We start from the raw sequence: 140,376 nt of genomic DNA on the forward strand, positions 1-140,376 counted from the left end.
CATGATGAGCCGTATTTGAAATTAAAAATGTTAAATGTAAAATTAATGTCTTTTTCATAAAAGTGTTCTTCTTTTCAAATTAATGTTGGAAATTTAATTAATTTGTTATGTTGAATAAACTGCTACTGATTTCATAGTGTTATGATGAAATTTATGAAAAGGAAAGTAGCATACCATAATATATAAGAGAAAACAAATTAGCAATCTTTTAATTAATACTATTATCGTGATTTGAAATCACAATTGATTACATTTAAATATATTTTTTACAAAAATTATTTGAAATAAATTATTTATAAAAAAAAAATGAATTCTTATATAATCATGTATATTTTTTATTTTTTATTAAAAAAAATCAATTTAATTAAATTTTTATAAAATTTTAGTTTAATGTTATAAATTTATATTTATGTAAATTCTAATCATTAGGAGATTTAGATTTCTAATCTAAAAATTATGAGATTTAGTAAATTCTAATCATTAGGAGATTTAGATTTCTAATCTAAAAACTATGAGATTTTGAATTTAAATATTAATTTAAGTTAATTATATAAAAAAGAAAAATATTATACAAATAAGGATGAGCTTGATAATCAAGAGGAAGAAATTTTGATATACAATACAACTTTTTTTTTTTATTAATATTAATTTGATTTCAAACTCATCAACTAGAGTTCCTACAGCCATTCATGATCTCAAGAGAAATATGCTAAGTTCTTGCCCAGAACTCCCAACCGGATTAATCATGTGAAAAGACTCCGAGTCAGCAGAACCAATGACTCGTTCGAAACTGGCGCGTAGATACATGAGGTCTCCATCCTCAGACTTGGGCGCCACCGGTAAAACGCCCGCACCTACGGAGACCGATTGCATCATCTTCAGTACTCCTACATCGTTCACTGTCATCTGCCTCCTGATGGCAAATCCAACCTTCCTTCCATTGCAGTACATGGACCAAACCGGCACGTTGAAGAGGGAACATGAACTGGACCTCTCCTTTTGTCGGTCGCACTCTAGAGCTATACGGAGCAGCCCGTACTGCATCTCCCTGGCTAGGTAAGCCGTAGGAACTGCAAATTCAAGCAGTAAAAGAGGAGAGCTGCGGGTATCCTCCTGGAGGCAAAAACTAACGCGACCCTTTCTGTAACCAAAGAAGGTGCCGGTTACAGTGGAGCCGTGAGTAGAGTCGGTGTCGCTGGAAAGGGAATCGGATGGTTGAAATCCACAGCAGGGGACCATGCATTCCACGAGTGACCTAAAGGATCTGCGGAAGCGAACCTCCCTGCCACAGTCTACGGAGGTTGGAGGGTCCATTATAGGCAGTGGACCTCGTTGGTTTCCCAAGTCTATCATCATCCTCATGGTTTCTGTAACTTCAAGAGGTGGTGGTGAGCGTAGAAACAAATACAGGAGAGATGGTAGCAGAACAAGAGCTACAAGAGGAGTAGGTCAAGGAAGAAGTAAAGAAGAGAATAAGGAGTGGAGTGAGTGGTAAAGCCAATAAATAAGCGAAAGTAAGAAGAAAGGAAAGGAAAGGAATCGGAGGCAATAATTCTGCCCACGAGGGAATGTGGGGTCTAATCTTGGAAGCATTTGTGTGGCAGTGGTGCGGGTGATGGGAACCCTGGGATTGTGAAAGAATACCAAATATATCACAGAGCTTGGGGCATTCGTGTAAAAAATCTTATTAATTAACTTCTCTATGTTTTTTTTCTTTCTTTTCAAATTAATTGTGAGCAGGGAAAGAAAGGAATGAAAACTGAAAAGCCAATTCTAACTCTGCGGTGTGATAGCTAAAGTGGGTTACAGTGAGTGTTAGAGATATTGGCTTGCATGAGCATGCACAAGCCCATGATTACCCTGAAAAATTATTGGGTGCGTCCCAATTATTAAAATTTACTATTTTTTATACTCATATAAATATAAATTTCTTCATAAATTGTGAAAAGTGAATCGCATATTTAATTATGTAAATTAAGAAACCCACGCTTGGTATTGTATAATCAATCTTCCTCCGTTCTAAGGCTTTACCTGTAACTAATGATTTTCTTCACTTCCTCACCCCACTGTGATGTGAATGAGTAAATAACAGATGCTAGAAATTAACTCAATTAATATATATAACGGATATGCAGTTCCACATAGCTTCAACTAATTACAATGCAATTATGTGTATTATGCATGCAATTATCCTTAATTAATACTTCATTTGTGTCTTTAGCTTTTCTAAAAGAAAAAAAAAGTTGGTCAATAATATCTTCCTCCACCTTTTTCAGTTGTAACTTTCTTCGTCCAAAGGAATTTATAACAGGCATCATGGAACAAGTAAACAGGTTCTCAAGTACCTTTTTCATTTCTGCAAACTTTGTCTGAACGTTTCATAGCATTGATTTCTGATGATGGCGACTTTTCCAAGAAGCTAGTACTATTATTTCAACTTACCACTGATCCAGTCTTAATTCGCAGTATCACCAAATGTCCCGTGAATTATATAAGCAGCCACTAAAACATATACTTGCAGATTGCTCAAACCCATGTGATATGATGAGCTACGGTTCCCCCCTATATAGATTACATAACTAGGGCTAGCCAATCATGAAACCAATTAGATCCTCTTATTGGTTTTTGCTTGTTATGATCATTTAGACTATAAGAATAGATTAAGTAATTTTCTGATAAGAACTTGACGTATGGCAGCAAAGATGCCCCCAGGCTTTGGTCCAAAAAAAATTAAAAGTGGAAAGGAAGATGTATAAAAAAGACAAGACAGGCATCCACTTTGAAATGATGTCGAAAGCTTTTTGGCCCACACTAGTGATTAATAGAACTAGGTTGTTGCACGCTTCAAATGCCTTTATCCCTCTAAATTATTCAATGATTTCATGCCTCGCCTACCTTCATTTTCCACCTCCACTTGTTAAAGTGTTTTATATAATAACAGAGAAGGAGGACATGAATTCTACATCCGACCATGCTTTAATTACGTGTGACCTGTGGGAAAGATCATCAACACCTTAGAGTGTCGACTCAATCCAGGAAGAAAACAAAAAATTATGATCCTCTTTTCTTTATATAAAGCAGAGCTCTGCCCTTTGGTCTTTTAATAATGGGTCGCAATCATTTCATGCCTCAATCCAAGCCTTTGCTTACTACCAGCGCGTGACTATATTCACATTGATGGCAGAATTTGGTGGGGAGTTCATCATCATTGTTAATATTCGCTTCATAAATCAACATTCTTCATTCTACATATATACTATCAGTTAGTGCTTTGGAGGCATTTTGCAGCATATATAGTGTTATTAATTATGAACGAGCCACTTACTTATCGAGAAGGTTATATTATATGCTCTTTCCCATACCATCATGGATGATCTTGGATTTTTCTCAATTTTTGCATGATTAGGATTTGGGAGCAATTGATCTTGCTTATATTATACGCCATATATAATCACTGAGCCATATTTTAATAGTATGCTTCTTTTTCATTGCAATATTTTTTTAATATGAAAAAAATTATTAGGTGCATTAATCACTATCTCAATGAATTAGATATCACTAATCGAGCATTAATGTCCTCGATTTTTTTTTTCTTTATCAAAAGTTAGAGAAATAAATCATATTTGAGCTAAAGCTCAGATAAAAGAGCTAATACAGACCAATAGGCTTAAAAACTATATTGAAATCCTCGATTTAAATCACCCTTTTATTAGTAATATGCTTTAAAGTATATCATTTATCTGTATCCTGTAAATATTTATTATTCAATAAATGCAAATATTCTTTTCTATTAACATAAATCTTTTATGTTTAATTGAAAAAAGTCCTTTAATATCTTGTTAGATATTCATTCTTAAGTTATTAAAAATATGAGTAATAGAACATTCTAGCACAAGTATTATAAATTTTGGTTCACAATCTAGAATACATCATAGAACATAACTTATCTAGAAGGATTGTCATTCGTGTTTGTTTCCATAAATTAGTATGAGATACTAATGAGTTGGAATGGTAAGTCTCATGCCATATAATAAATATGGTGGGTACTCATATGATGAGTGGGTCGAACCAGTGACACTTATGACATACACATGGAGTTCACTTTTGTCAATGCAATGCCATAAAGATCATACTAGTGCATATAATCCTTTGACTTAAGATAACACAGTTATCTTATATATAAGTGATTTAAGTTTGATATTGCTTTCATATTTATACTAAGTATGAGTATATGAGCATTTGTTAGCTCTGACTAGTTACATATGGAGACAGGTGCTAGTCAAGATGGGATCCGTTACCCTAAGTAAATAGGGATAAAGTCCTATATTTATTTAATTGTTCTTGATTATTTAAGTTCCTGGTCAGGACAGATAGATTTAATCAAAGAAGAGTTTATAACAAGAAAGTCTAAGGGATTTTTACAAAAAAAATGTAATAAAAAAAATTATATCAAAAAATATGAGTTTGAGAATAATTATCAAAAAGGGGTAAATTATGTCGAGTTGGATGAGGTAAGTGCGAGACGCTAACTATAATAGCGTTTTTAAGGTCCGGACGCTATTTATAATAGCATCCGCATCAAAAATTTTAAAGGAAAGCTAGATGCTATTCAAAATAGAGTCCAGCTTTCTTTTAAATAATAAATAATTAATTAAAAAAAATTTAAAGATTAGACGCTATTTATATTAGTATTTAACTTTTTTTAAAATTTTTAATTATTTTATTTTATATTTTAAATAAAATATAAATATTATTTTAATAAATAAAATCATAATATTTAATATTATATATTATAATGTTTTTATTATAAATATTATTTTTTAATTTAAAATTAAATTAAAATTTAATAAAATAAAATTTTAAAATTAAAAAAACAAATAATTAAAAAGGTTTAAGAAAAGTTTGACGCTAGTTATAGTAGCAGTAGCGTCCAACTTTTCTTAAACCTTTTTAATTATTTTATTTTATATTTTAAATAAATTAAAAATATTATTTTAATAAATAAAATTATAATATTTAATATTATATATTATAATATTTTTATTAAATATATTATTTTTAATTTAAAATTAATTTCAAATTTAATGAAATAAAAAATTAAAATTAAAAAAATAAATAATTAAAAAGGTTTAAGAAAAGTTGGGTGTTTAATTTTTTTTAATTATTTTATTTTATATTTTAAATAAATTAAAAATATTATTTTAATAAATAAAGTTATAATAATTAATATTACATATTATAATAAATAATTAATTTTTTTATTTTATTATTAATATTATAGTATATAATATTAATTATTACAACTTTATTTATTAAAATAATATTTATAATTTAATTAAAATATAAAATAAAATTATTAAAAATTTAAAGAGAAGTTGGACGTTACTTAGCATCCAACTTTTCTTAAATTTTTTTAATTATTTTTTTTAATTTAATTTTTTTTATTAAATTTTAATTTAATTTTAAATTAAAAAATAATATTTATAATAAAAATATTATAATATATAATATTAAATATTATGATTTTATTTATTAAAATAATATTTATATTTTATTTAAAATATAAAATAAAATAATTTAAAATTAAAAAAAAATTGAACGCTACTGTAAGTAGCGTTTAACATTTAAATTTTTTTTAATTAATTATTTATTATTTAAAGGAAAACTGAACGCTATTCAAAATACCGTCAAGCTTTTCTTTAAAATTTTTGATGCGGATGCTATTATAAATAGCGTCTGGACCTTAAAAACGATATTATAGTTAGCGTTCCGCACTCACCTCATCAAACTCAGCATAATTCACCTCTTTTTTATAATTACTCTCAAACTCACCTTTTTTTGATATAATTTGTTTTTTATTAGACATTTTTTATAAAAATCCCAAAGTCTAACTAGTCAATAATTAGAATTAAAAAGAGAACATAAGATTTGATGCAATTAGAGTTTGACATAAATCATAACTCCGGCTATAATTGAAACTTTATAACGGAGAGATTCTAGTGTATGGTACGTATGATTAAAGTTCATAAATTGGAGAAATAATTCATAACTAATTGGGTAGTCATAGCACATTATACTAGATGTCTAAGAACTTGAATGAAATCGGAATTTCATTTTGGGTTTGGAATGATTTTAATAATATTAAGGAGTTAATATTATTTTTATTGCTAATTAGTAATAAACCTAGTAAGTTATATACATAAAAGCAATTGATTAAAGCATAATTAATTTAATTAATTGATTAAAAAGTTTAATTAATTGAATTAATAAATTTTAATTTGTAATTAGATTGTAAAGTCTCTAACATGACTTGAAACTAAATTCAGTATCAGAAGTATTTAAGTTAATATTTAAAATATTTAAATATGAGCTTGGAAATTAAATTTACGAAGGAATGAAATTTGACTTGTCAAAGTAAGAATTTTGACCATATTGACTTAGTCAAATGCTTACTTGGACTAAGTTTGACTTGGTCAATCTTGGGAGAAATTTAATTAATTAATGATTGATTAATTAATTAATTAAATGGCATGATTAATGATCATTAATTAAATCTTAAATTCTTGAATAATAATAAGTGTTGACAAATGGACCAATGAGATTGGAAAAAGCTTTTGATTAATCAATTAAAAGTCACAATTTGTTATCTTGCATTAAATAAGAAATTGAGATATTTATCTAAGGGATAAGAAGAAAATTATGATTGTCTTCTTCTTCCTAAGTGAGCTAGCCATTCTCCCATTCCCTTTTTTTTTTTAAGTTTCATCTTCATTCTTGAAACAAAATTCAAGAGCACGAAGTGCTACTACTCTTTAATCAAGCCTTGAGAAATTATTTCTTTTTGTTTTCAATTAGAAATATCTTGAAACACAACATACTCTTTCTCCCTTTTTCTTAACCGCCCCATTTGAAGAACAAGGAAGAGTTTCTTGGTTGATCAAGGAGCTTTGATCAAGTGCTTGTGTAGATAAGCTAGACAATTAGTATTTGATAGTATTCATTACCTGGATTTAGTGAGAATTGTTGATTCTACTCATCAAGGGTGAGTCCACCTCTAAAACCTTAGCTTCGTATAATTTGGGAAAGTTATTTTCTAATAGCAATTAGGCTTGATTAGCACTTGAAGCATGATTTAGTATGACTAAATGATATGTTTTTCAATAGTTTAATGAGATTACATGATGCATGAAACTCTAAGTTAAGAAAAATTTTAAATTGCTAATTCCTGCACTTATTGATGAATTGTTCTTGCAATTTATGTATAACACTTTCACCTTTCATTGATAGTTAAACATATCGTTAGAAGATGTGAACCTTCTTGTAGAATCAGAACAAGTATCCGTACTCAATCTTAATCACAGGGATCATCAACATTGAAAAATTGACATTCTCGATTTCAATTATTTATAAGATACATACTAAGTATTGAACATTGTTAAGAGATGTGAACCATACCACAACGATTATTCGTCTAATTTATTGACCATGTTCAAGTACTAGGTCAATATTTAAACGTTGCGTGTTACATATAAATTGTAGACTAAGATAATGAGACCTGAATTAAACTGGTGAATTAGTATGTTTTTATCGTCCGATCACCTAGCTCGGTGGTTTAATTGAAATACTTGGAAGAAAGCTTCTTAACAACTCATAATTATTCTAGTGGTAGAAATTAAGTTTCAGGAATGGATGACAGATGATAAAGCAAATTAAAATGTGAAATGCCAGGCTGTAAGGAAGATGGAGTTAAAATGTAAGAGAAACACAAGCAATGAGTCACGACAAGAGAGTGACAAATTTCAAGAGGGGTTTTTACGGGGGACAAGCATAGTTTTTGCTGTTAAAAGTCGAGCTCTCTTTCACAACATACCACGTATTAACTAACATTTAGTGGCAAACCTGTGGGGGCGAATTGGCTCTTCCTGTTTCAGCTAGCTTAGAATCGATTGATTGAGATCTACGTTAACTATACACATCTCATGACTCCACACTAATTATTTTTATGATGTGATTTAAATTTTAGATATGTTTTTTATGTATATAAATTAAATTATGATTCAACTTGAAAAGTTTATGCTGCAATTTGAATGTAATATTTTTACAAGGTCTGTGTTGGTGGTCAAGGATATGAGTCTATAAGTCTAACTTCTTGAGTTTCAAATTCCTTATAATATGAATTAGTATAAATATTATTAATTTTACATATATTATGGGAGTTTGAGTCAGCTTACTAAGATTAAGATTTAAAGAGTTCTTAATAGTTATAGCTTATTCTTTATCATCTTAGTAGAATTTTTCTCTCATGTCTTACTCGTGATTGTAGATTTTATAGTCGAACCATATAAATTTCGTGTCCTCACTTTTTTCCTTTATATTGTGTTTGCGCAATGTGTATAGCTTAATTTTTGTATTATAGCTATAACAATTATGTTAACTCTAAAATCCCATTGAAACATATATAGTAACTACACTATTTTCTTTTTCCATCTCATTATCAACTTTTTCTTTATTTTCAGTGACGTAAAGCATTATTGATTATTCATTCATAAAGCTTGCCTACAAACAAATCTTTAGAATCAGGATTAAATTGCTTTTTTACGGCAGCCAAGGATAGAAATTTTGGAATACAACTTCTACAGGGGGAACACTTGATGGCCTATTGCAGATGACGAATGTTTTGTGTTAATTTAACAAAACACTGTTTTCTTCATCAACTTAAGAAGCCTAAGTTTTATTGTGCGATAGTTCATTGATCTTCGCCCGCACAGTTGCAGCTCCTGCTTGATTCAGTATGATGTTTGCGGTATGTTTTCCTTCTTCATTATCTGATTTTAATTAAGCTTTATTATTTATTATTTTTCTTCATGAAATTTCCATACTAAATTTTAAATTCTAAAAACGTGATAGAAAGAACTCTGATTTGTCACAAACATCGTATCCTGCCTCTGTTTATCTAATCGCATCACTATTGAATATGCCTTATTTAGAATTTGGTTCCTCACATAGTCATCTAACCCCATGAGAAACTTGTGACAGCTTAATTTCACATTTTGCATCAGAAACCACAAGTAAATGTTATGATACTAATTGGACAAAGTATGGAACTTGATTTTCCATATTAAAAATATGAGATTTTATAGGTTCATATTAAAATTATGGTATTGTAAGCTATGAGACTTGAAATCCTACATTGAAAATATGAAATTTTAATTAGCTCTTTTGGAATAAGACTCTCACAAGTGTTAATCAAGATTTCTCATTCCTAAGTTTCTTTGAACAAGAAGACATCAACCAAACTCTTTGAAATTGAGTTCAAGATCCAAGCAATTACCATTAAATATACTTTTATAATCTGAAGAATTAATTTCAGGCATTTTACAAGTTCCATCAAGGAAACCTAGTTTCTCCATAGCACAAAAAGCTATATATCTTTACATGTAAGGTAGTTGGTTCCAGTTAAGGGTGCAGTTAATGGCTAGTAGGAGACCGTGATGATCTCCACTCAGCAAGAGAAAAGGTTCTTCAGTTCCGTAAGATCTTGTATGGCGATCTACCCCAATTCTCTGTAATTTGATGTCTAGCTCTGGCTTCCACATTCTCTTCCATTGCAGCAAATAAATCTTCAAAACAAGTACTTCAAATACATTAAAATTTGGAGAAGAAGAGAATGAAATCTCTGATCTATATTCAGTAACTGACCTGAGCTCAACAAATATATATAGGTGAGGAGACAAAAATAACTCCCTAGCTCAGCTTAACCAATCAGCTTACGCACAGTACTCTAAACCAAAAAATTAACTGATCTCCTAATACTAAGCTATTATCACTAACTGAACTGAATAAATTATAGTACATTCGCATTATCAACTTAATTTTATGTTTACAAAAACTTTATAGGTTAGATTTAAAATTTTAATCACTTCCTTAAAATAGCTAAAAGGGAGATGCTTGGCTACTTGTGGGGTAAGAGAATGGGTCATTGAGTGATATGTTGTTTCTCATCAAGACCAGAACTACTTCTTCTATGTATACGATCTGTAGCAGTTGCATGTATGGGAACCATGTAATGGAGTTCATCACTACTGAATCTTCAATTCTTGAACATTGAGTGTCATATTGTGTCAATCTAGACTTCTGGGGTCATAAAGAGTTGTCTTCCAAGACTGTAACGTCTCGATTTCGAGTCATAATCAAATATTGTTGTAGGAGGTTGCTTAGTTATATAGAATTCATTAGTAATGTCTGTTGAGGTAGAGATTTCAGAAATGTTTTTGTCTTTGTGAAATTCATTTCAAAAGCTTTTACACTGCTGTATGTGATTATTGGAAATACAGCATTAAAAATATCCTTCTTTAGCATAACTAAAATGGATTTCCAATCTTAGGACACAGGGCAGGGATCCACCACTGTGAAGTGCAGATGCTTCGAACTGATTTACATATCAGTACAAGAATTCATTTATCTTCTGGTTTAATTTACAGAAGTACCTTGTTATAGGTAAATAACTTCATGTTGTTCTCATTGGAGACCTCTTTCAGTTCCCAAAACTAGAGAACCAGTGAACTACTCCTAGCTTCTTTAATTTTCCCATAATCATAACTAGTATAAGTTAGTTACTGAAAGAGACGATGATTAATTATTTGTTGGAGATTTTAGGTAAGGTTCACATATAGGTGATGATCTAAAACAGGTTCAGAAAGTAAATGGCCCAACATTTTCTATTCAGTATTGTGGGAGACGTCATTTCGAATTTGGGTTCACAAACTTTCCTATGGAATGGGCTGTAGTTGGGATGTGAATAAGAATCTTTATTGCAAGAACATTTTGAATGATCCGGCTCTGTATCTTGATGCAGATAACCAGATATTGGTCTAATTTGAATCGAAATCGAATAAAAAAATTTAAGGATCCAAATTAGAATAAGGCGGTTTTCTTTTTTTTTTTTTTAAAGGACATAAAATAATTTAATTTGGTTCGATTTAAATTGATAATTAAAAAAAATTGACCCTATAATTCAATACAAATCCTCAATTTTAGAGATCAAAACCAATAATTTTGACTTAAAATCACATCAAGCCCATCCACTAACCAGGTCTATGCAGATATCTCAAGATGAAATGTGATACACAAGTGTATAGGGTTTCTTTTATTATTATTGTTGACTTTTTTTTTTACTAATTAATCTGAAAATAAAATGGACAAATATAAATTATTAATAAATAAAATAACAAAAATGAAAATTTTGAGGTAGGTCAAAAAATGATTTAGCTAAGCAAGGCATCTTTTTTTTGTTTTTTTCTTGTGTTTGGTTTTGCTATATATGAAGTGACATATACACAAGAAAAAGATGATCATATCTAATGATTTTGAAAGGATTGACTTTACAACCCTAATCTCTCCATCTGTAATTTCTCTCATAATTTCTTATCAAGATTGGATCCATCACCGATTGAATTACAAAATATTTATTCACAATCTAATTGTAAACATTGGGTTAAGGATTAACTATTTTTATCATTAATAAATTTTTTTAATAAAAAGGGAAATAAGAAATTGAAATATAAATTAAAAAAAGTAAATTAATTTTAAGATAGAAATTAATTTTAAGATAGCAAAGTTGTTATGGAGTTTGAAAAATGAGAAAGGTGGACTTTGATTAATGTTCAGCAAAATGCAGCGTTGTAGTCTTGTTGATTATGCAGGTTAACTGAAAGACACTTGTAATTCTTATCTTTTGATCATGAGGGGCATTGACTTTAACAATGGTGAGGATAAATGATGATAATTGTCCACTTATTTTCTTCTTTTTATTTATTATTTTCAAATATCCAAATAGATAATCATCATCTATGAATATGCTGCCACTCAAACCTTGTTTAAGGACTGATTTCAAAACTTAATCAACAATTTTTATTATTATCGAAATTAAATCAGTAGGTTTTAATATAATTTCAATTTAATTTAATTTTAAAATTGATTAATTTTCGATTTAATCTTATTTTTAATTTAAATCAATTGATTTTAATTCCATTTTCAACTAATGCTATCCCATGGATGAAGGCCAAAGAGAAAGGACCAGAAATAAATGCAATGGTGGACAAGAATGACCGATGTTGTACCTGAATTGATGATAAGTACTTATCACCATGCTTCAAATCGTCATTAATGCTACCTAATTTGAACCAAAATATTATTAAAATATGCAAAATTTTTGGCGTGGGATAGTGGAATAAGAAAAGGGGAGTCCATCCCAAATCATTAAAAGAAAGAAAGAAAGAAAATATTTAAAAATGGAGGACGGCGTCATCATGATAAGCCAAGCGTAGGTGCAGCGAATGAAAAAGTCGCAGCTTTGACTTTGAAACGAGGAACAATTTTATATAACTCCTTAGGCTTGAAATGAAAAAGTTAATGTCAAACACATCGTTGTAGGGGTGCCGGCCGGTGATTGATGTGGGTGAGATGATCAATATGGGCTACTTACATTTCACATCCTTCTCTTGCTTCCTAATGCCTTCCTTCAACATTCACATTAAAGCCCAAATTCTGACGATGATGGCAATTTCTAATGCAGCTTCCCATTCCAAATACGTCCATTTTTATTAATGCACCTAATGGTATATACATGATTTCAGTTGTCTGCAGCATGGCCATGGGACCATTCAATCTTTCATACTCCTCCCAAGCTTATTTTCTCCGTTGTTTCATTACCAAATTCTCACTTTCGAATGCCTTTCTATGGAATCATTTTCCATGTTTTCTTTTCCACAGGATTTTTCAATGCACTTGATGCATATATTTTTTTACTCGCATATAAAAGAAGTCCACTCTCCTTATTTCATAAAGAAGCTACTTTTATGTAAACGATGAAACACTAAATTTATGTGTTTTCAGTGCAGTATAAAATTTTTTCAGAAATTAATAATATATGCCATTAAATTAAAAAAAAAAAGCTCATATTAACTCATTGGAACTGAAGAAATGATAATAAAAAAACTAAATCAGATGCTCAGAAACATATATATATTGATTGTTTTTACAGGAAACTATATATATATATATATATATATATATATATATATATATATATATATAAAAACTGTTATCAACATATGGAAATTGATTTATCAGGCTTCTTTTCTCCCTTTTGATGTCCTCCTAGAAAAAAACAGAAATTAAAAAAAAAAAAGAAAAAGAAATTCAGAGCACTGTCCCTTCGTAAATGGTGCTTAATCCGAGCTTAAAGGACCGAACAGCCAGTTTCGCTCGTCTGGAAGTATACTTTTGTAATCTTTTAACAGACCCGGATCTTGATAACCCGACAGGAGATTGCTGCTGTGCCCGTGGCTTCTCAAACGACTTAATAACATCGGCATCATCAGAGGGGGACAGATTCCCTAACGAAACAGGAGAAATCCTGCCCTTCTTACGCCGATGACCGCCTTTCTTGGAGGCATTTTGGATGGCTACGCTAGCTTTGACGGCCAAAGCTGCCATGTCAGAAGCGCTTAACCTGTTTTGAAGTTTAGATCTTGGAAGAACAAAATATAATTGATTAGCGTAGAGCTGGGCGTTGGAATCCAAAGCCGGAATGTAATCATCATATGATAAAAAGTCAGAATTGCAGACGAAGAAAGAAGAAGGCGATGAGAACGATGATGAAGACGAGGATGCAACTTCAGCCTCGAGGACTTGAGAAACAGATATAGGAACATTGTATTCCTGAAGACTACCATTAACAGGTACAACCTTGGCAGTCGGGGGAAGAATCTGAGATTCACAAGTGAAGACTGAACAAGAGAAACAAATGCCCATTTCTTTGAAAGTGGCAAACCTGAAATCCAAGTGATAGTAGCAGAGAAGAAACAGAGGAAAGGGACGGAAGGATATCGGAAGCTTGAGAGTCCAGATTTGCGAGGGAAGAAAACCAAAAAAAGAATATTGAGGGTCTCAAATTGGTGTTGCTAATAAAGGACGAACGTACGGTCATAGAAAGTACAGAGCGAATGACGCGAGCAAGCGTGTCATAAGCGAATTCCCGTTGGAGAAGTCTTCAAATAGACAACAGACAAGGGCTGACTCTCAGACAAAACAGGATTATAACTCAGCAATGAGGTGGCACGCGGCCTGTCATTGTCATGATGTGCTTTCGCCCACAGAAAAGAAAACTTGCTGCCTTGGGTTATAAACAATGAGTTCATATCACACCCAATAACCATTTAGATTATTGAAAATGAAAAATCTGGCAGTCTTAAAAAATTTGTGGAAACTGAAAAGGCCTTGGCTGTGGCATAGGCAATCACGTAAACTAATCGATAATGTATTTTCATTATTAATTATAATAGGTTTAGTCGATAAATTTTAACTCAGTAATATTGAAATTACATATTCAAAACTGTGAGTTTTAATTCTGAATGTGTAAATTACAAATGAAATTAACTAATTAATTAATAATATACTAAGGAATTATGTAATATGTATTATGTGCTCAAACCAACCGCATGTAAGGTGTGTACAGTTCGACTTTCTCCATTCCCTTGTGCAGCCCATGCCAATGGGATTTGAGTTTTGACTTGCTGAAATTTTTTAAGTAAATATATTTTTAAATACTTGAATTATTAAGTTTTTTTCTAATAATAATCTTTTTTTACCTATTTCATACCTTAATTCAATAAAAATATAAACACAAAATTGCACAATCAGTAAAAAGGTGCAAATGAAGACTCTTTTTTGTTTTTTTTTTTTTTTGACTTGACATTTGTAACAACCACTTGAGACAAATAAATAAAAACAACACTCTGTTCTTCAGTTCTCCATCGTTTTCTTGCACACAGTGCCATTGTATTCATCTTTATTATCTTTTCTTAACTTTTTTTTTTTTTTTAGTTTATTTCTCTTCTTTTCAGTGTAACTATATATCTACTACCATTAAGCATTTAGTCAGTTTGAAAATTTGAAGCCTAGTTATCTGATATTAGAGATTTCATGAAACCTAGCAAAATTTTCATCTATCTTGTGTATCATTGTGAAGAAAATATCAACATTAAAAGTTTTTTGGGACTCACATGAATCCTAGGATAAGGTTTTCTAAGTTACAAACACTATGGGTAAGTGATAGTAATCAGTCATTATTCTTGTATACAATATTTTTATAATTAATTTGAAGTAATTGTGACAAAAGAGTGAAATAATAATAATAATTTTAATAATTTTAGTACAGCCAATTATAAAAAAAAAAATCTAATAATTTTAAAACATATAATTACAAGGACGAAAAAGAGAGTTTGCAAGAGCCAAGAAAGAAGAATGATGATTTCCGTTATGACAGAAAGAGAGGAAAATTGCAAATGAAATTAATTAAATTATTAATATACTGAGAGTTGTGTAATATTAAGTTGGTATGTACTCAAACCAACCGCACGTTGGAACCATGCATGTTTTCGGAGTAAGTCTACGATGGGTACGTACGGTTTCACTTTCTCCGTACCCATGCAGCCCGCAGGATTTGAGTTTTGACTTGCGGCTATATGTTGTGTAAGGAAGGAAGGGGAAATATTTTGTTTAGACCAGTTAAATTATGCCGCCAATCTAATACTAAATAATTGTAACACATGGCAATTATTTATTAATTAAATATAAATTACTGGACAGTTAATTATCAACTTAGCTCTATTTAACCGATTAGATAATCTAATTAATTTTATTACATTTTAAAGGTATAAAAGTAAATAGGTTACTTTTATTTTTAAGATTAATCATTGTTATAACGAGTGAGAGAGAAAAAATTATCTCATACTATGTAGTCTATTAATTATAATAGATTTATTGTATTTTTATTAAATAAAAAATATATATATTTAACTCTGCTCCATAATTTTTTATTTTTCAAAACTGGAAATTATTTATCGTTTTGATTTTGAAAATTATTATTATTGTTATGTAATTCGAAGATTGAAGGAGCATCATAATTCATTTCCTCAGCCAGCCCATGCGCACAAGAGGGATTTCAGAGAAAAAATGGTCCAATACGATGGGCTAAGCCCACTGGCATTACCTGTGGGATTCTCAATACCTGTGCTAGATATTTTTTAAGCTTTGATCCAGATCTGAATTAACGAGTTCTGGCGGTATGTTGTTGCAATGAACTGGTCTTATGCCTGCAATCATCTAAATTAATGATATCTTCTCTGTCGCCGGCAAATTAAGTTGCTAATTCTCCAAAAATTTACATTATGTCATAAATTTAGTTTAGTTGGTGTGGTATCTTTGATCTTACTTCTTCTTCATTATCATTTCATGTTTTGGCTTAACATTGTTTCCTTTTACTAATATTTTCCTTGTAAGTTTGAATTGTTTAATTTAAATTAAATCTATTATGAACAACATAAATATGCAAAATTCTTATAAATTTTATCATAAATCATATGTTTTTTTTATTATAATAAATTGAATTTAATTAATAATAAAATTATAATGACTATCACTTAGTAAGGGTTGGTTTAGTTAATAAGAATGAGAACTTCACATTTTTATCAATTAAGATTTGACTCCGCAAGAGAGCATGTTACAATTATTTATCTTGAATGCGTCAAATTGATGTTGAGAGTGCACTCTTAAAGTTAGGAAAATTGATTTGAGAATAAAAAATGTAAATTAAAATTTCAACTCTATTTTATAATTCTAAAATCCTAATCCTTTAATCAAAAGTACATGTATAAATTTTTTCATATTTATAACAATACCTAAAATTATAAAATTTATTGCTTATATGTTTATATTTGCAAATTAAATTCAAATTTAATCATATTTTTAAGTAATTCTACTTATACACAAAATGAATTTTTTTTAATATATAATCCTAATCCTGCAAGCAGAAAGTACATATTTGATTTTTTACATTTATAAAAATACTTAAAATTAAAAAATTTATTACTATTTTCTTATTCCCCTTTCATTCCTCATTCATATTTTCTATTTATATTACATTCTTATATTATATTTTAATAATCATATTTATTCTAATTTAATTTTAATTCGTATGATAAAAAATGGCTTCAATCAATCCTATTTTAATTGTGATTAAATTATTAATTATAATTCTATTTAAATATCTCTATAAGTTACATAATATTAAATATCTCTATAAGTTTCAATTATTTTATGATATAATATTAAATATCTCTATAAGTTACATAATAGTTATTTTAATGTTTTATTTATTTAAAATTATATAAGTTATCGTTAATTTTTGGAGAGATTAATTAGTTGTCAATCATGATCAAGTTGCTAAGGTTAAAACTAAAATTTTAAATTTAATTAATTAATATTATTATATAATAGTTAACAACATAACATGTTAGTATTTAATTTATAAAATTAATTAAAATATCAAAAAATATTATTTGTGAAGCTTATAATTTAAAATAAAAGTAATTTAAATTTGTGATTGAAGAAAAATATATAAATCACGAGTATAATATTAAATTTAGATACTCGTTCATTTTAATTTTAATAAACTTTATGTTATTGTATAATTATCCAAACATTTATAGTTATTTATTACTATATTAAAGAGTGAAATTAATATTTAATATAAATTTATTACAATATATTTATAAATTATATAAACGATTATGTTATATGTAGAAAGCACATGTTACAGAAACTAGTTAACTTAAAAAAAAAAAAAAAAAAACCATATTAAAAAAAATATATATATATCCAATGTACCTAAATTGTACATGAATGGAAAGTAGATACTATTATAAGTGGCCCCGATTGGATTCGCCACTACCCCATAACAGTGCAACGCATACAATACTAGATTCTCCACTCATCATCCTCCTTCATTTTTCTACACATGCTTATATACAAATAGCATCTCTTCAGAATTCTTAATTTCCCATGCAATGACGCCATGGTTATCTAAAATTGATCAGATTTTGCCCTTTCCACTAGGGCTGGGAAAACCAAATCAGAAAATCGTATTAACCAATAAGAATTATATTGAATCGAATTTATTTTGATATTTTAATTATATTTTAATTTTTTATTAAGAACCAATTTGAAACTGTACTAAAATCGAAATTGAATCATACTAAACTGAGAATTAAATTTATATATATATATATTTTATTTTTTTTAGATATATTTTATTATTTCAATATAATTATATATATTTGTATCTGTATATATAATTATGAACTAAATATAACCTAATATTATATTTTATTTTTTTAATAATTTTAGTTATAAACACGTTAAATTATCTCATAATTATTAATTATAAATATATTGTTATCTTTTATATATATATATATATATATATATAATAATTATTAATTATATTTATATCTTATAATTAAATATTATATAATTAATAAATAATTAAAATATATATTATATAATATACTTATATTATTATATTATATAATATATTTAATCTAAATTATATATACGCTTTAGTTTTAGGTATAGCTAAAAGATATATTATATAATATTTTATATATTAATAATTTAATTTAAAATTTAAATATTAATTTAAGAATAACTTTTTAAAGAAATAATGATATAAAATTATTTTAAGAATCGAAATCATATCAAACTAAACTGAAATTGAAAAATCGAGAATCATACTGAACTAAAATTGAAATAATGTAGAACCTAATTGAAATTTCGATTTAATTTTAGTTCTTAGTCAAAACTCGAATCAAACTGAAACCGAATACTCTTACTTTTTGCGCTACTTATAGAGTCAAATCGCACATAGAATTTGTTCTTTTTTATTAATTAAAATATTATTTTACATAAAAAATACTAAGGACAAGATAAGCAGTAATATCTAAGGACTAGAAATAGAAATGTAAAAAATTTTAAGTAAAATTAATAGATACAAGAATCTGTTTCGTAGAAAAGGAGAAATGACGACATGTCTGATGCCAAAGATAAGCCTTATCCTCCCCATATGCAATGGGTTACACTTAATTAAGCTTTGCCTATTAATTAAGCAATTTAAGTAATGTAATAAGTTATGGAAAGGGAAGATTAATTTTATTAATGGGTTGGTGTTAAATTTGACGATAAGGATGAAAAGAGATGGAGAAGTGAATCCGCCCACCATACTCGCTAGATGCCAATTTCAGAAACATCATCCACTCTCCTTGTCTGGACCTATATGATACAACCACCACAAGTAGCGGTGTTTACATCTCTTCTCGGACAACAAAGATAATTAAATTTAAATAAAAATTTGGAAAGAAGACATGTGTCCACCCACACACTTCCGATGAATACAACGTGGCATTTTCTGAGACATTGAGTGAGCTCTGCAAGCACTTCACTAACAGACAAAGCTGCCTCTCTTTCCTCGCTGATTTTATTTGTCTTTGACAATGTAACCCACCCACGCCTCTCTCTCTCCGGTCCGGTCTAACCAATTTCAAACCGGAACCAATAATTTAAATTTGATAATATATATATAAATATATATATCCGATCCCAATATAAAATTTAAGACTGATTCAAACTCATAAAATATTGATTAGAATCAGTCGCAAATTTGAATAGAATGAAATTCAGACCGAATCAGGGCTTGAATCGATCCTTGATCAGGTTTAGCAGCAACCGTATTTCTGCTCCAATAATTCAATTCTTTTTCTTTTTCTTGAAAAAAGATAAGAAGGGAAGGTAGGGGAGTGGAGGTCGCATACGCAGCCATTCAGATTCCACACGGCTCTCATCATCATCATCATCCACTTGTTTATAATTTTTTTTTTTTATGGAAATTATACATAAAAAAATAAATCGATTGGGAGTATCTGGAGAGGGACGTCATTGTCCAAGTGGGGTTTTCGTGTCAGCAAAGCTTTTCTGTGTGATTTGAGCTTAAGCTCACATATCTTCTACTACTTCCAAATCCCTAATCTCTCACTATCATTAAGTCTTGAAAATAAAATCAACCCATTTAGAAATATCTGGGAATTATGTATCTGATCGTTCACAAACAATAATTGAAGGACTAACCCTCACATTAAAAAAAAAAAAAAAAAGCCCTCACATCGACTCTACGTGAACGCAAACCCATAACCCTACATTGCATCATTGGTGGGTTTGTGTAAATCAGAGTTCGACCTTGGCCCCCAAGTTTACCATACCTTCAATTTTGATTTTAATCTTGATTTCAATTTGAATTCAATTCAACTTACTCAGTTGGAGTGAGTCTATTTGGAGTTAAAGTTTTATTCTCATCAATTTAACCTTCTGAGCTGGTCCCCTTTCCCATTTCTAATTACGTAAATTCAACCACATTGCAAATTTGCAAAATTCATCCCTAAAATAAGTAAACTGCCAAACTCATGTTATGCAGTCAATCAAAAGCATAAATTCATCAAGAGAATATATAGGTGAGCACAAAGTATTTTACTTGAAAACATCATTATCTATATCATATGGACAAAACACATTCTTCTCTTCTGTACATAACCCATCAAAATGCCATTCCATTATTACCATCTTTCCGACCACCTAATACCCATATGTCATCATAATACATGCCCATTTTTTCAATATAACCTAAGTTTTCTAAACCAGAAAATAAGTCCCCACCACTAATTAATATATTATATGAAGGGACTATTTCCCTTGATGTCTTTTCTACTATTTACACAAGAAACTCAACACTATAGCAATCCTTTTTTTTCTTCCTTTTTCTTATATGTCATCTTTTACTACATACTAGACATTATTGCCAACTTCCCATATATTTTTTTCAATATATTTTTATTTTTTTTTTCAATTTTTTGAGAAAACTCAAAATGGAGCACGATGAGGGATACCCTTTCTTCTCCTTGCATTGCGGTGATTATAAATGGGAGGAGTAGATGGAGAAAGGTTGGCAGTCGCCTCATCACCTGAGCTAAAATCATTGCTATGCCCGTCTGATGAATATATTGAAAGTCCATCCATCAAACGGTTGAAAGCATGCGTCTTTCTAATCTTCTTTGGGGTAGAAGACTCATCGGATTCAGACCCACCAAGGAATGGATCCCTATTGTGCTTCATCCTCAGTGTAAATGTGAGGTCTGGGTCACCACGCTTCAAGCCTCCCAGCTGAAAAAAGAAAAATGTAATTGCGCATTTAGTAATCTAGCCCTCAATAGACTGTCAAAACAGAGCAGGTGAGAACAAGGCATAGAGCAAAGAAGAACAAAACAGAGAGATCCACAGATCATTCAAACACGAAATATGTCACAACCTACATTTCTCGAAATCAAAAAATTTATTTAAAAAAATAAATAAATTGAAGTCAAATACGGCAAGATTGATGTAATTTGAGCCACCAGTTAAAAGAAAGAATGGAACTTGTAACTTGAACGCAAAGTCGGCAAGCGAGAAACATGAATAAAATTAGAAAAGGGAAAAGGACATTGGGAAAGAGAAATAACCTTGCATCCAAGAGAGCAGAATCTGAAGGAATCGAGGAGGCTTCTGCAACAAATCTCGCAAGTGTTGGTGACGCCTTTTCCTGGCCTTGGCTGAGGCCGCTCGTTTAGGAACACGATTTTGGCGCTATTGATAATGTAAGTCTGGACACAGGATATATCAATATACTTCTGTATTTCATTCACCCTCACCACGTTATGGTATGAAGACCGCCTTATCTGCAACAAGCAAGCAACCAACCAATATATTATTTCAGGGGACTCATCCAATGTGAATCAACAGAAACTAAAAATCATTCAGAAAGGGAAAGGATGATTTTTTAAGACAAACCTGAACAACTCGATGATCTTTGTGATGGATCAAACAATAAGAACATAAGGCATTACCCATACAATCTAAACAAAACATATTACATTCACTTTTATTAGAATCCCCATGAACTGCACAAGGGATGAAGTAGCTTGCCCTGAGCATTGGTCTCAACCACGGCGGACCTAAATCCCGATTGCCCATTTGCCCAAATGGACTCACCTGATAAGAACAAAAATCATCAATTGAAGTTATAAAACCAAAATAAATAAAGAAGATGCAGAGAGATGGAGCTGAGTGATGTAAAATATACCATGACTTTCTCTATACTAGCGTTGACAAATGAAACACACCAATCTCTTGCTGCTGTTGGTTATAGATAGGTAAGCTGGCAGCTCCGAGAAAAGCGATCAAAACCCTTCAAGATTTGATTGAATCTAGAGAGAAAGAATAATGAATCTAGAGGGAAAGTTTAATGAATCCTGCATTAGCAACCCATAAAATAGCTATAACAAAAGCAATCGAACATGAGAGAAAGGGAGAGACAGTCAAAACCTTTTGCAGAAGGAACCCACAGCACGTAAGAGGGTTTGAAGGATTGGTAAAAGACGGAGACGGGAACGAATGTTAGAGCTGAGCAGCGAGCGACTATACTGTATATAATATGGCTGTCAGTGCTATTAGGGAAACACAAGAAGAGCAAGCCTAAAGATAGAAAGAAATTTATAAGGCGGTCATGGAAAAAAATTTTATAATAGCAAAACATATCAACGGGCAATTAGCTGCAGATTCCCCCTCTTATTTTGTTAATACCCGTAGGATCACTTTTCAACTTTGTGATGAAGATGAACCGTCTGATGAAGGGTGGGTCCCAGGGTTTGATATGGTTGATTAAACACAAGTTGACAGCCGCTTTTTTTCCTACTTGCACAAAACCCACGTGTGCAACTGTGTGTCAAACAGGCAGGCAGGCAGGCAGCCCAGCCCCCTCCGTTCCCAAAACTTTAAAAGCCCTGGCAAGCAGCTTGGAACTTCTCTCTCCCTTTGTTGTTGTTTCCCAAGTCAAAATTACTTGGAGAAGGAGGAGAGGCTGAAGAGGTGGACAATACAAGGTTTGATTTTTCATCGCATGAAAGGCCTATTTCTTTAGGTCGAATCACCAATGTGCATTCGTCGAGTGTCTGCACTACTGTTTCGGCAGATGGCTACCCTTTTTGCTTCAAATCTTTCTCCATTTTTCACATAAGCTTGGAGCACATTGCTACCAATAAAATTATAATTCTTGATTTTTCTGTCTAAAACAGTTTAAGAATCAATGCCCATTTACTCATTTGGACCATTCTATCTGAATGTCACAACAGCAAATTTTGAGTGACTTATTTCTTTAATTTTGATTAAATAATAACATATGTTTACTTCCACATTAAATTCACCTTTCTAATATTTACAAAATTTAATTCAATAATGTTGGAATAGCATCTAAAACTATATAGTCTCAAGTTAAAATTAAAGGCAATTATAAAAAAAGAAAAACCTCATCCATCTAATAATTTAACTAATTATATATATACAAATACATTCATATTATATTATGTTTTCTTATAATAAGCAAATAAAATATTGAGACATGTAATGCAACTAATGATAATTATATTACATCTTACAAAATAGAGTGATAGAACCTAAAGGTATTAATGATGATTATATTACATCTTACTAAATAGAGTGATAGAACCTAAAGTTAAGTAATAATGGTAAGAGTAATACTAATTTTGTTTAAGGTTTGATGGTTGTATGCTTGTAGTAACAATGGTTTATCAAACTTCCCAACTACGTGGAGTCATGTTAAAGCTTCGGAAATGATGGCATGAGGGAAATTAAGGGCAACATATGGAGAAGGCAGCTCAGTAGAAATTAAGAGAGGCGAATGCCCACCAGATAAACATTGAGATTAATGAACTAGAGAACACATTAGTGCAGTCTTATTTGACTGCTTGGCGTAATATTCACCTTAATTAATTATTTGGTTGGTCTCTGGTTTTGTGAATCACAAGTTAAATTCCACATCAAATCATGCAATGCAATGCCTATAGGTGTAGGTGTCTGTGTCTGTGTTTGCTTTGGGAGTTTTATTATGCCAATCCTATAGAGCAATGCTACTCTCTTTTGGCACCTTTGACTATAGAAAGCGATTTGAATTTGATCAAAGATGATCATGCATTTTTCATCGGTTGCTTTGCTTCAATTACCAATTTCAAAAGGCTTTCTTATTCACGACAAGGAAATAGAAAAAAAATACCCATCAACTTTAACTCAATAATATTGAAACCGTCTTTAAAATTCTGAAATCAAGAACTCATATATCAATAAAAAAATGAAAAAGAAGTAAAACATCCGATGACCCATCATCTTATTATGTTATGATAAAAGCCAAATTAAAAAGTATCATAGTGAGTGGCAGTTGCGTCATAAAGAAGAATTTGCACCTCCAAAAAGCTCCTGATCGCTTATTCGATCAAATCATGCCCCATGCTGGCTTTGTGCGCATAATTAACACAATTAACATCTTTAAGCGTTGATGCTTATCCTCTTGTCTCGCTCACACTACAGCTGCCTTCCTCATTTAAAGCTTGCTTTTGATAAAAACTATCATATATATACTTGTAATTAAATTAGGTTGCATATGCCAAATGCTAATCTTATTATATTCTTAGCTTCGAAAATAAAGATCGTTGATCCAATCCTGGCCATTCCAGTGCTGCAATACACATTCTTTTGCTTCTTTTTCAGTTTGTTTTTGGATCCATGTGAGAGATGGTTAAGCCCATCAACATTCTTCCCCAAAAACAAAAAACCTATAACAAGTTCGTAGTTTGCACTTCCAACGAATTTCATTTTCTCTTGTTCTTTTCATAGTTATTTACGCTTACCTTTTCTTCTTGAAAAATTTTTCCTTAATCAACAAGAAAAAACAGTAAAGAAGCATTGAGTATAAACTGTAGCCCAATGGTACTGAAATCGTCTTAAAAACCTGTAAGGTTTTGAGTTCCAATCAAAACCATTTGTAAAAAGATAGAAACCTTATAATTCTAGCTAGGCATGACCACAAACTGATTTTGAATCAAAATTGAATCAACGATTTCTATTCTAAAATAGTTGAGGATTTGGAGCAGAATAAAGAATTTCTATTAGCTTTAATTCTGGTTTGATTTATCTAATTTGATAGTCAAATTAATTTTCTTCTAAAAATTCAATTTTTTTAAAAAAAGTGAAAATTTTAATTTTAATTCAGGACTGTGTTGAACCGGTCAAAATCAATCTATTTCAGTTTGATCGAATTCAAAATAATTCTAATCAAGCTTGAATTTATCAATTCAGGTTCAATTTTAATAAAATTGATTCCAATTCAAATCCAGACCAGGCCTATGTTTTCAGCTCAATCAAGACAAAAACAATAATTTGCTTGTTTTCAAGAATCTTGGATTGAATTATTTAGTGTACCTAACAAACATCAAGCACATTAATCAGAACTACAGCCACAGGAAGGAACGTGCGGTTGGGAGGTCGAAATAAAAAGCCACGCCCTCAATTGCGAAGCCAGTGCTGTAATGCGATGAAGAGAAGCTCAGCGAAACTCCCCCTTCATTTCCAGTGAAATACATGCCAACAATTGGAATGGGCCTTTTGTGATGTGCATGTTGGGCTCTAAAAGTCTCAAGGCTGAACGGTCTTTGACATTGTTGGGTATTTCCTTCTATGCCCCATTTGTTGGCCTCAAGTATTATTATTTGAAGAAATTGGTGATTCTCTTTACAAGCTGAAAGGTACACACAACAAACTTCGGACCCACATTCATAAATTTCTAATTTCAACCGCAAGTACTATTGTTTATCTAGTTTGGCTTATTTAAACTAAAAACAGATACTTGTACTGAGAATACGTTATATGAAATTATTTTCTTTGACTTGTATGGATAGATTGTTAAAATTAAAGATACTGTACTATGCCACGATAACCGGATTTGTTAAAAAAAGAAACGTCGTAGCCACAAATTTTAGGCAGCAACATGCGGCAGCTTTTATCGTGTGGGTCTATTTAATAATTACTAGTCCTTGTAGGGTATAGCTGTCCAGTCCACCACTGCCGAATCAAAAATGTTATAAAAAGAGCTCTTCTCAATAATTTCATTCACCATCTCAACAGATCAAACGGTCCTTAAATTATCAAATTAAGAAAATTCCAAAACCATTTAAACCCCAGAAATTAAGAGTTGAAAGAAGATTATTACTCAAGGCATCTTTACATTAAACGATCACATTGCAAATTTATCAAAATCATCAAATTATAAAAACAGAAAAAAGAACAATTAAAACACTCTCCTTTCAAGTTGATATAAAAATAAATAAATAAATATATAGACAAAGCAAAGCAATACTGGAGTCTCTTCCACCTTTTGTTGGGTCGTTTCTGGCCAGGCACAGGTGGGTGGGTGGGTGGGTCAGATCCTCGCACTCTCAGGAAAGACTAAAAGGGACTGAATTGTCAGCAAAGTCCCCTCAATTAAGCTGAAGAATGAATCATGAAGACGCAGGCCACGCTTCAACATATGGTATAACTTATTTTGCACATAAATCAATCATGAATTAGCCTGTATATTTCCAATGGTTTGCCGCTCGAATTCCTTGATGATTCTGGCTAGTTTCTTCATATTATCATCATAGACATATGGGAGCTTATTGTACCAGGTCACATTGTTCTTGGCTGACGGAGGCACAAATTCCCTGCACAATTCGCCTGGAACCGTAATGGAGTTGTGGTAGTGATAATAACGAATCTTTGTTTCGGTCTTGTGCAAGGTCTTGCCAATTACATTCTCTGACATGTGAACTCCAGTTGCATATGCATTCTTTGCCTGTATTGCGTACTTGCGGTCCCTCCGAATTCCCTCTCTTGATTCCCTGAATAATAGCTTCTCGAATCCCCATTCCCTGAAATGACGACACCAAACAAACACGTATCAGTGATGAACCATATTCACTAGTTACACAGCATGATAATCTTAAGATTATTTGTGTTTTGGGAAACTGGACTTGCACAAAAACTTACCTGGAATATTCCTCAATGGAATCATTCAAACAGAGCACACTGGACATTGGATTCTGCTCAATCGTGAACTGAGTATAATCGGAGAATTCTTGAAGAACCGATTCCAGAGTATTGTTCTCTGGCAAATAGATATACTCATCCACATCAAAGTAAAATGTCCAGTTGGCAGCATATCGGTACCGGTGTAAGCAGTCGTTGACTACCAGAAATTGGTTATAATAATACCCATCGAACTCAGCCTGCCCTCTAATGTCCTGAACCGTTGCCCTCCCTGCTCGCACCCATGGCTTAAGCGCAGCCCTTACCTCAGGGCTCACTCCACCAGCATCGTGAAACACGAAATGGGAACTGGGTCCGAAGAACCAGGCGTGGTAAGCCATCCATTCCCTCATTCTTGCCGCACTCAAATTCCCGTACAAAGAAGACCCACAATAGAGATACTCGTACTGGTAAGGAGGGTGGTACTTGGACTCGTTGTAAGAGCCTGGCGCCTCTTCCAATGCAACGAACTTCTCGTATTTCCTCTGGGATTCACCGTAATACGCATTGACCATCAGCTTTCCACCCGCATTGCCCTGATTTGGATTCACGGGGAAGGTGCAATTGACAACCACAACAGTATAGACGCGACCATAACCCCAGTCTGGAAGCATCTTATAGGCCTTGGACCTCATAGAAGAACCATTGTTGGAGATCCACTCGCACTTGTACCAGGGACGGCCAAACACGTGAATGGGCTTGGAAGAGAGCCCCACCACAGCAAAGGTCCTTGGGCCGCCGCGGTATGCACCCATCTGAACAAAGAGAGCGGCAGCGTTGCCGTATGCCTGGAAAATCCGCTTGTTTGGGTCGGTGAAGGGGGTGGAGTACTTTTGCTTGGACAATGAGCTGGCAGGGGAGGTAATAGGCAACGATGAAGCATTGGAAGCGATTACAGAAGTAGTAGTAATGGTTGTGGTTGTTGGGGGGGCAGAGCAAGGACGAGTGGTGGATATGAGGTTTTGGTAGTAGGGAGGGAGATTCCAGATGAGCATCACCAGAGTGAGTGCTAGTAATGTGGCCACTAAGGGCTTAGTTTCGAAACATACTGATAGTTTACCCACGGTGCCGCCGGCGACGGAGGAGAGGGGTGGGGAGTCCTTTCTCATCTAGGTCTTCGGCGGACAATGGTGGCGATGGCGATGGAAAAAGGTGAAAGGAGAGTCACAGCCACAGGTAGCGACACTAAAAAGAAAAAAGAGGATGGATACTTGCCTCTCTTTTCGGAAATATGATGAGGGCATATTACGAGTTTGGGTTTTGATGTGGCCTTTATTACCAAACTGACACTCGGTGTATTGAATTGAGGCTTAGACTCGTTTATCATCGCATCGGCTATGGCCCTCTTGAGATTACAGGCTGGCCACTGAAATCATACTATCAAATAATGTGGACCCCACCTTCTGTAACCAACGGATCTTACCTTCCCATCATTACATCCACAGAATTAACCATCGGAATTAGATTATCTTCCTATGCCCTGTTCTGTTCGAACATTGAAACCAACTGTAATCAGACCGATTTAATCTGAATTGAAATTAAATTAAAACTCCCTCTCGACTCAAATCCAAATCAGTTTTTAGTAAATACTCAATCTCTTCAATTATATAGAATAATTATATCATATAAAATGAAATTAATATAAAATATATAAACCTTAAATAAACTCGTTTTCTATTGATTTAAAAAAGTAATAATAATAATAATAAAAAAAATCCTTTCTGCTCTTAATAAAAGGTCAATAATAAATAATTTTCGCAGAAACTTCCATTGAACAAAAATGGAATCTTTGTATAATAATTTATAACAAGAAAACAAATACCTAAGATTTAATTAAAGCAAGTTATATAATAAAAGCAGAAATGGTGGCATGTGAATGATTAATGAGAGTATCACATTTGGATTATTATTATTGACTTTGGGCTTCATGTCTTAGTGTTGATTATTTCACTCTTTAATTGTTTTAAGCCTAAGTTTGATACATTCAGTGAAAGCAAAGCTCTCCCTTAAATTTCCATTTCAAAAACTCTGCGTATTAATTGTATTTTTACAATATATATATATATATATATATATATATATATATATATATATATATATATACTTTTAAAAAATTAAAAATAAATTAAAAGCTACATTAACAACAATTATATCTTAATCTCAATTTATGTGAGATTGTCATTTAAATAATTTTTTTTATCATTTATTTAAAATTAATTTAATATCAATATTTAAATATTATAATATTTATATTATTTTTTTATTGTGTCACAGTTTCATACCAAAATATTTTATTCTTTATATTAAATATAATCAAACCATTTAAATTGACACATTTTTATTTTATTTTTAATGCATATCACAATATCAATGACATTTAAAAAAAACAAAAAAACAAAACTCCACTGAATTCCAGACGCTCTTAAAGACAAAACTTATACACTTTAAAATTTAAGCCTATGTTTAGAAACTTTGTCAGAGAGAAAAAAAAAATAAATGAGAAAAAAAAATAATGTAAAAATTATTTTCCTCTTCTTATTTAAATATTGGAGAGGAAAATAAAGAGGGAAAGTAATTTTTTAAATAGTAAAATATATATTTTATTTTTTTTATTTGAAATTAAAATAAATAATTATAAAGATAAAAAAGTAATTTTATTTATTTTTCACCCACTTTCTCTCTAAAATGGAGAGAAAATAAATAATAACATTCATTTATTATAATTCACACTTATTTTTCATCTTTCTCAATTTTCACTTATTCTCAAACAAGACACAGAGGAAATATTTTTTATTTTCCTTCATAATTTTTCTTCATCTCTTATTTTCCTCCGATCCATTATTTGATGTCACATAATCACTTATGTACAAATCTGATTGCTAAAATTTGAAAATTAAAGAACTTAATCAGACCTAAAAAAATGTATATATATATATATATATATATATATATATGGGCTCAAATGAGCTTTACCAGGAATTTATGGAGTCGGGTTCTCTAGATCTCCGAGAGCTTTTTTTTTTTTTTTAGCTTAAGGACAAGAACTGAGGTTGTTAAATTGAAGGAACAATAGAGATTGGAGAAAGACAGCTACTAATGATAATAAATAGATAAATAAATAATATATTAATCATCATTTACCAACTATATAATTTATATATATATATATATATTTCCTTTGGGAAAACATGACTCTTTGTTGTTGGTTAAATAAAATAAAGGCATATAGCACAAGGTTTTTTCAATTGTTTGGCTTGTTTTCTCTGAGACTCTTAGATTTCTGTTATACCGAGCTTTATCAGTTGTTTTCTGCCTATTTAAGCGGGGGATGACTCTCATTCTCCAGTTCAGTGTGATTTCTCTTCACCCCTCTAAACGGAACTGTAGATATTTTTAAATTTTATTCGGTGTTTGCAGAAATGAGCCTTATTTGTCGGGGAAGAAAGTCCTTTATTCAGGCAGAGAGACTTCGAGGTTTAAGTGTTGGCGACTTGTCTTTCCTCCCCCTCCAGCTTAAATGAGAATGAGATGCCTATGTACTCTCTCTCTCTTCCTTCTCTATTTCTTCTCTTTGTGTTGCGTAGTTCTGGTACCATGGTCGTGTGCTTCTTTGTTTAGATTAGAACCTTCAAACTCGCTCGATACCGTGAGATTTTTTCTTGTGCTATGGTTCTTTTCTTTCAGGCGAAATGCGATGCATAGGCCTAGGAGTGAGCTTCAGTGTATGAACCCTCTTTCTCGCGGCGATGAATGTCTAGAGAAGAAGCGTTATGGGAGTTGACCTTGAATGCGACGCTGCATCTGCCAATTCAACAAATTTGGGCCCAAATCCTTAACCCGCCTCAACCAGGTGATACGATTGGGTCATTAGAGCTTGTTCTAGTGAGCTCAGGCTGTTAGGATATGTTTGTGATGGCTATGGGACTCTCTGTTGGGCCTAAAGCCTGGTTTGTGAAGCCATAATGTACATGCGTATACTATATTGGAATATTGTCGTCTATAAATTCAGGGTAGCAAAAAGGAAATGTGTTGAGGCTATTACCAAATTTCTATTTGTAAACAATAATTGTATCCAGCTGAATTGTGGGCATGTCCATGTGGGGACACTCACAGTTAGGCGTAGCCACTATTTTGTGCAATGCAAGAAAGAGTTTCAAAGTTAAAAAAATTATGGCATGTCTTGAAAGTGAAATCGATATTGAAATTTCAGTATATTCTAATTAGAATTTTTTTAATATTTTAATTTTATTTTTATTTTTAATAATTCAGTTCAAATTCAATTTAATATGGTTTCAGTTTTTAAAATAATTTTATATAATTATTTTTATAATTATTATTTAAATTTTAAAAGTGGTTAATACATAATATATCATATTAATTTTTAATTATTTTTAAATTATATAATATTTAATTATAAGGTATGTATATAATTTATAATTAAACATATTACATAATAGAATAGTATAAATATATCATATAATATATATTTTAACTATTTTTTAATTATATAATTTTTAATTATAATTAGACACATGTAATATAAATAATAAATAATATATTTATAGTTAAGAATTATAAAGTGATGTAATGTATTTATAACAAATTATTAAAAAAAGGTAATATATATATATATATATTAATTTTAATTTTATATAAAAATATATAATTATATTAAAAATATTTAATATATCTAAAAAATTATATAAAAAAAATATATGAAATTTATTCTCAATTCAATTTTGATTCGAAATGAATTTAGTATAATTCTAATTTAATTTTTAGTAAAGAATTGAATTAAAATATAAAATAAATTTAATTTAATATAATTTTAATTAATTTAGTAAATTTCTTCAATTCAATTTGATATCTCAACTGAATTTGAAAAGCCACTCCATATAGATGTTGTTGTCTTATGCTCAACTTAAGACTGTCGGCAGAGAAGAGCCCGTTGTTTGCGACTTCCTCCACCCAAAAGCAAGGGGGGATGATGTGCTTTGAGTTCTTGTGATGATAGTTTAATGCAGACAATACGGCGTCAGGCCTTTTCTTTTTTCAGGTGCTCAATTTGAGGAGATGGGCGTGAACCTTGATTGACTCTACTACATTGGGCTTTAGGCTAATCCAGTTGGAGGGTTACAAGGCCTTGTTGAGAATTAAACCTAGATAGCGGATGTCCATCTTTGAATATCCTTCGATTAATGTTTGGAATTTCTACTGATCGGTAATTTCCAAGCAATAACAAGAATGAGACTTGGGTTTTGAATGGAATGACCTTCCAAGACTTGATAAGAAAATCTGTGATGAATCCATGATTTGATTTTTTTATGGTTTGAAGAATTTGAGTGCAGTGGCCGTGATCATAACTTAAGATGGTTGCTATCCTCGCGAATATGCACTTTTCTTTCTAGTTTCGTCTGTGTTATACTTGGTCTTTCAATGGAATCGCTTGCTCAAATGAAAAACAAATATTAAAAAACTAATAATTGGAGCATCAATGACCCTTTTGTCTAGTCTGATTGATGTTCTACAACCAATAACGAAGAAACTACGAAAAGGGTGGGATGCAACTTACCATGCATTTTGAGTGCACATCCCTTTCTCCAGTGAAAGGCTGCCAAGTTTTCTTTGTTTCTGCTTTATTTAGAATCGAATATTAGAGTTCTGTCGGAGGATTTGGATTGGGCCATTGAAAAGGCAAGGATATTTAGAGAGAAATACCTAAGAAGCTTGTTAAGTATCATTTGCATGAATTAAAGCTAAGTGAAATCTTTTGACTTTGCTGCAATGGGTATCCATTTTTTCTTCTGCAAGGAATCGGAACTCCTTCTGGGCCCTCTTTGGGGATTCTCGTGCTTGCCTCCCAAGGGACATGACCCGTATGGTAAAAGTTTCATAATTTCATATAATATCTTCAGTTCCCGTCACAGCCTCGCTTCTAATTTTAAATCACACCATTAATTAGTTTACTTGTTCCCTTTTCCATATGTTCAATATATGTGACTGAGTGTGCCCAGCATGCATAAAATATCTTACACTTGTGAACTCTGTAACAGTTGATGTACATACCTTCCTTTATCTCTATTTTTAAGAGAGCTATTTCCGTGACTTGATTTCGCTATAAAAATTAAAGAATCTTATATTTAGATGCATACTGCTTGTTTGCAGATTGTGGCATATGTATTGTTATGCTAGCAATTTAGAATAGTCTGTCAATTTAGATTTCAACCAATCAATCAATAAGAACAGTAGAATACCAAAAAAAAAAAAAACACCAAAAATAAAGAAGAATTGATTCATATACCCTTATGTTAATTCCATTGGTTGAATTTTTTTAATTTGTGCTTTATTTTTGTTTCTTTTTTTCTTTTATCGAACAGTGATAGCACATGCAATCAATGGCATCATCCTCTTTCTGTATATAGTGCCCAATAACTTTCCAACAGAATAAATATTCCTCTTCTGCGGTTCATTTTGCACCACCAAGTCCAATCCATATAGCCATTCTCACAAGCCAAGCCTTCATCATGAACAACAAGCCATTGAAGAATACTACTTCACTTCCCCTGAAAAATTCTACTTCAATGCAATTCCCAAACCCTCCACCTCAATCACCACCACATCTTCCCGGAAGTATTTCTCTGCTTGATTTCCTTGCCTCTAACGTGGTCCTTGGAGAAGAAGTATATCATTTCGGTCACCCCCACCATGTCTTCCATATGGTTGATGTGCCTGAAATATTTACCTGCGCTGGCTGCAACGAGAAGGGTTCAGGCAAGAGGTTCACTTGCCAACAATGTGATTTTAAGTTACATGAGTTCTGCGGCATGGTTCCTGAAGAACTCAAGGCCCATCCTCTCCATATGTATCACCAAAGCTTGTTCTCTTCAAAACCAGGTGAATTTTACTGTTCAGGAAATCAATCTTTTAGCATGTAGTAGCTATTGGATCATGATCGCTATACAAACTTAGTGATATATTATTTTAATTTCCTGTTTCAGTTAAGGGTGGAAAATCAACATGTGATGTTTGTGGGAAGCCTGCCAAAGGCTACACTTTCAAATGCAACGCCTGTAGTTATCAGATGCATCCTTGCTGTGCAATACTGTCTAATGAAATTAACATTTCGGTCCATCCACACCCACTAAGAATCCTACCTTCTGTTACCACGAGTGTACCAAATGGGGACCCTGGTTTCGTTTGTGGGGAATGCAATAGAGCCAAGAGATCAGGTCGAGTATATCGTTGCACGGTCTGTGAGTACCATCTGCACGCGGTTTGTGCAAAGAGAATGGTCAATGGCCTCCCTGCCAATGGCAAAAAGAAGTCCAGCAAACTGGGAACCGTAGCTCGCCTTGCCTCTCAGGTAATCATCCAATTAATCGGAAGGCTCGTGCAGGGGCTTGGAGAAGGCTTCGGAGAAGCCTTAATTCAAAGTGATCCTAGAGGAAGGCGTTAATTATATATATATATGTGTGTGTGTGTGTGCAAGTTTGGATGAAAATATACATGGATATTAATTATTTATGCCACTGTTAATAACTGATGGGATTTCAATGGGGTGTAGGTTGATGATGTCAAGCGTTCAATGTGGAGAGGTATGTTGTGTGATTTGATTAGCCCATCGTTATTTGCCAACGATTATTATGTGTTATGTATTGGGATCAGACCTATCAATAAAATAAATTATTTGGATATATTATTATTTTTTTTTGAATTATATCAAAATAAATACATGTTTGCTTTACAATCAGCCCATCGCGCCCTGGTTGTCTACCCATTGCCTTCGCCTTGCCCTTGCTGAGTTTGCTGTGGATTCTATATTTTGTATTTTTGTATGTCTCTTTCATCAAGGTCTACTAATGAGAATCAAAGCGGTGCAAATGTCTGGTTTTTTGAATTGAATTGAATTGAATTGTTTTTGATGCTGTGAATGACAAACTAGTTTGGTGAATTGAATTGTTATTGTCAAGTATGTTTGATGATGCATTGCAAACTGAGTTGGTCATTTGGGGAGTGAGAAAGATAGAAATTGATATCACACTATCATTTAGTTGAAAACAGTATCATTTATTCCTGCTTTATTCTGCTTAGAAATTTCTGTTCCAGAGAATCTAGATTTTCATCCTCAAACAAAGTGGGTAGGGGGAAAAAAGAAAGAAAGAATCTTGTGAAAATTCATCTTTCTGATTATCTGGACTGTCATCAAACAGACTGGTCCTGGAATGAGTTGTGTAATCTTGTATAAATTGTGTTCATTTTTGCGACTTTATACTAAACAAGGAAAGATTACAATCAATAAATATCTTATCAAATATGATATGATGCTGGCCTAATTATATGAAGATGCCTTTGAAATAAATGGAAATCTAAGATTACTTGCTTCAAATCCATCATCAATACCACCCGCTGTCTCATACTGCCATCACCAGCCATATATTCTGCCATTATGAGATTTTGGTGATTGTCTCAGCAAGCATTTTAGATTGTCTTCATACCAAGGGTCCTTAGATATGGACGCTTCTTAGCCCCTCTTAACTCTATTGCCACCTCCTCCTTCGTGGGGGATTCATCCCCACTCCTGTTCAAGCATCTTTTTGTTAACTCATCAGCTACTTGTCTAAGCTGCTTAGCATTCATTTCCTGGAAAAGCCGATGGTGCACTATCATTGAAGGCACTTCTCTTTCATTGAAGAGATAAAATACATTTCAGCTAAATGCCCTAGTGTCCCTTGCACCAATGTACTTCACTGAGTCTGATCCTGAGGAACCAACGTTGAAGCACCAAAATCCGAAACGTTGGCTCTTAGATGATTGTCCAGAAGGATGTTTCTGGCCTTGATGTGTCGATGAATGATAGGAAGAGAAGCTACAGAATGCAAATAGGCCAGTGCTTCCTCAGTTTCAGCTGCCATTCTTAATCAATTTTCCCAAGAAAAGAAAGTGAGGCCCTCATGATCATGGATATATATGGTGGTGGAGACTAGTAGTTGTTAGTTGCTTTTTCAAGCTCTTCCGCTGTTAAGATCTTCGTAGTCTCTAATGATCGCTCCCGCAAGGAAAGTTGTTGCTGTTTTGTTGGAAGACATGTTGTGTGAATTTGATAAGCTTCCTTTTCGGTAACCCCCAGTGTATTCAAAAAGCAGCAACGAGCAGAGACAAGAGCCCAAGGTCTACCCCTGAATTTTAAAAATTGATGGCAGCAATGAGTTAAGGTCATGTTTAACATTTGATCTATAACCCCCCTGATCAATTCATGCTCTGACTCTTTGAAACAGCTCCGATCTCCAATTCCAAATAGGTAAGGGATAGCAATGTTGCGACATTGCAGCTTGGCTTGGTGTCAGATAAGGTGAATGTTGGCAGTGGCCAAAAGAAGATGAGGTGAAGCAACACCGGGATTCGCAAGAGAGAACGCCATGAAATGGGCAAACAATGAAGAGGTGTGAAGAACATCTAGTGGAATGTCAATTATGATGATAAAGACAAAATCAACAGAAGCAGCTTCCTTTCTGTTTTATGTGCCACTCGTACATGTCAACTTCCAATTAAAATACTAAGACTTGAAAGATAAGGATGGATGGATGGATGGGTTGAATCCTTAAAATCCTAATCCTACGTCTTCCCATCACAACAATAATGCACGAGTGAAGATTCCTTTGCAGCTTTCAAACCTCTTATTTAATATTTGATGACCGGCTATTTGGATATAATTGTGAAGTACACGATTTTTGGTTAGAAATTAAAATTGGATTAAAATCATTGGTATTTAAAATTATAACTAAAATTAAAACTGATATTAATTAAATTTATTTATTTTTTTGTCAATTAGAAACAAGACAAGCCTCTTAATAAAATCAAGGCAAATTTTAATTTAATTAAGATTAGTCTAAAATTAGATTAAAATCAGCTCATTCAATTTCAAGATTTAAATAATTTTTTCAAAAAATTTTAATTACTAAACTTATTAAAAAAAGAACGATTCGATTTAGCCCCCTTTAACTTCAAATCAATCGGAGCCGGTTGCAAAGGGATAGGAATAGGACATGCTATATTTCAAAATTATGCAATTCTGTTTATAGCATGTCTTGCTCAAATTACGGGAAAGCAACCCCGAGATAGCTGCTTCAACCAACTTACATGCCATATCATGTTCGGTGGTTATTTATGTGCAAATGATATTTATTTGTATGAAATCATCATCTCCCATAACAAATAAAGATTTTATTAGATTAGATTTTAAAGTTTAATTCTCATAAAATAAGATGGAATAAATTATTAAAAGATGAGAATCCTCACAGCTTATATCTGAGCATCATCTTAAAACTAGAAGGTCCTCACCTCAACCCACTAACAAGTGATGAGACCAAAAAAGGAATGAGACGAGCAGGGAAGAAAAGCCAAGCCCACGCTGATAGATGGAACATGCCTGTTATTTCAAATATAATTTAACAAATATTTCACTATTGGCTCATAAAATATTTCAGCTCTGTGACTGATCCTAATGATCAACTTTACAGTAAAGAAATCAAATACATTGTCAGTAATACGCCAAACTTAGTAGCTCTCGGGGGGTGGGTGGGGGGTGGTGAAGAAATCAATAAGGAAGAAACGGCTTATATAAATTAGAATATTTCCCTTTGCCTGGGTTTACACTTCAATGAAAATGGTCCTTCAGATTTCTGCTCTCTCCCAGCTCATACTGCATCCAACAGCTGTTCTCTTCAAGACTCCAGAGACATTTTGTGATCCCAAACAGTAAACGGCAATAAAAGGGCATAGCCTACTCAGGTTTGTTAACATTTGCAGGCAACATTTGATGCCAGCAGCTGCACCTATTTCCTCCTCTCTAATAGGCAGGGAACCCCCTGCCCTAACGGCATAACTCATTTTCCTTTCCAGAAATAACTGCATCATATGGACAAATATCTTTGATTGCAAGCTTTTTGTCTGCTCCAAGTAGGTTATTTCTTTGACTCCTTTCTGTTTCTCACCAAAAAAGTTTCATGTTATCACTATATGGTGCCATAATCCAAATTTTCCCATTTGAAGGGAGCAACTAAGCCAATATCTGGGGCACCTCGCAAGAACAGACACACACAAACACATACAGCTGCAATGGCGAGCATTGAATGAACATAGGGACGCTGAAGCAAGCCCTGAGAACCCATAACCCTTCTGTTGTATTTTGCTGCCACAGCCGCACACTTTGCACAAGATCCGCGCCCTTGCTGAAAATTTGATGTCATCCCTGAAGACGATGGTTGCCCCATCTCATTTCCAACTATTACAGAAACTTGACCATTTCTTTTGTCAGCAAGTTTACGAGCCACCATCGTGTTATACGAGTGGTTATTCGTCATAACAGCATAAGCGTATGGAGACTGACTATTTGCATCCAGAAGAGAACTCCAACAGGACAACCCAATCTGCAGCAGAAAGAGGAAATTTTTCCACAAAATGATTTTTGAGAGCAGCAAACATAAATAACAGAACATGCTTAGGATCCAGCATAATAGAATACTTCCTGTTCTGACAAAAATCTCCAATCCCCCACACGCTCCCACAACCATCACTCCAAAACCCAAAATAAGTGAAAAGACAACACATAACAACACAGCTAAAAAGGACAGGAAAACAAACATATAAATTTATGCCAAAAACACGGTGTTTGGTAGTCATTCTCAATAACACCTCAAAAGCAGAGAAATTTATGAATTGAAAACTTCAAAACCTAAGCCAAAAATTATTATAATCATGCATTGAGATACCTTGTTTAATCCAATTAGGATAATCATATAGAGAATGTTTTAAGACTCAACAGATGAAAGTGGGCATTTAAGGAGTCAAGTCAGCCACCTTCGCTAGCTTGAGTGTGGTAATGGGGATAGAGATGTCTTTTTCACTCTACCACCCCAACACCACCACCACCCCCCCTCAAACCCCACAAACCAACAAAAAAAAAAAAAAAAAAGGAGGGGGAGAACCAAATAGGTCTCAAGTCAGCATTGGTAAAAGGGAAAGAGCTAAAAATTGAGAATGATTACCTCCTGTGGGTCATTTGTCAAAGCATCAACTAACTCCTCAGAACCTGAAGTGCAAGCAGCCAAATGTAGAGATGTGATACCACCAGGTCCAGCAAGATTTGGTGGGAAAATATATTTTTTAGAGGAAACATCACTGCCATTAATGGAATAATGGATGAGCAAGTCCACCATTTTCCTGCACTTCCTTTTGACAGCTCGGTTCACAAGCTGGATCTCAGAAAGCATTTCCAATGACTCCTTGGATAGCCCACTCATGTCCAAATTTCTTTCTACCAGCATGTCCAAAATTGTTTTGACCAACACGCAATAGTCTCTTTCAACTGAGAAAATGAGTAAAAACTTGAACCGTCTAAGTGAATAATCTGGAAGCTTAAACATAGAAGACACTTTTCTCCGTTGGAATAGCCATCCAAGTTCATTCAAAAAGTGCAGAACTTCCTCCCTTGACCTAGGCCGATCCAAGCATTGAGCTTGTTCTTCTGAAATGATATCACTGTCTTTAGCCCCTTCATCAAACTCAGATTCAAGAAGTCTCAGCTCTTTACAGATTGTAGCATTGGCTATTATTACTGGAAAACTGTTGCCCTTGAAACCATTTTCCACCTGTTCATAATTTGGCAGAAGTCACATGCATCATTCTCAATGATTTTGTTTTGGCATTTCTAAAATCTTAACTTCAGATACATACAAAAAGGTTTGAGGTCTTACTTCAATGAAAAAGCGACCCAAAACACTAGAAGAAGCCCCATGAATTTTAAAACCGTTCACATTTATCTCATCATACATGGCTCCTGGAGAAGTTGACCCAATGACATCCATTGATGTGTATCCTCCCATATAAGTGCAATGGATCCTGCATAATTGTCAATAAGTATTTCTACAAAACAGGAGAGAAGTCAACAAAACAACACCCAAGAATAATTCTGCTCACTTGGTGCCAGGATTAGTCAGATTTCTTCCCCTTAACAGAAGGGAGGTCTCTTGCCCACCAACAACTGCCAATGGGGACACTGAGATTAACTCTGGGGAACTCCATGTTCTCCAGGATTTGCATAAACGAATATTTCCTGAATATTGATGACATACAAAGATTGAAAGTTAAAATCATGCCCAATTTCTTTCATAATTTACATAAACATTATAGCCATTCTTTTCAAATGAAAAGATTAGATTGACTTCTCTCCAGCCACATAAAAACATCATCATCATTAACGATGAGCCTAAGATTACAAAAAGAGAAAGAAAAGAAGAACAGATGCAACCCCCATCTATTCAACACACCATCTTTATGCGATGCTAGTTGCCTGCTCGTATGTAATAAAAATCTCCCACTCCTCCAAAAATCAGATTCTGAATCTTGAACCAAAGAATAGACTTGCTGAAGCAGGTTTCTTTCAAGCTGCAAGGTCCAAGTACACCCCGCAAATGGTCAGCATAAAGCCAGATTAAAATACTTGATGTGCAGTAAAAAATTTCACTCACTTGATCCCAAGTTGCAGATGACATAGACAAATAAACTGAGAGAACCACACAACCAGGCCTTATGTAGCTCTCCATTTCAGATGGACTGTTAGAAAGCCAATTATAGATCTGAAATAAATGCAGAATAATGACCATCAGGTGTATTAAAGAAATAACCACTGCATCTCCATCAATATATAAATATACACATACACACATGCCATAAACTAACCTGTGCTCGAAGTTTCCCTGGAAAATGGCTCGGATCTTTGTCAAAGAGTTTAAAAATTATTCGCCCACTGCGATCCTATGGAGGGAATCATAACGTGGCAATACTATTAAATACTTGATACTGAGAATTATTACATGTTCACTAAAAAAAAAAAAAGGGAAAGAAAATTAAAGCAAAACAATAGGCTCAACACGATCTAAAGGCAGCAGCTACCTGAGCATCAGAGTTCTGACTAGAAGGTGAATGATCTGACCCAGAGGAAGATGTATATCCAGCTTGATATGGAAAAGTTTGAAATGAACTTTGGTCAGCTCCTCCATTTGAATCTCTAAAGAGCTCAAGAGGCACAACACATCCATGAGTTCTGCTACCTTCAGCGTTGGCATTGACCTCTCTACTGATTGACATCTTCTCAGATTTCACAGTCTCTGCTGTGCTTTGCAATGGAAACAACCTCTGCATAAGTGGAGGAGATGATGATGGAGATCTACCTTCACTTGGATTACTACTGCCAGAAGAGAAATACTTCCTAGAAGATGCCAGTTTTGGTGGACTATTATCCTCAGGTGATGAGCTAAACAGCTGTAAAGGTAAATTAGGACAACTTTCTTGAAGCCGGTGGTCTGAATCTTTAACAGGAGATTGGTAACAGCTACTATTTCTCTCACCACCCACAGATGGGAATTCTACAATAGGTCTCTTCTGCAGATTGTGACCTGTTCCTTGATCAGGGCAAGTCGACTTAGATTTCTCACTGTCACTGCTCTGGCTGCTTCTTTGAGATAGAATTGCAAGAGCATCTGGTGCAGATGCTGTCAAAGTTGCTGAAAGAACAGCAAGTAAGTCCATAGTTGATGGTGAAGATGTAGTTCCAAGCAACCCATTTTGGAGATCGGATAATGGTTGTTCAGGATTTTTCCTATTTAGACTTTTGATATTTGAAAGCTTAGCAGCTAGATCCATTGGCAAAGGTAATGAATTTATTTTACTCAGAATTTGAATGAGTTGGTCCCTATCTGGCACTGGTGCGTTATTGATAATTTTTCCCTCATTCTCCCCTGCAGTTTTCAAAAAATAAATTTCAGTAAATGAAGTGGAAAATAAAAACTAAATTCATTTAGACAATTATGTCACCTTGAGTGCGTGCCAAAGCAGTTAACAAGTTAACTATATCTAAATTTGCATTTCCTGTGGAATCCCGGTTTCCAGGGAGTAGCAGCCTTGAGGTAACATCCTCAGGTTGGGTTTTCCTCCTCCGTCGGTTGTGCCCAGCAAGCCTACGCCTACAACTTCTCTTCCCCTCATCAAACTCAGAAAGTGGATGAAACCTACAAAGAGCAGGGGAAGTTTTGATGTGAGTTAAATCAAAGTGGCATAGGGAAGATAATGATAGGCAGAAAGTATATATTCTATCTTAACAACCAAAGGTAAGTATCAGAGATTAGAAGGACAGCATTTGTAACTAAAGTAAAAAATTAACAATATGAAGGTTAAAAGTGTAACTAATGATGAATGAAGTAATAAGAACCTGCTACACTGCTGACAAAACCTTTGCATCTGCTTCCCGACAAGAGCTTTAGTGGATTTGCTATGAACCTCACAAACTTTATGACGGCGGTGATAGTCCTTTGCACTAGTTAGATCTTCCTTACAGTTATCGACCTGGCACATTGGATAGGTAGCTGTGCCAGGAGATCCAGAGCGGACTCTTTTATTGGGCCTGGAGACAGGCTCCTCAACAGAATTCAAGCCTCCAGCAAGATTCAAGCGAAGTCCATCGTCTTCATCCACAGCGGCCTTTTTCAAAGGCAAATGATTTCCAGAAGCTTCAGTCTTCTTCTTCGGCTCCAAGGTTGCAGAGCCCAATTGCAAAGCGTTGGTGTCAGCATCTGAGGGTTTAGCGACAAACCTGATGCTATCCCAGTTCCATGCCTTGGGATTCCAGTTGTCTCTAGGGTTTGGAACAAAACGATGCTGCTGCTGGAGCTGAAAATTGGGTGTTTGATAAGAAAGATCACGCTTTTTGGCCATGGAAGTCGCGTCACAAAATCGGCTAGAAAGCGCTTGATGGATGAATATTGGAGGAGCAACTTGCGCACCTAACTCCTCCATATCTCCGAAAAAGCCTTAGCCCCAAAACCCAAAATACCTATAAATCAAAACATAAAGGGATGAATTTCATCATAGGAAAAAATAAATAAATAAAACTTCCGATCAGGAAATCCACGACACAAGAGCATACCAGAGAAAGATCACAAAAAACAAGCACAAAAAAAAGAAACTATCCATTGAAAGTCAAAGCAAGTAACCAAATCAACGCGACTAGTTCTCAAGTTGGTGTAGCAGTTTTAGATATTGTTTTCACACAAAGATTTAACTCCAAAAATGGCTAATTCTAATAAATAACAAGATACCAAATGATTGATGATGAGACATAATTAGAAAAAAAAGACCAGGTAAGCTAATATAACTGCAGATATCTGGTGAAACCAATTCCATACCTTCACAGAATTTTCATCTCACAAACCGCAAAATAGACCACAACTGAGAAAATCAATCAAATAACGCCTCAGATCTACAGAAGAAGCCGAGAAAAACTAGTCGCCGGAAATCGAGAAAGAAGGCCTCGACGATGAATCAGATGGCAAAAACTAACTACTCCTGATATCCGGTAACTGACTGATTGTCGAATACGCGGAGCTAGGAAACACGAAATAAAAGGGAAGGAAAGGGAAGGGGAAAGAAGACGTCTCTGCACAAGCTTTGTTTTTTCACCTTTGCTTAATATTTATTTAATTTCCTCTTTTGGGTGAAATTGGCAGACACCGTAAATTCAAGCAAAGTTGAAGGTTACAGTTGGGGCCGCCCACGGACCAACGAAGAATCCAAGACCCTTCTTCCTTCCTACTTCACCACAAATTTCTCCTCCTTTTTTTTCTAAACAATTGAATTCCAAGGCGTCGAAAGCAAAACACAGTTCCCACGCTTTGCTAACTCAAAGTCTTTACTTTATCATATTTCTCCGTCCCATAACAACACATTTATTTTTAATTTTTTATATAATTAAAAATAATAAATTTTATTTAATTCTTTTTTAATATACCCTTTTAAATAATTCATATAAAATATATTAATAAATAAGCCATCATTTAAAAAAAAATCTATAATTCAAAACAGATTAAAAGTTTATAATAATTATTTACTGTTTGGAATGTAAGTACTTCGTATCACACAAGTGCACGACTTGTGATCCCAAGCTTTTCGTACCAAAAGGGAAATTGACCATAATGGCCACCTACTCCTCTCCTATCCCATACTCGCTTGAATCAAAAGACCGAAACGAAATTGGACCGATCAAATTCGAGCCAAATTTCGCTGATCCATCCAATCAAGCTCCAACGCGGTATTCCACTCATTATTTTCTTCTCATTTTACTTCCGCCCAAACAAAGGGTAGAAGTCCGTCCCTTTTTGTAAATTGCCACTGCTTTTTAAATTTGGTGATAATTTCAATTTCGTTTTCAATTTTTTATGGTAGAGAAAATAAATACCAATTTTTAATTTTAAATGCAATTTCCAAAAAAAAAAATTATTTTGTCTATTTCTAATTAAATAAATATTTAAATTATGGATATAATACAATATGATTAATAATATAATGTAACTAAAGTTATAATACAATATAATTATCATATTTTAATATTTGATTATAAAATAAAAAAATATATAATATAATGATATTTTTATTTTAATAGTTGATTAATAATAAGTGATAATGACTAAGTAGTAATAATTATATATTTTATTTTATTTTACTTATGAATACATATGAATTATTTTTATAATTAAAAAATATATGTACAATATAAAATTATATCTATATATATTATTTAATATTTTATGTTTAAATAATACGTATTTAATTTATTACTCTTAGAAGTTCTATATGTTGTTTTCTATGAGTGTTTTGTTCATAATTATCAATCACCATATAAAGATAAAAAAAAAATTAATTATTTTTTAATTTTACTCTTATTTTTATTAAATATAATAATTACTTATATAATTTCTTAACATTCATCTTAATACTTTTATTCTTTTTTAATTATGTGAGATAAAAAGTAATTTAATTAAATTAAAAAATATTTTATTATAATTTTTATGATTTAATTATTTCAATTTCAAACTATAGATAAAAGTGAATGAAGGAAGTTAAAATCAAAATTAAATCAAAACCACGGGTCAAAAGTCGAAATCGGACCGTGGGCTGGTCTCATGATCAAGCTGGTGTCATTTTCGACAATAACTACTTTATTTCGGGAAGCAAATCCGCCAATGGAAGCTGTACCTCGCCACTCACAAGATCCTCTCATTCTCAATTTGTGCCTCCTTCCCTTCCACTCAGGATTCTCCAATCTTAATTGTCTACATCATTTTTATAAAGAAAAAAAAATTCAAAATTAAGAGATTTTTTTACATAGATTTACTTCTTCACATTTTTTATAAATCAAGTTAATTAAATTTCTCATATCATTTATATTTATTTATAATTATATAGATATAAAATAATAATTAAAAATTAAATCACATGTTAATTTTATAATTGTATTGTCAAAATTATTTTATTACATGTTAATTTTGCAGATGGCGACGTGATAGATTAAAGTCTATATAAGTATTTTTCTTTGAAATTTGTCATTTGAAGGGTTCAAATCAATATTTTATTTTGTAACCTTTCATGGGGAGCCTGTATTCAAGTTTGATACCAACTTGGTGAGAGTTGGCTATTTGTACCGTTAACACCTTACCGTAATCTTTTTTTTTTTTTTAAAAGTACCTTAATTTTTTTTTTAATTTAAGATTAAATGGTTTAATGATTAGTTTTAATTCTCTAGAAACTTTTGATTATTATTTTTTAAATTATTTGATGGTTATAGAAAACAATTTATCATTCGATAATAAGTTTGTTTGATATAAATTTGACTTATATAATAAAAAAATTTATAATCATTATATATAAGGCACCCATTGCACTCTTATTTATATGTAAATTACAATTGGTATATTTAATATAGGCTCGAACTCATATTATAATGAACTTAATAATTATTTAATTTAAAATTTACATTAATGGGTACAAAATTAATTAAAATATGTATAAAAAATACATAAATTCTATATGTAAATATTTAATTAAATGGTATTTAAATTTATTTTTATATGAGTTCAAATTTACTATAGCATTACCCATTAAAATTTATAGTTTATTAAATAGAATTTACATTAATTTGGAATAATTTTCCATATAAATTTTCATTGAAATTATGATTTTTCATGTAAATTAAGTGTATTAAATCAACATTCATAGGTGAAAATAGATAAATATATATATATATATTTTTTATTTTTCAACATACGTAAAAGGTCTACCATTTTATAAGCTATTATGAACATAAATTGACTATTGTACTCTCGTCAATATTTAATGGTAAGCAAACAAGTAATTGAGAACTGACTTCAGAATGGTAGGTGTGGCCACTGCTCCGTTTCCATTTCAATTAAAACCAATGATTTTGGTTCAACGGTTGATGATTGAAAATCAGAATTATAGAATTCTGGATCTATATTTCGATTTTTCTTTTAATTAACTTTAATTATTAAATTTTCTCATTTTTTATTTTTATAAAATAAAATTGAATTAATCAATTTTAATTGAAATGAAAATTAATTTTAGTTAATTTATTTAATTTAATTTTAATTTTAAGTTAAATTAATCTGAATTAAACTTGACGTTAAGTTGATATGAACATTTTCTTCGTATGTTACCTCCAATGTCAAACTGTCATAGCAGTTGGTCATGTGTTTCTTAGAAATTATTGTTGAATACCTCGTAAGAATTTATATTTTTGTGGGGCAAAGTCTAAGAAATTAACTAAGACTAAACCAATAAAATACATATATTTGATACAAGTCAGTTTGTACAGTTAGAAAAAGACGACATCGTTTTATCCAGGAAAATTCTAAAAGGTAAAAACATAGCTATCGCATCTAAATTCTAGGGTCTCCGACTTGCGCAGTCCAGCATCAGGGAGGACAGAAAAAGATGGCAAATTCCAATAACTATATCGAAACTTATATGATTAAAATATTATAATATTTAAATTTTAAAATATAATATAAAAATTTTAAATTTTACATAATAAAATTTTTATAATTTTTAATTATTTTTTTTAATTAAAAATTAATGTAAATAATTTTTATATGACTTTTAATTAATATTTTTATTTTTTTTATTTAATTTATAAAATTATTTTATCTATATCTGAAAAATCATTTTGTTTATATTGAGAAAAATGATTTAATTTACACATAATTTAAGAAAGAAAAGAGAAATATTGATTAAACTCCATGTTAAAACTGTTCAGATTAGTGTTAAATTGACAATTAAAATTTAAAAAAATTTTATTGTGTAAAATTTAAAAAAAATTTATGTTATATTTTTAAGTTAAAGAATTATAATATTATATTAGATAAATTAAGAGACGATTGTCAAAATTTATCTAGAAATAAAATGGTGGTAAAATTCCTCCACAATAGCGATGAGAAACGGCGTCGGATGTTGTCGGCGGCACCAAATTTCTTACTTTCCCACACCGCTTACTGACTTTCGGCATTAAGGACAAAAGATAAATTCGATTAGGCAGGAAGTAAAAAGACGAAAAGAACCCTGGGAAGCGAAATAATGGTGCACGGGTATGTACGCAGGAAATTGTCCCTTAATAAGCACGTGTAGGGCAGGTAAAAGACAATGCAAGCGAAAGAGTGGTGGTGGTGGTGGAGCTATCGTCCGGACAGAGTGACGCGTGGGAAACAGCTGTATCATGGATTTCTTCAAAGTAACCATGCATTTGGTCGGATTCTGTTGCTTTTAGGGCCTGTTGCCTCAAGCCAGAGTCACTTTCCTCCCCCCCCCCCCCCCCAATTGGGTCTATTAGATATTCTAATAATTATTTACTATAGATAATAATTAATTATTTATATATTAATTTAAAATAAAAATATTAGTAAATATAATTATTAAATTAATTATTAAAAATAAAAATATAATAATTAAAATATTAATTTAAACTCTAAAAATTAAAGAAGATAATATTTTATTAATTATTTACTTAATTTTAAAATATATTAATATATACTAATATAGATGATATCACTAAATAATATAAATAAAAGACATAATTTTTTTATAAGAGTTAAAATATTAAATATAACCTTAAAAATTGTGGACGAACATAGCTTTTATATTTATTACCAGACTCAGTTCAGAATTGAAATCGATCAAATCCATTTTTTACTTGAATCGTAAATGAATTATATCAAAATTAAATTGAAATCAAACTAAATTATTCTGAAATGAATTGTTTTTTTCTTTAAAAAACAAAAAATATGAAAAAAAACTTGGACCGTTCAATTTGAACCCTAAAGTCGAATTGAAACTGTACTGAAACTTAAACCAAAACCTAAACCATGAGATTCATGGTTCGATTCACCTGAACCGATTAGGTGGCCGGGTCTATCTACTACTGTTTGCTCAAATTATTAATATTTGTGATTTTATAATAAAATATATTAAATTTAATTTAATAATTTTAATTAAATATATTTAAAATAATGTTTTAAACAGAATGATTATAATTCTCTTTTTATTATTAAAAATAAAGAAATTAATAATTAATATTACGTAATTTAAACTGAAAATCTTACAAAATTTGTCTTATGGTAAGAATATTGATTCGATTTTCATTCTAACCATTTGCTTGATTCTGTATAAAATAAATAAATAAATAAATAAATTGAGGAAAGGAAAAGTTAGGATTTAAAATCAAATTGATTTGATATGAATTTAAAATAAAATTAAAATAAAATTATCTTTAATATATATTAAATTATCAAAACTAATTAATTTAATTTTAAATAAAACTTTTTTTAAAAAACTTGAATTTTTTTTTAATTAAATTATCTGTAAACAAATAAATTCTTAGTTGGTCAGGGGACTGATCGTCTCTTTGAACACGTGATGTGATCCGAAGAAGCATATATATATATATATATATATATCAAATTCAATTAATCTCTCAAAATCATTGAATGAAAACGCGATTCACTAGAGTGGCATCCACCCTCGGGGTAATCCATAATTCATGTGTAAATGTGAAAATGGTGGAGTGGTCCTGATTGGATGAGTCGTCGCTAATTTGGTTGCGACGAAGAAATCATGGTGTGGGCTCCTGTTAATGGCTGTACAGGAATTTGGCCTCTGAAGCTTCTGATACAAAAACATATTTTACTTTGAAAAAAAGGTTTCGGTAGAACTACAAATTGAGAGGATGTTTGGTATTATTGTTAGAGTTGTTGCTGAAAAAAAATATTTTAAAATATATTAATTAGAGATATGTAAAATTAAATTTGATAAATAAAAAAATTAATTTAATTATATTGAAATTATATTTAAAATTATGAGAGGCTGAATTTGAATTTTAATTAACTAATTATACATATATAATTAATAATGGAGAAGAGTTCTATGATTCACTATTTAGTGTTTTTAGACAGAAAGAACACTTGTATTTGCTATATATTGACACTTGGCATAGCCAAATTTTTATCTTCATTCATGTTTTTCTAATTATGAATTTAAGTATTAATATTAAATAATGCTTGATTTAATAATTTTATTCTTAATATATATAATTATTTAAATTTAAAATATAAGATAAAATGAAATGAAATATATCTAATATAAAAATAATTTAATTTATATATATATATATAAAATAAAAGAAATTAATTTAATAGATGATACATATAAGATATAATTAATATGAATAAAAATTATATTTATTATATATTTCAAAATTTTCTATAATATTTTTTAACATATACAAATACATCTAAAACATGTTTTAATATAATATCAAATCAATATTATTTAAAAAAAACTGACATAAACACTCAATTAAAATTTTGATTAATATTAATCAAAATTTCGCACTTATATACTTGATATAATTAAAAAAATAATTTTATTTAAATTTTTAGGTTATCTTTTTTAATTATAAATTTAATTATTGGTAATAGATAATATTTAATTTAATAATTTTATATTAGCTAAATTTGAACTTTCATTTTAACTTCTTTTTTTTTTAATTATAAATTGATCTATTAGTATTAAATAATGCTTAACTTAATACTTTTATGCTAATTGAGTTTAAAATTTTGTTTTAACTTATTTTTTTAATTATAAATTTAATTTTTTATTGGACTTGTTACTAAAATAAGAATTAAAAATTTAATATTTTAAGAGACACTTTTAAAATATTAAGTTCATTTGACATTTGCAATTTATTTTCATATGACTACTAAAAAATAATTTATCAATTATTTTGCTAATTATCTTTTAAACCAAGATTTACTATATAATATCAGAATTTCTTATGCTTTTATTTTAATTCAGTTGATTGTTTTGATTTAATCCAAATACTAATGATTAATATATATTTTTTACACAATTTAATATAAATTTATTTTTCTTAAAAGTTAAAATACATTAAATTTAATTTTAAAATTATTTTTAATATATATTATGAATATATTTTTATTTGTTTGACAAATTTTTATTAATTTAGAAGAAAATGACAAGCGAACATTCAAACCGTTGACCATATCTTTCACCGTTGTCCCACATTATCCGCCACTTTGATTTCAGGACTTTTCTGGATAGAAAACTTCATACGCTAATGCTACAAAGCTTTCACTTAAGTAAGTGGTCGTAAGAAATTTTGATTTTAATTTCATATATTTTAATTATAAAAAAATTGTTTTAAAAAATAATTTTACATTAATTTTTAAACTTTTTTATCATATTTTCAAACACATGTTAATTTCAAATTATCTAAATGAATTAATTCCCAATTAGTTTATAGATTTGATTTTATTTATTAAAGGTTATTGCTATATTAGATAATCAAATAATTATTTTCATTTTTTGACCACATATTGAAAGGTTAAATGATAAAAAAAAGCAAAATTTTTATGTTAATAATTAATTTTAACTAAAATTTTTAATTTTATTAATTTAATTATAAATTTTTAATATTATTTTAAATTTTAAAATATATTTTAATTAAAAAAATTAAACTTTATTCAAATTTTTTTTATATTGTCAGTTTTAGTTAATCTATTTAATTTTATCAATTTATTCAATAATTTCATTAATTTTAATAAACCTCTTATTAATAAAAAAAAATAATTGAATAATATATCATTATCTTAATAGTAATTTTTTTTATTTTTATTGTATTTTTAATTCACATCTTTTTCATAATTGTATCCCAAATTAAGTCATAACAAATGAAAAAATTGAAGTGTTTAAACATAAAATATTAATAAATAATATAACCAAAATAAATTTAATTATAACTTTTAAATAAGTAAAATAATATTTCTATTTCATTTATTTGAGAATAGTTTCTCATATGATGAAAAAAAATTAAATGATTGAATAATATTAATAATATTGAAAAATATTTGAATTATTTTTATCATTTAAATAATATAATTAAATTAATTATTAAAATTAAAACTAATGTGAAAGTTTCAAATTAAATTTAAAAAATTTAAAAAATTTAAAATTTATAAAGATTTTTTCTAACCGATTAACCTATTTAAAATGAAATATTAAAAAAATAAAATTTAATCTTCTAACTACCATTTTAAATGAAGCATAAATAATATAATCAGAAAATACAAAGTAAAATAAAAAAAAATTGAAGAAAATCCATCAATTCACGTTACAGTAAAGGATAGAGAAATCAATTATCGAAATTAAATAAATTATTTGATTTGACTAATATTAAAATTTAAAAAAAAAATTAAAAGAAATGGGTTGAAGGTAAGGAATGGGGCGTTTTGAAGAAACAGAGCTTAGACTAAAGAAGAGATGGTCCAAGTGGTACCTAATCCATGTGCGTTTTATGTACTGACCTCTTTAACTAGATGGCCCCTTTGTCATGTCATCAATTATTGTGTTGTGTATACAGTGTAACACCACACAGCATAGGCCATTACAACGTCTACATTGCCGTTGGATCTGTTATCGAATAAAATATTTGTTAAAAATTAGTTTAAAGTTTAATTTAATAAATTTTAATTTAACTCGATTTTGAGTTACCTTATGAGAAGATAGAGAAGTCCCAAATGCAACAAAATACTTATGTCCAATGCGGAAATCTATAAAACAATCGCTTCATGAGCTTTGTTATGCAAAGAGAGAGAGAAAGCACAAACATTTTACTTATTGCATTTATGTGCATCATACTAAACTGGAAGCAATATCCAATAATAACATTCATGATGGCATATTTAGGAAAACCAACCTATCAGTGGGGTGTGAGCAAAACTCAAAGCCACTTCCAGTTAATTGAATGCAAACTAGTAAGGAATCAAACACTGTGAACAGAAAAAGAATCGCCTAAAAATCTATGGGAATATGAGTATCCTGCCATGCTCTATAAATTATCTAGTTAATGTAATAAGCGCGTATCTTTAGAAACCAAGCCCTTTTAGAGAGACTCTGCCATTCCCCATTAAAAAAAAGCCGAAAATGACGACAGCAGCAAGGAGAACCCACATCCATGTCTCCATCCTTCTCTTGCCTCGGTTGCGAAGTGGTGGAGGCATAGATTTTGACTTCGTCTGCTTTGTGAAATGCAATGGCTTTTGAGCTCTCTTTGTCACTGTCATTGGCTTCTCTCTTGTTTCAGAATCCTTGGTTTCAATTGGAGGTTCAAAACTTGGAGAAGATTCACCCTTATTGAAAGCATTCACTTCCTCCGCTGATGCCTTCCTTTTCTCCTTCTTTCTTGCCCTTTTCTCCCTTTCCTGGATAAAGAATAATTCATAACGGATCATGCACAATGTCAAATAATAATCCCTTAAAGAAAGAGAAGGCAAATAAAAGAGAAAACACTAGTCGTTATGCACTCTAAAATGCCTACAATGGTGGACTTGGCAGTAGCAGTTTTACCTTCTCTTTCTGCTCAGCTTCCTTCAGTGCTCTTAGTGCAGCCCTGGCTTCAGCCTTTGCAGCATTTCGTTTCTTTCTCTCCATTGCCTCTTTAGCTTTGGCCTTCTCCTCCAATCGCCGTTGTTCCTTCAACATGGCTGCTTCCTCTTGTTTTCTCAATTCCTCAGCCTTCCTGGCTAACTCTTCTTCCTCCTTTGTTTGCTTATCCTCCTTTTGCCCTGCTTCATCAATCTCATTCCTGCCAGAAACAGTTGCCAAAGGAGCATGTTTTGCAGATTTTTTAGATTTAGCTGTCGGGTTATTTTGGTCCCCAACCTTTGCTATGGATTTATCATCCATCTTTTCTGTCCCCACGGGAGCAATTATTTTTTCACCTTCAAGAGTGGAAATGGAAGGTACAATGTTGTCCTTGGCTATTCTTTCACTAACTACATTGGGAATTGCAGGTGGTTCCTCATCAGGGCCAAGTGAACGACCATCTAATGTTCGCAATCTCCTCACTGTACTCCTCATGTTGCATCTGGTGTATTCTTTTCGGAACTCATCATTATTGTTCCATAAATCCATAACCCTCTCCACCTAAATCATCAGTTGTAAGTTTACGATCAGCTGTGAATTGCCACACATTTTAGCAACAAAAAATATATCTCAGCTTACCTGATTAACACAATGACATTGGAGTTCCTCTTTATTTCCCTTGGATGCTAAATCATAAGCTACCTTTGAATCATCCCTGTACTTCCAAAAGTATTTATTCTGAAAATTCAATGGATAATATTAGTGAATCAATTTGTTTTACATAATTAGAATGCTTGTTCTTCTAGTATTATTGTGATCATATCGTTTACACGGAGCATAAGTTGCTTCGTCATCAAGTGTAGGGCCAGACCATCTAAAATTGGAGAGAAATATTGATGGAAAACATTACACGGTGAAAAGAAGAATTACACAAAGTTTAGGGCTATGACCCCCTCACCCATATAAAGCTCTCTCATGGTCCCTATGTTACAAAAAATTTGGCATATAGCTTAATGTAGTAATGAAGAATTCACATATTGAAAATCATGTGCAAATATAGAAACTACATACCTTATCATATAATCTCTTCCTCAAAGTCTGTAGATGTGCATATGCTTCCTGCCGAATGTCATCTGCGGCTCTAAACTGAGCTACCAATTCATTTATTTTAGCATTTTCATCTTGATACGTCTTCTTAGCATTTCTAATGGCTGCTTCAGCTTTGAGAACATTTTCTCTCAAGTGGTCTGCTTCTTTCCTCAAAAGCTGCACCGGAAAATCAATCAAAATAATCAATTCAACACCTCAACTATGCATTACACAGAAAAAGAGCTGTTTTCTAATACAAATAATGAAATGAAAAATACTAACATTGGTTGTTATTAGAGTTCACAAGCTAATGGTTAATTGTATGAATCAAATCATGTAAACAATGGATACCTTTATTCCAACAGTTAGACCTTTCCTTAACATAGATTATGTATTCCAAATTTGCAGAACAGAAATTACTGGAGAAAATGCAATGGGTTTTTCTTTCTTTCTTATCTACATCATATTAAGAGATAAATGCATGAGATATGTTTGACATCCCCATATCCCCAGCCAACAGACTATTTCATACTTGGAAACTCATTGAAATTAATGGTTCTAAGTGACGTGAGCAACCCAAAAATTAATACCTTCAGGCGTTCTTCAACTTGGTCTTTCTGATCTATAGCCTCCTGAACATCCTCTGGCTTACCCAAACTAGAAGAAATCTGTTCACGAATTTGCTTCAACTGCTTGATTTCACGGATGTAACTCTTTTCTTCCTTTAAGGGCAGGGTTTCATGCTGTATCATGTGTTCCATACTACGTATCTGCTTGCAAACCACAGAATGAATCGCATGAGGGGGGAAAGAATGATGATTTACATGCACAAAAGCATTTAAAATGACCAGAGAACGGATTAATCTGTTAAATATATATATGAGGTGTACCTTGCCACCAATTTCCTCAACAGAAGAGGCACTCTTCACTCTGTTAATCAGAGATTGAGCAGAGTCTATTTCCTTGCGTTTAGCCTTAAGCAAATTGCGAGCTGCTACTTCTTCCGATATGGCAGCATCAACACAAGCACCATGCTCATTACAAATGGCCTAATCATGGAATCATTTAAGCAATCATATAAGACAAGAAACAAAAATGAAATTTTCAGAAATGTGATAAGAGTATTTTGCTACGATTCCTTACCCTTTTCCGTTGCATTTCAGCTCGAATAACATCCCGACTTTTAGTCTTCTCATCAACTTGAAACTGAGCATGATTGATCTGTTCTTTTAAATTTTCATCATCATCATATCTAGGAATTCTGATCATGTAGTAGAATGGCTTTTTCCCTACCTCAACTGCTGCATTTTGCCCCTCGGAAGCATCTACTGAGGAGCCTCCTGGAGAGGATGGTGAGGCTTCTTTAGCCTCATCGGTGACCTCCATTTCTTGAGGTGTTTTTTCATCACCATCAATGGTAACTAGCTGTTCTCCTTCATTTTCATCATCCTTAATGCAATTGATGGTTCCTTCACTAGTAATAACAGAGCCATTCAGACCCTCACATTCAGATGCACATCTATCAACATTGGCCACAACTTCACTTGAATCCATCAGTGTATTTTCAAGATTTGGCTCTGCTTCTGCACCAAATGGATTCTCAACCGATTCATGTATACAGTCCTCTCTATCTGGATCTTCAACTGAAACAGAGTTGCTGCCAACACATTTAGCAGCCCCCAGTGAAACCTCAATTTCTTTGTCCACCTCATCACTTGAGAAAGTAGATACTTTTTCTCTAGATTCAATGGCTGTGGAATCAGTCTCAACTTCTGTTTCTGCATCATTAAATGGGCAACTTGGCTCTGTATCAGTTACAAGATGGCTTCTACCTGGCTCAATCACAACTTCTCTGTCACCAATAGAACAAGAACCAACATTTTCACTGCTATTCACGTCCAACTTTTCTACCAAAGTCTCTGTTCTCATATCATCATTTATCTCTGCATCATCCACAGCCACAGTACAAGAATCTGCAACTTCAACCACTGGTTCCAGTATTGTATCACTAGCAGAAGCAACTGGAATGCTTTCATAACTTTCAACAGCCACATTGTGATGAACAATCATTCTGACAACTTCAGAAGGCTTATTTCCTTCAGTTGTGGTTTGACTGGCATGAGCAAAGTCATTAGCAATGGTCTGTGAAACACTTTCTTGATGATCAGTAGGCAAATATTCTCCGTTATCACATGTAATATGCCCATGAACAGCCTCTGATTTTAACTGTACAACAGTCTCGGTAATTTCATTAGTTGGATATCCAATTGTATCATTATCTCTTGTACATGGAGAGCTCTTGCCATTTTCAGTGTCAAGAGAAGTTGGGGCTTCATTTCTACCAATTTCGGCATTGCAAGAAATCAAGGTCTCAATCTCCTTCAAAGAGCTGTTTTGCTGAGATGTATCTTGACTGGCACTAAAACCACCATTAACAACACTTGTTTCTGCAACACTGTCTTGGGTATGATCAGCAGACGACTCATTGTCATATTCACTAACGGCAGAGGCATCAATAACTTCTGCTGCTTCCTCCAATTTTACATCAGCCACCACTAGGCAAGGAATTGTCTTTGTTTTCTGCTCCAACTGTACCTCAGATTCCTTTTGAGGACCTTCCACAGGAAGCTTGTTGGAAAATCGAACAGGTTCCTTCCCTTGATTGTCCAAATCACCATCATTTTTAAACCCTTCAGTAATTGCAATTGGAGAATCTTGGTTTCCTTTAGTATCTACAGCCAAATTCAATTCTCTTACACGTTCAATCTTGTCTTCGCTATTGCTAGACTGATTTGGCTCTGATTCAGCAACATCTGCACGGCTTGTGACCTCAACACTAACAGACTGATTTGGCTCTAATTCAGCAACATCATCACTGTTTGTGACCTCAATATTACCAGACTGATTCGGCTCTAATTGAGAGCTTCTTTCGACCTCAAGCACACCAGATTGATTTAGCTCTGATTCAGCAACATCTGCACTGATTGTGAGCTCAACATTACCAGATTGATTTGGCTCTGATTCAGCACCATCTGTACTAGTCTTGACTTGAGATTCCTTAGATACAATTGACTCCATACCGTTTTCCTCCCCAGCCTTCGCATCACCAAATTTAACCTGCAAAAATTCAGGTTCAGGTTCAACGGCCTCTGAAAGGTCCTGAGTCCCCTTCAGACCTCCAGGTGAATCCAGATTAACGTTCCCCTCTTCAACTTCCCTTTGATCATCCAGGGCCTCAGGTCCAACAATAGGCACCGTTCCATTAGGAACTTCAACAGCATCATCATCTCCTTCTTTCCCATCATTAGAAGTGACCACAATATTAAGGGGAGAACTAGCATCCCCCTCTACCGCAGCAGCTTTGACATCCTCAATCACATGATCAACCTCAGATTCCGCGGCCTCATTCTCAATGTCGTTATCATCAGAACCGACATTGTAAACGGGTTCATACTTGCCATTGAGATCGGCGGAGTCAGCAGGTTCATCAGGAACTGTGTCGTTTCCAGCTACGAAAACGTAGGAGGCATCGGGATCATCCTCCGCATTCCCATTCCCGTCCTTAACCCCATTGCAATCAGCAGCAGGTGTCGGCAAGTCCTCATAGCTACTCATATCCAACCCACCCTTGTCCTCCGTTTCACTGGTTGAAACGTTCTCGCTGACATTCACATCCGCCGTCATTGCACCGTTATATAGAACTCTACCTCTCTCAGCTATATGATCACACCGACAAAAAAAATTTAAAAACGCGACTAACACATAATATGTGTAATTCAGATCAACAAACATTACTCAATGAACCAAACAATTAATATACAATACAAGCAACAAAATCCAGATCGCTTACCTGAAGGCTGCAGATCAGACGGCTGCGAATGCGAGTACTGGAAGCACCGGATCGAGAGATGGATCAGCCAATGCAGTGTATTTGGATGTACGGATCTTAGGGTTTTGGTAGGGATTGGGAAGGAGAGAATTATGGCGAGCTTGACAAAGTCGGAGAGGAGCAGACGAGAAGAGAAGAGAAGGGAAGAGGAGCTTTAAAAATAAAATCCCAAACGTAACAAACAGCTGGCGAGGGGGATGAAGAGAATGGAAGTGTACTGTGTATATGACTCTTCTGTTTGAACTTTCAACGGAATCCTCTTGACTTTTTTTTTTTTTAAATAAATTTTATTTAATACAGTGATCTGCTTTTTATTATGTTTCATCAATTACAATTAAAATTGGAAATATAATTTAAATATATATAATTAAGATATATTTAAAGTGATATATTTGGATTGAAATGGATATATTTAAATTCTAATATAATTCGAAAAGAAAATCTAATATAATTAAAAAATTATTTCATCATTTATAGCATAATTTTATTTGTAATTTTATTTATTTTATGAAATATATATGAAATCTAAAAAATAAAAAATATTTAACCAAAAGATGATATTTCGATTCATACATTTAGTGTAATTAAAAATAATAATTTTATTCAAAATTTCACCTAAATTTATCTTTTTCTAATTATAAATTTAATTGTTAGTTTTAAATAATATTTAGCTGAATAATTTTATTTTAAAATATATAATTATTTAAATTAAAAATATAAGATAAAATACAATTAAATGTATTTAATATAAATATAATTTTAATTTATTTCAAATATATATAATAAAAGTTATATTTATTTTATATCTCAAAAGTTTTCAAATTTTGATATTTTTATTATGTATAAATATATATAAAAAAATTTAATACAATATCAAATAAATAATATATAAAAAAAGTCGTACACAAACACTTCACCCAGAATAAAGTATGAACACTTATATATATACCACATATGAATTTCTAAATTTTTTTAATAATAATTATATATATATATATAAGTGTGGAAGCTTAATAAAAAATTAACAAAATTAAAAAAAATGTTAATTTTATTCATAAAATATAATATATTTATAATTTAAACAATAAAAATATTTTAAATTTTATTTTAACTTATTTATTAATTATTAATGTATATAATTTAAAAGTAAAATTGGTTTAAATAGTATCTAATGTAATTTAAAATTTACTTTAAGTTAGATTTTTAATTATAAAATTATTATTAGTATTAAAAAATGCTTAACTTTTTCTTTTTGAAAAAAATAATGTTTAACTTAAAATTTTTATTTTAATTAATTTTGAAATTTCATTTTTAACTTATATTTTTTAATTATAAATTTAATTATTAATATTAAATAATGTTAAATTTAATAATTTTATTCAATAGTTTTAAAATTTTTTTTGGGTTGAAGAACAATATTTCAATGTTTTTATCATTTGCAAAATGATTGAATCAATGAAAAAAAAAAAGCTTTTATAGCATATGAAGAATATTTTGGGTTTATTATTAAAATCTCAAAAATTATTAACCAAATTTTAAATTTTGTATCTATCATTAATTAACTCTTGACATAATTAAAAAATTATAAAATATTTAAATTTTCATTTTTATCTGCTACTCTGCTTTAGCATATAGTTTGTTAGCATGTTCTTGTTCAATTATACAAAACTTAATTTGAGATTAGTTATCATCTTCTATGCTTTACAAAGAATGGAAGTTTACAATATATATATATATATAAGAGCTTCTGTAAAGAGAAATGAGTGTCGGTGGGCATATGACTAGAGATGGTCGTATGCTGATTTAAAATCATGCTCGTCTTAAAATCAGATTAGTCAAATTTGAGCTCCAAATCCTTAATGGAACCATAATTTCAAATTAGCTTGAAAATATCATCCCAAGGATGGAGCTTGGTCTACCCTAATGGTTTAGAATATTATTGTTAGAATTACTTTTAAAGAAAATATTTTTTAAAATTATATTAATTAAAAAAAATTAAAAATAAATTTAAGATTAAATTTATTAAGTGCTTATCATTAAAATATAAAAATAATAAAATAATTTTTTTAATGATATTTAAAATAATTTTTTTCTCGAAAATTAATTTTGACTTTTCCATCTCAATGTTAAACGGACTCTATTGCTAGGTGGTGTGACTCTATTGCTCATGTCATAAAACGACCGTGGGAGAAGTATCAACTAACTTTACCCAATGATGATCATGAGACTTTCAGTCGGTTCCAACAATTGGTTCTATAGCAGGTGGTTTTTTTTTCCATAACTACAAAAGTCTCCACCAATCTCAAATCTCAGATGATAAATTATAATTGATAAATTTTGAAAAATAATTACAACTAATAAAATTATAATTTTTAAATTAATTTTATAATTAAATTGTTAAACTGATTAATTCTTGTTAGAGTATAAATCCAATCAGAATTAAGAAGTATAATTAATTTAGAAAGTATAATTAATTTAAAAAGTTTAACAGAATTTAAATGATGAAATTTAATAATTAGAGTTCTAAAAAAATTAGATTTTAGTAACCTATATATATATGTGTAGTTAATTAATCATTATATAAAATACACTGTACAGAGCTCATAAAGTGGATAAGTGTGTTGAATTTTATAAGCTTTATTTGAGGATTTTGAGGGTGAAAAAAAATAATTAGTGATTGTAATTATTTTTTCTTGATAATAAATTTATTTGATAGAGTAGACTTATATCGAATTATATTAAATTTTATATTATTTATTTTATATGGATGTAATTTTCACAATAATTCTAAGTTAATTAAGTCTTTTTATATAAATGTATGCAGGCTTGTTAGAGAAATTTAGAAGGTGAATCATTCAAAGATATTGAATAGTTCAAGGCACCTCTGCCTCATATTGTGCAGGTTAGGTAGACATGCAATCGAATAATCTCCCAAGGACTAATAGAAAAAGGATTAAAAAATTTGTAAAACGATTGCGTAATTGGAGGATGCAAATTAGTCACCATAGATCGTGAGTCATGAGAGGCCCGGCCTGCCTGAGCTGTCTCATATCCATTGTTATCATTGATGTTAAGTATATTCCTGCGGTAACTTCAAGTAATTAAAAGCTTTAACTCATCATCACATTCCACAATTTCAAATCCTGCCATTGCCAAGCGCATAGTAGCTCAAGATTTTTCAGCCGTGTGGCCTTCGATGTGGTCCCCCATCGATATGACTTTATCAATAAGGAACACGCCAGAACGGTAGCTATCAGTAAATTAACGAATTCACATGAAGCGAAAAGAAAGTTTCTAGACTCTGGAGAAGAGAGGTAGGAAGAGAAAAGTCGGGCTCCGGCATTGCTTTGCTTCGTAAGATAGTGATATCGCCTTCTCAATTATAGGCAGTGGCATGCCGTTGTTATATTGAATGATTTTGATTATTAAAAGTGGCCAATATCCAATCAAAATATGGATTTTAAATATCAATTTACGTTAAATAATTGCTAACACATACACGCCGTATAAGCAAATTAATTAGGAGGTATCTGAATGCAGTAGAAGCAACAGATCATGCTTGCTTGCTTCCCACATGAATTTATGAATCAAATCTTCTCTAGGCTCTTCTGCTGCATGTGCAAATTTCTTAAATTTAAATCTCTAATTCAACTATGCGATTGAACTAATATGTGCTGTGCAATTGACTTATATGGACATAGGCACAGTTGCAAGAATGACTCCAGCTGGGACGACACTTTAATTAAGAAATTATTAGGTCCATTTGAAATTTTTGGGCAGCCCATGAGATGCCTTAAAAATCTCAGCCCATCACCACTAATAACGCAGGCGTTGAGAAAAACAGGTTGTAGGGGCTAGAAGCCCTCGTTTTGTTTGAACGGTGACGTTTTATCTTTGTCTATATATATGGCAAGGCGGTGATAATTGCTGCTTTAGACCTAAACAGAAGCAATTGCAAGCGTGGTAATGGTGAATACATTCTCCTTCATTGGTTCTTTATGTTGAAGAAGCGGTACATTGATGAGGACCGCATATTGAACTTCAAAGTGCCATTTTATGAGCCATTTCCGCCTCAATATTTCATATGTCTTGTGTCAGATAAGTGGCTTGGGTAACAAACTGCTTTGCCTGTCTCTTTTAGGCACCTTGTTTTACCAGAAAAGTATCCTCCACCCACAGAGCCATTGGATTTGCAGCCTCTGCCTGTGACTGCATTGAGGAATCCATCATACGAAGCTCTTTATCAAGATTTTAAGTATTTTAATCCAGTCCAAACTCAGGTCTCTACTGTTTTGTATAATACAGATGACAATGTAATGGTTGCTGCACCCACTGGGAGTGGGAAAACCATATGTGCTGACCAAGAACATAGCTTCACTGTTGATGTCGAAGAAGCAGGACGTTCAGATGAGGACAGTGGAAGACAGTAATTCCGTTCTCAGGTTTTCTTTTTTGATTCTTTCCACCATCAACAATAATATATTAACTTTTTTTTTTCCTCTAAAATACCTGATTCTGTTAAGTTGATTTAATTGAAAACTTGTTTGTTTGTGTTTTTTTCCCCTATCCATTTTGTTAACCTTTTAAAAAAGAAATAAAGATATTATGGGTTTCATAAAACAAGATAGATAATTACAAAGAGGATCATACACTCGAAAACTAACATAACTTAGTTTCAGGTCTATTCACATTGTTTACTTGTGCCAAGCTAAGTTTTTTTTTTTTTTGGGAATTCTTCAGTTGCAGATTGGTTTGCAAATCTCAAGCTAAGCTAAGCTAAGCTAATCGTCGTAGACGCGACACTCATCAGTCTCAGGATTGTCCTGGCAGAAATACTCGAGAGGATCCTGTTTCTCCAACTTAAGTCTGAAATCAGCCTTGGCTTGGCTCACCTCTTCCACCTCATCCCATGCCACCTTGCATTCGTTGGATGTCTGGTCTACCGCACACACCTCCTTCGCTTCCATTACTTTCCTCTCTATCATCTCCGTCAGCTGCTTCTCTCTCATCTTCGTCCCTTTGAACTTGGGTGCTCCTCCCATCGCTTGCACCCTCAGATTCATAGCTGCCTTACTTTCAGTCCTCTTCAAGGCAAGTGAATTAAGGAATACTTTCCAAGCGCCACATCGCAACGAAAGAGATGGAGAAAGGATAGCTATTTCTTGTGTTGGAGCACTTAAAGCTGTCACGAAAAGGTGGGATGGGGATGCCATGATTGCTATCTTCTTCGAGATCCTCTTGCGCTTGCTTTTTTTTTTCCCCCAGTTTTTGTTCACGAAAATACAAGTCCAGGGAAGGATATGAATGAAGGTAATTTTGAAATGTGATCAATTGGTTTGATTTTGCCCGGGATAGACCCGGTTAGAGTAGATTCAAGCCTTAAATTGAATCGAGTCAATCTGCACTTAGTCGACGGGTGCCTGAATTGGTCTGAATCTTATATAGAGATACTAATTTAGACCTCCTACTAACACTGAATTGAAATTGAATTAAAATTAAAGGTTTAATTTAAGGGTTCAATATCAATTTGCATTGTATTTAAAAAAAAATTATGCAACAACTTTAAAAAAAGCCACGATTGAATCGAAGTTGATTAAAATCATCTGGAATTAATCTGATTTTGATTTGTTTCTTTTTTAATCTTAAATCATCCATACCGATTAAAGTAACTTGAATCGAACCGATGGCAGGTATAGATAGGGTCTTTAGGATTTGATCAATCGTTATCGGTGATCGAATGAAGTCTCCATCGGTTGTTGATAGATTAATCTAAACACCCATAGTATGTCCAACTTGGATGGTCCGTCCATTTCTCGCATTAATAATACGGCTGCTAAATGAAAAAAAAAATACGGCCACCACTTTTTGGATGAGCGGCCTAGATTTCATGCCTTAAAATGAACGGCCCGTAAAGTTACTGTTTCGCTTTCGTAGACAACTTCACCTTATCCCCATTTGTCCTTGCGTAGCTTTTGTCTTCTCTCTTATGTTCTTCCTATATGGATGAAAAATAAATTTAAAAATATATATAAATAAAAATATTCATAATTTTTAATTTATCTTTCTTTATGCACAAATTATAATGTAAAAAAATTAAAATTTAAAAAATAAACGAGAATAAAATTTATCCTGACTTATCTTTATGTTATATTAACTCACTTATTCTTAAATAAAAATAAAATAATTACTTTTTTTTTTTACTTGTATTTACTCTTTCCTATCTTTATCCAAACAGACCTCTAGCCTCAGGAGACAGGACCCACTTCTGTTTCCATGGACTTTTTTGGGCTTGTGCTATTGGTAGAGAACGAAAGTGGTGGAAAAACTTAAGCTCTTGCTATGGTGATAAGCACGAGGCCTCTCCTCAGGCTTTTGTTTGGCCCAAATCCATGGGCGAAAGGTCCAACACAGACAGCCTTTAGGGAAATTCAAACTAGCAACAGCTACCATTTATTTAAACTAGCAACGGCTACTTCTTGATTTCAAAATTCCTTTGCTAGGAGCGTAGAAGAAAATGAAAAGAAGAAGCAGTGATGGATCAAATAGACGGATTGGACCCGGAGTTGCAGTTTCTTGCCTCAAAGCAGGAGACAAGTTACGAATGGGAACTGTTCAAAGAAAATGTAAGGCCCTTGAAGGGAGGCCGTAACGTTCGTCTCTTGAACGACGCACTTAAATCCCACGCCCACAATCAACTCAAGAAGTCTCTTCTTGAGACTCGAAGGTCCTTCTTCTTAATTCTTCCATTTTATTTATTTACATTCATTTTTCCTTTTTATTTGAGTTTTTTCGTTTATTTCTTATCTTTTTTCGTTTATTTCTTTTCTTTTTACTCTTCTTCATTCTTTTAGGAGGTTGATTGAGGCAATTGATGAGTATAAAGGGAATGATCCTCTCTTGCCATGGCTCGAGTAAGCGTTTTATTTCTACCCACTACTCTTGCTTCATTTTAATTTTTGGATACTAGATTGTTAGAATATTTTTTCAGAAAATTATAACAAATTGTTAACAAATCTTTTTTCTTTCATTTTTTTTTGGTAACTAGTAGTATCAAGAGCCTAAAACTTAGAGAAATTCTTGGATAGACTCAGTCAAGAACATGAGTGATTTTATTGGTTTAGTCTATATATATGACGTGATAGATTGGCTCTCAAATCTTCACTGACCCTTTCATATGTTATAGCGCCATACTAGCCCATTTCCTTTTCCAGTAACTTTTTGATTTATTAAACTGAGCATTGCTTTTTTTTTTTTAAGGCGTATTAAATGGGTTCAAGAGTCATTTCCACCTGGTGGAGATTGCTCAGGACTGATTGTAATATATGAACAATGCGTGCGTGCCTTTTGGCATTCAGACCGCTACAAGGATGATCTTCGCTACCTCAAAGTGTGGCTGGAATATGTGGGTTCTTTTTTACCAATTCTTCCTGCCGTTCTTTAAAATTTAAGAATGAATTCTTCATATTCGTTGCTTATTTGGGATTTTCTTTTGTCCATTCAAGAGTTTCTTAAGATTGTTGTCATAATGAAATGGTATTCAGGCTAAAAACTGTGCTGATGCGGAAGTAATATACAATTTTCTTGATGCAAATGAAATTGGAAAGTCACATTCCGCATGCTATGTAGCATGTGCTTTACATATGGAGTCCAAGTCTAAGATGAAGGTTGCAAATGACATATTCAGTCTTGGGATATCTAGGTAAGGCTCTCTAATTCTTTATTGTATCAGAACGCTTGTGTTAAGGGTTAAGGAAACCCTAACAGAACAGAATAGAGAAAAGAGAATAGAGTAGAGAAAGAAGAGAAGTAGAATAGAAGATTGAGAGCAGATATTGTTTTTCTTGTGAATCTTGGAATGAATACAAGAATACAAGAAAGGTACAGCTGAGATATTTATACAATAACTATCCCATAACTGCCTCAGCTGACTCATCTAGCTAACTGACAGATTCAATTAGCTCACTACAGCCTTATCTACATTTTCGCTCCAATTCCTAACTTCCCAGTCTTCTAGAATAGCTAATCACATCCTATTCTTATATTTCTTCCTATAATACGTAACAGCTTGTCTGCAGTTGTTTTTTTCAATTCTTTTGTTCCCTCTGGAAGCATAATTATATTGTATTGTTGTAAGTGGTTGGTGGTGAATTATTCATGGTTTGATTGATAGGTTGTTTGGAGTGCAGATGTAACTAGTAATTTGAATCATCTTAATTGTGTTGCTTTTGATCTTTAAATTTGTAAAAAGATTCTACGTGGAATTCATATATATGACTTTATTATGTTAGTTTTATCTCATGGAACAAATTCTGCAATAGGTTGGATATGGAGCAGCCAGTATTATTTTGATTTTTATCATCTGCAACACCTTATTCAGATATGCTACTTTATCTCTGCAAAAAATACATCCTGCTTATCGGTTACTATGTCTATCTCACAAAAAGCAGACATAGAATAGTTGCACATCTTTCAACATGTTAGATTTATTGATTTTTTTTTTATTCATTGATGAATAAACTTATCTGATTGATGTTTCTACTTTTCAGGGATGCTCAACCAATAGAAAAATTGAATGATGCCTACAAGAAATTTCTCATGAGATCAATGAGAAAACCAAAAGTCATGGAGGTATGCAACTTATATTAAGTTAAATAATTTTTATGTAAATGATTTATTGTTCTGTTTTGTTTCAAATTTTAGGACAACTCTGAAGAAAATCACTTGCCAGTCCGAAGCTTTGGAACAGTGTTGGCCAGTGTAGGAAATAGTAAGTTTTTGTTGCTATGTTCCACCATGCTAAGAAAATTTTTTTATTATCTTCTAGGGAGGCAAAATATGGAGAGTGCTGATGTTGCCAGGAGCAGATTGAACCGGACAGGCAAGTATATAGGATTTTAATGTAGTTTCCATGGATTGTTTGTGTTATCTCCTCAGCTCCCCTTGTACTTTCTTTTTCACCAAACTCCTTTTCCATTATGAGATATGACAATAAAAGCAGGAAAAATGCAAAAGATTCAGTCAAGACTGCATAATTACAGGAATACCAGAAACTAATTGTATAACTATTGTAATAATCTGACATATACAACAGATTCATTTAGGACTGCAAGAAGTCAAACATCAAATTGTCTATCGCTTTCTGCTTTGAATTGAAATAGAATGGGGTGGAAAAATGGAAATGTTAATGTTTTGGTGACATAGGTGTCCTAAGGCATCACTTTTAAGAAAGTTGCTATGATGTCAACATGTTTGTTCGGCCACAAATAGTTGTTGATTTGCTAGCATCTCAAAATGCATAACAAGTTATGAATTGCAACGCCATTTATGCTTTACTTTTATTGAAAATGCTATTCCTATGGCTCATTTCAAATTTTGGTTACATAGATTCTAGAATCTATCTCATGATTCCTATTCCTTACTGTAGTGGGATGATGTCACATGCATATATGTGATATGTGATACTCATTTATTGTTGATTAGTTGTTATTTTTAGCAAGCTACCAAGTTTGATCAACATAATCATATCATATATATTTCTGTTATCACCTAATCTTCGTTCTGATTTCATTTTATAGGGCTCAAAAGACTGCCCTTTCTATTTATAAAGACTCAAATACTGATATCATGTTGGTATATCAGCCTGGCAAGTCAAAAACATAAACTCTCAGATCTAGTTCTCACTACAACACAATTTTTCCAGATGTTCATGTAAAGATAATTTGTTTCAGATTCCACAAAGACCCAGGCCTCAAGATGGAGGAGCAACGGCAAGTGCCTGCATTGAAGTATTTGTTGATGAGGAATGTGCAGAGTGAGTAATCTTATGTTTCCTTGAGAATGTATACCACTCTCTACTTGATGAATATCTATCTTATAATTGTAGATTGCATCAATGTTCCTGTCCTAAGTGTAACGCCCCTATTTGCATAGCCTGGTATATTTTACTATTTCGGTGACCGGTGTCAGTCCGGATAATTAAGGGGATTAGAACCACTCTTAAGACAACTAGATAAGCTATAAACACAAATAATTGGTAATTGCCAATTAGTTAAGTATAAATAAGAAAAATAGAACATAAGAAAAATAGAACATAAGAAGTTAAACGAGCCGAGAGTCACAGCGATGGGTGACCTTCTCGGAAAGGGTTGCGAAGTCAATTCAAACTTAAATTTCGAACTGTAAAATGTGACGCTGCGGTCCTTAAAACCATTACAAACACAGTGGAAAAGAGAATCACGAAAAAGAATTGTTAAGCCAATCAAATAATTAGGTCAGGGAGCCGGAAGAAATATTGAATTATTTGCAAATCGGGTTGAACAGGCAAGGGGCAATTTGGTCAATTGACCCCGAGAGCTGACCCCTGACCTAACTGTCAAATAAAATCGGAGAAAAAAAATTTTTGGAGTCAATAATTAAATTAAAGAACTAATAGAAAAAAATAAATAGAAAAAAAAGAAAACAAAAAAGTGAAGGGAGATGACATCATGCATGATGCCATAAATATTATAATTAATAAATTTAATTAAATTGATTTATAGTCTTCCTAAGACATAAAAAAAAAAAAAGACAAAAAGTTCTTCTTCCTCATCCCTTGTTGTCTCACTCTCACTCTCCCTCTCCCTCTCCCTCACCAAAACTCCATTGAAGCTTGCACTCAAGCTTTTGTTCCCTCATTTAACCTTAATTTCCACCATAATTATTTCATAAAACCTTACTACCCTCACTTGAGAAGGAGATTTAGCAAAGAAAGAAGGAAAAAGAAGAAATTAAGGTTAGTATTCTAACTTTCAATTTTCTATTTTAAGTGCATGTGTAGTTACTTAAATGAACTTAGAAACTAAAGAAAAGAAATGAAATGAAATTAATTGTTGAAGGACCAAACCTAAATTTCGGTCAACTAGGGTTTTGATATGTGTATGCATGAGTTTGATGGACTTAAAGGTGTATGTGATCTTGTTTGGGTTGAAGAAGCATATATATAGGCATTGAATTAGCTAAATTCAAAGAATTGGTAAACTAGGGTTTTGGACACTTAGGGTTCAGAGGTAAAAATGTGAGAAATTGATAAATGATATGTTTGACCTATTTTGAGGTGAGAAATGGTCATTTGTGACCAAATGAGAAGTGTGTTGGAAATGTTGGAGTTGAGGTTAAATTCGGATTCAATGTAGTCATGCTGCAGGTAGCAGGACCAAGGTCCCTTTGAGGGACCAAAACTGAAAATTTACAAGTCCAATTGGTATGATATCAATTGGGAATGAAAATAGACACAAAATGGAACATTTTTCATTTAGGAAACATGCCCAAAAAGTGACCAAAACCTAGTGAACAAATTGATCAAATTCGAAAATTCTCAGTCTGACCTGTACAAACTGACCAAATGATTTGTTCATTTGGCCATAACTTGAGCTAGGCAGGTCTAAATGACCTGAAATTTTACCAGTGGACAGATGAGATAGAGACATAAAACTTTCATGAAGAACACAAACCCAAATTACGCCATTAACCAAGTCATTTGGCCACCCAAAGTTGGTGACCTAAAACTGCCAGAACCAGAATTTGCCCAGAAATCTGGGTTAAGTCCAATCCGGTAGCCATGGTTCAAATGGCTATAACTTGAACTACAAAACTCCAATTAGAGTGATTCAAAAAGGAGAATGAAATTAAGATAATAGGAAACATTTTATATGAAGAAAGGTTTGCCAAGTTCTAACAGAAAAATGACCAATGGAACAGTGCAACTTAAAACACCAAGACTGAAAATTGACAATTTTGCCTAAAAGACCTAAGTTTTGAGAAAACAACCAAAACCAACAAATTTAGTGACCAAAATGTGGTATGTGGGTGAAGTTGGGATTCCCATACCTATTAAGTCTTAGAAAGTCAACAAATTGACTTGAATAGTGTAGTGAATAGTAACCCCGAAACACAAATTTTAAAGAACATCAAGTTTAGCAGATATAAGATAGATAAAAGTGAATTTGAATTTATTTTTGGATTTATGCTAAGTTATGATACTGAAATACTGTGAAACTGTATGTTTCAGCTGAAAAAGGCGACTCACGTCAGGTTTGTGCATAATAAACCTTATTTGAGCATTTTGTCATTGAAAAAAATTGATTTGATATGATTTATGAAAATTTTGTGTTAATAATGAATTGTGTTGCCACTTTGTGAATAAAACTATGACTTTGAAAATCTATCGGATTTCTCATTAATTATTTGAATAAAATGGTTGAAATAGATTTTTTATTCACATTTAGCATGATAGTGCCTTATTATTCCTCCTCCATTTATGGGGTGAGATCGATTATTTTTCCTCCCTCTCTGGTTTACCAGTTGAGGTTGTAGATCGAATGAGTACTCATTAGCTAGCTAGTCACCTCCCTCATTGATTAGTGCCTCATTGATTAGTGGGGTTGTAGATTGCTTTGTCGTGGTGTACAATACGGTATTGATCGGAAATTTTGTGTCATGGCTTAAGTTGTGTATGATTTGGCAACACTGTGTTTAGTAAATTATTTGACCAAATTGTGTTATTATGAGTTTTGTTAATTTGCGAAATGTGATTGAGAAATATTTAAATTGTGTTTTGTCAATGAATGATTTATGTATTGTATTTTAAATTTTTATTGTGCACCACTGAGTATTTTATACTCAGCTATAGCTTGTTTTGCTGTCGCAGATAAGAGTAAGAAGATAGCAGAGCTGCTATTGCAATTGAGGACTACACTGATCTTTTTGTATGGGTATTGTTTTATACCCTTGTAGTTCTTTTGATGTAACTATTGTAATGTTTTATGTATCAATATAAAGTTGAGCAGTTGTATAATAAATTATAATAATATTATTTTTGGATTTTCTTTTTGAAAATTAAGATTTGTATTTGTGAATTTCGTACTATATGCACTGTGGATGAAGTTATGAAATATTTTTAGTTGAATTGTAGAATGAATTGAATTGTGTTGACTTGAGATTATTTTGAGGCTGGGAGTTGTAGAAAATTCATTGGAAGTGTTTTTTTTTAGGTATTTGAAGAACTGTTTTCTCAAAATACAGACGGCACTCTGCTGAAATTTTTATAAAATTTGCAAAAAAATAAAAATGGACAAAAATTTTTATTAGTTTTAAGCTTTGAATAAATTATTTTAATTCCTACCAAAATGCTCACCACTTCCAAAATGTAAGAAAATAGTTTTAAAATCCCTTATAGTTTTATCGGTAGGTGAAGTTCGTTAGTTCATTAGGTATTATACGGGATCATGTTATACCTTACAGAGGGGTAAGGTGTGACACTAAGTCAATTGATGAGTGTATGTACATATTCTAGGCTTCTTGTTGATAATTTTCACGCCTTATCTGTTACTAACTAGTGATTAAATTTATTGTTATATTCAATAGATCACATGGCGATGGTGGCAAGTCTTCAACTTTGCAGTTAAGCTTATTTCACTAAACAAATTCATTGTCAAGAAAAAATAATTATAACCACTAATTATTTTTCTCACTCTCAAATCATTCAAATAAAACTCAAGAAATTAATACACTTCTCCTTTATGAGCTCTCTGTAATATATTTCATAGCCAACCTACTATTCATATATATATAGCCCCACTAAAACCTACTAAAACTTAGTCCTTTTAAGATTCAAATTATTAAACTTCATTATTTAAATTCTATTGAACTTTCTAAACTAATTATACTTTTTAATTCCAATTGGACTTGAACTCTAACACAGGAGATGGCCTAGACATCAAAAAGTAAGTGGTAGGACTGATAGCTACAACTTAATAATGTCCGCAGTTGCACTGGCTGGTGACTGTTGGACATTATTCTCTTCTTTCATGTGCAGGGAGATTGAATTATTGAGGGAGAACAGAACCTGTTAGGCAATTTCCCTTTGAGCGGTCTTCCCAGATGATGAATGAGTTTCTTCCTCAAAATGGTGTATGATTAGCAGTATGGATCAGCTTTTATCTCCAAAGCTTGATCCCTATCTACGAATTTTGAGATTTGATCTTATAAATTGGTAAATTCTTTCATCCAATTTGTTTTTAAAGTGTGAAATGCTATTCAGTGTATAAATATCGACATTATTCATTGAGTAATTAATTTTTTAATCTTGTTTGATTATATTTTAATTAATTCATATGTTTAATTTTAATAATGGAGAAACTTTGTCTGTTTTGTAAAAAATAATTTATATATAAATTATTTTTTTTTATAAAACCTATTTTTTAATCAACTTTAAACTAATTATATATATAAGTATTTTTATATTTTAATAATATTATTAAAGTGAGAAAAGAAATCTTTATATTTTTATTAAGAAAATATTTTTTATTAAATTATTTGTTTAATATTCAAAACACTATTTAGTGAACGAACTTCACTCCTCTCTCTCATTGGTATACCTCGAAATAGGAGACATAATCCTTGAGACATTTTCTTAACAGAATTAAATACGGAATATAATGGCAATATCAACTTACTGCTTACTTTTTCGCGAATCCTCTTACTTCACTATTAGATCTCGAAATGGAGAAAAATTGCAGGCGTTGAGATATCTTAATAAAATTAAATTTTAAAGATAAATTAATATATTTTTTTAAAATATAAAAATTAATATACACTATTTTTTATAATAATATAAAATTTATTTTTTATATTATAAAAAAATTCACATTTTTATGAAAAATAAAATATTATTTTTTAATACTTTCAATATATCTAATAAGTAGATCTAAACGATGACAATGTAAATATTATTTTTATTAAACATTAACATTAAATTATAAATTATTATTTATTTAGAAAAGAAAATATAATGATTTTATTAAGTAGAAATGAAATATAATTTTAAAGTATAAAATTTTATAATATTATAATTTTGTATTTAAAATTTAAAATAAATTATTTATATAAAATATAATAGATATTATTTTAATTTGAAAGATTTATCGTGTTAGTAAAGTATTAAATTTGATCATTCAATAAGACACAGACGTAATGGCGCAAACAACAAATTTTTTGCAAATAATGAGATATTAAATTCTCATAGAAAAGGTACTAAATTTTCATAAGTGAGGTAATAAAATTTAGATTTATTAATAAAAATAAATTAAGAATAAATATAAATTTATATATTATGATAAAAAAATAAAAAAAATAAACAACAATAAAAATTTTTATTAAGGTGAGCCAAAAAAGTTTGTAAGGAGAAAAAAAAAAAGAGGAGAAATGAAGAAGAAAATTTAATGCCGTTTGACATTGCTTTTGAAAGTTTAAAATTTTTTTTTTAAATAAAAATATTATTTTAGATGTTATTTAAAAAAATAATTTAAAAAAATTATATTATTATTTTAATATTTTTATGATTAAAATTTATTAAATTTAATTTTAAATTAATTTTTTATATTATTTAATTAATATATTTAAAAAAATATTTTTTTAATAATAATTTCAACAATAAAATTAAAGGTTTCTTGATAAATTATAAATTTTTAGACAAAATAGAATCAACAAATTAACTATGTAAATGTTAAAATATAAAATAAATAAATAATCACAATATTCAAAATTAAATAGTAATAATGTAATAATTTATCCTTTATTTATTTATCTGAAAAATTGATTGATGAATCAAAAACATCCTGGAGGTAGGGTCCCTTCATTTTGCTTCGGAGACTAGAAGCTTCCACGATCCAAGATTGCCCTCCATTTCCCCAATTTTGTGTTCTCTTTCCAAATTAGGGTTTCCCTCTGCCTCGTATCCCAAGTCCACCATTTCTTGGGCCTTCTAAAACTTAAACTCCCTCGTCCCTCTCTCTTTATCTTTTGGTTCCCTTTGAATTCCCCTCAAAATCAAATTGTAGACGAGAATCCTAAGCGGAGCTAACATAGCTTCGAATCCCATCGACTATGGCGGAGCACTTGGCTTCAATTTTCGGCACGGAGAAAGACCGTGTTAACTGCCCATTCTACTTCAAGATCGGGGCATGCCGCCATGGAGATCGTTGCTCCCGTCTCCACAATCGCCCCACAATATCCCCAACACTCCTCCTGTCCAACATGTATCAGCGCCCCGACATGATCACCCCGGGCGTTGACGCCCAGGGTCAGCCCATCGACCCCCAAAAGATCCAGGAACACTTTGAGGACTTCTACGAAGACATCTTCGAAGAACTGGGCAAGTTTGGTGAGATCGAGAGCCTCAACGTCTGCGATAACCTCGCTGACCATATGATCGGCAACGTCTATGTCCAGTTCAGGGAGGAGGAGCAGGCTGCCGCTGCATTGCAAGCACTACAGGGCCGATTCTACTCCGGTCGCCCGATTATTGCTGATTTTTCACCTGTCACTGATTTCCGTGAAGCTACGTGCAGACAGTATGAGGAAAATAATTGCAACCGTGGGGGTTACTGTAATTTCATGCACGTGAAGTTGATTGGTAGAGATTTGAGGAGGAAACTGTTTGGAAGGTACCGAGGATACAGAGTTAGTAGGAGCCGAAGCAGAAGCATGAGTCCAAGGCACAGGAGGGATAGGGATAATGATAGGCGAGAGAAGGATTATCGGGACCGAGACCGTGATTACCGTGGGAATGGGCGTAGGAGCGGCGACAGGCATGACAGGTATGACAGGGATGGTGCTAGAAGAAGACACGGTAGTCCCAGGCGGAGCAGGAGCCCAGTCAGGGAAGGGAGTGAAGAACGCAGAGCCAGGATTGAACAATGGAACAGAGAGAGGGAGGAGAAGCAGTGAGGGGACCGAGTTGGGTTGTTCCTACTGAGTAGTTCTTTTGTCAATTTCTCTTATTGGTAATGTTTCTAAGCTCAGATGTTTGGTTTATGCTCCTTGAAACGCTGGAAATCTGACACTTGATGGCTTTCATTTGAAGGACTGGAACTATTTTTGTTGCTAGGATGGTGATGTTGTTAATTCTGTCAGTTAGAAGTGGTAGTTTAGCATAGTATTTTTTTTCCCCTGCCTTGTTGGGTTCAAGGTGCTTCAATCTTACTAAAATTGCTTATGATCATTTTGTTGTGTATTGTTTTTGTTGTCTTAGTATCTGGTTGTCTTATATATGTCTCTTTCCATGATGCTGCATTATGTATAAGTTCTGCTGGCGATGCACTTATATTTCTTTCCTTTGCATAATTGTGTCGATAGGCTTGCTGATGATAGAATTTATGTCTAGGGCAGCTAGAGTAAGATTGGATGCCCATATTTCTTTCCTTTTCATTTCCTATAACATAATCAAAAGTAAGTCTGGCATTGATGTTGTTGTGGCTGTTGAAAAAAAATATTATCTTGAATAGATTAATTTAAGGCAATTGAAGATTGTGTTTAATATCAAACAGACATGAGTTAGATTGAGCCCAAGGCCAAGTGAGCATTTCTGCTGTAGTACTGTGTAGGTATTGTAAGTGGGCTTTACGTACATCTTGGAATTCTCTACTTATGTATTAAAGTCATTTATTAAACTTTATTTGGTCATCCTGTTGGTTTGATTTGATCTATTATGATTTATGAGGCATGCTTATTGCTTAATGGTTGCTTTTCTTGGGGCTTTTTAAATTCAAGTTACTTTCTACTTCCATGTACTAATTATCTCTATGAAAGGGATACAAGAGGTTGATTCATTAGTGAAAAAACATTTGGTTAGAATGGCTTCTCTTATCATTTTCTTTTAGTGGTAGGTGACCCAAGAGCTGGCTGGGGAACAGAATTAGAATCTAAGAAAGAAAGCTTATGAACTTCATGCCATGAATGTAGATAAATTAAAGCTGCCTCAGGTTAGAGTTTCTTTTTGACCCAGTACTTTGAGTTCAAAGCAGTTTTGGAGATTCTGCTTATTTTCTATTGGGAATTTGTGTTCCAGGAAAAACAAGAAATTCTCATTTCAGTCATTTGGCAGTAGGAAGGTGTTGGTAAATAAGATGACTTATCATATGGATTGTATAGTATAGTAGTGGTTGATTCTGTCTGGATTTGGTTTTCTATGGTTGGGAAAAGATTTCAGTACACTATAACAGGAAAGCTTCATTTTTTTTAGTTTGATCTTGGGAGAGATTTTTTAAGACTAATTTTAGGTTAATACTTTGCTATGATATGGAAATGAACAATATAGCCTGTTCAAGTGGAGATGCAGCCAAGCTAGGCAACTTGAGGTTTATGTGACTTGCTACTGCCTATGAGTCCTCCTCATCTCTTGAATAATATACTGATGTGCTTGTGTTGAGTGTTTCTAAAACTTTTTAAAAGATTAAATATACAGGAATAGTGTTGGGATTGAAAGATGATATTTGTTGTACATAGGAACACTACCCATCTCTAGGTAGTTGTATGAGGAAATGATAATTTAGCTGCAAAGATAGAAGCCGGAGATTGGCCAAAAAAACCTCTTCTCTTTCTCAAGGAGAAAATAAAGAGAAAGGAAAAAATAAAGAGAAAGGAAAAAAAGCAGAAGTCGCATCTGCTTCCTAGGGAAAGTAAGTAAGCAAATTTCTTGGAAAGTTCTTTCGATAAGGGAGTCGGGATAGTAGATAGAGGACCAGGATAAGCTAGGGCCAGTTCCTGGGTAAAGAAAGGTAACAGCAGGGAATATGGAAGAGTTAAGCTTTTGTAATAATCAAAAACAAAAATAGTCTTTTAACTCTGCCCATCTTTAGGTAGTTTTTTGTGGTTTAAAAATCTATTAGATTAGCTATGGGATGTTACGAACTTTTTACTTTGGTTTTCTTATGCAGTTGAGTCTCCTGTTGTCAAGTGTCAGGGTATTGCCTTATTGCTGATGTGTGAAACATGCCACATAATTTAGCAGATTTTTTTTTGAGGTTTTAGGGAGCTTTGTAATATCATGATTTCCGTCTTTGTTCTTGCTTATTTTGAAATTGAGGTTTCAAAGGAATTCAGGACTCCCCATTCATTGATAACTCTGTGTGCTGTTCACCACTCTCAGTGTTCTGATTGGACCAGCAACAAGCGCAAGTTCTTTAGCATTTTTGTTGTTAAATAGTGAGGGAATTGCTTCAGCCATCAAATAGAAGACTAAAAGTCTTTGTGATACAACCAAAGTATGACCTGGGATCTGAAAGTTCTGTGCTCTACTAACTGTAGGGAGTATGATCATACTTTATTACCTTTTTTTTTCCCTTGCGCTAGACAAAGTGATACTATTGCTTTCTTTGCTAATGACTTGTTCGGCTATGCTTCTAGGATCAATTTTTGGATCTCTGAATTGGCTAGATGAACGCAATGGTTGTCAGAAAAAAGGTCATATTGCCCTGTCAGTCTATTGAATTTGAATTTGTACCATCACTCTATTCTCCTCCCGAAATTAAATTGTTTATTGGTATGGAATGTGATGGAATAGGTTTTTCCTTTTCCTGTGAAAAAGGATGGTTTTCAGTATCTTAGTGCAAGTGATATTACAAGGGGAATGTTGGTCGTTGGCCCAATGTTTCAAAGTTCAGTCTGTTGAGCTGCTCACGTGTCAGTACCTGCTTTTTGTTTCCGTAACCCTGAATTCAGTTTCAGCTTGCTGGTGATTTGTTGAGCGTTGTATGATTAGAGGACAGCTATTTGCAATGGCATTGGTGGTCATTAGGCTCAATGCAATATATGTGTGTGTGTGTATATATATATATATATTATTTTTTTTTTCTTTTATCAATTAAATTTTTAAAAATTGTTGACAGAAGTTATGATTATTTTTGTTCCTTCAAATATACTCTCGATTGTTGGTTTGATTAACCAGGTAATGTTTTTATATTAAATAAATAAGGTTAATAGTTTTAATATAATTTAAAATTTCCCCTTTTTTCAATCGAATGTTATAGTTTTATTTACGAAGTTAACATATAAATTACTGATTTTGTTTTAGGTAATTTTTAAGGTAGTGATGGTAGCGTTTAATGTTTTGATCTTGGTTAAAGTATTATTTATATTGTTATTTATGTTGCTCAATAATTTAGTGTTTATATTTATATTTAAAGGTTAAGTGGTTGAAGGGGATAGTTTATGAAAAGTTATTTTTTATAGTTTTTAAAAATTGAGAAAATATTTTAATATTTTTTAATATGATTGTAAATGATATTTCATTAAAATAATATTTTTTCTCTTTAATCTAAAGTTTCAAATGGTCTGAAGTGGCCTTTAAAGAAATTATTGTTATGCTAATATTCTTATAGTAGTATAGTACCATTGTGGTTTTTCTCTCTTGGTGTGGCTCTATCTTTGGTTCAGTATGAATCAAGTCTGGTGATTTTGAGTCTATCGATCCTACACCGCCCAACCTTGTTGGTTATCATCAACCTTCATCCACTACTTCTTCTAACCACCAAATTACTTGCCTTCTCTCTCTATCCTGCCCTTTACTCACTACACTGCTCTAGCCTTCTTCTCCACCTACCTTTGCACTTGTTCTTTTCTTCACTTACCAAGAGTCAGATTTTGATGATAATGTAAATGAGATTATCAACAAGGCTAGAAGCCTTAACTGTACTGACACAGTTATTCAATTAACCATCGATTTAGACAAAGACAATCAAGAACAAAAATACTTCTTGGTGGGGAAACTTATTATAGAAAAAAAGCATTAGTATCAACACTATTAAGGCAGCCTTGTCCAAGTCTTGGCATACCAGAAGGGGGTTCCGAGTAACTGCAAAAAGAAACAATATCTTTTTATTCTCTTTTGCACATGAGGTGGATGCAAGGTATTTGCTTGATAATAGGTCTTGGTCAGTACAGAATCAACTTCTGTCCATAAGGGAATGGCCACCAGATTAGTCTCTGGAAGAACTCACTTTCACACACCCTTCTTTTTGGATCCAGATATATGGCCTTCTACCAAACCATATTAACATGCAGAATGCTAGGATCATTGGTGAGCTCATTGGTAAGTATCAAGAAGCAGATTTCACTCATGAAGGCAACTTGGGATATTTGGACATGCTACAAATTCGAGTTTCAATACCTCTACACAAACCCTTTCCTATGGGGTTTCAAAATAAAAAAAAAGATGGTAGTAAGCATTGGGTCCATTTCAAAATTGAAAAACTTCTTGACATTTGCTATGGTTGTGGCATCATAGGGCATTTGATAAAGAATTGTCCAAATCCTAAACCCCAACTTCTTGCCGGAAATACCTCAACTCAAAATCAGGATATGGTCCTTGGCTTAAAGCCAACCCCTTGAACCACAAACCTGCAAAGACAATATCCCAAATTGAAATCATGCCAAACCAAGAACCCAAAACAAGTTTCATAGCACAATAGAAACATTCGTCCATTACTCATACACCAACCAGTCAACTAGTAACCACCAATGTCTCCACTATCCTTCTCATAAAAGACACCCCTCATCCAAACCAAGAACCAAGAATTCAAGATGGCCAAAATGCAACCATCCTTACCATTGGACATTTACACATTACAAGTAAAAATGATGTTTTCACCTTTTCAAGCAAATCAACGATGGAGGGATCTAGCAAAAGCAAGGAAGCTTCAAACTGTACCATTTTTTGTAAATCTTGGGAGGATGTGCCGAAACTTGCTCCTCCTATCATCTTTCGGCCAGAGCCTTTCCTTGAGATGAAATGCTAGCGTTCTTCCAGGAATACCTAGCTACTTTGGGAATTCATCATGTCAACACTACTGCCTTCTTCGAGAAATATCTCTATTTGGTGGATCACTTCCAAACTACAGCTTTTAATGTCTTGACAGCTCAAGGCTCAAGGAAAACCCAATTCCCAGAGAGTGAACAGAACCCACCCTCCATTACCACTGACAACAACTCCTTTCCTTTCACTGGTAAAGAGAAGTGCCTTTTTCCCCAAGTGGTACCAAACCCCAACGGGCTAGCCTCACAACATCCCCAAGACCATCAAGAGTTTTTCTCCTTTAAGACCAAACCACCTTCTGAATCGGGCTATAACCAAACAACTAAACCCATCTTACCACCAAAGCCCAACCCAAAAGATACCCAAACTAAAAGTTGGCTCCGAAGGAAGCAAACCATATCCAAAAATTGCCAACCCATAGCTGTACCAAATGACAAGTCTCTTGGGCCTGAAGCTCTCATACCTTTGGATGACTTGATACATATTGCAACAGAGTCACTTCCATCGAAATCCACTAAACTTCCATCGAAATCCACTAACACAATTACTGCCAAGGATCTATAGCCAAGAGCACCTGGAACTGAACAACCACTGAAGTTCAAATGGAAGAAGCTAGCCAGACAGCAAAATCACAATGATTCTGGAGTGGTAATTACAGAGTTGGAAGCTAATGATGCTAGTAGAGGAAAAGAGGAACATGGAATAGAGAATCGCCTTCTGGTGAAGAGGAGTATAGAGAGAACTACTGAACTTGTATCTTCCAAAAAACCATGTTATGATGTTGCATTCCCTAAATTGGTGGAGGAGGCCATCCAGAATGGCCCCAGGTGAATCAATGAAGTTCTTGTGCTGGAATTGTCAAGGTGTGGGGAAACCCTTGACAATTCACCACTTAAAAGGGTTGTGCCGAACCCATTCCCTAGGCATGATCTTCCTCATGGAAACAAAGAATAAGGAAGAAGTGGTTCGGAAGAAAATGCTTAGTTGTGGCTTTCACAATATGTTCCTAGTAAATCTTATAGGCCTATCGGGCGGTCTCTTTTTAGGTTGGAAGGATGATTGTATGGTGCTCATTGTAAATTCTAAATCCTTCTTCATTCATGTAAGGTTTTCAGACCAAAGTTTACAAATGGAATGGGATTTACTCTTTTGTTATCTCAGTGTAGATGAGGGAGAAAGGAATGAGCAGTTTATCTATTTAATAAACTATAAGCAGAATATCAATAGGGTGGTCTTATTTGCTGGTGATTTCAACTCTCTCCTATACCCTCATGAGAAATAAAGTGGGGAGAGAGTAAGAAATCACTAGACAGTGCATTTTCGAAATTGGATGAATGCTTTTTCTTTAATTGACTTGGGTTTTGTTGGTCCTTCTTACACATGGAATAACAGGCGTTATGGGAACAATCACATTAAAGAAAGAATTGACAGGGTTTGTGCAACTGTTGCTCTGCTCTTCCATTACCAGCACATTATTGTTCACCATTTACAGCACAAGGGGTCTGACCACCGTCCTATCCTTGTTGATATGGACCCATCCTTTCCCAAGGCTAAACGTCAATTTTATTTTGATGAGAGATGGATCAGGATGCCAGAAGCTTACAATGTCATCTCTTCAGCCTGGAATATTCAATGCAATGGGTCAGGTATGTATTAGACTTACTCAAAACTGAAGGAATGTAGGCATGCTCTTGTTAACTGGAACAAAACTAGAATTCATAATTCTAAAATCAGAATTCATCAATTACAATCTAATTTGGAAAATGCTGAAAATGCGATTTTATGGGATGCGAGAAAAATTAAAAACATTGAGGATGAGCTTGTGGTTGAAATTAATAGAGAAGAGCAATATTGGGCCTAAAAGGCAAGACAAAATTGGCTTCACCTTGGTGATAGAAACACCTCTCTTTCATGCCAAATTAATTCAGAGAAGGAAGCGCAATTTTATCTATGGCCTAAAAGACAAAAGGGGCGTATGGAGACACTCTCTAGCTGGTATTAAGAATATAGTAGTGGATTATTTTGCTGACATATATTCCACCCGCAGGCCAACAAATTTCTCAGTCTTTACTAGAGGTTTCCACAGGAGAGTTATAGATGATATGAATATTTAGCTCATACGACCAATGTCAATGGATAAGATTCATAAAGCAATCCTTTATATCAATCCCACTAAAGCCCCAGGAGAAGATGGGCTCACAGGTAGATTCTTTCAAACAGATTGGCCAATTATTGGAGATGATATCACTTTGGCTATAAAAAATTTTTTTGAGGAAGGGATAATGCTCAGAAATGTGAATCACATAGTCATTACACTTGTTCCAAAAATTAATCAAGTGTAAACGATGAAGGATATGCGTCCTATTGGACTATGTACGGTTCTCTACAAAGTCATTACAAAAATTCTAACTTCAAGGCTACGAGGCTTTATGGATTCCATAATTGGGGAGGAGCAAAGTGCTTTTATCAAGGGGAGGCAGATCTCAGATAATATATTGATTAATCAGGAGCTCATGCATAATCTCAAAATGCGGAAGAAAGGAAGGAACCATGGGATGGCATTAAAGCTTGATATAAGCAAAGCTTATGAGTGTATTGAATGGGGCTATCTTTGGCATATGATGCAATGCTTTGGTTCTCATGATACATGGATATCTTGGATTATGGAATGTGTATCAATAGTTACTTACTCAGTTAAGGTTAATGGTCGTAAAACTAACATGTTTTCTCCTTCTAGAGGTTTGAGGCAAGGAGACCCTCTTTCTCCTTACCTCTTCCTAATATGTGCAGAGGGACTCTCCCACAGGCTTAACCATTCTGGTATCCAGGGTATTTCTATTACTATATATGGTCCTCCCATCACTTATCTTTTATTTGCAGATGACTCTGTGATATACTCAAAGGCAACATCTGTAGCAGCAGGAAATATAAAGCAAATCCTCCATAGCTATGCTGAAGTGAGTGGACAAACAATCAATTGCTAGAATTTTTGGCATTCATAACTTGGAAGGGCAAGACAAGTTTCTTGGATTGCCATTCACCATCCCTCAATAAAAAAAGCAAGCTTTTGCCAAGATCAAAGAACAGATTCAAATCAAAGTTAGTGAGTGGACGGAACAGTTATTATCAAAAGGAGGCAAAGAAACTCTTATCAAAGCAGTAGCTTTAGCCATTCCAATTTTCGCAATGTCTTGCTTTAAATTCCCCATTTCCTTGTCTGAAGAAATTAATAGTTTAATTGTAAATTTTTTGTGGGGACAAAAGAAGAATGAACGACGATTACACTAGGTCTCATGGAGACAACTTTGTCATCCTAAAGCTATGGGAGGGATGGGTTTCAAGGATCTCCATTGTTTTAATTAAGCTTTGTTAGCAAAGCAAGGATGGAGGCTTATTATAAGACCAAACTCTCTCTTTGCTCGTCTATTCAAAGGGAAATAGTTTCCTTGTTATCCTTTTTGCAGGCCAACCAAGGATGTAGAGCATCTTGGGGCTGACAGAGCATCCTCTGGGGGAGAGAAATCCTTGAAAAAGGAACTAGATGGCATATAGGAAATGGGGAAGCTCTTCTTTGTAAGGAAGAGAGATGGATTTCAAAATCCTTCCCTAACAGACCTGCAGTCAAGAAGAATCATGATCCGAGAAAAGTTTGGGTTTCCCAACTTATTGATCACTCTTTGAACAAATGGAAGGTAGATGTACTGAGGGAAATTTTCAAATGGAGGAAGTCAACAATAAATATTCTTGCAATGCCAGTTTCTCTTTTCAGAAGGGATGATCATCTTGTCTGGGATTATGACAAAAAGGGGAATTACAAGGTGAAATTTGGTTATTTTCTTTCTAGATCTGTTTATAATTCTATTGCAGATGCTTCGGGGATAGGGTCAGGTCCTAGTTCAATGGGGAATAGCTGCATTTTTTGGAAGAAAATTTGGCAACTTTCTCTCCCGCCAAAGTTATCAATCTGTTTATGGAATTTTCTTAAAGAAAAATTATCAACCTAAGATCTATTTCATAAGAGATTCCCATAAGTTACCCCATAATGCAACTTATGTGGAGTTCCAGAAACAATTAAACATCTGTTCTTTGAAAGTAACAAAGCAAGGGAAGTTTGGATCAATTCACCATTTCAAATTAGATCATCCTTCTTATCGGGCAATTCCATGATGGATATATGGACTGAGCTCTCACAACCATTAATAGAACAAGGGCTAGATAAAGATTTTATTCCCCTGATAACTTTCTTTCTTTGGCAGATATGGCAAAGTCGAAATAATTTTATTTTCAAAAAACATATTCTTTCCTTTCAATGGATCACATCCTTAGCTATACGTTATCACCAAGAGTTTGTATAAACTCAAGCTATGAAAGAGCATCCTCGGTCAACTAACCCAAGGACTACGATGGGCTGGGAACCTCCCCCTCCTCAATGGATCAAAATTCATTTTGATTGTGGGACATCTAAACAACAGAATTTGGGCTCAGTTGCTGTAATTGCTTGGGCTAGCTCTGGCAACCTTTGTGGATGGTTTTGCAAATGACTCTTGGCTATGACTGATCTTCTGATTGTAGAAGTTGTAGCTTGTAGAGAAGCCATTCTTTTAGCTAGAGTAAAGGGTTTCGACCAAATCATCATCGAAGGAGATGCAGCTGTGGTTATTTAATCCTTGCAAGGGAATACCCCTCCAATTGAAATCAAAGAAGTAATTGCAGATATCCTTGAATTGGCTAATGGTTTACATAAAATTCACTACTATTTCGTAAAAAGAGATTGCAATACACAAGCTCATAATCTTGCTGCAAGAGCTTTGCGTGACGCTTTTTTTCACTTGTAACCATTCGATACAGTTTAGCTTTGTTATTGCCCTTATGGCCTAACTGACTTTTTCTTAATGAAATGATATCTTTCTAAAAAAAAAAGAAGTCCCATTACTGTTGATAGCTTAAAAAATGTAATTATTTGAAAAGTTGCTTACACGAAAAGTTGTTTCCTGTTAGGTATTTATATTTGTATTTTTTTTCTTTATTTAAAAAGTATATATTTTCAAAAAAAAAGAAAATTTGATTGAGAATATGTGATTAATAATATAAATATTTTTGACCTGCAAAATTCTTTAGTGAATTTCTTAAGAATGATTTACCTTAGATATCAATTAAATTGACAGAAAAAAAATAACATGATTTCTTAATTTAGTTAATAAAAATGTATTGATAAGAACATATTAGATAATTAAAATATAAAATTAGAAATAAACAGTGATAGAGCTGGTTATAAGAAGAAGGTTGATTTTTCTCAGGTTTGTATTAATTTATGATGATAATAATTGAAAATTAATACAGATTTTATTTTCTTTGATATTATAATACCTGGTTTTTAAGTATTATTTTTAATCTAAACATAAGAAATCACACATTTTAAAATTGAAAAAAAAAAAAAAGAAAAAAGTGCGAGAAAGCTTATGATGAATAATCTTCGTTTCGTGCATTTCAATGAGGGTTTATTTTTATTATCAATTAAGTTTTGATTTTATTAAAAATATTATAAAATTATTTATTTTACATTTAATAAATTAATATTTTAAAAAGTGTATTATTTAAACGTATGATAATAAGTAATGGCGATAAAAAAAGGGTTGTGTTTATAGTTGGTACAGCATTCAAGAATCCAATAAGAGGATAAAGGAAACTGAAAAGAGTTGGGTGGGGGCTCATACAAGTCGCCATTTGAGTTGAGCAATGAAATTGGCATTCGATAACTCGCAAAATTATTAATTAGGATAAAGATATACCAGTAGCGTAGAAAGCGTTGAAGATAAGTTTGTTCTCAGATGGCTGCAATTTCTAACTTTCTGTGGGCTCATTTCTGGAATCAGGATGTCAGCTAACTCAAAACAAAATCCACAATGCCAATCCAGTGATTCAATCCATCCAAAAATTAATTTTATTTTTTTTAAATAAATTTAAATTACATCATAATTGTATTTTATATATTAATTATATCATAATATTGTTATTACGAGACAAGTTTATTTAATGAGTTTGCAGCTGGCAAGCTTATAAATTAATCAATTTATAAATGTTAACGAGCTATAATTGGCTTATGAAGCGAGAGAAATCAATCTGGAACATTTCGCAAGCAGGCTGATTAGCTGACCCCACAATGTAATATCCGTTCAACTGAAACAATTCGTCAGACCGTACAAAGTTTTAACAATACTGTGGTCGAGGCAATTAAATTCTAGTTAGTTGTAGTAAAGCAAGGCCAATTAGGTAATTATACAACAAATTGTCATGGCTACGCCGTAATAAACCCCTAAAAGCAAGTCGAAATTTGACTCCAGGAACCAAAACTGCTGCGCTTTGTTGGTTGTATCGCCACGCTAAGTCCTTTTGTTTTCCTATCCGCTTTCAACTCCACTTCCCGTCCTATATAAACCAGAAATTATATAACAGGCCCACTGATACTACCTACTCTCTGCTATTTCACAACAAGCACCTCACACCACCATCATCACTACCACAACACCGCCATGGATTCCGATTTCGGCATTCCCAGAGAACTTTCCGAGCTTCAAAAACTGAGATCCATTTACGAACCAGACCTCCCTCCTTGCCTTCAGGTCTTTCCCTATCTACTCCCATTTTTCTAGCTTTTCTAATTATTTCTTCTATTCTATTCATCATTTCCATATGGTCTTCAAAGGCAGTTAATTTTTCCCTCTACTTTTACATGTTTTTGCGATTTCTCTTTTGGAAATTTCGACGAATAGATCATTTTCAATGAGGTTCCATCGTTGTTAGGTTCCTGCTGCTTAGATCTACTTACATGCAGAGGATTGGGGCAGTTGATATGAATAGATCATGTGCTTATTTGCTAATTCTCTTCTGGATAATCATTGTTAAGCTTTTCGGTTTTTTTTTTATTAGATTATTTTAGTTTTGCCAACTTTTTCCCGCTTTTAAAGCATCGACGGATGTTAATTATGATTCATGTCGTTTTGATATTTGTGCTGAGATTACGTTTGAACAATGTCATCGTGCAGGGAACTACTGTCAGGGTAGAATTTGGCGATTCTACTACTGCAGCAGACGCAGCTGGTGCTCGCACCATAAGCAGATACTTTCCCCACACTTACGGTCAGCCCTTGGCTCACTTTCTTAGGGCAACTGCTAAAGTACCTGATGCTCACATCATTACTGAACATCCAGCTATGAGGTGTGTGCACTTGATGATTGGTTCGTGTGAATTTATCAAAATCAAATTTTTAAATGGGCATGCAATAGCATTGTTGAGATTTTGCAATAAAAAAATTACGCTTTTGTTTTGTATGTTTACAGGTGGTTTGTCCTTCAAAATGTCATAATTTGCTAACGTATTATATCTTAGCAGGGTGGGAATAGTCTTTTGTGGGAGACAATCTCCTGGAGGCCACAATGTCGTATGGGGCCTTCTCAATGCTCTTAAAATCCACAACCCTAACAGTACTTTACTTGGATTTCTGGGTAAGCAGTAGTATCTTCTTCAGTTTTTAGGGCGTGACTGTTTGGTTTGCCATTGGTTTACATGAGAATGCACTATCTTTTGAAGAAAACTGTTGATTTGTCTTGGTAGTTCTTTTGTTTTTGTTTTGTTAATTTAAATAAAGTCGATTCTTAATTTATATTGCTGTATCTGTTGGGATTCTTTTTTAAAAAAGAATGTTTTTAAAGTTCTTTGTTAGCTATTTTCTAAGAGATCGTAGATTTGAGATTTTTAGGAATTATTTTGTATGTGTATAAAATTGTGGATGCTAGTACTATGTTTTAAGTAAAGCTTAATAGCCTTTTTTTTAACTGAATGGTATCTAATTTTACCTGGCTGTATCTATGAACAGGTGGCTCTGAAGGTTTATTTGCCCAGAGAACTCTTGAAATAACTGATGAAGTTCTCTCAACCTACAAAAATCAAGGTTATATAATAACACCAGATGATTTTCAATCTTCCATTTCACATGGTCATGCAACTTGACTAATTTGTAATTTGATTACTTTGGGGAAGGTGGTTATGATTTGCTGGGTAGGACTAGAGATCAAATAAGAACAACTGAGCAAGTAAATGCTGCACTAACCACATGCAAAGATATGAAATTGGATGGCCTTGTTATAATTGGAGGTAAGATTCATTTTTGAGAATTGCAACTGAATGTTCATGTAAAATCTTAGAAGTAGAACAGGTGCTAAATATGGATTTTTTGCCTTTTGAAGGGGTTACATCAAATACAGATGCTGCTCAGCTTGCTGAAACATTTGCTGAGGCAAAGTGCTCAACAAAGGTACTTTTTGTGTGCCTTACAAATTGGCATTGAGCAACCATGACATTTACTTGCTTTCTTTATGCTTCTCTCACAATTGTGTGAACCTCTGCAACATGGGCATACTTCTGTGTCAACTCAGTTAACTGAATATATTTTTTGCAGGTGGTTGGCGTTCCTGTTACTTTGAATGGAGATCTCAAGAATCAATTTGTTGAAACAAATGTTGGTTTTGATACTATATGTAAGGTATTTGGTTAAATAATGCTTGCAACTATTAGTAAATAGTTTGAGAAGCTTGCTTTTTATTCAAATTTGCTAATGACTTAGAAAAATAATAGTTTATAAAAAAAAAGACTCTGTGATGCTTTCTGAATTTCTGCTGAACTGAGTTGTTATTTCTTGTGAACTACATATCAATTTGTCCTATCAATTTGTTCCTTCTTTTGTAATGTCTTTTCTCCTCATTTTCTGTAAGGTGTACCAAGTATGTAAATATTATGCTAGCTGAAATCAATGTAAGTAGGCGTGCAATTCATGCACCAATGTAGAAATGCCAAGTGGTGGATGGTTTAAGTCTAATGGAAGTCAACTTGATCATGAGCTGTTGTTATCTGTATTTGTTTTTTTTTTTTTTTTGGTAATATTTATATCATGCTTCATATTTGAGTCTTTGCTCACCTTTTATGTGAAAGAATTTCATTAGATTGCATTTTCTTTGATTGGACATAGACTAGTATATTTATATTACTCAAATAAAAATTCAGAAGTGATGGTAGATTTGTTTACACTTCCTCTATTGAGATTTATATCCAATGTGTGACAAATAAATGCATTGGTTCCAGATCTAATACCTACTTTGGGTTACTAAGTAGCAACACAAATTCATTACCACGGTTTTTCTCCCCTTATCCATTTCTATATGCATTTTCGTATTATGGATCTTGTATTGCTATTTTGTTAGGTTCTGAAGTAAATCTCATTTTTCTGATATACAGGTTAATTCACAGCTCATCAGTAATGTCTGTACTGATGCTCTTTCTGCAGAGAAGGTAATGACTTGTCTTTATCCTCAACACTATCTTGTCAATGGCCACTGACCAGATTAATTCCCAGTCGCTATTAAATCATTTGATATTCTTATGTCAGAAAAGTTAATTTGAGGAAAAAGAGAGTAGTGTTGAGCATATTAATCCTTAAATGTGCTGAAACAAGGATTAAAAAAAAAAGAAGAAACAATAACAAGGAATGTAAGAAGCTTATATCTTACTTAAATTTGTTTGAAGAGTTGAACATTTATTTATTTATTTTTAATTAATTTGTCTTTACGATAATTCTCATTGCTATCCTTTTCCAGTATTATTATTTTATTCGTCTCATGGGTCGAAAGGCATCACATGTTGCTTTAGAGTGCACACTTCAGTCTCATCCAAACATGGTTAGTATTTTTTTGTTTCATGACGTCTTTTCTTTGATAGTTATTATGGTTGTTCCCTAAATAATGTACAATGTGCTTTCCATAGGTAATCCTTGGTGAGGAGGTAGCTGCATCAAAGCTCACTCTTTTTGACCTGACTAAACAAATTTGTGATGCAGTCCAAGTCAGAGCAGAGCAAGGTTTGGACAATTTATCCTGCTTTATGTAATTTTTGGTTATAGTTGATATTTTTCTTTCCTGACTTTAATCAAATATATCAGACAAGTACCATGGTGTCATTCTACTTCCAGAGGGGCTCATAGAAAGCATTCCTGAAGTGTATGCTCTCTTAAAGGTAATTCATGTTGTTAAATAATGACTCCTTGTGTGTGATCCCTTTTATCTTTAATTTGTGTATGTTTTATTGGAACACATTTTTGTTTATTTAAACTGCATTTCCATCTATAATTTAAGCGCATAAGTGGTAGCTTCTCTTTTGTGCAAAAGTTGTGTATATATTAACATCATATGTATTACTTATCATATTTATGTAAGGCTAATTTAGAAGAAAAAAAAAACCAAAGGTTTTGCACACAATTGTAATTTAATCCGATTCTTTCAATTTTGGTAACTTAGGCCTACTTTCTTCAAATCTGGTGTAATTTTATCGAAGACTCACAATTGATTTGGGGTGAGTTCTTTTCTTGTTGACATGGCAAGCCACCTGCAGATCGAAGGTTGACTATTCCAATTTTGCTCTTTTTTTTTTTTTTCAAAACTTTGGAAATTCGCTAAAAAATCCAGTGGTGCTAAGAAAATTAAAAAAACCAGCACCAAACATTCTCAAAAGTTCCAAATTATTTTCATGTGAATTAAAAGATTTGGCAGGGTGTGTTCTTGCTGACATGGCACTCCAGGTGGCTTGCCATGTTAACAAGAACACATTCCTTCCAAATCAACTTGGGGCCTTGGTTAAAATTGCATCATAATTGGAGAAATTAGGCCTAAATTGCCAAAATTCAAAGAATTAGATTAAATTGCAATTGCATGCAAACGTTTGGATTGTTTTTATAACTAGGCCTTTATGTTATCATTAACACACACACAACTGCATTAAGGAATTGTATATGCAGTAGTTATATTGAAGTTTTCTTGCTGTAGTTACATTGAAATTTTCTGTATCTCTTAGGAAATACATGGTTTGTTAAGGCAAGGTGTTACCCCCAACAACATTTCATCTCAACTCTCACCATGGGCTTCTGCTTTGTTTGAATTCTTGCCACCCTTTATCAAGAAACAGGTTTGGATATCCCTCTTAAATTTACATTAGAAGAATTTTGTTAGTCAATTGAAGCTTAATGAGTATGTTACCATCTAAAAGTTTGATATTTAATATCACAGCTGCTCCTTTACCCTGAATCAGATGACTCAGCTCAGTTATCCCAGGTGACTAACATCATCTTCCTATGAAAGGGATCATTAAACTTATGGATTCTTGATATATTTTCTGCTCTTTTTCTCTACCAGATTGAGACAGAGAAACTTCTAGCACATCTTGTGCAGGCAGAAATGAGCAAACGGCTGGTATGTTGTAAAGTTGCTGAGCTTTGTTGCGATTTTTCATCTTCCTGATAATCTCTTAACCATTCTATACTCTTGTGTTCGGCATGTTGATGAAATCTTTATCTAGTTTGTGAAATGCCGCATTTATGTACTTTATATTGCTCATTTTATGTCCATTACATTAGAAGAAAGCCCTCCTTGAACGCTAAGTATAGAAGTAATTTTTTTTTTTTTTATCGAACTTGGGACCGATAACAACCAAGGCCTATGCTCATGCTTCGTCCATTTACCGTTTGAGCTGAAACCTTGGGACGTGGAAATCGTGTTATCTGCGTTTTGCTGAATCAAATGTTGTTCTGTTGGTTGGGCATACTGCTCCTCAATTGATATTTTAAAGCTTGTGCATAATGTTGGTATTCTTAATTGCATCTCTGAATTTCCTAATGGAAAGTTTTATTACTATCAAGGGGAAAATAAGGTGACTATTGGTTTGCTATAGGAAGTGGTTCTTTATTTTCTATTTGTTGTAATATTGCATTCATGTCATTAAATACATTTGTAGCATGATTCTATTTGTTGTAATTGCTTTGCCACATGCTATGGAAGTTAGATGTGAAAACTGGAAGTGGCTTACAGTTAGTTTTAGTTAAAATTTTACCCTGACTTGTATTCTACTTGATAAACCATCTATTCATGATTTCTTGGATGTTTTGAACAGAAAGAAGGCACGTACAAGGGGAAAAAATTCAATGCTATCTGCCACTTTTTTGGTTATCAGGCCCGGGGTTCTGTGCCATCGAAATTTGATTGCGACTATGCCTATGTATGTTATCAAAAAGGGATATCCGTATATTTAGTCTTTTGATTATAATATACCCTTGTTTTATTTAATGTGGAATAACTCTTCTGTAGGTGCTTGGACACATCTGCTACCATATTCTAGCAGCTGGTTTGAATGGCTACATGGCAACTGTAACTAACCTGAAGAATCCTGTGAACAAGTGGCGCTGTGGTGCTGCTCCAATTACAGTTGGGTTTTAATTCTATTTCTAACTGGCCAAACTCCAATTGAGGGCTTTTTTTTCCCAGTTTTTGGTTGGTGTAGATTATTGACTTTTTTGAACTGTTTTCTCCAAAATCTTAGGCAATGATGACAGTGAAGCGTTGGGCTCAAAGTCCAGGTGCCACTTCAATTGGGAAACCTGCTATTCATCCAGCTGCAGTGGATTTGAAAGGCAAAGCATATGAGTGAGTTCTTTTTGGTGTTTTTCTTTTTTCACCTACTTAGTAAAACCTGATATAATATTTAAACAATAGAAGAGGAAAAGATTAGGTAACTTTTAGTGACAGTGTGATCACAACAAACTTTGTGTGGTTTGCTCATTGTCCTACGAACATGAGATTGATTCTGAATTTTGCATGGCTTTGATTGCAGGCTGCTCAGAGAAAATGCAATAAAGTTTTTAATGGATGATCTATACAGAAATCCAGGGCCCCTACAATTCGAAGGTCCTGGTGCTGATGCTAAGCCATTAACTCTCTGTGTTGAAGACCAGGATTACATGGGCCGGATAAAGAAATTGCAGGACTACCTTGACAAGGTGCTTGAATTACTTTATTCTCCAAATTCTGTAATTGCCATTTTACATGATGTGAAAACCATGGTGCTAGTTTCAAAGCAAGAAAGAATGATTTTTAATGTTCCAACCAATGAGATTTACACAAAAGGTTTGAGCTATGTAGATGACAAAATAGTTCACATAGCAGAAATAATAAATGAAATTTCATATATTTGTGAAACTGTTTTCCAGTCTCTGCCTCTTTGCACGTGAGAGAATTTCTATTTCCTGGATGATAAGTCCATTTTCTATGCAATGATCAACATGCTTTGCCTTTTAAAGTTGTGATGTTGTTATGTTTTTATTGATTGTGGAAAAAGTCAACAGTAGAGGGGTAAGGAAAAAGGCAAAAGAACTTGAAAGGCATTAATACTCTTGGCTTATAAGTTGGTAAATGCATAAAGAACTCGACCTCAGATTCAGCTTTGGTTTAAATGTAGGTTGCCTAGTCTCTACTTTCTTTTGATCAAATTATGTTTGCATTTTATCTTAATGACATTTCATTGCATCTGAAAGCTTACAAGTGGAGTCGTTCTCCACATTGATGATTCCTCCCCATACTTTTTCCAGGTACGAACTATTGTAAAACCAGGGTGTTCACAGGAGGTTCTGAAAGCTGCTTTGAGTGTCATGGCTTCTGTGACAGATGTACTTTCTGCAATGTCTTCAACTTCGATCAATAACGATGCACGCCTTTAAGCGCAGAAATTACATGTTCTTGAACTAACTTGGTGCCATTGCATTAGTGTCAGAATTCTATCATTTGGCACATCGTTTCCTTTTTGTTGTTTTGTATCATGAACTGTAGGTGCCGACTAGTTAGAGGATTGCAATAAGCTGAATTTTGCTTTTTTTTTTTTTTTTGGAAAAAAAAAAAATTTAAATTTACATTGCTCTCGTGTGATAATAGCGTGAGGATTTGCTGAGTTGAAATTTTGTTTATGCTGGTTGGAACAAGGGACGTGCATATAATCGAAGCAGTATGTTTCCAATTAGATGCAGCAAGTTTTAACGATATAGCTTGTTTCGTGGTTCATATCTGACTTGGGCATACGTCTGCCCTAAACGATATAAGATTACTTTTATGGATTGAATTTACCCTTTTTCGATTGGAGTGATTCTTCAGACTCGATTAGCTTTTCTTGTTTTCGTCTCGCTTCCCTTGAAAGATTGGTGCATGTCAAAGTGAGCTGTTAAATGCTTGCAATTGAATCGCAGTTGCTCTTCCATCTTGTAAAATTGCGGAATCCAGAACCAAAATCGAATCTATCCCTTTCAACCGAGTATTTCACATGACTGTCGCTGCGACGACGCCTTCTGAATCATGGGGCGGTTGTCTAGTTATAAGCACAAGTAATGTACAGCACCCCAAAGATGAAGAAATCAGTTTTCTCCTTAAAACGAACTCCATCTTCAATGGCCTTGTGGAGTTGGCTGGCGGAAAAGCGAAGCTCCTTGATTGGATTTCCACTACCATTCCTAAAGGATATCCTCTTCCCCAGTAGCTTACTATCTCTTCCTTTATTTCTCCATTTTCTTTTTCTTTACAATCAAAATATTCCATATATCAGCAATTAAGATGATTTATAATGCAATTATATACCTATTATTATTAGCATTTATAATGATAATATAACGTTTTTCTCATATAAATAATAATATATGTAATAGTAGAAGTGAGAACAAAGAAATTCCTTCAGATTCTAGCCTTAACTAAGATAAGAAACTATTTCAATTCTATAGTTTGAATAATTGAAATTCATAACAAATTCTAATTTTAAAATTAAAAAAAAAAAAAAAACACTTGTCCTCCATTAGATTTAGTAAGGTGTATCATTCTGTTACATAAAATTTTATAATTTATCTATGATATTTTTTTAAAATTAATATTATTTTTTATAAAATAATTAATTATAAAAAATTTATTAATTTAACGAAAAAAATTAAAAAAAAACATATATAATATTTTTAATAATATTAAAAAAATATTAATTACATATAACACTAAATAAAGTATAATTATTTAGTATTTCATTTTAATTAAAATTTAAAAATAATATGAAAAATATTATAATTTTATATTTATCTTTTTACATAATTTTTAACTTAATAAATTTTTTTAAAATTAATTATTTTACATCAGTTTAAAAAAAAAATCTCATAAAACAAGTTATACAATTTTATTAAACCATCTCATTCTCTATAAACAAGTAATTTTATTTTGTAATATAATCAAGTATCACATAATACATCTTTTAGTAATTAATTTTTTGATTTTATCATCTAATAAAAAAATAATAGATATTACTTTTTTTTCAGTGAAAATAATTTTTAGATCAGTTTTTCTTGCAATGAAATTTTTTTTTTAATTTTAAAAATATACTTAATATATGATTTACAGTATTTAAAATAAATTATTCCATAAATTCTAATTATAATTAACAACAAAAAAGTTTCCATTAAAAAAAAAAAATGATTGCTAGTCTTTTTTTGCTAGTTTGCTGCCCATAATTAAACGATCAATATGGTGAGAAACGTTTCCATCTCTCTGTGCTTTACAATCTCCCCAAACTGAAAACCCTCAAAACCCCAAATTCCCTCCTATTTCTCTCTCTCTCTCTCTCTCTAGCTTGCATGTACCTCAACAAGCAAAAACGCCCCATAGTTGCTTTGGATGACAGATTGCAAGCAAGCAGATTATACTAAAAGCCTTTGCACCTGGTTTTGATCTGTCGAGCTCGCCCAAGCTTACTCAATCATCACTAGTGACTGTACGACTAGCTAATCTCTGGTCAGTTACTGTTTCTCTTACTCTCCCTTGTAGCCTTACTTCACACTTAGTCCCTTATCCTTCACATTTGGAATTATAATGTAAGAATTAGAGATTGTATAATCAATTCCCATTAGTCATGGATATCGAGTCACTGAATGTGATGGAGTTTGATGATGTGGGTGGTTCTGGTCGCGAAGATAACGTTGCTGCCCCTGACCTTGAACGCCCAGATGATTTTCATCTCGAATACAACAGCAATAATAATAGTAATAATCAGGATTTGTTGGAAGGTCCTTCCACGGCTTCCTCAACTTCAAATTGGGACCCTAATCTTGAGCCCTTTGAGGGTATGGAATTTGATTCTGAACAGGCTGCTCGCATTTTCTACAATTCCTATGCCCGCCGGATTGGTTTTAGTACTAGGGTCAGTGTTTACCAGCGGTCTCGTCGCGATGGGTCTATCATTTGCCGCCAAATTGTGTGTTCTCGTGAAGGGTTTCGTCGTGAGGGCAATGAGAATAGGTCTAAAAGGCAACGCACCATCACTAGAGTTGGGTGTAAAGCTCAGATGACGGTTAAGAAACAGAGTTGTGGAAAGTGGGCTGTGACTAAACTCATTAAAGAACATAATCATGATCTTGTGCCCCCTGATAAGGTTCATTGCCTTCGTTCACACAGGCACGTGTCTGGTCCTGCACGAAGTCTCATTGATACACTTCAGGCTGCAGGGATGGGGCCAAGTGGAGTCATGTCTGTGCTGATTAAGGAATCTGGTGGAATCAATAATGTCGGTTTTACTAAAGTTGATTGCCAGAATTATATGAGTAGTAGTAGGCAGAGGACACTTGGCAGTGGAGGTCAGGTTGTCTTTTACTATTTGAAACAAATGCAAGCTGAAGATTCTGGTTTCTTCTGTGCTGTTCAAGGTGATTTTGATAACTCAACAGGAAACATTTTCTGGGCTGATGCAAATTCGAGAATGAATTACACTTGCTTTGGGGACACTGTCACGTTTGATACAACATATAGAACAAACCGTTACCGAGTTCCTTTTGCACCTTTTACTGGGTGGAACCATCATGGACAGCCAGTACTGTTTGGATGTGCATTGCTGCTCAATGAGTCAGAGTCGTCTTTTGTTTGGCTATTTGAGACTTGGCTTGCTGCAATGTCAGGCCGCCATCCCATCTCAATCACAACAGACCAGGACAGAATCATACGGGCAGCTGTTTCACAGGTGTTTCCGGGAACCCGCCACCGATTTTGTAAATGGAACATCTTTAGGGAGGCCCAGGAGAAATTGTCTGATGTATATCACTCACACCCTGCTTTTGAAGTGGAGTTCCAAAGATGCATCAACATGACTGAGACAGTTGATGAGTTTGAGTCATGTTGGGAGTCACTTGTTGAAAGGTATGATCTTGGTAATAGTGAATGGCTTCAGTCCATGTACAATGCTCGCCAGCAGTGGGTGCCTGTTTATCTCATGGATACATTCTTTGGTGAGATGTCCACAATGCAAGGAAGTGATAGTATTAATTCTTACTTTGATGGGTATATTAATGCATCAACTAATATTCAGGTACTGATTAAGCAGCATGAAAAAGCAATTACAAATCGCTATGAAAAGGAAGTAAAGGCAGATTATGATACAATGAATGCTCCTCCAGTTTTAAAAACTCCATCTCCTATGGAAAAACAAGCAGCAAACCTTTATACAAGGAAGATATTTATGAAATTCCAAGAGGAATTGGTTGAGACACTTGCTTATCCTGCAACTGTAATTGATGATATGGGATCAACAATTACATATAGGGTGGCAAAGTTTGGGGAAGACCATAAAGCTCACTTTGTTAGGTTCCAGGTTTTTGAGAAGAGAGCTAGCTGTAGTTGCCAAATGTTTGAGTTTTCAGGTATTATTTGTAGGCACATATTAGCAGTTTTTAGGGTAACCAATGTTCTGACACTTCCATCTTACTATATCTTGAAACGGTGGACAAGAAATGCCAAAAGTCAGGTTGTATTGGATGAGCATGCTCTTGGGCTTCCTAGTAATTCTCAAGAGTCCTTTGCTGTTCGCTGTGACAAACTAAGCCAGAAAGCCCTCAAATATATAGAAGAAGGTGCAGAATCAACGCATATTTATAATGTGGCAATGAATGCTCTCCATGAGGCCACAAGGAAGGTTGCTGCTGCAAAGAAACAAGGTCTTGTGCCTATACAGAATACTTTGGTTAATGGCAGTCAGCAGCTGCAGCCGTGCTGTCTGGTCAGTTCTAGGAACTTGTACAAGAAATCCTCTTTGATTGACCTTTGTTTATGTTGCAGATAATGCTCTGAGTGATTGATTCTCTTCCTTAATATTCTTCAATATCTAAACTTCCATGAAAATTGCTGATTATTACTTGTCTGTTCAAATATACTGAGCATGCAGCAATCAGATCCTAAACTAAGGGTGCCATCACTGATTTTACTTGGGGTATTTGAAGAATTGTTACTTATTTGTTGTAAATTGTTATATCAGAAGTTAATGTGCAATTTTAACAAGGAACTGCATGCATAAGGATTCTGCCTTTGATGAATTTTCGGGGAAAATGTTTTTCTCATTAAAAGGCTTTAAAAAAAATGTAATTGTGGTGGATTGCAACTGTATATTTATTGTGAACTTAGCCCTAAAAGAATAATGATCCCAATCCCGAAGACATGGCCTAGAGGGTGCTTATCAGGTACATGCTTCCAATAATTGTAATAAATAATATACTTTTATGTTTTACAAATGACATTTGGCAACTTATAGTGGGCAAACTTGCACGAAAGGTATGCTTTTGACTACCTTCCTATATAAAAATAATTAGGCATCAAATAATGTGGTGGTCATCTGTAACTGTAACTGATTTGTGGCATTACTGACATCGATGTAGGAGATATAGATAGTGAATTTCAATGTTTGCATGTCAATTCTCAGAGAACTTCCTCTAAAAACTTTAGAAATTAATTCTGAGTTCCTAAAATCATGCCAAATCATTTTTGTTGTGTTTGCAGACATTTAATTCTGTTATTTGGTTATCTTGTTCATGCACCCAGGTCTCATTTAGACTAAGTGTTATGCTCTCATCACTTTTGTAGGATCAGGACAAGAAAATTCAGGAATTGACTGATGAATTGAAGCATGCAAGTCAACAATGTGAAGCATATCTATCAAAATTATTAGCTGTTTTGAAAGATATGGAGGAACAGAAGTTAAAGATATCTGTGAAGATTCAGAATGTGAGGCTCAATCTGAAAGATTGAACTGAAGCTTGAAAGGCGGTGTGGGAGAAATGGAAGTGTGGGGGGATGGCTAAACTATAATGGTCTTGCCATTTGCTTTCCACCATCCTTCTTTTGTTGCTGAAAGAGGATATATTTTGAAGTCCTACTCCAGGACAGTTGTAATGTAAGCTATGTTGAGGCCTAACTATATTACGGTTGTCTTAACAGCTGTATTTCTCCAGAAATTTTACTTTGCGGCTAGAACATTTAGCCACAAATGTTTGTGTTCTTAACTACAACTTATGCCCCATGGCTATAGGTGCAAAATGTTGCAGTGGCTGCTGGTTCTGAAAAGGGTGATGTGAAGTGAGAAGAGACTGCAGATAGAGAGGAGGAATTTGAGGAGGCGGGTGAGAGAGTCAGGATAAAGTTTTGCTTATGTTGGATGTTTCAATAGTGGCTTACCCATTTATCACTTCTATGAACTCCCCTACACCATAACCTGTTGTACCTGCGCCTCCGTAGTAAGGGCAGGTGTCCCATGATTCAAACCTATCAGGAAAATACTTCTTGGGTAACAAACAAGTGAAAGAAATTAATATTGCATTGGTCAAAATGTTCTAATATTGCATAGGTCAAAATAGAAATTAATGTTTTCATTATAAAGAATATTTATGTATAATTTATAATAATAGTATTGAACATTAGAGAAATTGTATTTTTTTTATGTGGGTAAAAGTTATGTTTATTAAAGATTTTGTTGATAAAATTTAAATTAATCATATTGAATTGTATTTTGTTTATTAAAAAAAAAAATTCTGAACTGTCAGCGATGATACAGTTTGTATATATATGAATTAAACTAAAATACTAAGCGTTCGGTTCGAAATTGAAATAATTTGAAATTAAAATTAAAATTGACTTTAAATTGAATTAAAATCAGATCTTGATTTAATTTAAAATTATTTTTTAAAAATAAATATTTAAAGATTTTGGCCGTAAAATGTAATGCAGATAAAAACCAAGGAGGATCGTGTATTCTTATTTCAATCTCCAAATGAATCTTAAATTAGAAGCATCGATCATTGCTCTTTTCTGCTCTGCAGCCCTAGCCCTTCAGCCCAATTGGGCTTTATGTGTCAGCGTCAGCTCAAGGGCTTCACTTTAAGAGGCGCTCCTAGGGTATTTATGGAAATATGAAAATCTGAGTTTGAATTTCAAATAGGTTTCCGTTGGCCAACGGGCAAGGATCCCCCCATTTGGTTCCATATACATTCTGCGTCTATATTCTTATACCACTGTCGCTGTCTCTGAGAGCCAAAGAAAAATACAAACTTCTTGAGAGAGAGAGAGAGAGAGAGAGAGAGAGAGAGAGAGAGAATGGAGAGACCAGTAACAACCGTTTCTGTAATGGAGGCATTTGAGAAACTAGAGAAGGTAGGAGAGGGAACTTACGGGAAGGTGTACAGAGCAAGAGAGAGGGCAACCGGCAAGATCGTTGCCCTCAAGAAGACTCGTCTCCACGAAGATGATGAAGGAGTCCCTCCCACCACTCTGCGTGAGGTCTCCATCTTGCGTATGCTCTCTAGGGATCCTCATGTAGTCAGGTACTGCGTTTCTTGGATATTTCTGTGTCTTTTCTTTTTTCTTTTATTTTCTAATCTTGAATTTCAATTATGGTATTACATTTATGAAGTTTTCATAGTATTGGGTTGTTCTCCGTTGAGTTCTTGAACCTGTGTTTCCTGTTGCCTGTATCTGTCATTTTCAAGAATTACCTGTTCTGATTTTGGGTGATTTAGTTTTGATTTAAATCAAGTTTCGTCATTTAATTATGCCGTTTTAGGGTTTCGAGTTATCTTCTCTATGGGGACTCGATGTTCTTTTATGGCATCAATAGTCTTCATCTAGGGATTTCTCTGAGCTTTGTCAATCATGTACTTGGTTCTTTAGTGAGTGTCATTGTCAACACTACTGGAACTGGTTCATTAGCGTTCGCCGAGTGATTTCTTCCATAAATATAGTGTTCAATTCTTTTTGGGGTACATATAATATCCGATGATCTCTTTATTGTCAACACTTGTGTTACCCTTAGATCGACTTGCTATGTTGCTTTTATGAGGTTCTTTTTTATGGCGAAAAGGGTTTTTGCCTATGCTGCTCACGGTTGAGCAATGAGCACTATTCCTGTTAAATACTATCTATTATTTATCAATCCTTGGTAGAAAAATGAGTTTTGTTGTTTTGTTCTTAATCCACAGATTGATCGATGTCAAACAAGGTTTGAACAAAGAAGGGAAGACCGTACTATATCTGGTTTTTGAGTACATGGACACTGATCTTAAGAAATTTATCCGAAGTTTCCGCCAAACTGGAGAGAATATTCCAGTGAAAACTGTTAAGGTAGATAAGCATCCCCTTTGTAATTTTGTTTGAGAAATCTTTTTTTTGGGATCACTCAAAAAATTATATGTTGATTCATATGCAGAGCTTGATGTATCAACTGTGCAAGGGAGTTGCTTTCTGTCATGGGCATGGAATCTTACACAGGTTCTTTTTGGCATGTGTAATTTATGATCTTCTATTGTTAACTCAGGTTTTAACCACATTCTTTCCTGAGATTGATGTAATAAAATTGTTGCAATCTTTTCTTTTGGACTCCTTTGTCCTATCAGGGACCTTAAGCCTCACAACCTCTTGATGGATAGGAAGACAATGATGCTTAAGATTGCAGATCTTGGACTAGCTCGAGCATTTACTCTTCCTATCAAGAAGTATACTCATGAGGTAGTGAATGCTCTCTATTATTATTACTTTGTTATGCTTATATTCTCTTAGAACTATCAATGCAGAGTAAATGGGGTGTAATTTTTTTTTCAGATATTGACCTTATGGTACAGAGCACCTGAAGTCCTGTTAGGGGCTACCCATTACTCAACTGCTGTGGACATGTGGTCTGTGGGTTGTATATTTGGTACGGACTTCATACCCGTTGATTTTGTATTCATTCGATTCACTTGCCCATTCAAATGCTAAATGGTGCGTTTTTACTGACTTATAGCTGAACTGGTCACAAAGCAAGCACTTTTCCCTGGGGATTCTGAACTGCAACAGCTCCTGCATATTTTCAGGTTCTATTTCTGTCCCTTTAATGTAGTAGCAACGTCTTTTTCCTGCTTTCTGCTAGGCCTTCTCTTATTCTTTTTTATACTTGGATGCAGGTTATTAGGTACCCCAAATGAGGAGGTATGGCCGGGGGTAAGCAAACTGGTCAACTGGCATGAGTATCCCCAGTGGAGTCCCCAGAGTCTGTCATCAGCTGTTCCTAATTTGGAGAAGGATGGGTTGGATCTATTAGCAGTAAGTTGTGATGATGTTCAATGACTTGAACTGATGCACAGACTGTAGGATGTTGTAACATTATTATTTTCACTACCATGTATTGTTCAAAAGTATGTTGTGACCTAAAATTTAAATGTTCTGCAGCAAATGTTGCAGTATGAACCTTCAAAGCGTATCTCAGCAAAGAAAGCTATGGAGCATCCTTACTTTGACGATCTGAACAAGGCTATTCTCTAAAGAAACACAGCAATCTTGTTCTTATTATGTTTCAGGACCAGCAATGGAAATTCTCTATTGAAAATCTATTTGCTTCCCTCGAGCATACCTCGGTGATGTTATTGTCTTGTAACAGTTGATTTAACTTTGCAATCTAAGTCTAATGATATGACTGTGTTCCAATTCCACATTTCTCTTCTCAGTTCATTTAAATTATTGTACATCTTCCTGATCAACACTCTCTCCAACCATTTGTTGCATATATATGAAAGTGTTGCAGAAAAAAGAATGTGTATTTAACTTGCTCTTTTCCTGTTACACGAAATAATTTATGGTTTGAATCATTCAAATTAGAAACATGAAGAGCGTTGACCAAAGAGTAAGTGAAATTGAAGCCAAGGCATAGGCCCAAAGCATGATCACTGATATGACTGTGTTCCAATTCCACATTTCTCTTCTCAGTTCATTTAAATTATTGTACATCTTCCTGATCAACACTCTCTCCAACCATTTGTTGTGAAAGTGTTGCAGAAAAAAGAATGTGTATTTTAACTTGCTCTTTTCCTGTTACACGAAATAATTTATGGTTTGAATCATTCAAATTAGAAACATGAAGAGCGTTGACCAAAGAGTAAGTGAAATTGAAGCCAAGGCATAGGCCCAAAGCATGATCACTGAACATTCAGTTTCACCTGCTCCAAACAACTGAGTGATGACACCTGCAATTTTGGTAGCAAAAAATAAATCACTAACTATTTGGTTGCAAGGTAAATTCATTTTACCTGCAACAGCAAACAAATTCTCTGCTATGATTTTTAGAGGCATGTTCGTTTGGTATTTAAGCCAAAAAATGAAAGTGTGTAATAATCATTCTCATAAATAATGTAAATTGATTTAACGGGATACCCATGTTCATAGCTGGTGGAACTGCAAATTGAAGCAGAAGAACAAATTGATACAAAGGATCTGCAGGAATAAAACCTAGGCGGACTTTAACAATGAAAATGCCAATTATGGGCAGGGCAATATAACGAGCAACCATGATGCCAACAATTATAGACTTCTGCATTCCTGACCCTTCCAGGCCTAAGAGACAATCAAATTGTAACCATCAGTTTCTCAACACCAAACTAGTACAGCCAAATTGGATGGGAGACGATCCAATTGTAACCTTTTGAATACCTTTCAAAAGGTTCCCACCTAAAATCAGGGTGAGAGTTGGGATGGCTCCATCTCTGCAGTCAAAGAAGGAGCAAAATGAAATTGACAGGAAGAAGAATATAAGATACTTTATACCATGGAACTTGGAAATTAATAAATAAAATATTTGTGCCATAAGGACGTTGATAGAATTATATCAAGTTCAATTTGTTTAGGTTTACCCCAGCAAGGAAGCAGTGTCTTGAATTACATGAAGAGGAGCATCACCACCAATCAATATCTTCCGGATGTATGGGATGAGTCCAATCATGAATCCAACTATCTGCACAGCAAGCAATTATACAATTTAGGCAATGTTCAATCTATTGCTAAGATCAGATCATATGTCCCATAAAATTCAGTTCATTGTTCATAAAACATTAGTCATTAAACGGGCATGCTAACACATAAGACTATAATTCTATCTGGAACAAGGATAACTCATTTGTTTAGTTGTAATTCTTTGCTTGAGCAAAATGCATATCAACTGGCCTCTAGTGAGGTCCCATGATTAAATTAAATTATCATTTCCCAAGACTGTTTTCCATATCTTTTTCTGCCATCAGATAGGCTTCGCAGCCAAAATCAAAGGGTCAAAGTGGCGTTTTACAGATCCATTCAGAATCATATGTGGCTAATCAAATTATCTTTACAGAAAGTGTATGCAAAGGAAAGAGACCAATATCAAGCCACAAGCTCATACCGCTCCAGTGGTGGATGGTGCAAATACTGTTTTCCAATTAATATTTCCAAGCAGCTTACTTAGTAGTTGCTTATTGCCTGAATCTTCCATCTGTGACAATACTTGAAAGATTAATTCTTTAACCTCCAAAAGTAGTTTTCATGAGTATATAAAAATCTTATGTCTCAGAGACGAATATGAGGAACTACTCATGTAAGAAGCGAGAAGGTTAAGAGTACAGGCAGGGAACAACCTCGATTTGCTTAGTTCTGGGAAGTGCATATTGATCTATACGGTGTTCAGATGCCAGGGGCTCCTTGGAAGGAAGCAGCGGTTCTGTACAACTCCCCAATTCAGCTGTAGAACTTTCTCTTGAAGATTGACCTGTGTATTAGCCTTGTGGATTCTATGGTGGTTCCAGCTGCAGAAGCCCGAACGATATTGTACACATAAGACCATAGATAAATGGCTCCTATCTGAAGAGAACAAAAATAATATTTGGAGTAAGTCCTCCATAATTAAGTGATATAAAACAAGATACAAGTCTGTAGTACATACCGCCATTGAAAATGAAACATAAGCCAATCCGTATGACTGACAGACATCAGGAGCTCCAAATGGGCTTCCTTTTTCTTTACAAACTGCCGGGATCATAATAAGAAACATGTTCCCCAAATTCCCTGCTCACATAAACACTATTCAAGACCAAGAAACAATATACTGCAAGGAGGAAAAAAGTTTCGAGTTCATCAAATTGAACATATACTTTTTAAAGACACAAGTTATACAGGATTACTTTGGAAGAGAAGAATCAGCTACGTTCATAACGAGAAAACGAAAATCCAAGAAAAACTAATTTATTAGAGATGTCAAATGGAGAGTTTCCTGCTTAGACAGCAGATCCTAGACCAAATAACGGTACATGCATTAGAATTTAAGTTTACCAGCAGCACAGCAACCAACTATGAGGCCTCGTATGTGTGGGGGAGGCCTCGTAAATTGAACAAGAATCCAGCCAAGTATTGAACCAATGATAAATGTGATGAGGATATTTAATGGCATGAACCACCTACAGAATTTATAATCAAATTTACTTTAATAAACATCAATTGAACATTGAACAGACGGTTTTCATGCTGATAAAAAATTGATCAACTTCACTCACAACTTCACTATGCTTTCATATGTTACAGTTTCAGCAAGTTTGGAGGCCACAAGGGCGGGATTGAATACATAAAATACAACCTGTTCAACCCAAAAATGTTGAGAGTTAGGCAAGGAACTCAAAAGAGTGAACCATAAAACTGGATTATAACAAGAAACAAGAAGAGCTGGAGACTCTGAAATCAAAGTACCAATAGCTTACATTATTTACGTGCTTCCTAGCATCTTCCCTCAAGATATCGACCCGATCTAGAGCAAGAAAGGTCCCGAGTGCAGTTATCAGTAGCACTTTCAAGACTGGAATCGTTGACGCAATGAAGAGATCCAAAAGCCCCATGTTGATGAAAATTTCTTTAGCAAATATGAAGATGATCGACTTTCACGTCCCGGGTAGAGATCTGACTCTCCCAAAGTCGATTGTAGGAACCTTAATGAAAAAAACAAGAAGTTTCGATCACCAAGTATAGGGTTACCGTACGTTAGGAGGTAGTTGAACATAGAATTTAATGGCGTAACATGGACAGGAGACAATAATATAAATGTAATGATAGATACAACAGCCAACCAGAATGCATCATTGATAAAGGCCAGAGGTTTATCTTCAAATGGTATGTGATATATCAGACAACAGAATGAGCTAACTCGACTTCCTATCAAATAATCTAATCTAAAATGCCTTGCTAAATATGGCTTTCCTGGAATGATGCAGAATTGCATGTTGAGTGAAACATGGGCGATTCTTGGTCAGGATTAATACGTGTGCATGTGTAGATAGGAGAATGGATCAACGTCAACTCACAGAACAAAACTGAAACAGAGAATGACATTATATAGATAGGCAGGGAAGCAAAGGGTATAAAAAAGCGTGGAAAGCAACACGTATAGCGTTAGTTGCCATTAGCAAGTAGCTTCTCAAGCTTTACGGTTCATTGAATCATTCACAATCTTGCTATAACACCGATATCCTTTAAAAAAATTCAATAATAATTGCATCCTCTACATCAAAATCATTACCTTCCCAACAAAATGTAGAGATAAGATTACCCTTTTCTTATGGTACAGAATCAAATATCAAAATGGATATGACTTTGTTTGTGGATATTAGTTACATTTTAAGTGATTTTATATAAATTTTAAAATTAAATTTTAATTAATAATTATTAAACTCGTTTATATATAAATATAATAATTTAATTTGATTATTGTAATAATTTTATTTTTTTATAATAAATTATATATAAGTTAATTTATCTTATAAAAAGTAAATAACATAATTATAAAAAAAAGTAAAAGGAAAAAATAAATTGCCATATAAATAAATTAAATAGATTTTTTTAACTTTAATATGTTATATAAATAAATTAAAATATTCTCATCAACAACAGTAACAGGATCTTTTTATCAAATGAGAGTGTGTTATAAGCCTCAACCCAAGATGAAAATTTTGATTAAAAAAAAACGAAATTGAATTTGAGTTACGGACAGGGCAACATAGTAATTACATAGAGGATAATAAGGTAAATACACCTAATAAAGTCTTCCAGGTGTTCATCCCTGTGGAATCGAAAAATTAATTCGAACTCTCAATCCAGAGAGAGAGAGAGAGGTTCAGTCCGCCGTGGATTTGCTCTGCTATTCTTTTTGTCCTTATTATCTCGAATGAGCTCCACCAGACCGCCACCGCCGGTTTTCAATTTCTTTTTCTTCTTTTTTTTTTTAATTAAATATAATTTTGGAAATCCATTCGCCTGTACCTACCTGCAATGAACGTTGCTTTCTATGTTTGCTGGAAAATAATTAATAGATTTCGCAGCTCTCTTCATCTCCCTCCCTGACCTCTCTTTGTGACCTGCATTGTCCATACCTAGCCCTTCCACGACGCCGTTGGACATCTTCTCTTTCGCTTTCTTCAAATTTCTCTCCCTCTTGTGACCTTGCTCTCTACAATCTCTTTTTTGCAGGTAACCTTTTTTCACATTTTTCTTTCATTTTATTAGGAATTCAAAATAGTTAGGTAAAACAAGCTTTTCTTTTCTTCCTCTTGGCCCTTGGCAAAACAATTTCTATTGTTTGAAATATGATTTTGCCCTGAAAAATGATAAACTTTTGAAAGCATTTTTCCCTTAATTGAACTGAAAGTTAGGGTTTTGTTTTTCTCTAGAAAATCTAATTCTTCAAGCAATTTTTTTTCCCTTTCTTCCCTTTTCTGGGAATTATTTTTTAAAGAAAGTTCACTCCTTTCTTTCTTTCTTTCTTTCTTTTTTTTTAAAGCGTCCTTTCACTAGGAAAACTGTAGTCTTTATGAATTGTGCATATATTTTATTCCTCTCCAATGAACCCTTATTAATATGTTGCTTTAATGCTTTATACTACAGAATGGAAGGTACTGAAATGCCGAGTCAAGATCAAGACTTGGCCGGTGGCTCTGATGTCAACCTTGTTGATGCCAGTGTTCAGGAGGAAGTATCAACTGACCAGCCGAAGAATCAAAAAATAAATGAAAATGGGAAAAAATCTGCTGAAGTTAAGATTGACACATTGCCGAGTGATGTTCCTATGGGTGAGAATGAAGTTGTACCTGATAACAAAACTACTCTTGATGCCAATGTCAATGATTCTGTTAGTACTAAAGTGCCTGAAAATAAAATCGATGGTGATACTACCCATTTTCATAACCAGCTAGAAAATGTTACTCCCCCTCCTCAGGGGAAGCATTCAACTCCCAGATCAAGGCATGAGAGTGTTTCAAAGTCCAAGAGTGTGTGGACTGATGTTGAGGTGATTTAGTGAACTATGTGTTATAGTGAATATTAGAAGTACAAGAATCATTGCAACAAATCATACAAGTATTGTTTGAATTGCAGATGGGGGAGGCTGATGAATCAGGCACCCCAGAGGAGAGAGCAGCATTCATGAGGGAGCTGGAAACTTTTTACAGGGAACATGCCCTGGAATTCAAGCCCCCTAAATTTTATGGAGAGCCATTAAACTGTTTGAAGTAAGTTTCATGTAATAGTAGTTTTAGTGGATCTGTGCCTGGTTTCAGATGTGAACTAACCTTTTTGGGCCTTGTCTGTGTGAATTAGGTTATTTAGAGCTGTTATCAGACTTGGTGGCTATGAAGTGGTATGCTTATTTTGCTTTTGAACTTATGGCTATTTTTATTGCTCTGTTCTGCATATCTGTTAACATTATCACTTTCATCTACCAGTTTCTATTAGTTAATTTTGGCATTGCTTGCTAGAGGCCTGTACTTGAATGGACTATTGCTTTGTTATATCACAAATATCCTGATATCCGGAAATGATTGAGTCATGAGGATGAAAATCTGTTGAGGTCACGAATGTCTATTGCTACATAAGTCTTAATTGTGGTTTATTTTATTTTATTTTATTTATTTTTGTTGCACTGTGTGTTGAATTGCTTTGTAGCCAGAAGCATCAAGGGTTGCTTTTAAGGTGTTTTTACATTTTAGAACATTTTGATTACCTCTTATAATTTTTTATTACTCTTAGCCAAAGCATTGTGCCCAAAGTAGCTACAATAACAATATTCTGGATTCTGGACAGACTGGTTTTAGTTATGGAAATAGTTGGAATGTTGTATACTTGCTCCATATGTGCACTTCCTTCCTAGATCTATCTAATAACCCACCTCAACAAGGTAAAGGGTGACCCAGTGCATGAAGCATCCTACCTCAACAAGGTAGACACCTAAATGCATGCCACATTGGATATGAAGTCATGAACACAAGTTGAAGTAAAATGGCTACCAAATAAGTACAGTACATTTGGTACTTAGCAGACTAGGAAATATCCAGCCTCATTGGGTTTTTTTTTTTTTTGTCCCAATAATAGTTGCTAAAAGAAATAAACCCAGGATAAGGGAAGAAAGCTGCATGTTCTGGGCTCTTTATTGGACATTGATCTATTAGCCATATCTTAAAATTGATGTTTAAAATAAAAGATAACTTTCAAACCACTAATTGTTTGATGTTAGTTTAAATCATCAATAAGAATCTGGAATTGCATCTGATTAATGGATTTGAGTGGCAAGTTTTGGCTGAATATGCTTATGTGTTGTGATGAAATTATTATGTGCTTTAATACTTTGGTTACATGGATTTGAATATATATTTTACTATTCTCATATGGCGGAACTGCTTTTATTTTCCCATATCTGTAGGTCACTGCTTCCAAGTTGTGGCGGCAAGTAGGCGAGTCTTTCCATCCTCCTAAGTAAGGAGTTGTAAAGATATCTTTAAACAATAATGTAATATTTATGGAGTTGGAATGGAGTAACTGGAGTTGTTCAGCCATTTTTCTGTTGCATTCTTTATAAAGTTTTAAGTTTCTGACAGCTGATAGTTCAACTCAGCCTGCAGAAAGCTGACTCTATATCATAATTTTTATCTGCTTTTATATAATTCAAACTTTCTTGTTTGTAGACATCAAACTTTTGACATGTTAGCATAATTTATATTGACATTCGATGAGTAGAAGTTGGAAAATATGCTTGCTATCCCAACAACCAATATTCAATTCTCGAACTCTTTCTTACAGGACCTGCACAACAGTTTCTTGGACATTCCGAATTTTCTACGAGAAGGTAATGCCTTTCAATTGGGAAAATGCTCGATGTTTGAGATTCCAATTGAATTATTGTCAAACACTATGATGTGGGACCATAATGGGTTAAATATCTTAGATTATAATTCCATTTTTCTCTCTTCTAGCTTTGAAAATGGTGTTTGGGCAATCTATAACAGAAGCATCATTTTGAAGTGAGCTTGTCATTTACAATGCTATCTCCTTTCTCTCCCTTAGAAGGGGGGAGAGAGGAAGAGAGTAAGTGATAGTTGACTCAGATTATAAAATTAATGCTGATGCACAACTTTCTATGCATTATCTTTCCAAGAGTGGAACTGAGATTGGATCCCTTCCTGTGGCATTTGAATGCCATAAGAAATAAGATTGATATCTTTTGCCTAGAAATCTGCATCTCAAATTTTTAGCAGTACCAGTTACATATCTGTCATCATTTGCATAAAAAACTTCCTTCATTTGTTTGCATATTTTATTGTGTCCTCTATTCCTTATCCTTTCAGTTACTGCAGGCACTTTTGGAATATGAAAAGCATAAGACCCAAAATGGTGAGCTTCAGCTTCCTGGTTCACCCCTGCATCAGCCTTCTGTTGTAGAGAAGGAGGTACAGTTTCTTTCCTTCTCATGATAGTTGTTCTGTAGCACTTGGAAAAGCTTTAAGAGTGAGGTCATTAAATGCTATTGTTGTGACTTGCTGCCAATATGAATAGAATGTTTCATGTTAAAGCATTGAGAACTATAGAAAATTTGTAAGGTTCTGTATTGTCTTTATAATAATAATAATAATGATGACGATGATGATGATGACAATCACTGAGAGAGAGGGAGAGGCTATGACTACTCATATGGTTAAGAGCTAGGCTTGAGTTCTTTTGTGTCTGAAATTGAAATTTGCTTAAGCTTGAGTTCTTTTAGGTTATCAATATTTAGACATAAATACACAACCATAGATGGTTTCAGGTTTCAAATTGGTTGTTTAAACATATAAACTTGGGCAACTCATAGGCTTCCATGAGGAAAATTGCAATTTCTAGAATGGTAAAAACCATTTATTTGTTGAAGCTTCACTGTGTGAAAACCACATTTATGAGGTTTTACTTATCTGACCTATAATGACCTTTTTTTTTCCCAAACTATAATGACCTTCAAAACAGAGAAATAGGGAGAGAGAGATAGAAATAGACTGGGTTGAGAAAAAGAAACAGAAAGGGGAGAAGATTTAGAGAGAATGAAAGAAGAAGATAATTCTTTGTGTTGGTTCTTGAATGAGTGATGACAAGTACTGTTTCTATTTTTATACTTCCTCTAGCTAGTAACTGCTTCTATCAGTTATAATACTCTTCCAAGACATTTGTAACTGTAATACTAGCTTTTCCCTCCGTAACCCCCTCTCCTAACATGAAGTTGTAGGCTTGTGCAAATACAAGCCTTATTCTGCTTGTTAGGTGCAATATTATATTTAATCTTTTGTATGCTGGTGCTTGTGAATTGAAGTAGCTGGGAACAAAGCTTATTATTAAAATTTATTTATTTGCTTTATGATTTTTATTTGATGTCCATCTGTCTCTCATCCACGTTCCTGAATTTCATGTGCAAGTATTTTTATTTAATGTCATCTCTCTCTCATCCACATTCTTGAGTTTCATGTGCAGGTAAGTGGCTACCAAGCACCAGGATCTGGTAGGGCAAGAAGGGATGCTGCAGCTCGTGCTATGCAGGGTTGGCATGCCCATCGTCTTCTTGGATATGGCGAGGTTAGCGAGCCAATCATTAAGGTTTGTTCTAACTTCAAGCCTGATCATCGTGTCTTCATGTGAGATTTTATATTTGACATTCAATGAGGTACAATAATGTTTTTCATCTTTTCTTAAACAGGACAAGAACCTGAATTCTGCACCAAGGCGTGAAAAACCCCTAAAAAGCATTGGTACTCCCTATTACTTGAAATCTTTTTGGCCAGCATATAGTTGATGCTAAGTTACACTCTCATTCTAATAATGATTGTCAAGTCAGGTATGCATAAACAGAAGACTAACCTGGAGCATCCCGAAAAAATTGCAAGTATCGAAACAGATAAAGAGTTAAGATTCTGATCATTCCCTTATAGATTTATTGTTCCCTTCTTGTATCTTTAACATTTTCTTTACTTTGCTCTGAACTTCATTTAAGTTCAACACTGTGGACAATTATTTGTGGTTCTTCTCATGAATGATTCTTTTATTCCATATGTAGTTATCTTCAGCACATTGACAATTTAGCATTATGTTCTTTCAACAAATAAGAATCGTTGTGTAAATTTTAATAGCTCTCTTTATGTTCTTGATAGTTTTTTTTTTTCAATGAAGGAATATGTTCTTGCAATCATGGTTGAACTTCATAAAATCCTATACAAGGAGTGAACATCAGTGTAAAGCATATACAACTTGATGCACTTGTTAATTGAATCACTCCTAGAAAGGTTAAATCATCTACCATGCACTTAACCAACTCATCTTTATCCACCTGCTTCTATGTGGCTATGTGTGATGATGAACCAAAATTTCCCCAAGAAAATAATCCAAAACTAGACATGCTACTGCATTTTCTTTTATGTTTCCTGATCAAGCAATTCTAAATATTTGTTTGTTTACTTTCCCTGGTAGACTGGAAATGGAAATTGTTGATGTTGGACCCTCTGCTGATTGGGTGAAGATCAACGTTCGGGAATCTGTAAGTGTCTGCTGTTTTCTTTAAGCTTAAATTGCAATAGCTCTAAGCTATGACTGTATAATGGAATTTGGGTTAGTCACCAGGTTCTTTCTACCATAGTACTGACACATTGGCAATGCACTGTTCCTTTGCACAGAAAGATTGCTTTGAGGTGTATGCTTTAGTCCCTGGGCTTTTGCGAGAGGAGGTGAGCGCTGCTCATGAAATTTTTACTCTTTTAGATTTTTTTTGACATATTGCAGTGAAAGGCGCCCATTTCTTTGCCTTTTCTTTTCTGGAGTTATTTTAAATTGATTTGAGTTGTCATTCTCAGATCATATCTCATGATCTTATATACACACATGAAGCAAATGTATAGGCTGATCAAATAGAGAAATGCATGTCTACCTATGATTGGTTGCGTGCAGATGTGCTGCTGGGTATATATTATGTGTGCATGTAAATATATAATTGCAAATGCAAATTTTTATTGAAGTTTGAGATGGTACAAGTAATAGATAGAATTTATTAGGATTTCATAAAATAATAAATTAAAAAAAAAAAAGGAATTAGCTTTAAAGCTCATTCTTGCTTGTACTCAAAGCCAAAGTGGAGTTTGTAGTTACACCAGGTGATCAAGGATGTGTTTTTTGCTTCTCTTTTTGAATTTTGAAAAATTTTCCTTTTTTTTTTTATCAATTAATAACTTACAAAGTCTATTATTCTATTATTATCTTTGTAGTCATCCCTACCTTGTGTGGAATTCAGGTGCGAGTTCAATCAGATCCTGCTGGACGCCTGGTTATAACAGGTCAGCCTGAGCAGCTTGACAATCCTTGGGGTATAACACCCTTCAAGAAGGTATTTCTTTGATTTCCCAGGTAGATAAGAGAGAGAAGAGAAAGGGTGGGGTTGGGGGAAGGGAGAGAGCTGCTGGGGAGAGGGGACCTAATATACTCTTTAACTTACTGAAGAAATGAAGAGTACTCAAGTTCATTTGGAGTTCTCCATGGCTGCCAATTCCAAGGGAAGGATTGTGCAGAACCAAGAGCATGAGATTTGTCGTTTAAGGGAAAAGTTAATTGCTTCCCCAGTTCCCCTGCTAGACATTCCATCTTGTCAAATTTACAATTATTTTTTGCCATATACTGTTGAGGGCCTTAATCATAATCAAGCAATAATGTGCTATATGGGGGTATGCTATCTTGTTATAATGTAAAAAAAGTTTTTCTAATTATGTTTAGCTTGTTTGTGAGCCCTGCAAAAATCTTTTGAAATACCTTGGTTGGATGTGTTGATCAGGTCATAAGCTTACCTTCAAGAATAGATCCTCTTCAAACGTCTGCTGTTGTTAGCCTTCATGGCCGACTCTATGTTCGTGTCCCTTTCGAGCGAGGATCAGCATGAGTTTCACTTTTCTGTGAGCTTGATAAACAGCTTCATGGGTAAATTTTATATCCTTGGGAGAAACGGCATGAAGGTCAAAGTTGCAACGAGGGCATTGTCAAGACAATTGTTTCTTATTTAAATAGTTCGAACCATCAGACTTTGTAGAAGCAATTCATCTTATGTGCAATTTACAAATTAGTTTCAGAAGATCTGTTAATTGTTGAAGTTGCAGCATGTGTCAATTTATGAGGAAGTCACCCTCTGGATTTTGCCTGGATCTGTGTGCTCAGTTTAAAAGTAATCTGGCGGGAAGGACTTCTGATTAGTTAATGGCTTATTGGTAAACACTAGTAGCAGCTGGTAAGAAATGGTCCAGTGGCATACTTCTGGGTTATGGTAGGCTCTTTGGCTGTCTTGGTGATAATGACTACTATTAACTAATATCTGACCTAATTGTTTTGAATTGAGTTTTCTTTTTTTTTTTTTTAACTGACCTGAACTATAGATACGGGAAAGGTGATATATTAGTGCGATCCCAGGCTAGCTTGCCCGAGCCTAGATCACTGGATTATGATCCCATTCGCCGGGTGTATATTTCTGTGGGGACTCAGAAAACTGCCTTGCATGCGATGCTTGAGAGAGCTGATGCTATTCCGCGTGAGAGTGTGGAGTTGCGCGACCTTCACCCCACTTCCGGGTTTAATGAATGTAAAAACGCTCGTGTTCGTACACTGATAAATATTTAATTTGAAATGCAATCAGTCGAGTTTGATGGACAACCAGCTTGGAACTGGGTAGGATGATTAACTTGTCAATGCAGTTCATGTAATTGTCGTTTCTATTAGTGTTGGCCCATTATAAAGTGAACGTTTCTTTCTTTGTGAAAGAAAATGTACATTAAAAGGAAATTTTGTTAGTTCGAATGTTAAATCTTTTTGTTTCAGACGGGCAAACGCAAGATATAGATAGTCTTGCTCCTTTATTTTGAGGCGCCTAAGGGTTAAATTGGGCCCAAAATAAATATCAGTAGGGCTTTGTGACGTACTCTGTCCTAATGTCTGATAAGCAGATGGACCTGGCCAGAGTCTGGGTCAGTTTTGGTTCAATAGTAAACTGGACTGGTTTCGATTCAATGATTTAAGGGACTTGGGATTGCATTACAAGGTTCTCGGTCTTGATTTTGGTTTGGTTTTTATTATTATTATTATTTCTTTAAAGAAAAGAACTTTTGACTTAGAATTGAACTAAATTGAATGGTTTCAGTAGCATGCTCAAATTAAGTCGGTTTAGATCAATTTTAGTTCGATTTCAAGTCTGAATTAGATGGATCTGATTCCAGACCAAATCGGACTGTAGCCAGGAAGCAGACAATAAAATAAAAAGGAAAATCATGAAGCAATCCCTTCTCAATATTATGCTAACCCACGATCTCAGTACAGTTCATTAGTGATTGCAGATGAACTGGAGTCCTAGCTAGTGCGCCTCACAAACTAAAGCCAAACAGAACAAAGGTGGTTCTGCCATATAATATGAGCTAAAGTATAGACGTGGTTGGTCTTTGCATTAGAGAGGAAACTTGCCAAGACCCATAAATTCTCATGCGAAAGAGAATGGAGTACTGCAGCATCAAGGGGGAGAAAAAGCATCAGAGAAAAGGTTTCAGGTTGAAAACAAGATGGCTTTCAGTTCAGTGGATTGGCATGAGATTTTTAAGGTTCAAGAGATGCTTCTGCAAGTGGAAGTTTTCAGGACGGGCCATAAAATTGCTCCAAAAATGTAGTATAACTAGTACTAAGAGAATCAGAAGCAATGGTAATCTTGAAGCAATACCAAGTTATGTCTCTTCCTCCACTTCATTTAATTCAGATGCCATCGGTGATTGCTTGGAATTTATCAAAATGTTTGCTATTTCTGCCCATGCAGTTGAGAAGCATAGCCCCTAGTTCTCTTCTCTTCTCTCTCTCTCTCTCTCTCTCTCTCTCTCTCTCTCTTAATTTCTTTTCCACTTGCACATTCCTTTGCTGGAGCAGTGATCATGGTAGTAGTTGCAGCTATGGGTTTGATTATTATTATTATTATTATTATTATTATTATTATTATTATTATTATTATTATTATTATTATACTCTATTTGGAAATATGTTTTTGTAAGGTATTAAGGTAATAAGAGAATTTTTTTTATTATATTTTAAAACTATGAACTTATATTTGAGAAAACTCATGATTTTATAAAATATAATTTTGAGTATTTTTAAAAACTTCCAAAATTTTCCTTTTTCAATCAATTAAATTAGTGGGTTGTCTTGTTCAAATATCCTTCACTTTGTCTCAAACAATAAAACAACATTATAAAATTTTTAAAACCATGAAAATTTTTTATTTTTCACTTTAATTGCCTAAAATTTTCTTCATACAATTTTGATTCCTAATTTCTTCGTCTAAAATAATTTTCAGAACTAATTCGGAATAACTAATTTTATTTCAAATATAATTTATATTAACAAAAAGAGTCTATAATTGCTATTATTATAATTTTTTAGATTAAATTTTAAAAAATTGATGATTAAATGTATCAACATGAATTCATTTTATTAACATTATCCTCCTTTTATTTAATGTATTTTCCTTCTTTTTTTCTTTATTTATAAAATTATAATATACCCAAAGGATATGGGAACCTATATTTACTGATAACCAATTTGGGCAAAATAAATTGAAAAATCAACATCTTCATAGTTTTAGCATACATTAATTAACACTATGTAGGTCAGATATACAAATTAATAGATATATAATATATTAATTAATTATTGTAAATAATTTTTAAAATTAATATAAATTCTACCTAAAATTATATGATGTATAAATCAAGTTATACATCTGAATATAAATAAGATTTTTTTTTTCAATCAAATTAGTGGCAGACTTTTAAAGTTTTTCTTAATTGGTGCTCAAATAGAGAATTACATACAAATACTAGCCATCTATTAATTTGAAGCTAGATTTTAGGAGACATCCATTGTAAACATAACCTAAATGTGTTTCCAGCAAAGGTAATATATGCAAACCTATGAGAAAAATTAATCCATCAACAATTATACACATAATTATAAAGGAAATACTAATTAATAAGATGGATTTTTCTTTCTTAGATTCAATTCATTGTAAATTTAAGACATAAAATATATAATGGAATTCACCCATTAAATATATAAATTCTATATATTTATATTTTGAGTCTATGTTTTAAGCAAAAATTCTCCTTAATAAGACTATTAAAAATCTATATATATATATATATATATATATATATATATATATATATATATATATATATATATGTTATTCTTGAACAAATCAGGAAAAAGAACACAGGACTTGGCATGTGACAGGGATATCTTTAATTCTTTAAGCATATAAGAACGGATCCCATTAATGTATATGCATGTAAGAAACCTGAAACCATGACCATACCACATCGTTTGTAACGAAAGAAAGAGGCAGAAATGCCATGCCACTTCATGGCAATCCGGAAATGAGTTTAATTAGGAACTTCATAAAACAATCAGAAAGAGATAGACAACCATTTTCTCAATTTCCTATGAAACATTTTATTTCCCTTTCTCAAGTTTCAAAATCCCATATTTCCAACCAATTTCTTTATATTTTTGCAAGATTTTTTTCCCCTTTTCTTTGGGAATTGGTTTTCTATCATTTTTCATAATTATCAACTCAAAGCTCTAGATATGGTTTCAATGTCTGTCTACCACACCATATGCACATTTATATGTTAATATTCATATTATTGTAACTGACCAGAGAAGTTTCTTTCTCTAGTTTCCACTGCTGTAACGCTCAGTCAGAAAACTGTAAGTTGGCAGCAGAAGGGAGAGGGAGAGGGAGAGGGAGAGGAGGAGAGAAAGAGAGATTAAAATAAAAAGATATACTGGGGCATCCATTGTTCTCGAAGTTCAGAACTAGGGTTTTCTTTTTCTTCTTTTTTTCTTTTTTTGCTGTAAAAGAGGAACAGGCTTTTAGGTTCTTCACAATGCTTTTTTCTTAGATAAGTAAGCCAAAAATGAGATAATCAAAAGATGGCCACATGCAAACACAAACACAGATTACTGCAGTTTCTGGCTGAGGCTGTGATGTATATATTATATAAAATTATACAAGTGGTGATCACTAGATGCAACCAACATTACTACTAAAAACAAAGGAGGATTAATTTTTTTTTTAAAAAAAATAAAGTACTAGGTTAATTATATGAAGATGTACATTAATTTTTGTACAAATTATTATTTAATGTAATGCAGATTATTGAAAACGAAGTCCCATCTATCTATAGGAAACATCCCACCAGCATATGTATATTTTTCAAATAGAAATTCATATTAATTCTTGTATTCAAATCAAAACAAAAGCATATGATAAAGTTCTGCCCAGGAAATGGAAACATATATTAATATATAAACCCTAGCTAGGTAGGGAGTTGAGCATCATAAAATATGTAGCCTCAAATTGCAACTAGCAATTATTAAACTAGAAAAAATATATTAGAAAGGAAAAGAAAAAGGGGAAACCAGATGGTTTTATACATGAAATTGAACATACTAACCTTGACAGACAAGTCTGCAAATTCCATTGCTAGCTAGCAGATGCAAAACCAAGTATTGAAAGCAGCCTCCATGAATATACATCTTCAGTTTTCAGACCCTTCTTTTTTCTCATGTCAATGAATTAATGAGAAGAAAGATCTCATCTCCATCATACCCATAAATTTTTATCATACAAAATGATATATTCTGATAATGGTTTTCTATTTAAAATGGTGGCCTTGCACCACTGCCACCCCATCCAAACAAATCACCTGAAAACGGATAATTCCCCACATTCCCTCCGATGTTAAAAAAAGCACCTCCGCTGCCGCTCCCACTACCGCTGCCTCCTCCTACACCATCACCCAGTTGCCCAGCCCCAACACTTCCTGTCACACCTGAAGATTGTGAAGCCGTGGACTGAACTTGAACATTTCCCTCCTCCTCATCCAAAGGCAATCGCTCAAACACAGCGTTTGCAAACGATGCAGCCATCAAAATCACCGGCCCAGAAGCCACCAAGGGTCCTATAACACTTCCTCCAACAACCTGCCCCTGTCCACCAGACAAGAATATAGACAACCCTCCTGCCCCAGGCGGCGCTGGTGGAGGAAGCACAGTTCCAGAGAGGGAAAGAATCTCGAACCTACCGTGCAAAGTCACCACACTCCCTGCAGGAGACGCTGGTTGCTTCAGTGTAACGTTGGCAACTGTCCCGTTGCCGCTGAGTACACAGACTCCTCTTCCTCTCTTCCTCGCATAATTGGACACGCTCTCCATGATGTCGCTGCCAGCGGAAATCTCCAGCACGTGGGATCGGAGGGCATTGGGGCTGTCGCGCGTTACAATAATCGGGGGCCTGGGTTTATTCTTGGAGCCAGGAGGGCGGCCTCGAGGGCGGCGATTGCTTCCAGAGCTGGTGGCGGCGGCGTCGGTGTCAGCATCCTTGTGGTCTTTGGCTTGAGGTGAGGTGTTGTCCTTAGAATCCGGGGATAGTTGGCCAGGAATTGAAGGTCTTTGAAGATGCAGCTCGGGTCTGAGGAGTTGGTGAACATAGCGAGAACCTGCACCTGTTGCTGTTGGCTGATACCCCGCCATCGCCACATCTACTCTCTCCCACCACTTATTTGCCAGCTTTCTCTTCTCAACCGATCTGATTCTCGTTTAATTTATGCTGTGAACAAGAAACTAAGCTTGCTTTCTAACAATAGAGAGACCAACAAGATCCACCGAAGAATTCAACAAAATCTTTCTAATTAGCTCAAACTGGTTGAGCTTTCAAGAAATAAAGTTGGAGAAATTTTCTTTAAGAGAGGATCCAGAAGCTGGAGATTCGTTACTAATCGTCGACCTCGACCACTTAACTTGAATTAATGCTCTCGTACAGGAAAATACTGAAGAAGTTTCTCACTTCATATATACCCACAAAAACACTAGTCCTGAAATCAAGCTGACAAGGCTATAACTCATAAACAACAGCTTCCCCATGGGGAAAAGCCCATGAAACAAACCTCAGAGGAGTTATTAAAGCTGAAGCTTAAAATTCTTGTCATGTTTAGCAGTTCTTGTGAACAAGTAAATTATCATTTACATCACAAACGGGAATCAGATCTTTCAAAGGAAAAGGGAAGAAATTAACAGATCAGATTGATGATATGGATATGCACTTACAGCAACCAAAAAAGAATATAAAGAAATATATATATAAATATATACTTCAAAATGAAGAGATACTTAAAGATGAAGAGAGAAGAGAGACTTATCAGTGAAAATTGTGGGATAGTTGAGCTGTGAAGAGAAAAAAGAAAAGAAAAGAAAAGAGAAGCAGAAAGGAATATTGAAAATAGTTTACTATATAATAAAAATGGAGGAGTTTGGATACCCAGAAAGAGGATTGAATGGGAAAGAGAAAGATATAATAATAAGAGAGTTTTTGAAGAGAAAATGGTAGAAAAGCGTGCGGTAAAAGCAGAATCCAATCCAAGCAATTACCAAGACACTACCAAGGGCCTTGGCCTTGCCCCCTTGACCTCATTTGCCAATCTCATCCCACACGATCATATTCTTTTCTTTTCTTTTTTTAATTTTCTCAAAAAAAAAAAAAAAATTTCCTCTTCCAAACTAATAAAAAATTTTTTCATTTTTCATTTTATTATATATACTATAAATTTAATAATGATCAATAAAAATAATAATAAAATTGACAGAAATCACCATCTTAAATTTTAAATGTGAGCTATAAAATTTTTCTTTTGATAAAAGTATATATATTTAAGTTTAAAGTTCTAACTAATATTAAAATATCGTATAAATATTTGCAGGGGAAAATAGTAAAATATTGTGTAAAAGACAAAGCAAATCATCATGTGATGGTTCTTCTTTTATGGAATTTTATGATTATTTTAATCCAAAAATAAATAACATATGATCATGGATATAACCTTCTGAATGCAGAATGTATATATATATATATATATATATATATATATATATATATATATATATTTGGCTACGTTGTCATGTTTAAGACGATGTTCTACAATGCATTGTCATTGCCCTTGAGAATAGTAAAACGGCATGGAATAACTATTGCCACTTAATTAAAATGGACTTTGAAAGATAGCAAAGAATTTTCCAATAAATAAATTGGGTAAAGCAGTACTGGAAGATGCAAATTGCGGATTAGGGCAAGGCATATGTTCTTTTAACTTTAGTTAATTAACCTTGATTAATTAAGATCAAAGACCCCCTTTTACTAGATTAATTGATGACCATTGGTAGCTTGAAACCATCTTTTTCCTCCAATTAGGCCTTAGCTGGTGTGAAAGCCTTTATGAGTTGGGCAACTCATCACAAAGTCTGCCTATACATATAGTTAATATTAGGGCAATCATCTGGATTATTAATTTTAATTTGATGGTGTTAAAATTAATTACATAGCAAACGGCACAATCACAGAGCCTCCATCATAGCGACACCCGAGTATGGACCCTATGGAATGAATCATCCACTTATAAACATGCATGAATGGAACTATCAAGAGCGTTCTTCAAGCTTCAAAATCAAGATTTTGATCTGAACCTTCAAGAAACAGGGTTTCAATATTCACACGTGTGTAAGTGACAGAAAACAGAGGTAACGTGCGGATAGAGAGGATGTTGAGGTGTCAGACCACGTGGATCCTGTCGGAACATCGGTACTTGGTCAACCTTATCTAAACCATCCATTTATGCGTCCATTATGAATTCAATATCTGCATGTTTCGCATATCTATTCTAACAAAGAAACCAGCCAATTTTTGGCGGCAAATCTGTCGATTCTAAGGCACCTAAGGCAACCAGTGAGTTCCCATCCACATAATTCTCAGCTCTACGCGACTCCATGGCCTGACTCTACACCATATCTAGACTTGATCATCGGTGCTGTTTGAATTAAAATTGAGAATTCATATCCATCGAGTCAATTCAAACCCATGAATCATTTACCATGGCTGATCTTGAATTTGGCCTGATTCAACTAGCCTCTGGTTAGCTCTAACTATACCCAGTAATTTCTACTGGCTTAGGAAACCAGCAACGGTCATATCACATGACCAAGTTGCTGACATGACTGAAAGTTTGTAGAACAATTAGATTTTATTTCACTGATTCAAAAGAGAATTCCCAATTGATAACATCAAGTTATCCACCTCATGCACTCTGTCCTCTTTTCACCTCTTTTTCCAGTTTTACATTATCATCCCAACTTGTAGTCCTGCGCAGAGCAGTTAGCAGTCCGTGATAATTAATTTGTTTCAAATTCTTATACCATCTTGTGAGTTAATAGAATTCAATCCATTTCCTTCTTTCAAAACAGTAAATTAGAGTTTTATTATACAGAGTTGTATTAATTAGAAAAAACAAAACTTATTTAAATTTAATATATTATAAATTTAAAATATAAATATGTAAATTTTATTTGTTTTATGTGTTAATTTCATTTTATATATATATACATTCATATTAGTTTGCTGAAGTAAAAGGGTTGATGGCATCCATGATGTCTAGTGTGGACAAGTGGATTGGAAAATGGCATGACATGTTGTGAGTCTTGGCTGACGTGGAGTTTATCCCCAGCCCCACTTGTATCAACTTACACCCAAGAAAGAGAGAAAAAAAAAACTCTTAAACTCATGGGGATCCATTTTCCAGCACACGTTCCCACCTTGTTAACTACTAATTAGATTATTATTATTATTATTATTATTATTATTATTATTATTATTATTAGCATTTGGATATATAGTTATAAAAATATTCATTCATTTTTTTAATATGAAATGAATTTATTTTCAAATTACAAAATGAGTAAATATATAAATATATATTTAATTAATAAAATTTAATTTAATAATATTAAAATTACTTTTAAATTCTTATTAGTCAACCTCATATGAAGTAACCATTGAAAGGAGTTCTAAAAAAATTGTAACACCCCAAATTTTATTATTTATGAGTATTTTTGGTATTTTAATTTTATTTGAATTTTAGGAATTTTTTTGAGATTTTTCGGATTTTAAAAATCGGGTTCGATTTTCCGAAAATATAAACTTTAACGATTTTTAAAAATTAATTTAAAGACCACGTGACAAAACTAAAAATATATTTGGAGTCTACGTATTTTTCTGAGTTTTCGAGAATTTTTTTCGAAATTTTTGGACCTCGTTTTCGGTCCCGATGTAGAGTAAAAAATTCAAAATTTTGTATTTCGAATCGAACCGGCCGAATCGAACCGGACCGGATCGGACCGATCGAATCGGACCGGTCTCTTCTCTTTTTCTTCCTCTTCCTCCCGCGCGCGACGCTCTCCCTTTCTCTCTCTCTTTTCTCTCTCCTCCCCTCCCCTGCCGCCGGCCAGCCGCCTCCCCTGCGTCCTCCCCTCGCCGCGCCTCCACGGTAGCCGGCCGGCACGCCTGAACGGCTGAACGCCGCGAAGGTCCCTGCGCGCCAAGGCCGCTCAGCCTTCTCGGCCAAATCCGGCCGATCCGGTCCACCGATTGGACCGGTCTTGTGTCAAAACCATCTACTCGAGAGCTTTCCATAGACACCAAGAACGCGAAATCCATCGAGCGGATTGTCCGATTTTAGCTCGGGAAGATTTTAGCCCATTTCGACTTTTGGGCTAAATTTCTCAAAACCGTGAATCCCACGAGGAAACCGAGGCCACCAGACGCTCCATTCGTCGAGAGCTTCGCGACATAAATTTCGAATTTTTCCGACACCGTTTTTGGTGGGTCCCACTAACCGCAGTGTATTTTCGAGCATTAAATGAGCTTAGAAAATTCTGAAAATTTTATGTACTAACCCCCGTGTAATGGGCTTCGTGTAGGTATCCTCGATTCGCAGAAATTCGATTGATCGATCTGCGCAAAATTCCGCATGCACTGCTTCTGGAAAAGTCTCCGAATTGGGCCGAGGTTTTGGCTAGCCCCCCATTGTCAGACGCCCCGAGCGCGTTCCCGAAGTCGGAATCGGCAAGGGTAAACCCGAACCTTGTTTTTACGTAATTTTCTAGTGCTTAAATAGGATTAAAAATCCATAAAATATTCGTGGTAACTTAGAAAATTACGATTCTTTTTGCAATAGCTTAGTAATATTGCTAAGGACCACGGGGCAAAGTTTTATAATTTTTAGAGCTTGTTTGGGCAGTTTTTACAAAAATGATCAATAATAAGGACTAAATTGAAATTTTGCGTATTGTGATTGATGACTGATTTGATGGGCCCAGGAGGGGCTGTGTGATATGATTGAACTGTTGATATATGGATTGTGAGTATAGAAGTGTATTTTGAATCCTTTTTGCAGGTTGGGTAGGTCCTAGGTATAGGGGAGACTCTGCCGGATTTTCGGCACGACTTAGGACGTAATTGGTCTTTTTCCTTGTTGTATTGAGTCAGATTGTATTAAATAAATGTAATATGATTGTCAGGTGAGCCGGGACAGCATTCTTCCTCCGCCACCGCCAAAGAAATTGTCGTCAAGTTTGTGAGTAAAATATTAATTTTAATCTGTAATTTCGATATTATTATATGTTCGGATGCCCATGCATCACTTATATGCATATATTTATGTAGTTAAACTCTAGGCACGAATTATGTTGCATTGGTAATCGTTAATGTGCCATGAGTGTTGTTGTGGTAATTTGGAGCGGTGCGTGCGTTGGCGTGCGTGTGATGTGGTGTGGACTATGGATAGGACGGGTAGACACGGCTTGAGTTCTTCGCTGGGACCCGGTCCTTCGGGGTAGACACGGCTTGAGTTCTTCGCTGGGACCTCGATTTGGTATTTAAGTGGAAGTCAGAGCTGAGTTCTTCACTGCACCAGTTGGATTTAAGAGAGCTGTCTAGGGGATCAGCTCCCATATACTATGAATGATGTTACAAGGTGTGTGAGTGCTCCAAATTACCTTTTTGATGTTATGATGTGAAAATGTTGTGTATGTTGCATTTCACTACACAGGTTGAATTAGTACTAGAAAGTTATAGAGATTATAGTTAAGATTGATATTTTACTCTCTGAGTCGAACGCTCACTTCTGTTCAAAAATTTTTTACAGGCCACAGGAGGATATTTTGTTCTGGGTTAACCTGCTTTTCTACCTCGCAGGTTGTTTATCAATATTGTGTAATTTTAATTACTCCTAGAATTTCCGCATGTGTTAGCAGTATTTATTTGAATTTGGTCTGTAATATTTTTATCATGTTGGACCTGTAAACTTAAATATGTTATGCATGTTGATGGATTGGATGAGGGAGCTGAGCTCCCATTTATTTTATGTTGATGAGTATGTGGAGGGTGAGCTGAGCTCCCCAATTGAGTATTTATTGTGTTTACAGGTCGGGTGAGTCAAAAACTCCCCGTTGGAAAGTCCATTTTATGGCCGGACTTTGTCCGTTTGTTTTCTTGAAATTGGGCCCAAATGGGCCTTAGAGTTGGGTTAATGAATAGTTAAGGCTTACTACGGGCCTCGGGGGCTTTAGGCTGGCCCAGGTCCTAGTGCCGGTCCAGCCCATAGGTTGGGTCGTGACAAATGTGGTATCAGAGCTTAGACTCCAGATTCTTAGGGAATGTTGTCTAAAGTGTTGGGAAGAGTCTACTAAGAGTCACATGCGGAAAAATAGGGTCCATATTCGTCTTGCATTGTCATCTTTGCTTCTAGTTTCTGCTTCATATGTTATGTATAAATATGAGTCTATAGAGCTGTATAATGTGCAGTTTTGAATTTTGTGGGCTAATGCTGCTGAATTTCAGGAAAATGCGTAGAAGCAGGAGAGCTGCCACTGCACCAGAACCAGATGTGCCCGACGAGGTGTCGGCACAGGATGAGGCGCCGCCCAGGAGGCGGGTAGGAGGCCTAGAGTCGCTCAAGTAGAGGAGCAAGCCAACCCCCAAGACAGAACGATCCTTTATGGCACAAGGTCCCATGGACCCCATGGCGCCTACTCTAGTCGATGCAGAGAACCATCGACATGATGGCTCAGTATATGGTCCATCCTCCACAGCAGCAGCAGTCCACCGCACCAAGAGAGGAATCTTACAAACAGATCATAAACTTCAAGAAGTTGGTGCCCGGTACTTATGATGTGTCAGACGACGCATATCGGTTTTTGGATTCCTGCAGACAGGCAGGAACAGAATTACAGTTGACTGATAGAAGATTGATAGAGTGTATGCAGCACGTCATGGGGCCCATGCCTAGGCAATGGATGAATGACTACGTGTTACCCCGGATGGAGGGTTTGACATGGGCTCAGTTTGTGAAACTTTTTATCAATCGGTTTGTGCCAGAAAGCTTCAGAGATCAGAAGCAGTGGGCCTTTGAGGCCTTAAGACAGAATGGCAGGTCTGTAGATGAATATGCTACAGAATTTCTAGAATTGAGCAGATATGCCCCTGCAGCAGTAGCTACAGAAAAGATGAAGGTGAAAAGATTCCTAAAGGGGCTTGACAGGAGGTATGCGAACCTGGCCATGATGTCTGATCAGTCTTTTGATGTGGTGGTGGATCGAGCGCAGCAGTTGAGGTTAGCTATCTTTGTGGATGACAAATGAAGAGCAAAGAAAACAGAGCAGAGGGTTCTTCGGTGTTCCCACATGGGTACTATGGATAGTGGTGGCCAAACTACTTATAGAGGAAGAAGCAGAAATAAGAGGAGTGGTTTTAGACACAAATCCCGAGGGTTCAGACCAGTGCGGATCCAAAGAGTGGTAATAGTTCAGGCAAGGCGATTACGCTCTGGTTCAGATCCTCTTTGGCACCGTGTGTGCACAGTGGAAGAGGACATTCAGACCTTGTTTGATGGGGTCGAGTATGCTTGTGTGGCCAACCGGCCACTTTGCTAGAGATCGCCGTTTTGATGAGCCACGGATGGGGTCACGAGGTTACATTGCAAATGTTCCTCGACAATTGTATCCGGGTGCTTCCAACATGGCAGGCAGTCAGTTTAGTGGCCAACAGGGCCGAGGACAAGGGGGAAGTGGATTTGGAGGCAGATCAGGAGGTAGAAGTCAGTATCAAGGTTCTGCCACTCAGGGTAGGGGACAAGCTCGGGTTTTCACCCTGACCCACCAGGATGCTCAGGCTTCCAATGCAGTTGTGGCAGGTATTCTTCTGGTCTGTTCTTATGAGGCTCGTGTTTTGATAGATCCGGGTGCTACGCACTCATTTGTCTCCCCTGTGTTTGCCATGAGGTTGGGTAGAAACCCCACAACTTTAGAGTGCCCTTTGTCAGTAGCTACCCCACTTAGTGACAACATAGATGTAGATATGGTTTTTCCGGGTAGCCCAGTGGTAGTGGATGGAAAGATCCTCCCAGCAGACTTGGTTCCTCTACCAGTAATGGATTTCGATGTAATCCTGGGGATGGACTGGTTGGCAACTCATTATGCCACCTTAGACTGCAGGAACAAAAAGGTGTATTTCCACATACCTGGTGTGGAAGAGTTTAGTTTTGATGGTGACAGGAGCGTGGCTCCATATAATTTGGTGTCAGCAATTAGTGCTAGAAAAATGTTGAGGCGTGGATGCCAAGGGTATTTGGCATTAGTGAGAGATACATCTGTAGAAGGTGTCAGCATGGAAAATGTTCCTGTTGTCAGAGAATTTATGGATGTCTTCCCTGAAGAGCTTCCAGGGTTGCCACCAGAAAGGGGAATAGAGTTCTGCATTGATGTTATTCCGGGTACAAACCCCATATCGATGCCACCTTACAGGATGGCACCAGCAGAATTGAAAGAGCTGAAGGAACAACTACATGAGCTTTTGGACAAGGGTTTTATACGTCCGAGCACTTCACCTTGGGGCGCTCCTGTTTTATTTGTGAGAAAGAAGGATGGGTCATTGAGGTTGTGTATCGACTACAGACAGCTGAACAAGGTGACAGTGAAGAACAAGTATCCACTTCCTCGGATCGATGATCTGTTTGATGTTCTACAAGGAGCTAGATTCTTTTCCTTGGTAGACTTGCGATCGGCTACCATCGCTTGAGAATCGGGAATGAGGACGTGTCCAAAACGGCTTCGTGACAAGATATGGTCATTATGAGTTCTTGGTGATGTCTTTTGGACTCACTAATGCACCAGCAGCCTTCATGGACTTGATGAACAGGGTGTTCAAGCCATTTTTGGACCGTTTTGTCATCGTATTCATAGATGACATTCTGGTATACTCTCGGACCGAGGAAGAACACGTGTGGCACTTGAGGATGGTGTTGCAGACGTTGAGGGAGCACCAGCTATATGCCAAATTTTCAAAATGTGAATTTTGGCTAGAAAGCATCTCATTCTTGGGACACGTGGTTTCTAGAGACGGTATTCAAGTGGATCCCAAGAAAATTGAAGCTGTAACTGATTGGCTTAGGCCTACAACAGTCACTGAGGTGCGAAGTTTTCTGGGTTTAGATAGCTATTGGTGGAATGGCATGAAGAGAGACATCGCAGACTTTGTGTCCAAGTGCTTGACTTGTCAGAAGGTGAAGTTTGAACACCAGAGACCGTCAGGGAAGCTGCAAGAGCTCCCTATCCCAGAATGGAAGTGGGAAATGATCACTATGGATTTTGTGGTAGGTTGCCTCGTACCACGCGAGGATATGATTCGATATGGGTAATTGTAGACCGCTTGACCAAATCAGCTCACTTCTTACCTGTGAAGACTACATACTCTGTGGCACAGTATGCCCGGCTCTACATTCGAGAAATAGTCAGATTGCATGGAGTTCCGGCTTCCATAATATCTGACAGAGGGCCCCAGTTCACTTCTCGGTTTTGGAGAAAGTTGCAGGAGGCACTTGGCACACAATTGAACTTCAGTACAGCTTTCCACCCTCAGACAGACGGACAGTCCGAAAGGACAATCCAAACACTGGAAGACATGCTTCGCATGAGTGTCTTGGATTTTGGAGGTCAATGGGATGAGCAGCTAGCTTTGGTGGAGTTTGCCTACAACAACAGTTATCACTCCAGCATAGGGATGGCACCCTATGAGGCATTATATGGAAGAAAGTGTAGGTCTCCTCTGTGTTGGACAGAAATGGGGGAAGCAAGGGTGCATGATGTAGACCTAGTGCAGTACACTTCAGAGGTAGTTCCTTTAATCGAGAACGCGAGGACACTTTCGATGAGCAGAAGAGTTACGCAGACCCAGACGGAGGATGTGGAGTTTGCAGTGGGCGACTATGTATTCCTGAAGGTATCTCCAATGAAGGGAGTCATGAGATTCGGAAAGAAGGGCAAGTTGGCACCTCGGTATATCGGACCTTTTGAGGTTACTGATAGAGTTGGAGCAGTTGCCTACCGGTTGGAGCTACCACCCAACCTTTCTCACGTTCATCCCGTGTTTCACATCTCCATGCTCAGGAAATACATTCCCGATCCTTCTCATGTACTGCAGCCGGATGTGATAGAGCTAAAGGAGAATTTGACATTTGAGGAGCAACCTGTAGCCATAGTGGACTACCAAGTAAGACAGCTAAGATCCAAACAGATCCCTATGGTTAAGGTTTTGTGGAGGAGTCAGTCAGTGGAAGAATGCACCTGGGAGTCAGAGCGGGACATGCGTAGCAAGTACCCATACTTGTTCAATGTATAATCATGTACTTTATTCTGCCTTGTGTAAAAATTCGAGGATGAATTTTCTGTAAGGGGAGAAGAATGTAACACCCCAAATTTTATTATTTATGAGTATTTTTGGTATTTTAATTTTATTTGAATTTTAGGAATTTTTTTGAGATTTTTCGGATTTTAAAAATCGGGTTCGATTTTCCGAAAATATAAACTTTAACGATTTTTAAAAATTAATTTAAAGACCACGTGGCAAAACTAAAAATATATTTGGAGTCTACGTATTTTTCTGAGTTTTCGGGAATTTTTTTCGGAATTTTTGGACCTCGTTTTCGGTCCCGAGGCAGAGTAAAAAATTCAAAATTTTGTATTTCGAATCGAACCGGCCGAATCGAACCGGACCGGATCGGACCGGTCTCTTCTCTTTTTCTTCCTCTTCCTCCCGCGCGCGACGCTCTCCCCTTCTCTCTCTCTTTTCTCTCTCCTCCTCTGCCGCCACGGGCCACCGCCTCGTCCTCCTCGCCGGCCGCCTCCCCACCGTCCCAACCAAATGGCACTTGCCTGCAAACGCGCGAAGGTCCTCCTGCCTGCCGCCGCTCAACCGCCTTCCTCGGCCAAATCCGATCCGGTCCGATTGGACCGGGTCTTGTGTCCAAAACCATCTACTCGGCGAGAGCTTTCCATAGACACCAAGAACGCCGAAATCCATCGAGCGGATTGTCCGATTTTAGCTCGGGAAGATTTTAGCCCATTTCGACTTTTGGGCTAAATTTCTCGAAAACCGTGAATCCCACGAGGAAACCGAGGCCACCAGCACGCTCCATTCGTCGAGAGCTTCGCAACGACATAAATTTCGAATTTTTCCGACACCGTTTTTCGGTGGGTCCCACGGAACTTCGCAGTGTATTTTCGAGCATTAAATGAGCTTAGAAAATTCTGAAAATTTTATGTACTAACCCCCGTGTAATGGGCTTCGTGTAGGTATCCTCGATTCGCGGAAATTCGACAGTTGATCGGGTCTGCAAAATTCCGGCCAGACAGACCCGTTACCGGAAAAGTCTCCGAATTGGGCCGAGGTTTTGGCTAGCCCCCCATTGTCAGACGCCCCGAGCGCGTTCCCGAAGTCGGAATCGGCAAAGGTAAACCCGAACCTTGTTTTTACGTAATTTTCTAGTGCTTAAATAGGATTAAAAATCCATAAAATATTCGTGGTAGCTTAGAAAATTACGATTCTTTTTGCAATAGCTTAGTAATATTGCTAAGGACCGCGGGGCAAAGTTTTATAATTTTTAGAGCTTGTTTGGGCAGTTTTTGCAAAAATGATCAATAATAAGGACTAAATTGAAATTTTGCGTATTGTGATTGATGACTGATTTGATGGGCCCAGGAGGGGCTGTGTGATATGATTGAACTGTTGATATATGGATTGTGAGTATAGAAGTGTGTTTTGAATCCTTTTTGCAGGTTGGGTAGGTCCTAGGTATAGGGGAGACTCTGCCGGATTTTCGGCACGACTTAGGACGTAATTGGTCTTTTTCCTTGTTGTATTGAGTCAGATTGTATTAAATAAATGTAATATGATTGTCAGGTGAGCCGGGACAGCCTTCTTCCTCCGCCCAGCCGCCACAGTAAATTGTCGTCAAGTTTGTGAGTAAAATATTAATTTTAACTGTAATTTCGATATTATTATATGTTCAGCATGCCCATGCATCACTTATATGCATATATTTATGTAGTTAAACTCTAGGCACGAATTATGTTGCATTGGTAACTGTTAATGTGCCATGAGTGTTGTTGTGGTAATTTGGAGCAGTGTGCGTGCGTTGGCGTGCGTGTGATGTGGTGTGGACTATGGATAGGACGGGTAGACACGGCTTGAGTTCTTCGCTGGGACCCCGATTTGGTATTTAAGTGGAAGTCCGAGCTGAGTTCTTCGCTGGCACCAGATTGGATTTAAGAGAGTCAGATAGGGATCGGCTCCATATACTATGAATGATGTTACAGGTGTGTGAGTGCTCCAAATTACCTTTTGATGTTATGATGTGAAAATATTGTGTATGTTGCATTTCACTCCACAGTTGCATTAGTACTAGACGATTATAGAGATTATAGATAAGATTGATATAATACTCTCTGAGTCGAACGCACACTCATGTTCAAAAAATTTTACAGGCCACAGTAGGAAATTTTGTTCTGGGTTAAACTGCTTTTCTACCTCGCACGTTTTTTATGAATATTGTGTAATTTTAATTACTCCTAGAATTTCCGCATGTGTTAGCAGTATTTATTTGAATTTGGTCTGTAATATTTTTATCATGTTGGACCTGTAAACTTAAATATGTTATGCATGTTGATGGATTGGATGAGGGAGCTGAGCTCCCATTTATTTTATGTTGATGAGTATGTGGAGGGTGAGCTGAGCTCCCCAATTGAGTATTTATTGTGTTTACAGGTCGGGTGAGTCAAAAACTCCCCGTTGGAAAGTCCATTTTATGGCCGGACTCTGTCCGTTTGTTTTCTTGAAATTGGGCCCAAATGGGCCTTAGAGTTGGGTTAATGAATAGTTAAGGCTTACTACGGGCCTCGGGGGCTTTAGGCTGGCCCAGGTCCTAGTGCCGGTCCGGCCCATAGGTTGGGTCGTGACAAAAATAATATAAATTTAGGGGTAGGAGGGGTTGTTAGAGAAGTAGCACTTCTCAAATAGTTTATAGCCAATCCTAGTGAATAAATGTTAAAACTGATATTGCCATTTTCATTTTGTATAAATGAAGAATAATTTAGTTTATATGGCTGAGTTATGGCAAGATATAAAAATAATTGCATAAATGAGAATCACCTGGAGTAGGAAATGACTTGAATTGAATCATTTAATTAAGTAAAGTCATTAAAATTAAAATTATTATAAAAATTTAGTGATTAAATTAATAAAATTAAACAATCGAGAAACTTATAAAAGTTTGAAATTTTTTTTAATTATTATTTAACTTAATAAAAATAATAATAATATAATGCGGATGGGATGTTTGCTTTATGTATGCTTTTTGGCCCATCTTGAATGATGTTGTTGTTAATGAATACAATCTTAAACTAAAACATAAGATGATGCTTTCACGATCAATCTAATACACAACCTTAATTTTACTAAGCTACAAATATGCCTCTATATAAATACCAATAAAATTCAGTGCAAAAAAGTTGTGAAGCCAAACATATTATAATATTATGTTATGGGTCAATTATTGATAAAGAGTTAAAGACCACAGGATATTATTACTAAAATTTTTAAATATTTTAATTATAAAATATTAATTTTAATTATAAAATATCTTCGAAAAATATAAATTTTTTTTAAAAAATAATATCTTTTTAGTCTTAACATGAAGTGGCCCACCCACGATTCAATATGTCCAAGACTTTAGTTGGGAACCAGTGGGTAAAATAATTAAGGGGAGCACATTAAGCTTGACAAAAATGGTTAGAGCACCCACAAAATGGCCTAATTATGTATTAAAAAGAATAAGCAAGTTGCAGCTAACTTTTAATTAAATATATTAATTGCACTATAAGTGCAGTGCAGGGCATCAGCTTAAAATGGCCATGTGGTCTATAGTGGGCCCACTCATCATCCTATCAGGTATCACTTTCCATCTAATCGGCACCGGCTCGACAGGACAAGATACCTTGGTCTCCGATTATCTTCCAATTTGGTTGATCCTCACCCACTAATCCAGTCATTAGTTGAAATTAAAGCTAATTTCATTCCAGGACGGATGCAATTTTCTGACGCTGTCTCTTTTGAAGCAGCTATTCAAGTTTATCTTGCAAACCCTGGATTTTGAGTGATCTTATTTTGCATTATTAAGCGCAATATTGGACAAAATTACCAAGTTGGACCAGCCTAGGAGGTGGAATCAAACAAACTACTAAGGCAAATTTATCAAATATAATAAGAAACATCCCCAAAAACAAGGATGGCCATCAGTTTGATTAGACCGTAGAATCCTCCTGTCCCAATTTAGATTTCAATTGATTCAGTTTGATCAGACCATAGAATCCTCGGGTCTCAATTCAGATTTTAATTCTGGTTAGATTTTAATTTCGTTGTAATTTAGAAACCTGTATTGGAAAAATAAATCAGATTTTAAATGGACAAATACACAGACAGACTTGGATGAGAAAGTTAAGAAAAGAAATGAAATTGTCAAAACTTTTACGCTCTAATAAAAAGAGTTAAGCGAGTCACAACTCAAGAGTCTAGCTTAAAAAATTTGGCTCCTTCATGGTAGAAATGACATGGAAATGCTGACGTCGAAAGGGTTCACGTGATTCGCCATGTAGACATGCTGCACGTGATTCAACTACACCTGGACAATTGGGTGGCTGGCACCGTATAAACCAATAATTGGGCAACTATCGGTCCATTGACACGTGATTATGTCTTGTCGATGGGCAAAGTCATTTGGAGCCCACTGCCTCTTGCGTATAAATCCTCCCTTTTTTTTTTTTTTTGTTTATTTCCAGTAGTCCACCTTAGGCATGGCCATGGTGCAGTTATAACCTGAAGCTGGACATGTCTGATTTAAGATTAAAATTAGATCAATATTGATCTAAATTGATTTAACAAAATATTGTGGTGGTCAACATAACCTATATATATATAATTTGAAAGACCCAAGTTAAATTCCCTCCTCTTATATATGTAATATATTTTTTTAATTTAACAAAAATCAACTTTGAAGCAATCAAAACCAATTGGTCTGATTCAAAATCAAAATTAATTTATTTCTTTTAAAAAAACTGAAAAAAAATGAAAATTCAACCACTAAATTTGAGACAATCAGAAATCAGAATCGAAATGGGAAGAACCTACAGTCCGGTGTCAATCCCCCTAAATCAATGAGTTGCCCAGACTAAACTAGCCCACTTGCCAGTTACCACCGATTAGTACAAGAAAACAATATGAGCCGACATGAGGTCAAACCTTGGGCCTTGGAGAGCCAAGCCTATCTAAAAATGAATTTATCACAGATGGTAAGCAAAACTAGTCTTGGACAGCCAAGCCCATCTAAAAAGAAATTTATCACAGATGATAAGTAAAACTAGTCTAAGTGCTTACTAGTTAAAATAAGAATGAGAAAGCGACGAGTCGAGGGTGAGAATAGCTCTTCTATTTCTACTTCACAGGAGTTCAAAGTCAAGACAGAGTAGATTTCCAAAATATATTTATCAAAAAACAAATAATAAGTTAGAAATATAAGTCTTAAATATAATTATAATCTTTAAATATATAAATACATAGAAATAAATTTTTTTAATAAAAAATAAGTATTATAATGCCGAACCGTTCGAATCGGGTTGGGAAGACTCGTCATCCCTAGGTTGAAAGGCAGTTGCCAAGCCAACGAGTTCAGGTGCTAAATTCAAGCTACTTAGATTCACATTCTCTGGGATCAAGCATAAGCAATCCAATATGTCTTCCCTTGGTAACATCCTAATATACGTCTATCTCCCTAACTGATTCTATATTAGGCAGGCACCAATTATCGTCCTAAACATCCTAAATCAGAATGCTATGAAGAACGAATCCGACAATGTGGTTGATGCTTCATTTGGTTCTCATTTCAAAGCTAATGTTAGCATCTTAAAAGTTTTAACCCAAACAATCTCTCAGTATAATTAGGTAACTCTATTAGTCAAGTAGATTGGCAGGAGAAAAGGTGCCACAGATGTTCATTGTTTAGATCCTATCAACCACGGATATTCTCTATCATTGTTATTCTAGAGGGAGCCTTAGGTGATCTTTGCGAAATACTCTCCCAGCGACCTACTAGGAGACATTTGTATTCTACAATTTTACAATTCCTCCCTTTTTCTTTTCTACAACTCCAAACTGTCCAAATGAAAGAAAAAACAAAAGATAATCTTAACTCCTGAATGCCATAAGGTGATTGGCTAGTGACATACAATTGCTTCTCATGAAACGCAAGACTTGTATGATATACATCCATGTAGAATTTTCCATAAATAAGGAAAAACAAATGATGTTATCCACGCCAAAACTAGATGGGAGTTCAATTGGTTAGCTGCTATTTTCCATATAAAATGCAAAAGACTCTAATCTAGAATTTGAAGTTGTATGGGTCCTTAAAAATACAGAACTTGATTTCTGTCACTAGAATCATTACGAATATCAGTGGAAAGACAACGAAAGTAAACCCACAAAAACAAAAAAAAAGTAGAGCATATACAAGCATATATGCACTTCACACAAGGTAGCATCTAAATGAGAAAATCCACATCTCTTTAGAGTTTAGATGTTTGCATTATTGCACATGTCACATGGTGGTGGCAATGGCATACAATCTAACAAGATGCTTGCGTACAGTTATGTGGCTGCATTTAATCTCAATGACAATTTGAATACACAGACATTGGGTCATCCACAAACCAGAGATCGGTGATCCCTTAAAAAGGATGCAAAGGTCCCCTCCCCCTACCCAGACTCTTAAATAGAGATGAAGCACATACTTATGTTTATCAATTGTGCAAGTGCAAAGGACACCAAGAAGATCCTGCAAACAAATGAAACAATACCAACCCCAAGAAACAACCAAAAATATAATAACTAAGTCATGCCAATACTTGAATGTGAGCTTTAAGTTGTGAATCCAGGATTGGGTGTAACCAGGAATTATACGCATGAACAAAACCATCTGACAAACAGTGTTATTAAAGGCGTGAGAGGTGCCCAGGCGAGGCGAGGCGCCCCTCTTGGCACCAGTAGAGTCGATGCCTCAGGTTGGCGAAGCGAGGCACAAGGCAGGCGAGAGGCGTCGCCTTTTTAAAGCGCAGCAGAACCCTTTTTTTTTTTCTTTTTTAAGACAAAAACATAAAACCCTAAAGACTTACCTGTTGCCGACAAAAAAAAAAAAAAAAAGAGCTGCATCAACTCTAGGAGCTACATTGAGTCTTTCCAGCCCAGGTATCTCTCTCTCTCTCTCTCTCTCTCTCTCTCTCTCTCTCTCATCTTCTTCTTCCTCCTCTGTTTCTGTTATTTTCTTCCTCCTCTGTTATCTACTTCCTCCTCTCCCACTCTTTTCTTCGGAATGCAGTAGCCCTGCAACAGTTTTTTTTTTTTTTTTCTTTCCTTTTCCTTCTTCTTCTCCTCCTCCCTGGTTGGCTTCTTTCTCCTCTATTTGCCCTGTTATGCTGTCGATACTCAGTTACAGACTTACACCAGTTTTGCATTTTTTTTCCCTTTCATTCTCCTGGTTTGGTACTTTGATTGGGTTTTATTAATTAGTTAATTATTTGCTATTAATTTAATTGTTTTACCTTTTATTTTTATTAATTAATTATTTAAATTTTATGGATATTATTGAATTAATTATTTTACTTGTTAATTAGTTGATTATTTAACATGGGTATTGTTAAATTAATTATTTTACTTATTGATTGGTTGATTATTTAATATGGGTATTGTTAATTTAATGGTAATTAATTTATTTTTTACTTATTATTATTGTTAGTTTGATTAGTTTTGCTTTTTATCTTGTTAATTAGACATTAGTTGTTTATTTTACATAGTAATTATTATTTTATTGTTAATTTGATAATTTTACTTTTTGTTCTTATTAATTAATTAATATGAGTATTGTTAATTTATTTGTAATTAGTTTACTTTTTAATTATTATTCTTGTTAATTTAATTAGTTTTGCTTTTTATCTTGTTAATTAGTTATTTATTTTATATAGGAATTATTAATTTATTGTTATTTATCAACTATTTAAAAGTATGAATTTTTATGTTATAAGCACAGGCAATTAAGGCGCACACACACACACACACAGACACAGATATATATATAGGCAACACACAGACACAGATATATATATATAGGCAATTAAGGCACACACACACACACACACGCACACACACACGCACACACACAGATATATATATATATAGGCAATTAAGGTTATGGCCCCTTGCTTCAAAAAGGCTCTCGCCTTGCCTCTCGCCTAAGGCCATAGGACACTCTATCGCCTTAATGTCGCCTTTTGCCTTGATAACACACACACACACACACACAGACACAGACACACAAGGTTATGGCTCCTTGCTTCAAAAAGGCTCTCACACACACACACACACACACTCTTAAGGTTATGGCCCCTTGCTTCAAAAAGGCTCTCGCCTTGCCTCTCGCCTAAGGCCATAGGACACTCTATCGCCTTAATGTCGCCTTTTGCCTTGATAACACTGCTGACAACACACACACACACACACACTTAAGGTTATGGCCCCTTGCTTCAAAAAGGCTCTCTCACACACACACACACACACACACACTTAAGGTTATGGCCCCTTGCTTCAAAAAGGCTCTCGCCTTGCCTCTCGCCTAAGGCCATAGGACACTCTATCGCCTTAATGTCGCCTTTTGCCTTGATAACACTGCTGACAACACACACACACACACACACACACACACACTTAAGGTTATGGCCCCTTGCTTCAAAAAGGCTCACACACACACACACACACACACACACACACACACTTACACACTTAAGGTTATGGCCCCTTGCTTCAAAAAGGCTCTCGCCTTGACTCTCGCCTAAGGGCATAGGACACTCTATCGCCTTAATGTCGCCTTTTGCCTTGATAACACTGCTGACAACACACACACACACACACACACATATATATATAGGCAATTAAGGTTATCACGCACACACACACACACACACACACACACACACGCACACACGCACACACGCACACACGCACACATATATATATAGGCAATTAAGGTTATGGCCCCTTACTTCAAAAAGGCTCTCGCCTTGCCTCTCGCCTAAGGCCATAGGACACTCTATCGCCTTAATGTCGCCTTTTGCCTTGATAACACTGCTGACAACATGTAGTCATAACGAATCAAAGTCATCACAAATAACTTAAAGAAACATGGATTCTGGTTTTTCACTTTCGCTCAACTCGCCAACATACCAATGCAAGCTAAAATAGGCTCAACAGTTTCTTTCTAGTATATCATTAATTTCTTTGTATTCCCAAAGCTTGTACAGGAGACATATCTTTTGTTCATGAGAAATCTTTCATACAAGGGATGCCTTTGAGTTGAGTTTCTTCACGTTTTTATTCTCAAGAGAAACAGGACTTCATAATTTTGCCATATGAATCAAGCAAAACATCTACAACATGCACTATTTGACACAGAATGAAGCTCTCATTCTGTATCTAAGCAAATGTAATCAAGAATTATGTTATCTAACTGCCCAAAATAGGACCAACAAAGAGTAGGTGTATTCAAAATAAGAACTTAACATTTCTTATTGTGACTTACAAAATATATTGGACTACCATTACATGATAATATTGATACGAGAAACAACATATTAACTTACAAGTACTGTATGTCAAGCAAACTATTCCACCGGTTTGCTTGTTTTATTCTTGTTTCCGTATATCAATCCAGTTTCCTGCAAAAAGATCGCCCAATTCCAATTCCAAATTATAATCGACTCGCAACAACAATAAATAAGAAAATAATAATAAAGAACCGAGCATTCAAGCTGAGCAATTTTAAACAGAAAGTAAGGACATTAAGCATCACCTGCGGATCCGGTATGGGTTTTCGTTTCTCAACATATCTATAAGGATCTGCAGCTGCAAGTGCTGCCCTTTGCTGCTAAGAAAGTAGACAAATAAGAGTTAGCCTGTGCTTGAAAAGCTGAAATTACTGAAATTAATTAAAAAAAAAAAATCGACTTACCTCTTGTTCTTTCTTGAGGTCCTGGGAGGGCTTGATCCAGAGAAAGTAGGCTAGGGTTCCTGCAACAAGCCACGAAGCGAGGTTGCTTCCTCCTCTAAGGCCTCCCATTGAATTCCCTATAAACGTCCTCACATTTCCCAGTGTTCTTCTCCAATCACTCGACATTGCTGCAAATTTTTCCCCACTTAGTGATCCTAGAGCTTTGTTCAATAATTTCTGGATTAGGTTTTATCTACTTCCACCACAAGGCTTGACCAAAATCAAAAGTTGCGATTAACGATATACTAGTGCCAATTTCCGAGGCCGAGTCCTGCGTCACTGAGCGATTTACACTGGAGCAATAACCCACCGCCTGCGCCTAGAAACGGCGATGGCGTCTAAAGTCTAACCTCTCCCTCCTATTGCAAATGGGCCTAATTTATTGGGCTAAACATTAATTCTAAACCCTAATCGAGAAACGTTTAGAACTTAGACAACAAAAATTCAATAATTTAATAATCGTTACTAAAACAGAAAAATATATATATATATATATATATATATATATATATATATATATAATGGTATTAAATTTTATTTTAAGTAGAAATTATTTATATTATATTATATTTTTTGTTGGTTAATTTATGAAATTATTATTTAAAATAAATTACTAATTTAGTATTGTTGCGAAAATAAAATTACTTGCATAATTAAAATGTCTAAAACCTGTAAGGGTCCTATAGTGTTAATATTATATTATCTGTTATATTTTTAAATTAATTAATTGATATTTTTTAAATTATTATAAATTAACATTTACTGTAAATTATAGATTATATTGAGATTTAATGATAAATTGTCCTGTTAAAAAAAATGATAAATTGTTTATTTACATTATAATGAAACTATAATTCTTGCCAGACTTGTAGAAATTGAGATCTAAAAAATGTGCACCCTGACTTCCAACTATTAAATTATGCAACCACTGATCTTTCTTCCTTTGTTTCTACCACACTACAAATTGATATTTGGATGCATACCACTGCCACATCAGTCCTCAAGAGTTAAATTCTACACATTGCATTTCAAGCTTCCTAAAAGTTCAAAATACCAGAACTTTTGAGTATATGCTGAAATCAATTTGATACATGCTATAGAAAATAGAATGTCACCCGATTAATGATCTGTGATCTCATTCTTGTGTACAATGCGAAAATACCAAAAGCATAAAGCCACTTGGACCACCTGTGAAAGGCTCTAGTCCCCAACTGCAAACACAATTATGTAACATGGCAAGCGGCAACAACAAAGAATGAAAGAGATTGAAAATTAACAATTAGGAAGTACACAGCATACTCTAAATAATT

General features: G+C 34.1%; 18 protein-coding genes and 3 long non-coding RNA genes across 36 annotated transcripts in view; 9 read left to right on the forward strand and 12 right to left on the reverse strand.

The window, feature by feature from the left end:
* Positions 1-566: 566 nt before the first annotated feature.
* LOC110669212 (protein MIZU-KUSSEI 1) lies at positions 567-1,615 on the reverse strand. Its single transcript, XM_021830739.2, has one exon. It carries the CDS (start codon positions 1,360-1,362, stop codon positions 688-690), a length of 675 nt encoding a protein of 224 aa, XP_021686431.1. The 5' UTR covers positions 1,363-1,615; the 3' UTR covers positions 567-687.
* A 5,119-nt stretch (positions 1,616-6,734) lies between these two features.
* On the forward strand, positions 6,735-10,239 carry LOC131171284 (uncharacterized). The gene is made up of 2 exons (XR_009141871.1): positions 6,735-8,803; positions 9,371-10,239. It is a non-coding gene; the product is annotated as an uncharacterized LOC131171284 (long non-coding RNA).
* A 2,847-nt stretch (positions 10,240-13,086) lies between these two features.
* LOC110669216 (uncharacterized) lies at positions 13,087-14,060 on the reverse strand. The gene has a single exon (XM_021830745.2). It carries the CDS (start codon positions 13,813-13,815, stop codon positions 13,201-13,203), a length of 615 nt encoding a protein of 204 aa, XP_021686437.2. The 5' UTR covers positions 13,816-14,060; the 3' UTR covers positions 13,087-13,200.
* Positions 14,061-20,416: 6,356 nt separating this feature from the next.
* Positions 20,417-22,587, reverse strand: LOC110669249 (protein RGF1 INDUCIBLE TRANSCRIPTION FACTOR 1). 2 transcript variants are annotated; one of them, XM_021830802.2, is made up of 5 exons: positions 22,306-22,587; positions 22,064-22,209; positions 21,772-21,972; positions 21,444-21,659; positions 20,417-21,108 (listed from the first exon to the last, which is right to left on the reverse strand). In XM_021830802.2, exons 2-5 carry the CDS (start codon positions 22,064-22,066, stop codon positions 20,809-20,811), a joined length of 720 nt encoding a protein of 239 aa, XP_021686494.1. In that variant the 5' UTR covers positions 22,067-22,209; positions 22,306-22,587; the 3' UTR covers positions 20,417-20,808. The 2 variants fall into 2 exon arrangements, with proteins under 2 accessions (XP_021686494.1, XP_021686495.1); XM_021830803.2 differs by having other exon boundaries at positions 22,064-22,187; positions 22,306-22,488.
* A 3,426-nt stretch (positions 22,588-26,013) lies between these two features.
* Positions 26,014-28,172, reverse strand: LOC110669291 (galactan beta-1,4-galactosyltransferase GALS1). The gene is made up of 2 exons (XM_021830873.2): positions 26,857-28,172; positions 26,014-26,738 (listed from the first exon to the last, which is right to left on the reverse strand). Exons 1-2 carry the CDS (start codon positions 28,002-28,004, stop codon positions 26,387-26,389), a joined length of 1,500 nt encoding a protein of 499 aa, XP_021686565.2. The 5' UTR covers positions 28,005-28,172; the 3' UTR covers positions 26,014-26,386.
* A 5,100-nt stretch (positions 28,173-33,272) lies between these two features.
* LOC110669206 (protein VACUOLELESS GAMETOPHYTES) lies at positions 33,273-34,589 on the forward strand. The gene is made up of 2 exons (XM_021830725.2): positions 33,273-33,789; positions 33,894-34,589. The coding sequence occupies exons 1-2, from the start codon at positions 33,420-33,422 to the stop codon at positions 34,349-34,351; spliced, it is 828 nt and encodes a 275-aa protein (XP_021686417.1). The 5' UTR covers positions 33,273-33,419; the 3' UTR covers positions 34,352-34,589.
* Positions 34,590-37,307: 2,718 nt separating this feature from the next.
* Positions 37,308-43,616, reverse strand: LOC110669280 (squamosa promoter-binding-like protein 14). Its single transcript, XM_021830846.2, has 11 exons — positions 43,134-43,616; positions 42,161-42,781; positions 41,767-41,960; positions 40,846-41,690; positions 40,633-40,707; positions 40,422-40,529; positions 40,221-40,338; positions 39,871-40,006; positions 39,648-39,792; positions 38,940-39,542; positions 37,308-38,321 (listed from the first exon to the last, which is right to left on the reverse strand). The coding sequence occupies exons 2-11, from the start codon at positions 42,742-42,744 to the stop codon at positions 37,908-37,910; spliced, it is 3,222 nt and encodes a 1,073-aa protein (XP_021686538.2). The 5' UTR covers positions 42,745-42,781; positions 43,134-43,616; the 3' UTR covers positions 37,308-37,907.
* Positions 43,617-51,965: 8,349 nt separating this feature from the next.
* On the reverse strand, positions 51,966-57,912 carry LOC110669279 (uncharacterized). Its single transcript, XM_058130839.1, has 8 exons — positions 57,674-57,912; positions 54,967-57,539; positions 54,714-54,872; positions 54,414-54,593; positions 53,806-54,000; positions 53,374-53,472; positions 52,717-53,295; positions 51,966-52,571 (listed from the first exon to the last, which is right to left on the reverse strand). The coding sequence occupies exons 2-8, from the start codon at positions 57,505-57,507 to the stop codon at positions 52,236-52,238; spliced, it is 4,089 nt and encodes a 1,362-aa protein (XP_057986822.1). The 5' UTR covers positions 57,508-57,539; positions 57,674-57,912; the 3' UTR covers positions 51,966-52,235.
* Positions 57,913-62,306: 4,394 nt separating this feature from the next.
* Positions 62,307-63,009, reverse strand: LOC110669252 (calvin cycle protein CP12-3, chloroplastic). Its single transcript, XM_021830804.2, has one exon. The coding sequence runs from the start codon at positions 62,923-62,925 to the stop codon at positions 62,494-62,496; it is 432 nt and encodes a 143-aa protein (XP_021686496.2). The 5' UTR covers positions 62,926-63,009; the 3' UTR covers positions 62,307-62,493.
* A 957-nt stretch (positions 63,010-63,966) lies between these two features.
* LOC110669217 (mitotic spindle checkpoint protein BUBR1-like) lies at positions 63,967-67,691 on the forward strand. Its single transcript, XM_058130842.1, is given in 8 exon segments — positions 63,967-64,436; positions 64,564-64,623; positions 64,970-65,114; positions 65,254-65,411; positions 66,259-66,340; positions 66,413-66,590; positions 67,288-67,379; positions 67,381-67,691. Coding segments are annotated over 8 exon segments (1,053 nt in total). The 5' UTR covers positions 63,967-64,245; the 3' UTR covers positions 67,528-67,691.
* A 5,681-nt stretch (positions 67,692-73,372) lies between these two features.
* On the forward strand, positions 73,373-77,330 carry LOC110669213 (splicing factor U2af small subunit B). Of its 10 annotated transcripts, none has more exons than XM_021830742.2 (4): positions 73,373-74,532; positions 76,677-76,837; positions 76,934-76,990; positions 77,091-77,330. In XM_021830742.2, exon 1 carries the CDS (start codon positions 73,634-73,636, stop codon positions 74,474-74,476), a length of 843 nt encoding a protein of 280 aa, XP_021686434.1. In that variant the 5' UTR covers positions 73,373-73,633; the 3' UTR covers positions 74,477-74,532; positions 76,677-76,837; positions 76,934-76,990; positions 77,091-77,330. The 10 variants fall into 10 exon arrangements, with proteins under 10 accessions (XP_021686434.1, XP_057986831.1, XP_057986833.1 ...); XM_058130848.1 differs by having other exon boundaries at positions 76,677-76,830; XM_058130850.1 differs by having other exon boundaries at positions 76,677-76,791.
* Positions 77,331-78,263: 933 nt separating this feature from the next.
* Positions 78,264-79,847, reverse strand: LOC131171291 (uncharacterized). Its single transcript, XR_009141922.1, has 2 exons — positions 79,176-79,847; positions 78,264-78,925 (listed from the first exon to the last, which is right to left on the reverse strand). It is a non-coding gene; the product is annotated as an uncharacterized LOC131171291 (long non-coding RNA).
* Positions 79,848-85,713: 5,866 nt separating this feature from the next.
* LOC110669238 (pyrophosphate--fructose 6-phosphate 1-phosphotransferase subunit alpha) lies at positions 85,714-93,225 on the forward strand. The gene is made up of 19 exons (XM_021830785.2): positions 85,714-85,960; positions 86,384-86,556; positions 86,731-86,843; positions 87,215-87,289; positions 87,379-87,492; positions 87,585-87,652; positions 87,797-87,880; positions 88,630-88,683; positions 88,989-89,069; positions 89,155-89,248; positions 89,330-89,403; positions 90,238-90,348; positions 90,450-90,494; positions 90,576-90,632; positions 91,330-91,434; positions 91,524-91,640; positions 91,756-91,859; positions 92,047-92,212; positions 92,801-93,225. Exons 1-19 carry the CDS (start codon positions 85,871-85,873, stop codon positions 92,927-92,929), a joined length of 1,854 nt encoding a protein of 617 aa, XP_021686477.1. The 5' UTR covers positions 85,714-85,870; the 3' UTR covers positions 92,930-93,225.
* A 1,510-nt stretch (positions 93,226-94,735) lies between these two features.
* On the forward strand, positions 94,736-98,968 carry LOC110669240 (protein FAR1-RELATED SEQUENCE 5). The gene is made up of 2 exons (XM_021830788.2): positions 94,736-97,272; positions 98,130-98,968. Exons 1-2 carry the CDS (start codon positions 95,140-95,142, stop codon positions 98,292-98,294), a joined length of 2,298 nt encoding a protein of 765 aa, XP_021686480.1. The 5' UTR covers positions 94,736-95,139; the 3' UTR covers positions 98,295-98,968.
* Positions 98,969-99,539: 571 nt separating this feature from the next.
* LOC110669268 (cyclin-dependent kinase B2-2) lies at positions 99,540-102,001 on the forward strand. Of its 2 annotated transcripts, XM_021830823.2 has the most exons (8): positions 99,544-99,862; positions 100,517-100,658; positions 100,744-100,805; positions 100,931-101,042; positions 101,136-101,229; positions 101,317-101,386; positions 101,477-101,615; positions 101,742-102,001. In XM_021830823.2, the coding sequence occupies exons 1-8, from the start codon at positions 99,636-99,638 to the stop codon at positions 101,832-101,834; spliced, it is 939 nt and encodes a 312-aa protein (XP_021686515.2). In that variant the 5' UTR covers positions 99,544-99,635; the 3' UTR covers positions 101,835-102,001. The 2 variants fall into 2 exon arrangements, with proteins under 2 accessions (XP_057986856.1, XP_021686515.2); XM_058130873.1 differs by having other exon boundaries at positions 99,540-99,862; positions 101,317-101,615.
* A 343-nt stretch (positions 102,002-102,344) lies between these two features.
* LOC110669228 (protein PIN-LIKES 3) lies at positions 102,345-105,376 on the reverse strand. The gene is given in 11 exon segments (XM_021830757.2): positions 102,345-102,532; positions 102,720-102,899; positions 102,996-103,048; positions 103,196-103,296; positions 103,717-103,806; positions 103,949-104,083; positions 104,085-104,171; positions 104,254-104,375; positions 104,640-104,764; positions 104,861-104,940; positions 105,062-105,376. Coding segments are annotated over 11 exon segments (1,230 nt in total). The 5' UTR covers positions 105,197-105,376; the 3' UTR covers positions 102,345-102,410.
* Positions 105,377-106,424: 1,048 nt separating this feature from the next.
* LOC110669278 (AT-rich interactive domain-containing protein 6) lies at positions 106,425-113,818 on the forward strand. Of its 3 annotated transcripts, none has more exons than XM_021830843.2 (14): positions 106,425-106,820; positions 107,235-107,637; positions 107,724-107,857; positions 107,946-107,985; positions 109,045-109,097; positions 109,422-109,467; positions 109,976-110,068; positions 111,117-111,239; positions 111,340-111,391; positions 111,478-111,544; positions 112,107-112,173; positions 112,310-112,360; positions 112,921-113,013; positions 113,455-113,818. In XM_021830843.2, exons 2-14 carry the CDS (start codon positions 107,236-107,238, stop codon positions 113,557-113,559), a joined length of 1,326 nt encoding a protein of 441 aa, XP_021686535.2. In that variant the 5' UTR covers positions 106,425-106,820; position 107,235; the 3' UTR covers positions 113,560-113,818. The 3 variants fall into 3 exon arrangements, 2 of the variants coding, with proteins under 2 accessions (XP_021686535.2, XP_057986862.1); XR_002497656.2 differs by lacking the exon at positions 113,455-113,818 and adding an exon at positions 111,810-111,922 and having other exon boundaries at positions 106,431-106,820; positions 112,921-113,012; XM_058130879.1 differs by lacking the exon at positions 113,455-113,818 and having other exon boundaries at positions 106,431-106,820; positions 112,895-113,012.
* A 4,159-nt stretch (positions 113,819-117,977) lies between these two features.
* On the reverse strand, positions 117,978-120,140 carry LOC110669277 (AT-hook motif nuclear-localized protein 25). Its single transcript, XM_021830841.2, has one exon. The coding sequence runs from the start codon at positions 119,235-119,237 to the stop codon at positions 118,365-118,367; it is 873 nt and encodes a 290-aa protein (XP_021686533.2). The 5' UTR covers positions 119,238-120,140; the 3' UTR covers positions 117,978-118,364.
* Positions 120,141-129,875: 9,735 nt separating this feature from the next.
* Positions 129,876-131,189, forward strand: LOC131170371 (uncharacterized). Its single transcript, XR_009141155.1, has 3 exons — positions 129,876-130,112; positions 130,215-130,372; positions 130,822-131,189. It is a non-coding gene; the product is annotated as an uncharacterized LOC131170371 (long non-coding RNA).
* Positions 131,190-135,506: 4,317 nt separating this feature from the next.
* LOC110669276 (uncharacterized) lies at positions 135,507-139,479 on the reverse strand. Of its 3 annotated transcripts, XM_021830839.2 has the most exons (4): positions 139,028-139,479; positions 138,869-138,943; positions 138,660-138,734; positions 135,507-135,805 (listed from the first exon to the last, which is right to left on the reverse strand). In XM_021830839.2, the coding sequence occupies exons 1-3, from the start codon at positions 139,190-139,192 to the stop codon at positions 138,681-138,683; spliced, it is 294 nt and encodes a 97-aa protein (XP_021686531.1). In that variant the 5' UTR covers positions 139,193-139,479; the 3' UTR covers positions 135,507-135,805; positions 138,660-138,680. The 3 variants fall into 3 exon arrangements, with proteins under 3 accessions (XP_021686531.1, XP_021686530.1, XP_021686532.1); XM_021830838.2 differs by lacking the exon at positions 135,507-135,805 and having other exon boundaries at positions 138,504-138,734; positions 139,028-139,473; XM_021830840.2 differs by lacking the exon at positions 135,507-135,805 and having other exon boundaries at positions 138,504-138,734; positions 138,869-138,940; positions 139,028-139,444.
* Positions 139,480-139,879: 400 nt separating this feature from the next.
* The window catches only part of LOC110669274 (3-hydroxy-3-methylglutaryl-coenzyme A reductase 1), a 3,404-nt gene continuing 2,907 nt past the window's right edge, over positions 139,880-140,376 (reverse strand). The window contains 1 exon segment of the mRNA NM_001405338.1: positions 139,880-140,376. This exon segment is cut by the window's right edge and continues 580 nt beyond it. The gene's annotated coding sequence lies outside the window, so the exon portion shown is untranslated.

This window comes from Hevea brasiliensis, chromosome 2 (assembly GCF_030052815.1).
Source record: "Hevea brasiliensis isolate MT/VB/25A 57/8 chromosome 2, ASM3005281v1, whole genome shotgun sequence".
NCBI lineage: Eukaryota > Viridiplantae > Streptophyta > Magnoliopsida > Malpighiales > Euphorbiaceae > Hevea > Hevea brasiliensis.

What these genes read in the sequence shown, in the direction of transcription:
- LOC110669212 (XM_021830739.2), bottom strand. Translation starts at nt 1,362, where the DNA reads ATGAGGATGATGATAGACTTGGGAAACCAACGAGGTCCACTGCCTATA.
- LOC110669216 (XM_021830745.2), bottom strand. Translation starts at nt 13,815, where the DNA reads ATGGGCATTTGTTTCTCTTGTTCAGTCTTCACTTGTGAATCTCAGATT.
- LOC110669249 (XM_021830802.2), bottom strand. An exon ending in AAGATCATCGAGTTGTTCAG is followed by an intron (nt 21,660 to 21,771) that starts GTTTGTCTTAAA and finishes TGCTTGTTGCAG; the next exon opens with ATAAGGCGGTCTTCATACCA. An exon ending in TCTGCTCTCTTGGATGCAAG is followed by an intron (nt 21,109 to 21,443) that starts GTTATTTCTCTT and finishes TTCTTTTTTCAG; the next exon opens with CTGGGAGGCTTGAAGCGTGG.
- LOC110669291 (XM_021830873.2), bottom strand. Translation starts at nt 28,004, where the DNA reads ATGAGAAAGGACTCCCCACCCCTCTCCTCCGTCGCCGGCGGCACCGTG. An exon ending in TCCATTGAGGAATATTCCAG is followed by an intron (nt 26,739 to 26,856) that starts GTAAGTTTTTGT and finishes TCGTCATTTCAG; the next exon opens with GGAATGGGGATTCGAGAAGC.
- LOC110669206 (XM_021830725.2), top strand. Translation starts at nt 33,420, where the DNA reads ATGAACAACAAGCCATTGAAGAATACTACTTCACTTCCCCTGAAAAAT. An exon ending in CTTGTTCTCTTCAAAACCAG is followed by an intron (nt 33,790 to 33,893) that starts GTGAATTTTACT and finishes TTCCTGTTTCAG; the next exon opens with TTAAGGGTGGAAAATCAACA.
- LOC110669280 (XM_021830846.2), bottom strand. Translation starts at nt 42,744, where the DNA reads ATGGAGGAGTTAGGTGCGCAAGTTGCTCCTCCAATATTCATCCATCAA. An exon ending in TTTTGTCAGCAGTGTAGCAG is followed by an intron (nt 41,961 to 42,160) that starts GTTCTTATTACT and finishes TGCTCTTTGTAG; the next exon opens with GTTTCATCCACTTTCTGAGT. An exon ending in TGCTTTGGCACGCACTCAAG is followed by an intron (nt 41,691 to 41,766) that starts GTGACATAATTG and finishes TGAAAACTGCAG; the next exon opens with GGGAGAATGAGGGAAAAATT.
- LOC110669279 (XM_058130839.1), bottom strand. Translation starts at nt 57,507, where the DNA reads ATGACGGCGGATGTGAATGTCAGCGAGAACGTTTCAACCAGTGAAACG. An exon ending in TTGAGGAAATTGGTGGCAAG is followed by an intron (nt 54,594 to 54,713) that starts GTACACCTCATA and finishes GTTTGCAAGCAG; the next exon opens with ATACGTAGTATGGAACACAT. An exon ending in AAGTTGAAGAACGCCTGAAG is followed by an intron (nt 54,001 to 54,413) that starts GTATTAATTTTT and finishes TTTCCGGTGCAG; the next exon opens with CTTTTGAGGAAAGAAGCAGA.
- LOC110669252 (XM_021830804.2), bottom strand. Translation starts at nt 62,925, where the DNA reads ATGGCATCCCCATCCCACCTTTTCGTGACAGCTTTAAGTGCTCCAACA.
- LOC110669213 (XM_021830741.2), top strand. Translation starts at nt 73,634, where the DNA reads ATGGCGGAGCACTTGGCTTCAATTTTCGGCACGGAGAAAGACCGTGTT.
- LOC110669238 (XM_021830785.2), top strand. Translation starts at nt 85,871, where the DNA reads ATGGATTCCGATTTCGGCATTCCCAGAGAACTTTCCGAGCTTCAAAAA. An exon ending in GTTTTGATACTATATGTAAG is followed by an intron (nt 87,881 to 88,629) that starts GTATTTGGTTAA and finishes TCTGATATACAG; the next exon opens with GTTAATTCACAGCTCATCAG. An exon ending in TTCAGTCTCATCCAAACATG is followed by an intron (nt 89,070 to 89,154) that starts GTTAGTATTTTT and finishes TGCTTTCCATAG; the next exon opens with GTAATCCTTGGTGAGGAGGT.
- LOC110669240 (XM_021830788.2), top strand. Translation starts at nt 95,140, where the DNA reads ATGGATATCGAGTCACTGAATGTGATGGAGTTTGATGATGTGGGTGGT. An exon ending in AGCTGCAGCCGTGCTGTCTG is followed by an intron (nt 97,273 to 98,129) that starts GTCAGTTCTAGG and finishes TCACTTTTGTAG; the next exon opens with GATCAGGACAAGAAAATTCA.
- LOC110669268 (XM_058130873.1), top strand. Translation starts at nt 99,636, where the DNA reads ATGGAGAGACCAGTAACAACCGTTTCTGTAATGGAGGCATTTGAGAAA. An exon ending in GGGCATGGAATCTTACACAG is followed by an intron (nt 100,806 to 100,930) that starts GTTCTTTTTGGC and finishes TTGTCCTATCAG; the next exon opens with GGACCTTAAGCCTCACAACC. An exon ending in ATGGGTTGGATCTATTAGCA is followed by an intron (nt 101,616 to 101,741) that starts GTAAGTTGTGAT and finishes AATGTTCTGCAG; the next exon opens with CAAATGTTGCAGTATGAACC.
- LOC110669278 (XM_021830843.2), top strand. Translation starts at nt 107,236, where the DNA reads ATGGAAGGTACTGAAATGCCGAGTCAAGATCAAGACTTGGCCGGTGGC. An exon ending in TCCGAATTTTCTACGAGAAG is followed by an intron (nt 109,468 to 109,975) that starts GTAATGCCTTTC and finishes CAGTTACTGCAG; the next exon opens with GCACTTTTGGAATATGAAAA. An exon ending in GTATAACACCCTTCAAGAAG is followed by an intron (nt 113,014 to 113,454) that starts GTATTTCTTTGA and finishes TGTGTTGATCAG; the next exon opens with GTCATAAGCTTACCTTCAAG.
- LOC110669277 (XM_021830841.2), bottom strand. Translation starts at nt 119,237, where the DNA reads ATGGCGGGGTATCAGCCAACAGCAACAGGTGCAGGTTCTCGCTATGTT.
- LOC110669276 (XM_021830839.2), bottom strand. Translation starts at nt 139,192, where the DNA reads ATGTCGAGTGATTGGAGAAGAACACTGGGAAATGTGAGGACGTTTATA. An exon ending in ACCTCAAGAAAGAACAAGAG is followed by an intron (nt 138,944 to 139,027) that starts GTAAGTCGATTT and finishes CTACTTTCTTAG; the next exon opens with CAGCAAAGGGCAGCACTTGC. An exon ending in AACCCATACCGGATCCGCAG is followed by an intron (nt 138,735 to 138,868) that starts GTGATGCTTAAT and finishes ATCTTTTTGCAG; the next exon opens with GAAACTGGATTGATATACGG.